At 49.0% G+C, this 144,179-nt stretch overlaps 2 protein-coding genes and 2 non-coding genes across 6 annotated transcripts; all 4 read left to right on the forward strand.

Moving 5' to 3' along the window:
• The first annotated feature begins 7,970 nt into the window (after window positions 1-7,970).
• On the forward strand, window positions 7,971-61,670 carry LOC149370268 (uncharacterized). The gene is made up of 10 exons (XM_089561027.1): window positions 7,971-9,240; window positions 24,253-24,366; window positions 25,446-25,495; window positions 30,038-30,129; window positions 30,209-30,335; window positions 33,595-34,097; window positions 35,149-36,873; window positions 44,257-44,460; window positions 46,290-46,718; window positions 60,171-61,670. Exons 2-9 carry the CDS (start codon window positions 24,257-24,259, stop codon window positions 46,716-46,718), a joined length of 3,240 nt encoding a protein of 1,079 aa, XP_089417153.1. The 5' UTR covers window positions 7,971-9,240; window positions 24,253-24,256; the 3' UTR covers window positions 60,171-61,670.
• On the forward strand, window positions 56,449-56,521 carry TRNAF-GAA (transfer RNA phenylalanine (anticodon GAA)). The gene has a single exon. It is a non-coding gene; the product is annotated as a tRNA-Phe (tRNA).
• Window positions 61,671-64,716: 3,046 nt separating the features above from the next.
• Window positions 64,717-64,789, forward strand: TRNAF-GAA (transfer RNA phenylalanine (anticodon GAA)). Its single transcript has one exon. It is a non-coding gene; the product is annotated as a tRNA-Phe (tRNA).
• A 4,655-nt stretch (window positions 64,790-69,444) lies between these two features.
• On the forward strand, window positions 69,445-103,701 carry LOC149370271 (uncharacterized). 3 transcript variants are annotated; one of them, XM_089561058.1, is made up of 8 exons: window positions 69,445-69,745; window positions 76,634-76,803; window positions 78,347-78,910; window positions 81,038-81,441; window positions 90,115-90,484; window positions 94,765-94,974; window positions 96,828-96,914; window positions 98,662-103,701. In XM_089561058.1, the coding sequence occupies exons 1-8, from the start codon at window positions 69,718-69,720 to the stop codon at window positions 98,713-98,715; spliced, it is 1,887 nt and encodes a 628-aa protein (XP_089417184.1). In that variant the 5' UTR covers window positions 69,445-69,717; the 3' UTR covers window positions 98,716-103,701. The 3 variants fall into 3 exon arrangements, with proteins under 3 accessions (XP_089417184.1, XP_089417168.1, XP_089417176.1); XM_089561042.1 differs by having other exon boundaries at window positions 69,446-69,745; window positions 81,014-81,441; XM_089561050.1 differs by having other exon boundaries at window positions 69,447-69,745; window positions 76,637-76,803; window positions 81,014-81,441.
• Window positions 103,702-144,179: the final 40,478 nt, after the last annotated feature.

A 144,179-nucleotide genomic window follows, 5' to 3' on the forward strand; every position in this document is an offset into this window, starting at 1 on the left:
GGTGTATGGTATACGCGGCTTGGCATATGCGCCACTCGCTGCGTCCACCCAGGCTACCACTCCTGCCCTAATTTCCTGGCCCTTTTAGCCAGAGAGAGAGAGAGAAAATTGGCGGGGGCTTAGCTTTGGTTAAGCCTGGTAGATTGTGAAAGCAAAAGCGCAGCGCCTCCAACTGAAGGAACGCAGTGCGCCGCGTCTACAGGTTACGCGTGGCTACCGGCCGCCGCTGCGCGACGACTCAAAGCGTCTTCGGTAACTTTTTTATATTTTGTTTCTGATGTTGCGACTGAGAGAAAGAAAACATAATCTACAGAATCTACAGCTGGTATGATGTCAAAGCGGCAGTAGCGCCACAGGTGCGCAGCGCGGCAAACACACACCGTAACTGCAGCCGGGCTCTCTGAAGGAGCGAGTTGGTCGCCCATAATCTACAGCTGGTATGACGTCACAGCGGCGGCGCGCCACAGGTGCGCGGCGCGGCGTAACTGCAGCCGGGATATCTCAAGGAGCGAGTTGGTCGCCCATATTCACTCCGCTAAAGGTCAAACGTAACTGCGCCCGGGTCACGCGAAGACTTGAAAGTGCGAGTAGTATTGCTTTCGCAATAAAACTATATTGCAACAGGAATTCGGAGCACGTCCCAGGGTCGCCGCATGAACCCACTGCACTCAAGTGTTTATGTTCCTAAGGTCCATAACACTGGCAGAACGGCCGGTGGCGATGGTCTGCACGGCCGGGTCCTCCGAGCGCAGCAGGGTCTCCCAGTACTCCCAGGTCTTGAGGTTCTCTAGGTCCCGCGGGGGAGGGTCCGCCGGGCAGAGGGAAATGATGTGGAGGGAAGAGGCGAAGGGTTCTGGGCATAGGGCGCATGCCGTAGTAGGGAAGGAGTGGGCTAGTGATAGTGGGCTAGGGATAGTGGGCTAGGGATAGGGATAGTAGGGATAGGGATAGTGGGCTAGGTTAAGGGGTGAGGGAGTGTGTATGTCTGTAGTCTGCACCAGAGTGTAGCCACCCTCACCCTTTTAGCCAGCGCCTCCGCCCTCTTCTCGCGCCTTTCCCTATGGGGGCCCGGGCGCTGGAGACATTATTGAAAGTATGGAAAGCCGGTACGCCCGGCTGCGGAGCAAGGTGCCCGCCTACCAGTAACGAGGTATCCGCTTGGCGGCTGAAGCCGCGAAAAACCAATGTATATTCGCCAGTTAATCGAAAAGGTCCCAGCTTCCATCCCCTATGGAGTAGGGGGCCTCCTACATCGTTGGAAACAATTGGCTGTGATTTGACCAATGGCCATCCCGAGTAGAATTGCGGAAGCAACGGCGCGGCAGTCGCAGCGGCGGCGGCATCTGGGGGGGGGGGGGGGGGGGGGGGGGCACTTTCACTGTCTAAAGTGTGTAAAGGCGAGAGCGTTTTCGCACCACTTTGACTGACTCTGTGCCACTGGTGACACGCATAATTCAGTACTTATTACTAATAAATGACAAATTACTAATTTATGGCTGATTACTGATTAATCACTAAATATTAATTATCTGATAATTAATCACTATTAAGCTTCGCCTTTAGGAATGGAACGCGACAGCGTGTTGTAGCGCTACCAGGGAGCCCACGGAACCCTACCATACGTTCGGCGCGATGCTTTGCCCTTTGAACGCAACGCTTTTTGAGGAAAGGAAACGGCGCAGTAATTATCTGTCGTCTCGGTGGATACCTGAAAAGCACCGTAAAGAAAGGGCGAAATTCGAAGGGAAAAAAGAAAGAGAAAGAGGGGCCGTAATGAAAAAAATGAAAATTGTATTTGAGGAAACGAAATTATGCAGTAACTGTCTAACGTATCTCGGTGGACACCCGTCATCCGTTTGTAGAGGAAGGGAGGAAGTGGGAGTGAAAGAGGAAAGAGAAAGAGGGGCCGTAATGAAGAAAATGAAAGTTTTATTTGAGGAAAGGAAATTGCGCAATAACTGTCTCACACTCGCTCCTCGCGCATGCGCAGTTGGGGCTCTCCGGGACTCCGCGAAACCGCTCATACCTAGCGTACAATTAAGTTTTAATAATAGTAATCATCATTATAATCATCCGGGCTGCCTTCTTCCGAAGCCAGAGCGACAGTTTCGGAGCTGCCCGCAAGTGCTTGATCACGTGGTAGGCGGCTGCCCAATTGGAGCGCTGCAAAGCGAGGCTAGCTAGGGAGCCTACATGTTGCGCGACTATAATAAGCATGCTCTAAGGCTAGCCTACGGCGCGGATTTCAAACGGTTGTTGACGCTCCTGCGTTTCACGGGTTCCGCTGAAGCGTGGCCGTGCGGTCGGGTAGTGTGTTTGCCCTGAGGCCACCTGGAGCCGGCACAACAGCACCTTGGCGGGCTTTTATTGTGAAAGCAATACTACTCGCACTCTTAAGCCTTCGCGTGACCCGGCCGCAGTTAGGTTTGACCTTTAGCAGGGTGAATATGGGCGACCGACTCGCTCCTTCAGATAGCCCGGCTGCAGTTACGCCGCGCCGCGCACCTGTGGCGTGCCGCCGCTGTGACGTCATACCAGCTGTAGATTATGGGCGACCAACTCGCTCCTTCAGAGAGCCCGGCTGCAGTTACGGTGTGTGTTTGCCGCGCTGCGCACGTGTGGCGCTACTGCCGCTGTGACGTCATACCAGCTGTAGATTATGTTTTCTTTCTCTCAGTCGCAACAACATCAAAAACAACATGTAAAAAAAATTACCGAACTTACTTTCAGTCGCCGCGCAGCGGCGGCCGGTAACCACGCGTGACCTGCAGACGCGGCGCACTGCGTGCCTTCAGTTGGAGGCGCTGCGCTTTTGCTTTCGCAACCTACCAGGCTTAACCAAAGCTAAGCCCCCGCCAATTTCGGTGGCCGATCGCTGGCGCGCAAGAGTTCGATATATGTAGTATGTATTTCGTTATAAAAAAAATTCGAGGGGACACTTTATTGACCTAAAGTGCGGTGAGGCGGAAGCCTTAAGCGCGGAGTTACTGCTTTTGTCACTGATGTGTGGTTAAGAGAGAAAGAAAAAACTTCATTGTACAAGGAACTCGGGGCACGCCCCATGGTCCCCGCACGACCCCACTGCACTCAAGTGTTTATGTTTCTAAGGTGCATAACACTGGCAGCCCGGCCGGTGGCGATGGTCTGCACGGCCGGGTCCTCAGCAATAGCTCTCGCTGCCGCCGATCCAAAATCGAAAACGGTTATCACAGACTCTCGCCGGGCCTGTGAACATTATCTTGCAGGCGAAATATCACCTCTTGCCTCGCAAATCCTGACACGCTCTCGCCGATCCAACTCGCACAAAAGTGATCTGGGCTCCTGGCCACCAGGGTCTACGAGGCAATGAGGCCGCTGATGCGGCCGCCCGAGCGCTCACACACCGGGCTCCTCATCCTAGCTCTCGTGGCTCAGAAGCTCATAAACCGCTTCTGCGGTTCCGCGAAATCCTAATTTATTATTGCGACAGCCACCGTCTCTACCCGTCACCTGCCAAGGGGCTGAGTAAGGCGGAGGAGCGAACTCTGCAGCGCCTGCAGACAGGAACCCTTCTCTGTCCTGCAATAGCAAAACACTTCGATCCGAACACAGATGGGCGCTGCCCGCACTGTGGAGAGATCTGCGATGTCTTTCACATGGTGTGGGCATGTACTCAGAATCCTCACCTTCCCCCCTCCCCCACCCCCACCCGAGAAGCATGGGAGACTGCCCTCCTCAAGTGCTCCACACTGGAGTCCCAAAGGGCTCTGGTCAAGCGGGCGCGAGACGGGGCCTCGTCATGCGGTGTCCCGGACTAAGGATACCGACCATGCAGCAGGGTTTTTTTTTACCCTCAAGCTCTCTTTGATTAAAGTTTTTCACCACCACCACCACCGAGCGCAGCAGGGTCTCCCAGTCCTCCCAGGTCTTGAGGTTCTCTAGGTCCCGCGGGGGAGGGTCCGCCGGGCAGAGGGAAAGGATGTGGAGGGAAGAGGCGAAGGGTTCTGGGCATAGGGCGCATGCCTGAGTGGGGAAGGAGGGATAATAGTGGGCTAGGGTAAGGGGTGAGGGAAGAGAGTGTGTCTGTAGTCTGCGCCACAGAGTTGCTTGTTTGTTATCTAGGGAGGAGTGGGGCGGGGGGTAGAGCTGCCGCGAGGCTCTATAGGCCTGCGTCAGCTCGCTGAATGAGTGCATACGCTCCTTCGTGAATCCCCGATCCGAGGGCACCTGAGCCCGGTTTAAAGAACCTCGGGCTGAAAGGTTGCAACCTCGTTTCCGGGATTCCCGGAGTGCGCGGGCACCCATATAAGCTCCACTTGGCGGGGCGGTGCTGCATCGGGCGAGTCCAGTATGCCAAAAGCAGGGACATGGACTCGGTCTCGAGCAAAATTTAGAATCGGAGTTTTAGAATCACTTAAAATGTACCGGGCTTCCGTGCGGGTGATAGCAAGTGCAATGGCGGCTTCCTCTGCAGCTTCTGGGGAGGTGTCTGGAGGGAGAGGTAGTGTGAGGAGGGCGGATAAAGAGGAGTCCACCACAGCTGCTGTCGCTTCATCACCCGTGCAGGCAGCGTCCACCCACACGGCGTCCGGCTGGGGGCCGTACGCTCGATGGAGTGCCTTTGCACGGGCTCTGCGGCGCTGCTCATGGTGGGACGGGTGCATATTCCTCGGGAGCGGCCTGATGAGGAGCTCCTGGCGAATGGGTCGTGGGATGGCGAGGAGGGTTGGGTCGTTAAGATACTAAGCTTCGCCTCAAGAGTGCAACGCAACAGCATCTTGCAGCGCTGCCAGGGAGTCCACAGAACGCCATCGCTCGCTCGGCTGCACGCCTTGCTCGTCGGTAAATTGGTTTTTGAGGAAATGAAATGTCTCTGTTTCGCATGTTTCCGTCGACACCTGAACTTCGGCGTAAGGGAAGGGAGAAAGATGGGAGTGAATGAAGAAGACGTATTCTAGACACGCCTTTGTTCATTCCAAACCATCGAGCTGGCATGGCGGAGTGGTTAGCGAGCTCGTCTCGCACTCCGAAGACCCTGGTTCGATTACAAAACCCAACCAATTTCCTACTAGGTTTTATTTATTTATCTGGTCTGATTAGAAAGGTTAATTAGGTTAATTAGCAAATTAACAAAACTCAGTCACACTTACTTGGAGCATCACTGTACCATCCCTTTAATTGGTTGCATGGTTACTGGGCAAATTACAATTGGCCCCGTTTGAAATTCGCGCACTGTGACGACACGACCACTTTGACCAATTGAAAAGTGTGACATTTCTGTTGACAACACCTGCTTACAACGATGAGGCATTAAAGGCTTCCGCCTCAAAATTGGCTGTGATTTGACCAATGGCCATCCTGAGTAGATCTGCGGAAGCAAGGGCGCGGCATTCGCAGCGGCGGCGGCACCTCTGAGTCACCCGCGCAGCGGTGGAGTCGGCGGTGGCTCCGCGTTGCTCTGACGTCACTCGCTTCTCGCGCATGCGTAGTTGAGGCTCTCCAGGGCTCCACGAAATCGCTCACACCTAGCGTAGTGTTGCTTCCGCAACAAAGTACATTTTACATGCATAATGCTAGAAGAACTTCCGAATGTTCGATATAAAGCATATTTCGCCATATCCGAGTTCGTTATATTCCGGTCTGACTTGGTTCATTGTGCAAAAATCCCGCCGTCATCAGAAAGTTTTTTTGTTACGGTTTTTGAGGAAAGGAAATCGCGCAGTAATTGTCTCATATCTCGTTGGACACCTCAACAGCGCCGTAAGGAAAGGAAAGAAGGTGGGAGTGAAAGAAGAGAGGGAGAGAATGTGGTGACGTAGTAGAGTCTGATCAGAAACCCGTGGCCGAAACGCGGCGGGGGGAGGGGTATCTGTTATTACAGCCGCGCCGTCGCTTCGCCGGACGCGATTGTTGCGACGCGCGTCTGTTCTTTTAGTCTTCGTTCCCACATCTTTCAACACTCCTCCGTCTGCACGTGGCAGCGAGTGTGGCTCAGCCCGAGCCAGTGGGCAAGCCCATGCACTTTCCTTTTCATCCGCCCTATATTCGCAACAACAACAACAACAACAACAAACGCGGCACACAAATGGCATTTCGTACCCTCCTGGAAGAACAGGCAGGCGGGCGGCGTCCGCACCGCCTTGTGCTTCGAAGCGCGATTGGGGTGTCTCAATTTGTAGGAGGACGCCACCACTTGCTCTCGGATTCACGCATCATGAGAATTGCTTAGGTGCCTCCTTAATTTTTTTATGCGTAGCATATTGCAATCACTCAGTTCAGCCCTTGGGCGCGGCCGGGCAGCCACCAAACCACGTGACGTGATGTCACGACAGCCGGAGGAAAAGCTGGCCCCCAACTCCCAACCATGCAACCAATTAAAGGGATCGTATAGTGATGCTCCAAGTAAGTTTGACTGAGTTTAGTTAATTGCTTACTTAACCAATTAGTGTAATTAACCTTTCTAGTCAAACCAGATAAATAAAACCAAGTAGTAAATTGGCCGAGCTTGGGAATCGAACCCCGGCCTCCGGAGTGCGAGTCGAGCACGCTACCACTCTGCCATGCCAGCTCGATGGTTTGGAATGAACAAAGGTGCGTCTAGTGAATACGGTGTCTTCGTTCACTCCCATCTTCCTCCCTTCCCGTTACGGCGAGGTTTAGGTGTCCACCGAGATATGAGAGACAGATACATTTCTTTTCCTCAAAAACCGATTTACCGACGAGCAAGACGTATTTGTCCGCGTTTCATATTGGTCCGAATTGTCGTGACCTCACCGCGCGCGAATTTTGACGGGTGTCCACCAAAATATGTGAGGCAGTTACTGCGTAATTTCCTTTCCTCAAATACAATTTTCATTTTCTTCATTAGGGCCCCTCTTTCTTCTTTCACTCACACTTCCTCCCTTCCTGTACGGTGCGGCTCAGGTGTCCACCGAGATGGCAGAGAATACAGCCCCATTTCCTTTCCTCGAAAAGCGTTGCGTTGCATCGCGCCGAACGGGTGGTGGCGTTCCTTGGACTCCGTGGCAGCGCTACAACACGCTGTCGCGTTCCACTCCTAAAGGCGAAGCCTAAGCGTCATTAATTGGCAGTTAATTAATGCACCAACAAAATGTGCACTGAACAATCGCGTAGCAGAATGCAGCACTCAGGCTTTCGCCTTTCACCCTGGGTCCCTGCTCCCTGGGTCCCTGATCTGGGTCCCTGCGCACTCGTCGCATCCAGGCAACGAGGCGGCCCACAATTATGCCCGAGGATTCGTCGACCGGGTTGTGGTGTCGCCCGTCCTGCGGACGGCGAGAGATCGTATGGTCACGTTTCATGACATAACCATGCACTACCGCTTAGGTAGACTTCTATATCCCCCCGCACATAGTTCTCTCACCAAACCCCAAGAAGTTGCGTGGAGGCAACTCCAAACGAACACCTTCCCCAACCCCGCGATATATGCCCGCATATACCCTGGGGTCTACTCCCCTTCCTGTCAAATGTGTGGCCAACATGCCACTCTATCCCACATACTCTGGGCTTGCCCTCGGGACTACCCCCCTCGAGGCTTGCAGCTCTCGAATCCAGACCAGTGGGAGGCCGCATTGCTCAGCTCCGGCTCGGACACACAGATCCGGGTTGTGACAAGAGCCCTAGAAGTCGCCGAACGCCACGGGCTCATGGCCACTTGATGGGGCTATAACCCCCCACCGTCAGATACATCTGTCGACGAAAATAAAGTTTATCCTCCTCCTCGCCTTTCACCACTTTAGCTGCTAAAGTTCACCGAATAAATCCAAGTATAACCAACTATTGCCGAAAAAATCAAGTGCCGCCAAACAATACCTCGCCCTCAAAAAAAAAAAAAAGACCGCGCATTATGCAACGCATTCTTGGCTTAACCAAGCTAAGCCTGGGCATTTTTTGTTTTGGCTGCGCGTTTCCGGGCTTGCGCCTCTCGCTTTCGGGTTTCGCAAGCTCGAACTTCAGCGGAGCGCCTTTCCTTGGCATGGTCCATGGTCCTACAATGCCGATGCACAGCTTTACTGAGCGACGCCGCTGACTCCACGGTCAACGCGAAATCAAGACGCGCAGCTGAAGGCTAGCGCTGTAAACGGCATCCAGCCAGAGTCCGTGGGAAAGAAGCCATGATGGTGGCTAGACAGCCACTTTTGTTAAACTCGGGGATCTCGAAGGGCACGAACAAACCGTCGAAGCGCCGACAGAGACATCGAAAGACGAAAAGAGGGTCAGCCGCGCAGGACCGGAGGCTACCGCTCATCCCACAAGCCATTCTGCGCTACAATGGCAGCACGCAGCCAGTAACGAGCCCATTTGCCAGGTCTCCTTCCCGACCGCGGCGGCGTCTTGTCGCCCCTCTTCTGCCTCTTGTTTCCCGACCCTCCTTTTTACGACCACGAACAGCGCCTTCTCTCGCGGCCGCCGCTAAATGGCAGCGCCTCTTTGACCGCCCCCTCTTCCCCCGCGACGCCTTTGCTGTCGCCGCTCCACCTCCTCGCGTCCCCTTCCTTCCCCACCGCAAGCGAAAGCAAACACAACGGCGCAACGCACAGCAGAGGTGAGTGGAAAGCGGTTGCCTGTGGCTAGGGTGCGCCAGTCTACGGTTTGGCTGTGAGGCGGCAGAAGCGAGGTGCGCGCGTTTCCCCGACCAACCACGTCTTGGAAGACCTTTACTAAGCGCAGACGCTGCGAAGACGCCGAGCCTCTGTCCACGGAATCAGCATCTAGACAGCGCCGGTTGATGTGCTTCTGTGTGGCCGACGCACAGCGGTATCAGAGTGCGGAGTGTCGGCACAAATCTGCGTGACCTGACACGGGATCTATTTGACTTTATTGTGACCTGCAGCGGTGCTTTTCGAAAGGGAGTGTGACGTCGAGGCGAGGCTCCAGCGTTGCTGCCGATTTAGTAGTAGCGCCCTCGTCTTGCGTGGTTAACGCAGACACGTGCGTTCGTTACGCTTGTCCCAAGTACTTCGCTTGCGTCGGGCGTTCGTCAGCCGGTGAGACGAGTGAAGCTGAGTGCGTGCGTCTGGAACGCAGTCGCATGAATGCTCAGTTTTGAGCATCCGTGCGAATGCGAGGAGAATCAGCTGTGCTGTGCGAGCACTGGAATGAAACTCAGCGTCCCTGGCTCCATCCGTGCTTCAGGATGAAAAGCAGTGCCCAGCGTCGTCGCTTGCAGACAGCGCCTGCGGAAGAGTCCACCGTCGCCTGAAAGGTTGCGAAGAAACCAGCGCCTGAGGCATCGGCAAGGTAAGGCGATTTGTAGTCATTTTCAACTTGGCTAGGGTTTAAATTTTTTTTTTAACGCGAAGGCATTATGTCCCAGTAGCACAAAAGCTGTCGTCCACCGTCTGCCGCCGACCATGGCACGAAATTCGTATCATGTCAGAACGCTGGTGTATGATGCAAGTGAATATGTTTATAGTTTATTGGGGTTTAACGTCCCAAAGCGACTCAGGCTATGAGAGACGCCGTAGTGAAGAGATCCGGAAATTTCGACCACCGGGGGTTCTTTAACCTGCACTGACATCGCACAGTACACGACACTCTAGAATCTCGCCTCCATCGAAATTCGACCGCCGCGGACGGGATCGAACACGCGTCCTTCGGGTCAGCTGTCGAGCGCCATAGCCACTGAGCCACCGCGTAAGCGAAGATGTATAGTAATGAGTGATGAAACGTAACGTACTATGACGTATGAAAGTCCTGACTCGCAGTCATAGTCATGACTCGTACTCATTCTACACATACGAATCAGCACTTACAAGTAGCGTAATATATGCCGTATAGAGTTTGTACAGGGTATACGCAGTCATGACGCGTAGTTGTAGCCATGACTGGTAATCATTCTGCAACGTAGCATGACTCAGCACTTCGCAAGTAACGCAGTGACGCAGGGGCGGCAGAAAGTTGGGTAGGCGGATGAGATTAGGAAGTTTGCGGGGATAGGGTGGCCGCAACTGGCGAAGGACAGGGTTAATTGGAGAGACATCGGAGAGGCCTTTGCCCTGCAGTGGGCGTAGGCTGATGATGATGCCTGCTCTGGGTGCGCAGTCATAGTCATGATTCCTGACTGATAATCATTCAGAAACGTAGCAGGACTCAGTATTTTTCACGTGGCTTAGTCATGACGCATGACTCAACACTTTACAACTAACGTAATGTAAGGTGTATGAAGTTTGTAAAAGTATGCATCGTCGTGCCTCGTAGTCATATTCAATACATATAATCATTCTGCAGCATAGCGTGACTAAGCATTTTAATGGTTTTGGATTCCCACGCGTAAGCAGTCTTAAGAGCCTCTGCCGAATTTGTTGCATGCGCGGAATGTAAGCGACGAATGCAATATAGACAATGCGATATAAATCCGCTTGGCGACTACAGGCACGTTGCTTCTTGAGCACGCACAACGTGTGAGTTGCGCTGAGGCGCCTGGCTCAGTCTCTCTCTCTTCTTTGCGGTTACAGCCAGACAATGGGTAATGATGTAAGGAAAGGGCATAGTAACTGCACACCTCAATCGCGCCGTGAGGAAAGAAGGGAGAGCGACATAAGGAGGACGGGAAGAGGCGAAGGGCTGCGGATAAATTTCGACGGCCTGTGCTTCTTTAACGCGCGCTGACACCGCACAGCACATCGGTATAGCTTTAGCGTTCCGTCTCCATCGAAATGAGGTCACCGCGGCTGGGATTAGATACTACGACGTCGTGCTTTGCAGCCGCATACACTGTGATCACTTTCAACCGAGTGGAATCACTGTCGTTGTAGCGAAACATCGGAATGGTATAAAGCAGTTGAGAGATTCAGCGTAACGGAGACGCGTATTAGCGTAGTTGTGTGCCGTATTAACGTACGCCAGCTGCGCACGCGTAGTGGTCCTTTCTCTGTCGCTGAGCATGCGCAGGAGGTGGGCGGAAATCCGGTATAGATCTACGGTAATACGCGTATCCGGTGTGTTAAATCTCCCTATGTCCATTCTACCGCCAATCGGTGGAATCACGGGGCTGAAATTCTCCCCGGAACTCGCCAAAGTGGACTTTACTCACACCTATCAAACCTAAAGTCCCTAGAGCCGCTTATCCAGGGGCTTTAATCAAACCTGCTCAAATACACCTGCGCCCCATACGCCGGACTCGAACTTTGGGAGTGGCGGGAGGCCACGCTGCCCGGCTCACAGCCGCGGGCTCAACTCCGCGCTGGGCGACTGAGGTCGCCGCGGTGCAAGGACACACAGCTCTCTAGTGCGACCCCATGCGACCGCGAGGGCCCATCTAAATTGCTCTCACATGTCCCCCACCCCTCCTCACCCGACCCCTCTTTTTGGGCCAGTTCAAGTTTTCACCACTACCACGGCCGCTTGTTGCAAAGCGAGGTACGCTGTTTGTTTACCGGTCGTGCCACTACCACCTGCACTCGCCTCGGATTGGCTGCTTAGGAGCGTGAGAACAATTTTCCTGCTCTTTTTCACCACTCCTGATTTACCGACTGCAGTGTACTGAATAACCATGCACTGTTCATTGATTCGTATCCCGGAGAACTGCAGTATGTATATGGACCGGGCATTCGCCTTTGATCGGATATATAGTACAGCTTCAGAATAGTTACCCTGTTAATGGTTGAAAAACAGCGCACAAAAGACTATACACAAGAGTAAAGGCGACGACAGGACAAGCGCTGAACTCACAACTAAGGCTTTATTGCAAAAACCTGGGTATATAAGGAAGGCATAATCATGAAAACAAAATTGAACAAACAAAACTATGACAATGATAAAACTAGTGTGCGCCCGAAGCCCACAATCTGTCAAGAAACGTGATCTCGTTATCACTTAAAGCAACCGAAGGTTTGCTAACGCAGCCCCGTTGCTCCGTTGCGATGAAGTATGCTTCTGCTACTTCCCGCGTGGTTTGATCTCTGTGAGAATACAACACCTTTGCTTGGCTTAACAAAGCAGTGCACTTTTTCTTCTTGCTTTTCATCACTGCGCACCCCTTACAGTGGGTAACAAGATAAGATTGGTCATTGCCTTTATCTAAATTGTTGTTGTGTTCTTGCAAACGCTTATTCAAGCAACGGCCGGTCTGTCCGATGTAGCGGGCTCCGCAGGAAAGGGGAAAGCTATAGACGACACACGTGCGGCAGTTGACAAACGGATCCGTGTGCGCGACACCGCAACCTTTTTTCTTTTTCGACACTTTCTTCCTTTCTATCGCAGCACACACTTGTTTAAGCTTGACAGGAGCAGACAGCAATACATCGACGTTGAACCTTCTTCCTACATTTTTCAGTCCGTGGGAGACCTGGTGCAAATATGGCACAACTGAGGTGCTTTTCTTTTCTTTTTCCGGACTGTTGAGTGGTGCATTCAGGGCCATCTGTCGCTTGAAGCACTTAAGTAATCTTGAGCAAGCCTCGTTCACCATTGCATCTTGGTAGCCGGCATTCCTTATCCTCATGAGTTGTGATTGGAAACTGTCAGCAACACCGTGGTGGCAAGATTTTATCAATGCATACCTCAGGCAAGAACTTACAATACTGTTCTTCACCAATTTTGAGTGCCCCGATTGAGAACTCAGCAATGGCTTTACAGACCTTGGGTTGTATTTCCAGCAGACATGCTCACGGGCGAACCGCAGTTGCAAATCTAAATACTGTAGTTCATCGCTTACGGGCAACTCGAAAGTGAAGAGCAATCCAGACCCGCACTCTTTAAACACTTTGACGATGTCAACCACACTCGCATCGAAGCGATCGCGTTCAGTGAAAACCAGATAATCGTCCACATACCTAACGGTGGTGTGATGCAGTCCTGTCAAGTTCTTTTCAAGGTCCCTGTCCACATACATCAGGAAAATTTCACTCAACACAGGAGCAACGCTGGACCCAATGCATACTCCAGCTTTCTGCGAGTAGAACTTGCCCTCCCAGCCTACGAAGGTGGAACGTAGGTAAAACCGCAAAAGCTCAAGGAAACTTTCGACGTTCAGTCCTGTGTTGTTGCAGAAACCCATTTCGTCATTCTCTTCTGTGATGAACATCTTCACCCGCTTAAGCAGGGTGTCGTGAGGAAGGCTGTAGTAAAGGTCGGTGACGTCGATGCTGAAGGCAACACAGTTGCGGGGGTTGTGGTCTTTTAGGAAAGTTACTAAAGCATCTGAGTTGGCGATCTTTAAAGGGTCACAAAAGTGCTCTTCACTTTCGAGTTGCCCGTAAGCGATGAACTACAGTATTTAGATTTGCAACTGCGGTTCGCCCGTGAGCATGTCTGCTGGAAATAGAACCCAAGGTCTGTAAAGCCGTTGCTGAGTTCTCAATCGGGGCACTCAAAATTGGTGAAGAACAGTATTGTAAGTTCTTGCCTGAGGTATGCATTGATAAAATCTTGCCACCACGGTGTTGCTGACAGTTTCCAATCACAACTCATGAGGATAAGGAATGCCGGCTACCAAGATGCAATGGTGAACGAGGCTTGCTCAAGATTACTTAAGTGCTTCAAGCGACAGATGGCCCTGAATGCACCACTCAACAGTCCGGAAAAAGAAAAGAAAAGCACCTCAGTTGTGCCATATTTGCACCAGGTCTCCCACGGACTGAAAAATGTAGGAAGAAGGTTCAACGTCGATGTATTGCTGTCTGCTCCTGTCAAGCTTAAACAAGTGTGTGCTGCGATAGAAAGGAAGAAAGTGTCGAAAAAGAAAAAAGGTTGCGGTGTCGCGCACACGGATCCGTTTGTCAACTGCCGCACGTGTGTCGTCTATAGCTTTCCCCTTTCCTGCGGAGCCCGCTACATCGGACAGACCGGCCGTTGCTTGAATAAGCGTTTGCAAGAACACAACAACAATTTAGATAAAGGCAATGACCAATCTTATCTTGTTACCCACTGTAAGGGGTGCGCAGTGATGAAAAGCAAGAAGAAAAAGTGCACTGCTTTGTTAAGCCAAGCAAAGGTGTTGTATTCTCACAGAGATCAAACCACGCGGGAAGTAGCAGAAGCATACTTCATCGCAACGGAGCAACGGGGCTGCGTTAGCAAACCTTCGGTTGCTTTAAGTGATAACGAGATCACGTTTCTTGACAGATTGTGGGCTTCGGGCGCACACTAGTTTTATCATTGTCATAGTTTTGTTTGTTCAATTTTGTTTTCATGATTATGCCTTCCTTATATACCCAGGTTTTTGCAATAAAGCCTTAGTTGTGAGTTCAGCGCTTGTCCTGTCGTCGCCTTTACTCTTGTGTATAGTCTTTTGTGCGCTGTTTTTCAACCATGAACCTATACCAACTCGCCCAACTTAACGTTCTACTTACCCTGTTACTTTATTTTTTTTTTTTGCCCTTCTAGGCTACTTTGAACTTCAGAGTCCTAAGTTTGCAAGGCATAACCCACAGCAGCTCGGCGCCTCCGAAAGCGGAAGCAGTGAACGCTCAATAAGTATACTTGCTTTCGGTTAGTTGATTCATAGCTCAGGTTGATGATAGGTTTCTGAAGGCAGCGCAAAAGGGACAGGGACAAGGAAGGCTCAAGAAAACAGCTGGACAGGCGCCTGTTTTAATGTTTTCTTGTGTCTTCTTTTTCCCTCTCCCTTTTGCACCGTCTTTAGAATCAACCTTAGTTATGAACGATGTTTGCTACAAGTGCCAAATTGCGCTCCGCAGTGGTTCACATAAGCAGCGCGCAGTTGCTCACGCGTCTCGAACTCGCTGAGTGCGCCCATTGTGCGCATGGTTTCCCGTGCTGGTTTACAGTCTTTTTGCGCTTTTTATTGCGAAAGCAATACTACGCTCATGAACGGCCTTTCGCGTAGCGGCGGCCGGTAGCCACGTTTGACTTTTAAAATGACCTCTGACGTCATACCAGGGTGAGAGATGGGCTACCAAGTCGAGTCGTCGCGCAGCGGCGGCCGGTAGCCACGCGTGACCTTTAGACGCGGCGCACTGCGTTCCTCCTGTTGTAGGCGCTTTTGCTTTTGCAACCTACCAGGCTTAACGAAAGCTAAGCACCCACCAGTTTTTAAGGCGAAAGCCTTTAATGGCTCATACTGTCGTGACCACAGACGTGTTAGCAAATTTGTCCGCGTTTCAGATTGGGCGAAATAGTCTTGACGTCACTGCGCGCGAATTTTGACGGGTGTCCACCGAAATATGAGAGACAGTTACTGCGCAATTTCCTTTCCTCAAATAGAATTTTCGACTGGTGTCCACCGAGATATGTGAGACAGTTACTGCGTAATTTCCGTTCCTCAAATACAATTTTCATTTTCTTCATTATGGCCCCTCTTTCTCTCACTCCCACTTCCTTCCTTCCTTCCTTCCTTCCTTCCTTCCTTCCTTCCTTCCTTCCTTCCTTCCTTCCTTCCTTCCTTCCTTCCTTCCTTCCTTCCTTCTTTCCTTCCTTCCTTCCTTCCTTCCTTCCTTCCTTCCTTTACGGTGCGGTTCAGGTGTCCATTGAGATGACAGAGAATTACAGCGCCATTTCCTTTCCTCAAAAATCGTTGCCTTCAAAGGGCAACGCATCGCGCCGAACGGGTGGTGCCGTTCCGTGGACTCCCTGGCAGCGCGACAACACGCTGTCGCGTTCCACTCCTAAAGGCGAAACTTAAGAGTGATTAATTAGCAGTTAATTAATGCACGAACAGAATGTGAAGCGAACAGTCGCGTAGCAAAATGCAGCACTCAGGTTGTCGCCTTTCACCACTTTAGCCGCTAAAGTTCCTCGTAATTTTTATTTTAATTCTCTGCGTCTTGCCCATCAACAGCTTTCAATGTGCCCACGTCGCGGGCATCACAAAGTGCTAGGAAAGATAACAAAGTTCACGGAGAACCACGGTAGATAAAGGAAAGAAAAAATTCCCCCATTTTTTTTTCATTTACGTGCGACCGTCCCGCCGGCCAGCGCTCCCCCCCACCCCCCCCCCCCCCCCCACCCCTCCCCCATCGATGCGCGGTACGCCTCGACGTTTTATAAGGTCACCATCGCAACAGCTCGCGCCGGGTACAATTCCCGGGATTCTAGCTATACATCCACCGGGCTTCGGGAACAGACTTCAACGCTAGCAATGTTCACCACAGATCGTTCGAACGCGACCTTATCGATAAAGGCGCACATAGGTCATCGCCGACCCCAAGCACCTGCAACGTTGTTTGAAAGTTTCTGTTCGTTACATAGCCCAGCTCGCCTGTGGGTGAACCCGCTCGTACCGTATGACGCAACTGAAGTAATATGTTTTGCGGCAGGTGACCCCTGAGACACATTGCAGTACATCGAACGCAAGTTGTAGTTTGCATAATGTAGCAATAGCGCACAAGGAACACGAGGGACGGAAAGGAAACGATGCAAACAAGCGCTACGTTATCCAACTTGCCCAACTTTGGGCTTTATTTAATCGCAGGTTGCATACAGAGACAGAGCCTGGCTGTCCGCCAGATGCATTACCCAAACGAGAATATAGATAGACACCCTGTTTAGTGGCAAAGCCAAGCTTACAATGATCCATGAAAAGCATGTTCTGGTTACTCTGTGGACACTAGTGCGACATCTGATGGCAGCTATGGACAGGTGCATTGCCGTTCTTGGAACGAGGTCTAAGCGAAGGTCAACGCAATATACTTGTGCATGAATCCTGAGAGCGATTGTGGTCTGTACTGTACCTCTCGATTAAAATCTAATGCTGCTCGAGGGGCACACAGCCGTGTTCGTTCTTAGTTCCGTGAGTAGAATCATCAGCAGCAAGAAATCTTGAACACCAATGTTCCTTGGTGGAATTGTTTTTTTTTTTTTCGTGAGTACCCTCGAAGCGGTACTCTTGCGGAAATATAATAGGTGGTCGCAGCTAGCACAGGATGTCGTTTAACTTGAGGGATATGGATAACGGCTTTGTCCTGCAGGGGACGCGGTTAGGCTGATGATTATAATGACGACGACGATGATGTAGGGTACTCGACAATAGACCATATTCGCACTATCAACCAGGTGATAGAGAAATGCGCAGGATATAACCGACCCCTATATATAGCATTCACTGATGACGTGAAAGCATTTGACTCAGTGGAAACCTCAGCTGTCATGCAGGCATTGCGGAATCAGGGTGCAAAAGAGTGTTGTGTGCTAATATTGGTACATATCTATCACGACTGCACAGCTACCATAGTCCTTTATAAAGTCAGCAATAAAATTCCAGTAGGCAATGATGTCAGGCAGGGAGACACGATCTCGCTTGTGCTATTCACTGCCTGTTTACAGGAGGTATTCTGAGGCCTGAACTGGAAACAGCTCGGGATAGAGTTAATGGAGAATACCTAAGTAATCTTTGATTCGCTGACGACATTGCCTTGCCAAGTCACTCAGGGCATGGACTGGCAAGCATGATCAATGAGTTACAAAGGCAGAGCAGAACGGTGGGGCTAAGGATTAACATGCAGAATGTTCAACAGTCTCGCAAGGGAACAGCAGTTCGTAATTGGTAGCGAGGTGCTGGAAGTAGTAAGAGAATATGCCTATTTAGGGCAGGTAGTGACAGCTGATCCGGATCATGAGAGGGAAATAACTAGAAGAATAAGAATGGGGTGGAGCGCATATGGCAGGTTCTCTCAGATCATGAATGGCAGTTTACCAATACCCCTCAAGAGAAAAGAATACAACAGCTGTATCTTACCTGTACTCACCTATGGAGCAGAAACGTGGAGGCCAATGAAGAGGGTTCAGCCTAAGTTAAGGACAACGCAGCGAGCTATTGAAAGAAAATGATACGTGTAACGTTAAGAGTTCAGAAGCGGGCGGAGTGGATGAGAGAACAAAATGACATCCTATAGTAGGATACAACTTAGAAAAAACAGCAGTTGCTAACACTGGCCGCGGTCCGCGGCGTCCTGTGTCACTCCGCTGGCCAATCGCAACTATAAAAGAAATCAGCTTTTTAATGTTTGACTATATCAAACAATCTACGTATCAAAATTCTACAGCTCATAATTTTTTTCTTGGGAAAAGCTTCTTGTTTACGTAACAAGAAACGTTCACACAGCGGACTACTTTTTCGTCGTGGAGAAATTCTGTGCGCGGAGGCTGAATGTGGGCGGATCTTCACTGCAGGCTTAAGTTGTATTCGACTATAGTTGAAATCAAGAGGAAGAAATGGGCTTGGGCAGGGAATGTAATGCGAAGGCAAGATAACCGCTGGTCCTTAAGGGTAACGGAGTGGATTCAAGAGAAGGCAAGCGTTGCAGGGGGCGGCAGAAAGTTAGGTGGGCGGATGAGATTAAGAAGCTTGCGGGGATACGGTGGCCGGAACTGGCGAAGGACAGGGTTAATTGGAGAGACATGGGAGAGGTCTTCGCCCTGCAGTGGGCGTAGTCAGGCTGATGTTGATGATGACGATGACGATTATGCCGATGATGACTTGCAGATGACTGCAGTCATGATCGATGTTCAGCGTGCTGAAATTCCACACCGCTGTTTTGCCCCGCTGGACTTGCGTCTTACAAATTGTTCAGCTGGGCGTAGTTTGGTCTACATTAAGATAGAATGCGTCTGAAAGATCGCCAAATCTCGGGAACTAGTTTATGTGGCTGTGCAGTAGAAGCTACGGGCGCAAGGTGCCTACTGCCGCAAGTGCGATGCTGCCACACGCTCTCGAGCCAGTGACACGGGCCTATAGACAAGCGTCATGTTTGTAAACAAAGGTGGCGCTGCGGTCGGCAGCGACGCGGGGTGTAGGCAAAAACGTAGCATGCCTACACCGCGCCAAGCGATGCTGCCTTCGAAACCAACTCGCGTGCGCGCATATTTCAAAGCGTGCGCGTCGCTTGTGGTTAGAAACATTTCTGTTGGTGACCGGAGAGCAGTTCAGCACGTTTTCAAGCGCTGCATAGGCTTCCTTCTGCGCTCCTATGTTTGGCAGCAACGGCGCGGCTACGGCGGTCGACTAGGTTGATTTATTAAATGAAACCGAGAAAGCACGAGGTATACAGGTCTGCAGTCTCAACATCTGGGGCGATACAGCATACCCGATCCTTAAGTGCAAGAAGGACGACGGGATGCACGACGCGAGGCAAGTTTTTTTATGACGAACCTTGTGATGTGCCTGCTCTCGTACAGCCACTTCAGTGCGGAGAACGCCGAAAACTACTGGACACTGAAGCCATGCAGTTACTTTAAATGAGTCATGCAAATGCGATCTTCACTGGTAATGTCTGAAAAAATGCTTTTTTATTCGTTTGGCTTTAAGAGAGGTGCACAGGCAAATGGATAGAAGTTTACCTCGAGCTGCAACGAAGTTACGTTTGCTCTGCAGAGCTAAATATTTTAAGTTATTCTGATTGCAGGCCTTATTCTGCTTGATAACTGGTTTTTGGTCTGGTATTTGCTGTTTTCGCCGGGTTCTGATTGACCAGTAATTGTAAAATTCAGGTAAAATGGGAGATAACACTGCATGATTTTGCCGATACCTCAGCGACGTTTAATTGTTTTCTAGGATAGGTGGTGAAAAAACGTACAAGTTGAAGCTCGTGGAAGCGAGAATAAAGAAAAAACTACGCGTCGTATATTCCTACTACCCGACTACAGTGCTGCTTCAAACGTCGCGCTTAGTGGCCCGATGAATATGCTGAAGGCGACTGTGGCAGCTGTTTTTTTTTCTTTTTTTTTTAGTGCGAAGAGATGCCCGGGGCGCAGTGCGGGTGATTGTCGCCTGAAAACGGTCCCAGCTGCGTACAATTTACGGTCACACCCACATGGAATGTCGAGTCCAGACTTATAATGAGAGCCTGACAGAACGCGAACAAGCTGCAGACGTTGATTCTTTCACTGTTCGCCGCGCGACTGAAGAGCAAACATGCTGATTAAGAGACGCAAACTATTATATTTCGATGCAGAAATGAAATACTAGCCGCGCAGCCGATGCGTCGCCGAACATTTCCCGCTCCACGGCCGCTGCGCATCGCTTTGGCCCATATCTAAATGCGATAAACTTGTGGAAACTTGTGCCGCTGCATTTCTTCAGCATTGCGGTTCAACCACCCGCACCACAGCTCGGCGGAATATTGCAAAATACGTTCAAAAACGCTCAAGCATGGTATACCCAAGGCACACGGTACCGGCTTTTGCCTACACAACGAAAGTCACTGCTGACTCCAGCGCCGCCGCATCTCCGTGACGTCACGGCCTGACGCTTGTCTATAAGCTGGCGGCGCGCGTTCGTATACCTTCCACCGCATAGCCACAGAAAGCTGCCGCCGACGCCCCTGACGCCCCTGCTTGACGCCCCTGCTTGCAGTCGCTTGTAATGCAAAGCAAAACAGTCGAGTTTCTTCGTTAAAAAATTTTAACTCCGTAATGTGGGAAACGTCCGAAGTGGTTCCTTACCTGAAAGGCTGCCATCAGAATATTAAGAATCGCTCACTATTTCATGCAAAATACCACGTGGTTTTCTGCAGCCAGTCAGAAGCAGTTGGGCCGGAATATATATAGTTTCAGCCCTATGGTTGCTTCGGTAGCTGTCAGAACAGGCAGTGGCAACGTTTTAATGCTGCATTACAAAGGACGACTTCAAGAGGTTCTTGAACACCTTGAGCTTATCTTCGCAGTATACATATACCTCACACCTCCTTTTCTTCATTACCATCAAAGAACCCCGGGTGGTCGAAATTTCCGGAGCCCACCACTACGTCTTTCCTCATAGCCTGAGTTGCTTTGGGGCGTTAAACCACCATAAACTATAAACCTTTTCTTCATCACCAAAAATCTTCATAAGAATACAGAACAAAGTGGTTTAAAAAAAGTCACGAAATCTGAACCGAAATTAAGCTGCGCTGTCAAAGGCGGTCTTTCGTTTGACGTAGATATGACGTCCAAGTAGTTATCTGCCAAGTTCTGTTCGGCTCGTAGAACTGCTCACTGAATTGTCAGCGACTGTCAGCGATTCGTAGGCGACGTTATGTCGAACCTTTACTCCGTCCTTTTGATTTTGCGCCACAAAACAGCTTAGTTTAATCTTACAATGCTCGCTTCAAGGGACACTGTGAACAGCTGCTTCCAATTTTTTGTTTGGTATAAAGATCCAACCTGTAGCTTTTTTTTTTTGCTTAGATTGCTGATTTTTGCTCGCCAGAAAAGGAGGCACTTTTTTGTGAGAAAATTGGATTTTAAAGTAGAGCATTCTTTTTTTTCTCCGCCACTCGATGCAAATTCTTCACGTGAATTCCGAAGAGGACTCCGAGATCACCGGCTGGAAGTGAATGACGGTGCAGTCCAGCCTCAGGGATACGAAGTTTCTTGATGTCACCGCAGTTTCCTTGAGATATGGAGGAAATAAACAACTCAGGAGAGGCGGTTACGTCTCATTTTTTTTTAAAGCCGGCTCCCACCTACTCATTTGAGATGTCCGACTAGCGAGCCCAAGGACGCGGAATGGAATCCCGGTCACAGCATGCCACACATTTCACAGCGGTGCCCCCTTGTTCGAGAGGTGCGGGTTCGATCCCCAGTGCCGCCTGGTACCTACCGGTGACACAGTGCGTACAAGGTTTCCCCTGATTGGTGCTCGTTTTCTCGGAGATCAAGTGATTTGGAAAAAAAAGAGGGTCTTTGGCCCCACCTTTTTTCACGGTGGTCTTTGGCCAAGTGCCAATAAAATTTACCATCATCACGATTTAATACCGTACTCTCTTTAAAGCCGCACTGCATGCATACGCTGAAAGTATCTCAAGGTCGATGTTATGATTTATCTTTCGAGTATCGTTATTTCGAGACGGTTAAATCAGAAAGACATATGAAAGCTCTCGCAAGCGTTTCTTCCCCCTTTTGAGGCGGAGGAGTGAAGACGATGGATGGTTGCACGTACAAGAAGGAAAAAAATCAGAAAAAAATACATAAAGAAGTATTAAAGAGACAAAATAATTGCCGACGATTACGTTACTTCCTAACGCGAAATCTGAGCGCAGCTCATCAGCTGTTTTAGTTTTTCGATAGATTGATTCAAAATCGTTTCTTATGTGACGATTACCTGTCGCTCCCTCATGCCCAACATTACGGGCGAAAACTTTTGAAAATTGTAAGACACTGTTATGGAAATATTAAAGGTAATGTCCCATTCTTCTGATATGTAGCAAAATCTTTCTCTTAAAATGTTTCTGTCGATCGCATTGAACGGTTAAGACTGCCATCGAAAACCAATGGGGAACGCTTTTGACGACTGCAAACACGTTAACAGAGAAAAGTATACAAGGCTGCCTTCGGGTGACCAGCGGATTTATTGATTGCTATAGTGAAATCTTACGTCATATGAAAAAATTGCGTTCATAAACGGTTTCCCGCCCAAAAACGCTTTCGTCCAGAATTGTTGGGAATGTCTCTCCGCTGTTTTCTACTTTCACCTGATTTTCTGTCCTGTAGCATATGGACATAATTTTAATTGTTTCGCCTTTATTTTTCTGTGGTCCTCGGACCGTATGCATGACACCGTACGGCTCTCATAGAAGTGGGATCGAGTACTTAAACGAAGTTAAATCATCAGCTTGGCAATCAAAGTTAAACCATTAGCTTGGCACCAATTTACCTTCTTTTGGCTCTTCTCACTGAACCCTGGCCAACCCCTACCGTGGGTATGTGCCATGCCACCAAGGCAACAACAACAACAACTTAAACTACGTGGCCTTGTACCATTGGATGCCTGAATGAGATCAACAACGGACCGCGCCGTGAACGCTGTACGAGGGGGTACCCAAAAGAAACCGGACTAAATTTTTTCGTCGGCAAAGCTTGTGTGGTACCGCGTTTTGCCACTAGGAGCGCATAGAACGAACATTCCAGAGTCAGAAAGCCGAGTGCCGTCGTTGAAGGAGGTCAGACTAGTTTTGCAGAGTTTTAGAGTGACGACTGTTTTGTGTGAATGTCGTTTTTGCAATGGCTGATTTTCGTGAACAGCGTGCGCCGGTGAAATTCTGATTTTCGCTCGGAAAAAGTTGAATGGAAACTCTTGAAATATTAAGAAAGACGTACAAGTACGATGCTAAGGGGACAGCTCAAGAGTTCCTGAATCGAATCCCGAATAAAAGCAACAATCATGCCAATGGAAAACTTCAAATTCACCTCGCCCCTGCTCACACAGCCCTGTCTCTGCGACAATTTTGGACCAAAAATGGCATGACCCCTATTCCTCAACCCTCATACTCTCCCGACCTTGTCCCGTGCTACTTTCTTTGTTTCCTAGAATGAAAAAATAGGTGAATGGAAAGCGTTTCGCTGATGTTGCTGAGGTGAAGAAAAAAGCGACGGAGGCACTGTCAAGCATCACAAAAGATGAATTTAAACAATGTTTCGAAAAATGGAATGAAAGATTCGACAAGCGTAACATTGCAAGTGGGGAATACTTTGAAGGAGATTGAAGGTCTGCGCTTAAAATGTGAACAATTTAAGTTCAAACAAAAATAAGTCCGGTTTCTTTTGGGTACCCCCTCGTATTCCACCCTGTCTTTTCCCGCCCAACGTACCGTTCGCGTCCTGCCTGTACCTGCCTGTACCTATACCTGTCTGTATGACCGGTACAGTTTTGCTTGGTTCTTGGATAGAAACTGGGCGGCATCTTGTGGCAGCCGGCCCCGAGCTCACGAGGTAAACCCATTCCGATCTCATCCTAAGCCCACTAGGGGTCACAGCCTTCCGTGATGGACTATAGGCTTGGGTGTTTATAGATGTTTAGCCCGCGTGTTCTATCCGGGCTCGTGCCCGATCTTGGCTGCCGCATTTCGGAGGAAGCGAAGTGCAGAAACGTGTCATTTAAAGAATCTCGACTCGCTGAAACCAATCCCGGAAGAATGCATTCCGCTACACGATGCGCCTCGTGTAGACAGTGCCTGGGCTCTGGCACGCAGAAGTCCATTATCCATTACTGATTGACCAGGGACGCTGGATTGACGGTTTAGTCAAGGATATATTCCTCAAGCATTTAGCTTCGCAGGAAGCCGATTACCATGCAAGCCATGGGTAAACTTGTACCTTTTGGAAAAACCAGTGGGTACCCGCCGATCGGCGCTGGGCATCGAACTCAATTCCCCCGCATACAAGGCGAATCCACACACTACTGTGCCACTGTGCCCTGTTTGTGCATTTCGTGTCTACGTTTGCCCCAGTTTTCATCACGCAGTTTTACCCATCCACCTAAGTTAGTCCGGCAAAGGTTTCTGGTGGAGGTCACGTTCTTATCTGCGGCGACTGGCGGCTATAAGAACCCGTGACAAGTGTTCAGGATCGCTCCGCCCATATCTCCTTTCGCAGCGTCATGAGGGGCCGACCACGTGTCCAAGGAAGGGGTCCGGGGAGACCACGCAAGGAAGTGGCCGCCCCCGGCGAAGACTCGTCCATGCGCCGACAGAGGAGCCTGCCCAACAGGTACCGTATACATACTTTCCGCGATCGAGTTTTTCTGTGTCCCTGGTGGAAAGATCAGACGAGTGTACAGTCGGGAACAAAAGTCTCTGGACCAGGTGTTCCTCGAACGAAGCTGATAGCTCTACTATATTAGGCGACGGTGCAGACCGCACTTGCGGAGGTGAAAGAACAAAATTTTGACTTTCGCCTACAGAATTGTGGTCTCCAGCCGCCGGCTAATAGCAGAAATATCGGCTTCGTTTGAGGAACACCTGGTCCAGAGACTTTTTTCTCCGACTGTACACACTGTGGGTGGAGAGGGTCCCTCGACCATCTAATATGGAAAGGCCCAGATTCTCCTGGAAGTGCACTAAATATAAATTCTAAAGAGTCCTGGGAGGCCCTGCCGCGTAGTTCCTGAGGCGCACTGGTTGGCCGTAAGATTGTGCACCTACGCTGCGCACTGTTGACAGCACTCGGCGCGCGGTTCTGATATGCTCCGATCCCACCCACGGTAAATGTGCCCAGAGGGTCGGAACGTACGCCCAGCGGCTCTTGGAGCACTCATCCGACCCGGCGGTAGCTCGTAAGCGGGCATTGCACAGACAAGTTGGGGTCCTTGCCTGTGACGTAGTGCTCACGTGATCATCTCGGAAGCGTGTGAGCAGGTGGCGGCTGGCGAACAAATTCAGAGAAGCGGCATTCCGTACCCTAGCACTTGCTTTCTTGCTGCGTAACTGACGCCGACCAGAAAGGGACGCATACGCAGACACTTCCCGAACTCAAAACAGTTTATTCCAAGTGGTGGCATCGCTGTTTATGAACATACAAGAGAGCTTCTCATAAGACATCATTGGTAGCGATGCCAATACTCGGAGTAAACATTTGTGAGCTCGGGCAGTGTCTGCGTATGCGTCCCTTTCTGGTCGGCGTCAGTTCTAAGCAGTGCGCACAGCAAACGGGTACTGTTATCCCATGGCGTACCTTTATGTGACGCGGAGATAACTTCTAGCTACTACTTAAAATCAGGATGCCGAGTGTTGTGCAACTTCGGAGTGCATGTTTTACATGTACACGACCCATGCTCACGTGCGTTGCAGGTCGTGCAAGACTTCGAGATCGACGGCAGTTCGCTCCCGGCTCCGAATCGGTGGGTACCTCACGGCACGCACCAGCCTGCATTGCGCATGCGCGCTCACTCTTTCGCTGAATTATACTGCGAAGATGTCATCGCATAGTAATGAGGCGCATTCGTTCTATGCAGTATAGCCCTGCATGCCTGGTAAGCGAGATACTGGAGAAATATGCTTGGTGCGCGCTGAAAGCTTGTCTGCGATGTGTCATGACGCGTAGAGGATAAGTTGACATAGAGGTATAAGCGCGCTTGTGTAACTCCGCGATTGAAAAGCACTATGCAGTAATGAAACTAGTGTACGCAGCGTTGATGTGAGACCACACGCTCCACACTGCGTCAGGTGTGTGTGGTTGCGTCCCAGGGCTGAGCAGCGCTGTGGTACAGGATGCCCACGTGAATCGATAACTAGTACGTTAGGTTGTTAACGTCCGAGTAAAAAAGTATTACCGACGATTACGTTACTTCCTAATGCGAAATTTGAGCGCAGCAAATAAGCTGTTTCACCTTTTCGATAGATTGAGGCAAAGAAATCGAGCAACACACGTATGCGCTATCACAGAATTTTTTTTTTTTTCACACGTATTCCTTTAACAAAGACTCCACTAACAGTTCTTGACAGTCGTGAAGGAAGGTTTGTGGTCGGAGAAATAGACGGATATATGTTCGACTTGGTACACCAATGCTAGATTCTCAAAGACGAGATCTATACAAGTGCCTCGCGAGGTTGTCACAGCCGTGGGACGCGTTACGAGCGAGAGGAACGGGATGTTCTCCCGCATAAGTGTTAGGAAATTGCTGTTTGTCTTTATGTCAACATTAAAGTCCCCCACTACTAACATCGGTGTGGATCGATGGACGGTTAATGCGAGTTGCAGGAAGTGCACGACGTCTTTCGTGAGTGCGGTAGGGGCGAAGTAGGCAGCTACTACCAGCAAGCCGTTGGGCAACTTTGCGGCGCACAGTTCGCCAACTTCATGTGACGTGCCAAACATTTCGACTGGTATTGCAGAGAGACCTGTGCGCAAGTAGATAGCGACTCCCGCCGCTCTGTTGTGGTCTCTGCGAGCACCACAGCAGTATAGGAAATCTATGATTTCGAGAGGCTCTTCGGGATCCATCCAGGTTTCAGCAAAGCAAAGTACAGAGGAATGGCGCAGAATGTGATCGTGGTGTACGTCCTTGGCATGTGCGGCAAGAGAGCGTACGTTAAGAATGTGGTTGTGAATGATGAATCAAGTGCTGCCAGCGAATGACGCGTCCATTGGCTGTCTGCGTGTGTTACTGATGTGTGGTTAACATGTTAAGCTTCGCCTGTAAGAGTGGAACGCGACAGCGTCTTGCAACGCTGCCAGGGAGTCCACAGAACGCCATCGCCAATTCGGCTGTACGCCTTGCTGGACGGTAAATTTATTTTTTGAGGAAAGGAAATGTATCTCTCTCGCATATCTGGGTGAACACCTGCACCTCGCCGTAAGGGAAAGGGGGAAGATGGGAGTGAACGAAGACGCCGTATTAGCTAGACGCGCCTTTGTTCATTCCAAACCATTCAGCTGGCATTAAGGAGTGGCTAGCGTGCTCGTATCGCACTCCGGAGACCCTGGTTCGATTCCCCAACTCGACCAATTTCGTTCTCGGTTTTATTGATTTATGCGGTCTAACTAGAAAGGTTAATTAGGCTATTTCATATTTATATTATTGTATTTCTATCCATCGTGTTCTGTCATTAACCTGTCAATTATTGGAACTGTCTAGGATGTTCGACACAACGTATATGAAACGAGCAACGTCTTACTGAGTGGGGAAGTGCGTGGTGGTGGAGGGAACGCGGCTTCGTACTTATGTTTTTTTTCAGCAGCGTCTCCTTCCGCGGACGCTGTTGTCGCTGCGGCGCGCGTCTTTCTTTTCTTTTCTTCTGACCTCCTCATTCTCCTCTATATTAATTAGGCTAATTGATTAATTAAGCAATTAACTAAACTCAGTCCAACTTAGTTGCAACATCACTATACGATCCCTTTGATTGGTTGCATGGTTACTAGCCAAAGTACAATTGGCCCCATTTGAAATTCGCGCACTGTCACGTCACGAGCATTTCGACCAATTGAAAAGCGTGACATTGGGGGCGGAGCTGGTTACGAGGCCGACGCCGACGACGACGCGAAACCCAGGAACGGACGCCAAAGAGCTGCGCTCTAAAACAAAGAGGGAAATAGGGAGTGAGAACACGAGGCAGTCAAGCATTCGCATAAGGGCAACAACTTCACCATGCGTGTTGCCGCAACGTGGTTTCTTCCGTGCTCTTCCTAGAAGTCAATTGTCAGTTGAGCGCAGATCTCCACGCACTCTGAATAAAATCCCTTCCTGTCATTCCCATCGGTGCGAAAATTTAGTGCGAAATCAGGTGCGACTGGCACCTATAGCTCCTAGTCAGGTAACATTCAGGTAGGGGCATATTAAAATGGGAGAAGTCCCCCCCCCCTTTCCTTTTCCAAGCAATACTTACTGTTGGGAGAACCCCGCCGCACTATGTGTGTGTGTGTGTGTGTGTGTGTGTGTGTGTGTGTGTGTGTGTGTGTGTGTGTGTGCGTGTGTGTGTGTGTGTGTGTGCGTGTGTGTGTGTGCGTGTGTGTGTGTTTGTGCGTGTGCGTGTGTGTGTGTGTGTGTATGTGCGTATGGGTCTGTGTGTGTGTGTGTGTGTGTGTGTGTGTGTGAGAGAGAGAGAGTGTGTGTGAGAGAGAGAGAGAGATAACCAAGAGAGCTTGCCTTGTCGCAGGATTGTTCCCACCGAACTCAAACGTATCCTTAAAGGTGCACTAAAAAGGAATCTGAAATCGTCCTTCTACCGCGGGAACTCGATCTACACTCTCCGAGCATTCTTAGAAGCTTCGATGGCAGAGCTGCAAGCCGCGGCTGGCTGGAAGGCACCCTACGCGTTGGCATACGCCTCCTCTTTTCGGAGGTGTTAAAAAAAAAGGCGGGAGCTGTGCCGTTTAATTCGATTTAACAGGAAAAATCGGCCGCACAGGACAATAATTCGACGTTTCTAAGAATGCTCGGAGTTTGCAGGTAGATCTCCTGCGGTAAAAAGACGAGCTCAGAATCCTCTTTAGTGCACCTTTAAAGTGGCTCCGAGAAACACGCTCTCTGTATTAATTAGGGTGTCGCCGCTGTGGCTCAGTGGCTATGGCACTCGCTGCTCACCCGAAAGACGCGAGTTCGACCCCGGCCGCGGCAGTCGAATTTTTATGGAGGCGAAGTTACAGAGGCCCGTGTGCTGTGCGATGTCAGTGCGCGTTAAAGAACCCCAGGTGGTCGAAATTTCCGGAGCCCTTCACTACGGCGTCCCTCAGAGACTGAGTCGCTTTGGGACGTTAAACCCCCATGAAACATGAAACATCTTTTTGGCTCGTTACGACTGTGCCTGAGAGACGAGAGCGCGGTCACTGGAGTTGGCCCGAGGCTAGCAGGGGTGTTCGATGTGTCGCTGAGGGCGGTGCGGCGTACCACGCGATTGTGGCGCCCACAGATGTAGCTTAAGTAGCGGAATGCATCTAAGCAAGTAGCGTCAGGTGCCAGGCTTCAGGATTTCACCTTCGCGGGGAGTCCCGCTGCAGCGTAGAGCAGAGCATGCTGTTGCGCCTGTGGGGCGAACCTAACGCATACTGAGTGCGCACAATGCATTGTCACGCCGGCGACGCAAGTGCGTTCTATTTGCAGGAGGAATTCAGTTAACTGTACCTGCACAGTGAACGGGAGCAGTCTGTTTTCTGAGTGATTTTGTTGTTTTTGTGCTGAAATTGGAACCGCCTGGTCGGTGTTATTCGACCGGTGAAGGACTATTTGAAAAAGGAAAAATGTATAGCTGCGAGTGTTATTTATGCAGTAGCCTTTTGTCAATTACTCATGGTGTGTTTCCTTTCGTTTCGCCACGGCCTTTATACAGCTAGTTATCTGCCTCTAAATGGCAAACGAACACAATGTTGCTACCCGAAACACCGACCCTTGGCTCGTTCCTCAGTTTCGCACCAATTATAAGTTGCAGTCCAGAAAACACAATCTACCTGTTATATTAAATTGTCATAAAGATATGAATAACTTTTTGCGCAAAAAGCTGCACGAATACTTCAGTAAATTTTGGTCGAAATTTCCGGAGCCCTTCACTACGGCGTCCCTCATAGCCTTAGTCGCTTTGGGACGTTAAACCCCATAAACCAACCAACCAACTTCAATAAATTGTCACTGCCATCTGCCTCGAATTTTGTGGTTATATGACTCTGTATAGGTGTCCTCTTTTGTGTGCTTTGTATATATGTATGTGCTTTTTATATGTGCACACTCTGTTTAAGTTTCTACTGTTTAGCATTTCTCCGTATATACTGCCTGTCGCTGCTCTGTAAACGTCTCCGGGACTCAGTCAAGGCCCAGTCGGTCCTTTTAGCCCCGAGAACGTTCCAGTGTATAACTGGAAAATAAAATTGAATTGAATTGATTTGAAATATATAGGCCTACAAAAAAGAAAGAAAAGAACCTAAGGAGATCATTATCTTCCCTCTCGCGCAGTTTTGGAGGCGGTACGGAACCACGAAGACGCCTGGCTGTTCGCCGTCCCGCTGGACGAGACGATGTGCCCGGGATACTTCAGCATCGTCAAGGTTCGTGCGCGACCGCTGCCCACCGCGGTGTCAACCCTCCACGGCTGATCTTTCTTCCTCTGCTCGCTCCCTCCCGCAGGAGCCGATGGACCTCACCATCATCGGCCAGCGCACCGAGGACGGCGCCTACTCGTGCAAGGAGAAGTTCGTGGCCGACTTCAAGAGGATGGTGGAGAACTGCGCCTTCTACAACGGACTGCAGAGCGGTGAGCCCAACCTCCTCTATTCTGTGTGTATGGCGGTGCATGCACCCTGCAGGGACGTATTGGGGAGTGGGGGGGTGGGGGGGGGGGGGGGGGGTGGGGGTTCGTGCGACCGCATTTCCTCTTACATCATTGGGTGGCCCCAGTAAAAAGAATAAAAGCCCGGCGGGATCGCATACCTACATTCAACATACCCCCATGTCACAAGATGCTTGCCTGCAAATGTCACGTTTTCGATCCAAACGTAATTGACGACGGCGTTATAGCTGCTTAGGCGGAGCCCTGGCTGCACCATTAGTCATATGTATAGGAATTCGGCTGTCCTGCTTTTATTTATGAAAATTTTTCACTGTTTATTTCAGAGCACACTTTTCGTTTTTTTAATTTAAGCGAATACAATTTCGTAGAGGTAAATTACTTCATGTTTTAGGTGATACAATATGGTATTCCTGTCGCTCGATTTGTAGTCACTTTGAGTTTATCTTAGCAGTTTTGTCAGCCTGATCATTCGATTTGTCAGAAATTAAGAAAAATAAACTTGCCGTTAATTGCTGGTAAAGCACTTATACATTTACCGGTTGAAAAACGTAACACAAGTTAAGGTTGGGCCGCTTGTGGAAAGCGCGAATGAAAGTTTATTTCTACAATAGTTATGTTATGGCTAGCACCAGGCTCAGCGAGTGTGCAGGATATCACGTGGCCTGTGCGCTGAGGACAGCCACATGGAACTGGATAATGGAACTGAGTGGGCGAGTTGGTTTTCCATCTTTCCTTTTCTGTCGTCCTTGTCCTTTCGAGCGCTTTCACTGTCAAGACACAGGGAACTGTCGCTTAAACCGTCGTGGCAGCGAGAACAGGGCATTTTTGGCGCCGCTTATAAGGTTCAATCGCCTTTACACGCAGTGGAGAAACCTGCTTAAACGAACAAGTGACGACATTGAGCAGCGCTACGATAGCGGAAGACGTTTGGCGCCGATGCGGAACCTCCCAGTCTGCAGATGCGCGTATAAGGTAGCGGAACAATACCTAATAACGCACAGTTGAGCTACTTAATGCTCAATTCAACGAAACAACGTCTCTCTCCACTCCCTGGCTTCCGCACTTTTTTTTCTCCTGTTGACTGAGCGCATAAATCTGCTCGATAGTCATTGAATTTGGGAAAATTGGATTCGGAGTACTTTTATGTTTTTTATTCGTTTTCAAACGTAATTACTCCCTGGTCATAAGGCTCAACTCGACTGACTCAGCTCTACGGCTCCTCTCTAGTGTTTCGTTGGCGCTTAATTCCTGTTGCATTCGGAAATACATCGTGCCGTACTATTGTCGGGCTGGCGCCATGAGCGGCCCTGACCACCTTCTTTTTTAAGCTTGTCGTTCTTTTATAGAAGATGAAGAATGAATGCATACCGCGCTAGGTGGCACTTTGAGTTTAAATTCTGCCTTGCGGTCAAATGTGTGCTGTGTACAGCCATGGAGGAAGAAAAAAACTAGGAGGGAGCATGACGTCACAATCGTGAAGCCTAGTCATAAAAAATATAATGAAAAGCATCATGGGAAATAGGCCCTCACGTGACAAAGCAGCGGTAGCTCTTAGCCGGATTTCGGTTTCGGTTTCCCTCTCTCGCTCTACGAGCAACTGCGCGACCATCTGCTTGTGTTCGCTGACGGCTCCGTGGTGAGCACAAACTGCTCGCTCGCCGCAGCGGCCACCATCCCCGAGCGACGCGTGCGCTGACTGCGGCGCAGTGGAGACATTGGAGCACATGTTCCTTCTCTGTGCCGCTTCTGCAGTGCCGCGTCGCGAGATGCTCGCGGCCTACAGGGCGCTGGGAATCATCCCGGACAGTCTCGAAGCGCTCCTGTGGCCGCGCGGCAGTGAGCGCACCCGTGAAAGGAGCCTCTGTGCGTTCATCGAGCAGGCGGGCTTGACTTCCCGCTCGCTCTTCGCCAGGTAGTGCACGCGTGACACGAACGCTCCGTGGGTGCTACATCGGACGGTATACGCGGCCGGGCGCCCCACCCCGGCCGCTAGTGCAATGTGCCGCGCGCGCGATTAGTCCGAGACAGGACGCTAAGTGCGCGCGGCTACGTAGTACATACAGTTTACTTCTTTTTGTAAGTAATTGTGCGCAGTGGCCGGGAAACCCCGCGCAGGGGCAGACGTAAAGCCGCCGGCACTCTCTCTCGACAGCGAGAGAGAGAAATACTTCACTGCTGCATTTCACGTCGGAACCGCGTATGTGCGCAAGCGTATTCGGCGCGACTTGTGCCTCGAGAATAGCAGAGAACGGCGGGCCCATGGGCGAGCCGAAGTCCGCCTGCCCGAGAAATAGAATCTTGCGCAGCGCGCCGGAGCGCTCGTTAAACACGTCCGTCCGCCGTGAGCGCTCTGGAAGCCATTGCGCCCTTTTTTAGAGGCTCGTTTTCTTCGCCTACTCTCGAGTTCTCCGAAATAAACGCTCCGTATGTGTGTATAACGACGAAAGGAATTCCTCTCCATTCTCTTTATGAACCACAGTTGAACAGTGACGAGGTCGCGGCCGCACCCTTTGATGAAAAGTTTACCTGCAGTTTTCTACAGTGCACCCAAAAACTCGAGTGTAATCAACAGAAGTGTTGAGACGCGGAGCCTTCAGACAACCTCGAGCTCGGTACGCATTCCGCCAAAGCTGCAACCGTGGCTGCAACACTGGCGCTGCGCTTCTGCGCTACATCGGAGCACAGACGTTCACTAAAAAGCACCGCTGGTTGGCAGTCTGGTAACTGTGGAGGGCCTATTTCCCAAGAGTCAGTGCGCAAAAGGGCCCTCGGCAGCGGCGTCAGAGGAGAGAGCTTGCAGAGGCTGAGCGCGCTCTCTCCTAGTTTTCTTTCCTCCATGTGTACAGCCATATCCGGCAGGGTTTGGTTAGCCAGCACGTCTCTCTATGTTTGCTTCGTTGATTGAATATGTGCCATCTTCAGTTGTCTCTTTGTTCTTACTTTTTTTTCTCTGTTCAGCTAGGAGTGTAACGACATTTTTATATTACTGCCTCTGTTCTATGCTTTCTTTTTTACCATTTATTGTTCTAATATCATTCATAGTTACTGCTGGCTTGAAACTAGTTGTCACATGCTGTGCGCTTTGCCTTGTATTGGTTTCCTGGACTTCGTCAGGCTGCGTTAGCAGCTTTTATCCAGGAAACCAGCAAACCATCCAGAAATGTTTGGTGAATAAAGTTAATTGAATTGAAGTGAATACTCTCTGTATATCGATGCCACGCAGAGATCGCCACCAAGGGTTACAGACTGTGGGTGGTCATGCTGGACGCACTGCACACTGTCTGCTGGGACGACGAAGACAACGAAGACGACGCCAACTCCGGTTCCTCAAGGGGCAGCGACAGCAGCAGCAGCAGCAGCAGCACAGAGTCACCGGCCACCCGTCTCTCCATGTCCGAGTCTCTGGCGATGCCTGCCACGGACGCGAAAGCGCGAAACAGGCTCGGGAAGCGGAGGACGTGCAGCAGCGGCAGTGGAAGAAAGCCGCGGCCAGTGCCAAGGGGCGGCAGTTCTCCCCGAGCCCAGCGTAAGCACGGCGGCGACCGTGGGGAAGACGACGACGACTTCGTGGCGCCCGTCGTCAAGCGAAGTCGGGGAAGGCCGCCCAAACCGAGAACGACCCGAAGGACAAGGAGGACCGCATCCCGGACCTCGTCCCGATCGCGAGCCCATCCATCCTCGAGCGCACTCGAGGCCCTCTCCATGGCCACGCGCAGAGCGCTGGAGGTGAGGACCCTTCAGGCAGGCTGCGCGTGAACTGTGCAATATCAGCGCCAGCACACTGCAGAACCAGATCGGTTTATATCTAATAACAGCTGTCTATAAAGGGCATTTATCAGGCATGTATAACCGTTGCTTTGTACTTGTAGATTTCTCTTCTTGGTTCAATAATCTTTCTATGGTTAGTTAGTTTATGTTAGTTAGTTAGTTTATGGGGTTTAACGTCCCAAAGCGACTAAGGCTATGAGAGACGCCGTAGTGGAGGGCTCCGGAAATTTCGACCACCTGGGGTTCTTTAATGTGCACTGACATCGCACAGTACACGGGCCTCGAATTTCTCCTCCAAAGAAATTCAGCAGGTTATACGATAAGCTATTATATCTCTGTGATTTCTCTGCACGGCAATTGAATTATGAAGAACATTCTTGCCGAAAGCGCCCATGCAACTGTTCCGACCTGAAAAGAGTCCTAAAATGTATAGTTGTCATCCCAGTACCGTGAACACGGGTGCACGATTGAGGCGCTTCCGCGTTGTCTGTCATCTGCATATTACGCGTGCTTTCTTCCTCTTGAATCTCGCGATATGGCATCGAAACGGCATCGAAAAGAACGCACTCACGTATTTATGCATATCTCCACTGTACGTCGTTGTCTCGGGCTACCTTGTCATTTGCCGCGGAAAGCCTCAGTTTCTATTCGATAGAATTTTTTCCAGTTTGCGAAGCTTAGAGCTTTTCGTTACCATGTATGAATGCAAGAAAAAAAAGTTTTCTATATTGAGGGTTTGAACAACGCAGCAAGCCCATTTCCGAACAAAGCGTCAGCATAATGTTGTTAGTGAGTTTTAGAACAGCCGACACAGATACGTACGCTTATACGCAAGCGCTTTGCGTGACTTATTGCTCTAATTGTGTCAGGATTTCGCTAAAGGCTTGGTTATTTGGAAAAACTTGCGTATAAAATATATGAATGCACAGAAATAACCCGAATGAGGGGATGCACTATTGATATACGAATAAAATCCCGAGCATTGAGTTCTATTTTCTTTTGGTCCCAGGACTCGGCCGACCTGACGTTCGACATTTGTCGCATGAATGGGGATTTCGAGGCGACCAGCGACGTGGCCGGTTACTTCCCCGACCTCAACATCGCCGGAACCCACAGCCACCCGTCCGAGCTGCTCGCCAGGTTCCGCGGCTCGCCGGAGAAGAGCGGCGGCTACACCATCGTGGAGTCCTCCAACGCAAGCTCGAACGGCGACCCGAAAGACCAAAGCGTCAGCGAAGTTTGCAGCAGTAAAGCGGAAGACGCAGCCGGTGACAACGACAGTGAAACGAATGAAAAGCTCACAGCTAGTCACCAGAAAGATCGTTCGAGTGAAAGTCCAAGTTCGGCCTCGGAGGTTCCCGAGACGACCGCCGTACCCACTATAGAGGACACGAACGCAACGCGATCGAATCAGTGCGCTGTCGAAGCATCCGTTCGAATGCAGGAAGAAACCATCGCGGCTGGGAGCTCGGATACCAGTGTCAGCAGCAGCCACTGCGCAGATCAAAGCGGCGAGTCAGCGGAGGACGCTCCTCAAGAAGGTGCAAAGGGCGGGGCGACGGGAGAAACAGCGCCGCGGAATGGCCACGGCGACGCCATAGTCTCGGCGAGCCCATTCACGCCCTCCAGGCACGCTTACGTACAGACCTCTGCTGTGACGCCTCCGAGGTGCCGGTCCGTTCCTCCTCTCCACTTCACCCCGGTCCTGTGTCGCCCGACAAAGGCTCCGCACGCATCCAGTCCTGCTAGCAGCGACGGCTCGGCGGGGACCGCAGACGAGGACGGTATCTGCTTGGCCGGGCCTCATGTGTCCCGAGAAGATGGACCCGGGGACGTTGAGAGCAAAGTTCACGCCCGCCTGATCGCACCAAAGCCAAACGCCGACGGCGAAATCCGAGAGTCGGCGAACAACGGAAGCGCGGTCTCTGGAGGTGTAGCATCGGAGAACAGCCCGGGCGAGTGTTGGCGCGACACCGGTGCCTGCGGCGATTCGGCAGTGAAGCCGGTTGGAACAAGCGACGAGACCGTCGGGGCTGACAGTGCCAGCCCAATGTCGTCGGCCGGCGGTGACGCGGTCGCCTTGCAGATCGGCGCTTGCGTGAACGCACCTCCAGAACAGCCACTCGGTCCCCAGCCCGCTGCAGGCAACATCTCCCCCGAGCGAGTCCCGCATACGCGGGAGAGGTGGCCGGTCAGGCTCCAGGGGGACCTGCCGATGGCGGAGCCCGACTTCTACTGCGGCCTGGACAGCCCCAAGTCGAGCTTCAGCTTCTCGTCGGGGTACCTGAGCGAAGAGGCCCTGTCTCCCACGATGCGCTACCACAGCAGCTCCAGTCCTCTGCCGCAGCTGTCCCCTTCGCGGCTGTCTCCGTTGCTGCCGACGTTGTGCCAGCCGCCAGTGCAGCAGGAGACGGCGCCCGCCGTGTCGACAAGGGAGCCGGCTGAACCGCCCAAGGAGCGCAGGGAAGCGGTCTTGCCGGAGGCCAGGGAGTCCGCGCCGGGGTGCGCAGTGCCGACGCGCCAAGGCTCGCTCATGCCGGCCGGGCGGCAGCGTCGAGTGCCGTCGCCGCCGACCGGGGCCCCGACGCCGTTGCAGAGGATGTCGGCCCTGGTGTCCGAACTGCAGCCTCCCGCTGCGAGTGGCGCTGCCTCCTTCCAGTCCCCGTTTACCCCGCCGCCCGCTGCAGTCGGCGCTGCTTGCGGTTCCCAGGGTCGGGACGCCACGGCGTTTAAGGTGAGTGTGCGTATGTGTTGTCCCGCGAAAATTCACCGAATATGAGCCAGCGTATGTACTCGTTGCGTCTGCGCGGGTAATATTAGGCGCCGCAGTATAATGGGCGGACAGCAGAGATCTTTTCAGTTCCTCTCCGCATCGTAGAGGCTTACAAAGCCCGCATCTATTCAAGCGTGGCGAGAATGCAGCGGGTGAAATTCAGGTCTGCATTTCTTGTTTCTGCTACGCACCACGCAGGTGGAAACGGACACTGAGGACAGCCATGTCCAACATTTTTGGGCAAAAATTTTCAATATTGGAATATTGTAAGGTACTATTACGGAGATTCTTCCGATGCGTAGCAAAATGTTTCTTCAAATTTCTTTCCATCACTCGCATCGAGTATTTAAAGCTGCCATAGGAAACCAACGGAGGACATTTTTATCGATAGAAATAACGTTAATAGCAAAACAAATAATCCAAACCTGCCGACAGAAGATCTGCAAATATATTTATTGATGTAGCGAAATCTTACAAAGTACGAAAAAATTATGTTCATGAAATATTTCCCGTCGAAAAATGTTTGTCCAAAATATTAAGTAAAATCCTATCAATATTTCGGCTTTTTGTGGTTCTGTTGGTGTTTGTTCGGAAGCGAAGTACGCATCTTTTGATTAGAAAGTTGGAATGAAAGTTGTTTTTTTTTCTCACCTCTTATTGAAACTCCTGACACTACTTATTACGTCGAGTGCGCCAAGAACATTGTAATCTCTGATGAAGAGGTGACTTATGTACCTATATCCTCATATTTGCACGGATAAACCATGTACTTGACATTCCCGAAGTGGCGATACCTGTCTACAATTTTTTTCTCTTTCCTTGCTCATAAAAGCTTCATTTTCAGTGAAAGCAGCTTCTATACCGGCGAGTACAGAAATTCATCGATAAAAGCCGACTTGAAATGCATATGAAACCTTTGGGGCTCATTTTAGAACCAAGAAATTACTTTTCTTGCTTTGTTAGACTCAGTCGTACTCACTGAAATCGTCTGTCAAAGGCGCAAGGCCCACCCGTGCGCATCCGTTGAAAAAAAAAGAGCCGACGCTGATGCAGCGATAGAATATAGAGCGTTAATACGCCTAACACAGGTCACTGGTTCGAATCCCTGCCGCAAGCTAGACTAACTTAACTAGTAAGTTTATGCCGCACGAAACGCGAACTCGTATTCCGCCACCCCGAACACACTGCACCAAGTGGTTGAGCCACAGTGTTCATATAAAGATTCGTAAATGCGTGGAATTGGGGATACATAGGTCATCGTTTCGGATCCCTGCTGCGAGCAACGCTCTAAGTTTATGCTGCATGAAACGCTGAATCGTATGATACCATCCCCGGAACATTCTGGAGCAAAGGGTTGGCTCACAAATTTTACACGAATGTGTAATATATATATATATATATATATATATATATATATATATATATATATATATATATTACACATTTTTTTTCTCTTTCCTTGCTCATAAAAGCTTCATTTTCAGTGAAAGCAGCTTCTATACCGGCGAGTACAGAAATTCATCGATAAAAGCCGACTTGAAATGCATATGAAACCTTTGGGGCTCATTTTAGAACCAAGAAATTACTTTTCTTGCTTTGTTAGACTCAGTCGTACTCACTGAAATCGTCTGTCAAAGGCGCAAGGCCCACCCGTGCGCATCCGTTGAAAAAAAAAGAGCCGACGCTGATGCAGCGATAGAATATAGAGCGTTAATACGCCTAACACAGGTCACTGGTTCGAATCCCTGCCGCAAGCTAGACTAACTTAACTAGTAAGTTTATGCCGCACGAAACGCGAACTCGTATTCCGCCACCCCGAACACACTGCACCAAGTGGTTGAGCCACAGTGTTCATATAAAGATTCGTAAATGCGTGGAATTGGGGATACATAGGTCATCGTTTCGGATCCCTGCTGCGAGCAACGCTCTAAGTTTATGCTGCATGAAACGCTGAATCGTATGATACCATCCCCGGAACATTCTGGAGCAAAGGGTTGGCTCACAAATTTTACACGAATGTGTAATATATATATATATATATATATATATATATATATATATATATATATATATATATATTACACATTTTTTTTCTCTTTCCTTGCTCATAAAAGCTTCATTTTCAGTGAAAGCAGCTTCTATACCGGCGAGTACAGAAATTCATCGATAAAAGCCGACTTGAAATGCATATGAAACCTTTGGGGCTCATTTTAGAACCAAGAAATTACTTTTCTTGCTTTGTTAGACTCAGTCGTACTCACTGAAATCGTCTGTCAAAGGCGCAAGGCCCACCCGTGCGCATCCGTTGAAAAAAAAAGAGCCGACGCTGATGCAGCGATAGAATATAGAGCGTTAATACGCCTAACACAGGTCACTGGTTCGAATCCCTGCCGCAAGCTAGACTAACTTAACTAGTAAGTTTATGCCGCACGAAACGCGAACTCGTATTCCGCCACCCCGAACACACTGCACCAAGTGGTTGAGCCACAGTGTTCATATAAAGATTCGTAAATGCGTGGAATTGGGGATACATAGGTCATCGTTTCGGATCCCTGCTGCGAGCAACGCTCTAAGTTTATGCTGCATGAAACGCTGAATCGTATGATACCATCCCCGGAACATTCTGGAGCAAAGGGTTGGCTCACAAATTTTACACGAATGTGTAATATATATATATATATATATATATATATATATATATATATATATATATATATATATATATATATATATATAGGGGATGCATTAACAATGTAAAATCACTCCTGAAGAAGATCGGTCTTCCGATCGAAACGTCGAGTTGAATAAATATGTTTCCTTTAACGAAGCGTATACTTCGCTATATATATATATATATATATATATATATATATATATATATATATATATAGAGAGAGAGAGAGAGAGAGAGAGAGAGTAGTATATGTTTCGTTAAAGGAAACATTCGTATACTTCATAAGCATACACTTCGCTATATACACCTGTAAGCAGTCAAGTACTTCATGCTCTCGCAACCTATATATATACACAGATCATGAGAGAGAAATAACTAGAAGAATAAGAATGGGGTGGAGCGCATATGGCAGGTTATCTCAGATCATGAATGGCAGTTTTACCAATATCCCTCAAGGGAAAAGTATACAACAGCTGTATCCTACCGGTACTCACCTATGGGGCAGAAACGTGGAGGCTAACAAAGAGGGTTCAGCTTAAGTTAAGGAGAACGCAGCGAGCTATGGAAAGAAAAATGATAGGTGTAACGTTAAACTGAAGAGATCGGAAGAGGGCGGAGTGGGCGAGAGAAAAAACGCGAGTTAATGACATCCGAGTCGAAATCAAGAAGAAGTGGGCTTGGGCAGGGCATGTAATGCGAAGGCAAGATAACCGCGGGCTCTGCGGCTGGTTTTTTCCGCTTGCAATAGTTGTGCAGTGGTATCCTGATGACCTCGGCTCACGATTCATGTTCACAGTCAGCGTCAAAACACGTAAAAGCTGTTTTCTCGTGCAAAAGACAGCAGCACACGAACGTCACTCAACGCGTACCTCGCCACCCGCGCATACCAGGAGGAAGAGAAGCGGCGGCGCGCGCGCGCCGGTTCGAGGCTATTTTTCGTTGCTATGGAGGCCGCCATCTTGGCTTCTATCCGTGGAATCAGCATAACATCGAGGCTCGAAACTCGACTAGTAGAAACGCTCTAGAAAACTAGTACCACCTCCAGAGCACAGCTAGCGAATAAGGCTGCTGTTTGTAACAGACTGTATCAAATTAGTGCAGGCGTTGGAGCAGCGTGTCAGGAACACCGAAGCACATTTATTCGCACCTTGACGTGGTTTCTCTGAGGCTTCGCAGCTGAAGACGGCTGCATGGCGCTAGAATCTGCGAGACCAGCTGTATAACGACAGAAGGAAACTTCGCTTTCAGAGCTTCAAAATTTTTTTTGTTACAAATCATCGCAGGACTTTCGATCCCATTGAGTGGTGTGTTCTACGGCGGCGACCATGGTGATGCCTGCCTTCTTGGACCGCATACACAGACGCTCACTCGCGACAGTGAACTGGAGACGGCTTCTTGACCGCCAATAAACCTTCCGTTGTGTTTTCCATGCATGCGTAGGAGTTGCTTTCTATGCGTACGCAGTTGATCGTCAGCCGAACATATTTAGGGGAACATCCTACTAAGGTGGAGTTTATTTCAGTCAGGCGAGCGATTGCTGGCTAATGCGTACGGGAACTCGGGGCTGCGCACGAAAGCCACTTAGCATTCTCGAATCTAAGTTTAAGAAAAATTCGTCCAGGGCCCGTATTTCCCATGGCTTCTTTTCCCGCACCAGCCCCGGTGGTCATGGCGTCGGGCTGCTTTATTTGAGGTCGCCGTACTGAACACTGGCCGCAACGGCTGCGTTTCAATGGAGAACAAATGCAAACAAGTTCGTTGTGCTACGCGATGTCGGCACAAGTCATAAGAACCCCAGAAGTTCTAATTAATAAGGAGATTTGCACTCCAGCGTCTCTCTCAGGCCGAGTACAGCTACCAGACATCGAATCCCGCATACCATACAGTACTATACCATGCGTTGAAAGAAAAAACTACTAATGACGCAAGAAACGTAGACACAGAAGGCACACAAAAGACAGGACTGACGCCAACTTGCAACTGGGGCTTATTGCACCAAGCCTGCCTTCTTGTACTACAACCAAGCCGTATCAACAAATTGGGTCCTCGTTTCTTGCGCCATTACCAGTTTTTTCTTACAACATGAACCAACCCGCCAAAACTAGTTTTACTCATACCATATGTCCTGGCTATCTGCCACTTTTCAGGCCTGCTTTTGATACCAGAACCGGCGGAGGACTCCGCTTGCCCTCTATCCGCCCTGATGTGACGTCACCAGTGGAAACTGTCGATCACAAAGGCATAGAAGATATCAAATTCCGCAAAAAGTCCGATTAACCTTCTAAGGCGAAAGCCTTTAATGGCCCATACTGTCGTCCGGTAGAAGAGGGTGTCACACCTTTGGCAGCGTGTGAACTCGGGAACTAAATAAGATAGGAGAAAACGAATGGTTGCTCCAGACAGAGGAAGAAAAAAATGAACCTCGAAGCCACGTTTCATTACTGTAGAGTAATCAGTTAATTACAGTCAAAAATGTCAAACTTGCATCGAAATAGCGCTGACGTCGATGTAGCCACCGGAACAGTGTAACGTCACATTCACTGAAAGTCGTCACGGCATAGTGTCCTCGTCTTTCGTCTCTCAACTTTCGTTGCCAAAGTGTCCTCGCAATTTTTATTATGGCTCGGTAAAAGCTCATTTAAATTAATGCCTTTTAGTCTGGCGAACAGCTACTCCTAAAAATATCGAATCATTAATAACACTGAAAAATAAAGCGATCAGAGATGAAGAAGCTTTAGATTCTAGGGAAACAAAACAAGGTATTTTTTTTAAAGAACACCGCGTCGGATATTGATCGGCTACATCCATTGAAACTTGCAGTGCACATTTATCTAGAAAGGAAAAAAAAAGTCATGCTTAGTTTGAAAAAAATAAAAGCGTGCCTTGGAAGAAACAAATAACTTTCTTTTACGAGTAATTAAATATAGAATGTCACTCGATACGACCAATTATGAGCTACTTAGTATTAGATACCGGATACGTTGGCTTTTAAACCAATATAAATAATTTAGCCATGCTATCGAAACTTCTTCAATTAGAATGTTTGAGAGAGATTCACTGAAATATTGTTTTCAGCTAGGTTATTCTGTTTAATATGTTCTGAAGCGTTTGTTTGTTGTGGTGACATCTACTTCATGACGCCTTGCAAATTAGTGGTACAAGTCATCCCTTTTTCGTGGTTTATGTGTGTTTAGTGTGCTGCACGATGTATTATGTGCCCTTTTTTATGTTCTGTTATTAGTGCTGTATTTTAGTTGCTGCAGTGGAATTGGCCGGCTATAAGTGTATGCTATCACCGAGTGCACGGGAGGGCTACTTTGAAATACACTAAAAAATTGCACTGTTCTCGAACTTTGTTCAAGATTGAGGGGCCCTATGAGGTTCCTTATGTCCCTGACCATTTATTTTTTGTAGATAGAAAACTAAGAATTAAATGAAGTTACATGAAAATTAATCGGAAAAAGAATCATTATAAGGTATTTCCTCTGGATCCACGGTTTGGTCGAAGATTTAAAAATATAATTCATTTCTTAGCTTTATTGCGCGGCCCGGATGAACGTTAAAGAGTCACTACTTCCTTGATTGATATTTTATTATCTCCGAGTACATGAGAAAGATAACAGTTTGAGGTACATTGAAAAATAAAAAACTGGTACCTTATATCGACGAACACGACAAGAACGAGATGGAGACAGCAAGGAAAGGTGGAGGAAGACGACGTTGACAGAATGACTGAGCTCAATCCCCCCACGTGGGTATGTGCCATTATAAAGAGGTGAAGAAGAAGAAGAAGAATGAGCTCTTTTTTCGCCAACATGCTGTTTGCTATTTTACTTTATTCTTCTGTAGTTTTTCATCGATACATTCACGCTTGGCTCCGATATTTTGTCGTAATCGCCCATGGAAATTTCCGTGTTTATGCCACTATACCTTGGCCAATCCACCCACATGGGTATGCGTTGTGTGTTAAGAGGAAGAAGATTGAGGTTCGCGTTCAATGGCAATGCTAACTATTATTATTATTATTATTATTATTATTATTATTATTTCTATTTATTTTTAATTTTTCTTACTTGCAAAAATTTATTTCGTTATTCTTTTTTCGCTCTCTTTCAGTCAGTGCAAAACTGAACCATTCCATGCGTTGCATTCGAATTTGCACATAAAGCCATCGTCCCATCTTCGATCTCCCAGTTAACAGGACCCCTGTCGTTGCGTCGTCCAATCTGTCAGCCTATACCCTATTACTATACTCCTTTTCCTCTAAAACTGCTCCTATTTCCAACAGTTCACCGCCTGTGTCTTGGCCACTCCCCCGTAGTGGGTGTGTGCCATTTTACTTGAGGCCAACCAACCAACCAACCAATGGCACACAGAAACAAAAAAAAACGATGTTCGGAACAAGATATTTTCATGGACCTTTGTATTATTTGCATGCTTTTCATAATGACCTACGACCTTTCTATTTAAGGCGCCTGCCTGACCGCCGCGTCAGTCAGTGGATCTGTTCATGCACGATGGAAATCGCGAGCGACTGACGCCTTTTCCTTTCCCGTTGAGCAGACCGTACAGCCACGGCCGCTAGATACAAAGCGCAAAGCGAGGTTTGCGCTTTGCATCAAGCGGCCGTGGTACAGCGTGGCTCTACACTCGTGGTTGACTCCTCGCAGCCTACCGGCGGACAGGCGAGCCATGCCGGAGTGCCGTGCGTCGCCCGGCCCGTGCCGACGCAGCCGGGGACTTTGGTCTCACCCCAGCGGCTGCCGCTGACCCCACAGCCAGAGGCCATCGCCTACCTCATCCCTACGTCGATGGGCTCCTACCAGGCCATCCCGCTGCAGCACGCCGTGAGGCCGGACGGCACCGCGTACGACGTGAGTCGCCGTGCGCCCCTGGTGTCCGATCACTGTTTTCATACGTGTAGCTTACGCGCACGAGGAATAACAATAATAATAATAATAATAGTGATCTGTATTCGACCACCATGCCTTACATGACAGGGGCAAGGAGTAAAAGCTGAGCACTGACGGCTTTTGTAAAGTCCTGGATCCCCTACATTCAGCTGTGGAACAGAAGATCGGGATAAACGCAGTTTTTTTAAAGTGAAAAGAAAAAGGAAAAAGGCAACACAAGTAAAGATTAGCTCTTCAAGGTCAAGCCACTGATAAGAGCGGCGGCCGTTCACTTCGCCTCGGTCAGCGAGCACGCTCCGTTTGATCGAAACGTCGTTGAGAGCCATGTTGAGAGCGCTGCAATATGGTGGCGCACGAGCGCAGTCACGTGGTATTTTTTCATATTTCGCGGGCTTTCTTCAGATGCCGGAAAAAAGGACCCCGTAGGAGGTACGAGCTATAATAACTAGATCGGTTGTTTCTAAACCTGCTCTACGACCTAACGTAGCGCTCTTGGCACTAAATGAATATTTGAAAATTTGCCTGATTCATCTTGGTTAATTAACTAGTTAAGCGGAATATAAAAAATATTCCGAGGATCGTCACATGATGGCAAATATGTTATCGCTGGTTTCTGCGGGCTGCGGTTTACCCTTTTTTTTAAATCCTTGGTTCAAGTTATGTGAAACACCCTGTACATGAGGATGGAATTGTTGCTGCCGGGTTATGATAAACCATCCCCCAGTGAAGCGCCACTTAGTGTGAATAACTGTTCAACTATTTATTTGTGAGGGCGTAGTATACACCAAGTGGCGGGTGCTCTCCGGTCGTGAATAGCAGATCACCAGTGTGCCTTTAGTGGAAAGTGTATAACAGATGTATCTTATCTGTATCACCTATGCTATAGGAAGGCGGAGGCTAACGAAAAGGGTTCAACTTTAAATTGTGGACAGCGCAGTGAGCTACGGAAAGGAAACTGATATCGGTAACGTTAAGAAACAGGAAGAGGGCAGAGTGGGTCAAGTGGAGACATCTTAGTCGAAATCAAGGAGAAATGCGCATGTGCACGACATGTGTACTGCGAAGGCAATATAATAGGCAGTTTTAGCTGAGCGTTTTTACGGCCAGCGGGGCGGAGCAGGCGAGCGGATACACCAGCGGAGACGCGCGCGAGAAAAGAGTTTTAGCCGGGCGGATCGCCCGTCTTCTCGAGCGGACTAGAGTCGAATTGCTCTGCTGCTCCACCTATAGGTCCCAATTCGAGTTAGAGTGAAAAGAATATAAATTAAGCCAGCTAATAATACGCTGAAACTATTTAGTAAAGATAGATTCTGTGTTTTAGTTAATTATTTGGTAAGAGTTGCGTTTTAAATGTACGAAAGAGGCTGCCATCTTGAATACCCATACACGCCCGCGCGCTCTTACGGACGCTCGCGCGCTGCCTATCGCTCCGCTGGAGAGGGCTTCCCAGCGGGCCTAAGCTTCGCTCCGCAAAAACGCTGGCCGGCCCAGCGACGTGCGCATGCGCAGTGGCGTCTGCGCCCGTCCGCTCCTCTCCGCTGGCCGTAAAAACGCTCAGCTAAAACGTCTAGTAACGGACTGAATTCCAAGAGAATGCAAGCGTAGCAGGTTGCGGCAGAAAGTTAGGTGGGTTGGATGAGATTCGGAAGTTTGGGGGGATAAGTTGGCCGCAGCATGCACAGGACAAACAGAGGCATTTGTCTTGCAGCGGGTGAAGGTAGAGAGATGACGATGATGGCTGTATACCAGATGGCCTCAACGTGGCTCTGTGGTTCGTGTTGCGTTCGCAGTACCACGGCGGCGGCGTTCCTGTCCACTGGAGCTATCCGCAGTTCTTCTACCTCCCCGCCGAGCTGCCGACGGGTCCCGCGCAGCCGCCTCTCTTCCTCCCCGACGTCAGCCCCGAAGCGCAGCGTCACGCCCTGTCCAGCGCTCCGTGGCTCAGGGCCCGCCGGCAATACCAGCAGCAGCTGAGGCACGCTCACGTCACCAGCGGCGCGTTGGACTCCGCCTACGCCGCTCCGGTGGCGACGGCAGCGTCGACGAAGCGGCCGGCGCCTGCCCGAGACAAGGGCAAGACAGCGGCGGCGCAGTGGCAGCACCGAGCTTACGCGGCGCCCTACCACCAGGTGGCTCAGCCTGTGCTGGTGGCGCCCTCTGGACAGCAGCAGCAGCACCTGGTGCAGTCTCTCATCCAGCAGCAGCAGCAGAGGAGATGAGTGAGTAATGGGCCGAGTGAATTTGACGGATCATGGCCACACTCTTTGCTGTGAGGCGCACGCCGAGATACAGATTACATTTTGCACTATCCGTGGTCCTTTCGAGAAGTTTCAAATGTCGGCGCCTCGGCGTTTTGCGGGAACAACCGTGGGTGGCTTAACCATGAAGTCTCCGTTGCGGCGATGTCAGCATCACGCGCAGCTGTGAAAGGAGCATGAGCATGAAATGGAAGCCGGGAGCGGAGAGCATGTAGTGGCAGTCAGCGTATGTGAGGACAAATGTGGAAGCCAGCTGTGGTTGATGTTGGTGAGTGGGGATTGATTGGTGCCCACATCGTATACGATGCGAAGGAGGCGACGTCAGTATGAATTACACTCGGTATAGCGAATCCAAATTTCGGGTTAAATTGCCATAACTGCGGCGCGAATTTTTAATTGTGGGTTAGATGGGCATTTTGTCTTTTCCATGTCCACATTTTTTTGTCCGTCCGTATGCTGTGATTAATGTCTCACGTGGATAACAAAACATGCGTTTTTTTTCTTCTGCTTTTCTAATCAATTAGTTTTAAGCGATAACGTATTCAGCAATATCCTAAATTGATCAACACCACAAAATAAATACATTAATTATAAAAAAAAATCCTCTGTGCCCCTTGGTTTCTGTGGCTGTTGGCTTCTTTCAAAACATGCGTAAGGTAACCAGGATGACAATAAAGATCACCGGTGTCTTTATGGGAGTACACTGCACATATGTGCGCATGTAAGTAAGCGGATGGGTTATTCGTATTATCCAAATCAGCTTGTAAGAAGCGGATGAGGAAGATTCGAAGAAGGCAGCCTCAACAGAATCTTATCCTGGCATTCCCGGTGACATGAAGTGCCGAGGGAAGGCGTGGTAACCCGCGCAAAGCGCTTTGCCTCTTCCCCTCTCGTAAGCGGCTAACACCGCAAGGAGTTTCTGAGTGTATACGGTGTTTATTGTCCTGAAGATGCGTGTGGGCCGAATGAAAGATAAAAGACGCCGTAGTAGATGTGTCAATTCGAATCGATTTAGACCCCCGCGGCTTCCTTCCTGGCATGCACGGAGCACACGGGCGTCTTTTGTATTTAGCATCCATCAAAACGCGGCCACCGAGGTCAGGATGAGATCCCGTGACCTCGAACCCAGCGGCCGAAAGTCTCAGCACTGAGCCACCGCGGCGCATGGCCTATACGACGTGAGGAAAGAAGCGATAACTGTCAAGCAAAGCGCGCAGCTCGTGCGCGTGCATCCCTGCAGTACAGGCCTAGACCGGATGTAGCCTTCAGAATTGGCCTTGCAAGTTTTTACAGCGATAGCTGTTAAAGGCACGTTTCCCGGTTCTGCGGTGTTGGCGTTGTCGGCGTGACGCTCTGCCACGCTGGTTTGTCAGCACGCAGTGTCGTGACGTCACTGCAAGGTGCCACATGGATTGGTCAGGATGCATTGAGATCACGCATGAGATCACTGGAATGAGCCACTCTGAGGGGTTCACAGTGACGTCACAAGTGACGTCGCAAAGAGCAGCCTAGCGATGTCACAACATCCTGCCTGGTGAAAATTACATTCACCACCGCAAGCATGTGTCCCTGATTCTCGCGTTACACAGTGGAAACTGGCCTGATAGCTTTTCCATGTCGCGTCCGTCGAAACACAACCTGCAGCACACTATATAGGGGTTCAGCCAGCGACCAGTCGGACAGCAAAGCCACGAAGCGACCACCGCAGGTCGGTGTGTGTGTGATCACGAGGATATTTCACGGGAGAAATGTAAGGCAGTAGGTGACGCCCTCAGTTTACAACCGCTGCTGCTCGTGGAAGGACTTCTATTTTCCCTTCTCATAGTGATTTGCTTGTTCCGTCAGAACATTTGGAGACCGTGTCTGCTAAATCACGAGCACAACGCAGAGCTGCAGACTCGTCCGTTATGCCTAACCTAAACGGCTTTCCTTAAGCTGCACAGGTACCGCGAAGCCGAAGATAATATAAATTTCACACGTCGTCATGTTGGCTGCGGGTTTTTGCAACTTGGTAACAGTGCCGCGGGTTCGATGCCGGCCGTGGCGGCCGTTTTAAACGGTAAAGTTGAAAGGTGCAAGTGCCCGTGTTTCGAGGTTTCGCTGCTCACATCACAGCTGCACAACGCAATAATTTCTAGTTCTTATTTGTGCGCATTTTCTCAGACGCTGCATTTCCCGCGGTGCGGTGCGGGGACTGGATTAAGTTGTGACTGCAGCTGAGCTTTGCGAATCCCGCCATTGTTGCGTCCAAGTTTCAGTCGCGAGCGCTAACCGAATATTGGACGTCCTAAGAGTAAAAGTTGGCTAGAACAAGAATCAGCGCTATAGATGCATGCAGTTCTAGTGGCCGCCAGTTTTTTATTGCGAAAGCAATACTACTTGCACTTTCACGCCTTTGCCGGGCCGCGGCGGTGACCACCATTGACCTTCGTTTGACCTTGATTGCATTAGATTGGATTAGATTGGATTAGATTAGATTGGACTGGACTGGATTGGATTGGAATATATTAAATTAGATTACATTAGACTACATTACATTAGATTACATTACATTGTATTGTATTGGATTGGATTGTATAACCGATGCATCACCACAAGTCTAACCACAAGCACCACCACCAGCTACACTACCAGCTGAACCATGGAGTAGGTACGGATACTGCTGTCGCAATTACCGGGCTTAACCAAGCTAAGCCACAGCGAATTTTTTTTTGTTCCCACACAAGTGTGCGCGAGTACGCACACAGCGGCACGCACTCAGGGAGAGGAGGAGGGACCGCCATGAACCAACAACGTTGTATGAAGCAACCAGGTACTCCAGGATGGAGAGGAAGACTGGGGGAGAAATGGGATCTGATGGTAACGCGGAAAAGACGCAACAGGGAGGGGCAGTTGGGGCAAGAGCTATCGGCTCGGATTCCGTTTGTTGCTTTTCATTAGGGATAGCTGTGGGGGTAAAGGTAGGGGGTATGTCTGTCTTCCAAGTACTGGAGCTCACCTATAATCCACCCTCTGGGGCCCGGAGGGATGTGATGAAAGACGTGACCATGCCGTAAGGGTGCAGCTTCGCGGGTCTGGTGTTGGTAAAGTTGGGGGAGTGGTGATAGCTGGGCATGTCGTGTCGGAGCTGTGAGCAGTGTTCAGTGATGGTGCGTTTTTAGAGCCATGCCTCGATGCTCGCCGGTGGGTTGACCCAGGGAGCCCGGTCGTGAAGCTCGCGGGCAAGCTGATGAGCTTCAGCTCATCCTCTGCAATCCCTCCATGAGCAGGGATCCACATAAGAACGACGGAGGCAGGGCGTGCATTCAGCGCGGGAAGAGCGTCATGAGTGGTGGGTAGGTTCCGTATGGAACGTATAGGACTCCTTGGGAGTCTTCGTGCGGTGAAATTGTATGTATTTTTTTTTCCTGTGTGGGCCACAAGTGGGCGCGGGGAGGAGGGTAGGAGAGCTGGGCACGGTGGAAGAATACCGTGGAGCTGGGAGAGTGGATGTCAGATGTGACAGGGTCAGTGGAGGAATTGTCGGAGGCATCGGTGTAATCCTGGAGGATTGTGGGGAAGCACGTCTGCCTTTTGCCATCCCTTGCTGATACCAGCGATCATGCGCCGATGTATAGTCGAGCGACCTGGCGATAGCGGTGAAGATGTATGAGATAGGTCATGTATGAGAAGTCGTTCCGGGAGGCTCGCGCTCAGGATCTTTGAAGCCACAGTTACTACATAGAACGGCTCGCTCTGCACAGATGGGCTTCAGTGACGGATTCTAGGCAGTTGTCTCGGCGAGGACAGGACACTTTTTAAAACTGATCTGATTCTTCAATAAATAAGGGGAAATTCTAAAGCTTTTTAGCACATTTGTACTGAGCGTGTTCGAAAATAGCGGCCTCCAGTGGTTTCATAGTTAATAGTAACCCATAGCTGAAGTAGTTTTGGCGTGGTTCGTTCTTTTTTTGAACTTTTAATTCCGCCCGCAAGATTTAGAAACTGTAACGCGCGAGGCTTAGCTTGCAAGATAAGTGCATACGTGAGCATTAGCGATTAGCGATGCGGCTCAAAGACGGAGTACATAAGCAAGACACCAAAGTTAGCGACGTTTCCGCGGTGGGCACGGGCACTTCGTTTTGACAGAATGGTGATACAGAGGCATAACCCGCCTATAAGAGGCAGCCGTTCTCTTTAATACTTAAACCTGAATTTTTCAAAACACATACTATTTACGCCAGTGCACTGCGGTAAGTACTCTAGTAGGGTCCTTCGTCTTCGGGTTTTATGCTTTTTCTGGAATCTGCGGGGTCGAAATTGGGTGGTATTTTCGAGCTTAAATTCGGATACAAATCATATTACTCAGCAAAAAGTTCCATAATTCTGAGTTGGTCGGGTCATATTTTGCACCAAAAGACAATATTTCATTTCATTTCATTTATTGTTCCCTGAAAGGCCCGAAGGCATTACATAAGGGGGGGGGGGGGGGGGGGGGCATATTGGTTTACAACGGCGATGATGGTAACATGCATAACAATAAAAAGAACAAACATAAAAACAAACATAAAAGGGGTTGTAGTCATATCAGGGTTTTCCAGCAGGTGATACATCATTCATTAAATATATATCAAGCAATACTCGCTACAAAGAACGCAGAAGTGGTCAAGATCTATGTGAAGTGAATTTTTATTTTCTCGCGGAATGTTTTGTGATCAGTGCATGCAGCGATGTCGTTAGGCAGTGAATTCCAGAGTGCTATTGCCTTGGGAAAAAATGAGTTGTTGTAAGCAGACGTGTGGCCACTGATGCGTGCTATCGGGTTACCGTGACTACGCCGGGAGGACGTTCGTAGTGGGGCGGTTAATAGAGCGTGCCGTGATCTTGTGTTATGATAAAATGTATGAAGTAAGCATAGGCGGGAAACGACGCGGCGTGATTCTAGTGTTGAGAGACGGAGGGACTGCTTGAGGGCGGTGACACTGGCTTCTCTTGAGTAACATGAAGTGATGAACCGAGCTGCATGATTTTGGATCGATTCCAATTCGATGGTGAGATACGATTGCCATGGGTGCCAGATGGATGATGCATACTCTAATTTTGGCCGCACAAATGTTTCATACGCGAGTTGTTTTATGCTAGGGGATGCAGATGTCAGATTTTTTCTCAGGTAGCCAAGTGTGCGGGAAGTGTCGGAGCAAATGGTTCTAATGTGGGTGACCCAAGAAAGTGTTGATACTATAAGCGGTCGTTTTTTTTTTTTGTGCGCGACAAAAAATGCTGCATTTTTTGCTATTTCTTTCGTAAACAACATGGAAATGGCAGGTAGAACTAAGAAATTGCAGGAATTCAAGCGTTTATTTTTTGTCCCATATTTTCGACTACGTCGCCTGCATCAAGCCTGTTCTGCGCTGCACTTTCGCGTAATCCGCTCTAAACCTGCCTGCCTGTGGACACTGCCAAAACGTCCAACGAAAGAGCGACCGTTTTATTATTTATTATTTATTGATACAGGCAAAGCGTTCCCGATTTCAATGACGTTGTAAAAAAAAAGACTAGCGAAGAACATCAGTTCGTGTCATAAAGCTTGATGGCTCTGTCGTGATTTATTCTCGCACTCCGTTTTCCAGGGAAATGAACATTTTTTTTTTATCTTCAATTATCCTTGAAGGATAATTGAAGATAAAAAAGGCTGTTTTCCTTCGCGTTTTTAATGATTCAAGCCCATACGAGCGTAAAATCGCCATTACCTAGTCTATCTTTCTGTCCCTCGAAAAAATAAATCAAACCGTCGTTCTTTGAATTCTTTCTAATTTGTCTATTAAAACTTTTTTTTTTTTGGGGGGGGGGGGGAGCGGGACAGCGCAAGCGCATTCTAAGGGCAGACGTATGAATGTTTTGTAGGCAATCCACTTCATATCCTTCGTTGCCATAGCAACGGTGACGCGAAGAGGCAAGAATTTCCCACCCCCGAAATTTTACCTGGGCCGATTTGAACCAATATCGATGTCCAGCCGTAAATGACCGGGCACCTCCAAATTTGACCCCGGGTCATTTGCAAAAATCTGGCCCCCGGGCCACACCCGAAAAAGAAGTTCACGGCTTTGACATGTACCCCGGCTTATTGTTTTCAACGACCTTGGAAACGCTCACATTTTGTGTGTAGATCGCCGTTACGTTATACGCTGCAAGTCTTTTCTGCCTGGGATGCTCGAAAACAGAAACGCATAATACGAATAACTGAGAGCGCCCCCTATAGAAGTCACTCTACTCCGCTTTTGAAAGAGAACAATGTATTAAAAATACAAAACCTTCCCTTACAAAAAAAGTTTTAGAGTCTATAGAGTGTCTATAGACTTCTCTCTATAAAGTCTATAGACTGTCTATAGACAAAAGTCTATAGGCATTACAAAGGCCATAGACAGTCTAAGGCAATCTGTAGATTTATGGCCATACACTTTTAGTAGACTTTCGTCTATGGGCAGTCTATAGTCTGAATAGACAAAAAGCAATATCTATAGGAAGTCAATAGAGTCAATAAGAAGTCTATACACTGTCTATAGACCATTTTTAAAAGGGTTATAGTCAGAAAAAAATAACGGCTATTACTTACTAGCTTATAAAAACTAAAGCTTAATGAAAGTGGCTTTTTTAGAGAATACCTTCTGAAAGAATACTACATTTCACTCTGAACGTCTGGTAGCAAGGACAAGATATGCATAAACTCTGGTATGCAAAAGCAATCGTTTATATAAGAGCAGATTTTTTAAATGGCCATCCTACTACTATCGCCTCTATTGCAAACGAATCATCTCCATAACAATTAAAAAAAAGAGAGTTGAACATGTATTTGTTGTCACTTTAGAAAAGACGATTTCATTATCGCTTTCTGCCTTCAGGGCCTGTTTGATATGCAATATCATCGATTTTATGGGGTTTCAGTGTATGTTAATCTATTTCTGTTTTTTTTCTTACGCCGCAAGCCTAGGTGTTGTGTGTTTTGGGAAAGGGGACTGACTATTGTCAGGCATCCACGCCTTTTTTCAGCCTCTTAGACCTTCTGCTTCGTACTTTGTCTGAATAAACTTTCATTCATTCGGTGTGATCACCGCGCTTTTCGCGAGTGCGCAATAGTTCGCGAAATATTCGGTAATTCGCACCGGGTCAAAAATTAAAGGGTCAGACTACTCACCGAGATGAGTGTATAAATAATGGCATATTCTGGTAGTCGGCACCCTATAACATCAATAACGAGGGATCGCTCCCGGTTTAGGCAGGCATTTATATTTTATTTCGGCGTTGAAAGTCGCGTAAAAATGCATGGTGGCGACCCCAAACGTTCATTTTGTTGGTGCAGGTGGTAGTCTTTTTTTTTTGTAGAAGCATAAGTGAATATACTACGTACCGTTAGTATGCCCCAATGTCACAGAAACGTACGTTTTGTTCAAGTAAATTGTAGAAGGCGTACCGCTCGCTTTTTCTGTAAATCACATGAATATTTATAGTTATACGTACGCTAAACGCAGGCACATTCCCACTTTTAGTTCACCGTATGCTAGCAGAGACGCAAAAATTAACTCAGCCTATAGTGCCGCCATCTGCTTGTCAAGACGGAAACCATTGCTGTAAACAAACCGGCTCTCCACTTAAGCCTTGAAGCGGCAGAATCGTCACTATAATTATTAAAATAAAGCAAATTTATCACTTATACGTTTTCTTATAGGCGAGATGAGACGAATCGAAAGACCGGCGCCCCATTTGTGACCAGTGAACGCACTGAAAAAGGAAGCAACAACGAGAATTCAGTCCGAAGCGAGAGGTACGGCTTCAACGGGCGCCGCCATGTTTGTCGCCGCGCGGCGGAAATCCAGATGGTTGCCAGATGAGACTACCACTTCATACAGATGTGTTCCCACATCAATAAAATCTATTTTAAAATGTTCTACCGCACTCCTTGGCACCACACCTGTCTAAACGGTAATTAGAGTAATGAGCTATCGGTTGCCGCAAAGAAAATATGGCCGATAAAATTCTGTAGACTGACCCTTTAGGTTAGCTCATGCGCTACTAGAGCTACACTTCGTCACGCTATAATTTTCTAAGGGACGCTTTCGGAGTGACTTGCATCATGACTTTGTTGTCTTTGTCATCAACATGTCCGAGCTAATGAAAAAGTCAATGAACAGTGGTTATCTGAAGGTCTGTACTGGCGCAGTCGTACAGAATACATTACAACGGCCGCTGAATGGAAACGTGCTTGCATTAAGCGGCCGTGGCACTCCTCTGGCTCTAGTCGCATTTCGACAACGGCTGCATTCGGTTGATTTTTCTTCCCTTTGAAACACGCAGTTCATCCGAGAGTAAAACGGTTCACTCTGGCTGTTTCGAACACGCTTAAAGGTGCACTGAAGAGGAATCTGAACTCGTCTTTTTGCCGCGGGAACTCGATCTGCACGTTCCGAGCATTCTTAGAAACTTCGACTTATTACCCTGTGCGGCCGATTTCCCCAATTAAATCGAATTAACGTCCGGCTCCCGCCTTTATTTTTTGAACTCTCCCCGTACGGTGAGCGGAGTCGACCAACGCGTGGAGTGTCTTTCACCCAGTCCCGCGGCGGCATTGCTTTCACTTTATTTTGTTTTTTAGGTTTCCGCGCATAAATAGCTTCATTCGCAGATAATACAGCCGCAAAATAAGCCCGGAGAAATAAAAATACGCGCGGACTATTTGCTTTTACGGATTACTACGTATTACTCCGCCGATTGCAGAGCGGCAAGCCGCCGCGGGACTGGGTGAAAGGCCACGCGTTGGTCGACTCCCGCCCGCCGCACGGGGAGAATTAAAAAAAAAAAAAGGCGGGAGCCGGGCGTTAATTCGATGTAATTAGGGAAATCGGCCGCACAGGATAATACATCGCAGTTTCTAAGAATGCTCGGAACGTGTAGATTGAGTTCCCGTGGCAAAAGGACGAGTTCAGATTCCTGTTCACTGCACCTTTCATGTTAAACATGGAGAAAAAAAAAAGGGGGGGGGGGGGGGGGGGTCAGGAGGGATCGTTATGTCATGCGACCGGCCTTCGCTAGTCAAGCGTTCTTGAAGCCCCTCAATCTGATCTTTTCTCCAGGCACGACAAAGACGGCCCCACGTGACAGCCGAGACCACGGTGGCCAATTGTACCTACGGGCCGTCGCGTGGGGCCGATTTCCGGCTCTTGAAGGTGCACTGAAGAGGAATCTGAACTCGTCTTTGCGCCGCAGGAACTCGATCTACACATTCCCAGCATTCTTAGAAACTTCGACTTATTGCCCTGTGCGGCCGATTTCCCTAATTAAATCGAAGTAACGTCCGGCTACCGCCTTTTTTTTTTTGAATTCCCCCGCACACGGTGGGAGGAGTCGACCAACGCATGGAGTGCCTTCCAGGCAGTCGCGTGGCGACTTTGCCTTCGCTTTTATTTTGTTTCTTCTAGGTTTCCGTGATTAAATAGGTCTAGTCAGAGACTACATTGCTGAAAATTAGGCCCACGGAAATAAAAATACGCGTGGACTCTTTGCTTTCGTAAAAATACGCTGTAGTTCTCTATTCTTACCGGCCATGTTTCAAGATGGAAAAAAAAAATCTGCAACGTTTACAAAATCCTTGCTTAAGAGGCGAAATTGAGCCAGAGCTAGCAGCGTAAAATCAGTTTTTTTTTTTCACGTACTCCGTCGTGCCGAAATAGCTCAGTTGGGAGAGCGTTAGACTGAAGATCTAAAGGTCCCTGGTTCGATCCCGGGTTTCGGCAATTGTACTTTTTTTTCTTTCGGCTGGCACGTGCAGGTGGAGGGGGAGGGTTACGTTATTGATGTGAGTGGACGCACACGTTGGCATCGGGGGGTAGTGGTGGGAGGGCTGGGCAAAAAACTGAATTAAAATAAAACGTCCAGCTCCCGCTTTTTTTTTTGAATTCCCCCGCGTACGGTGGGAGGAGTCGACCAACGCATGGAGTGCCTTGCAGGCAGTCGCGTGGAGACTTTGCTTTCGCTTTTATTTTGTTTCTTTTAGGTTCCCGTGAATAAATAAATAGGTCCAGTCAGAGACTACATCGCTGCAAATTAGGCCCATGGAAAAAAAAATACCCGTGGACTCCTTGCTTTCACCGATCACTACGTATCACTCCGCCGATGGCAGAGCGGTAAGCCGCCACGGGACTGGGTGAAAGGTTGGGGGGAATTCAAAAAAAAAAAAAAACGGCGGGAGCCCGACGTTAATCCGATTTAAATTAGGGAAATCGGCCGCACAGGGCAATAATTCGATGTTTCCAAGAACGCTCGGTACGTGTAGATTGAGTTCTAGCGGTAAAAAGACGAGTTCAGATTCCTCTTCAGTGCACCTTTAATTTCGTTCCCTGCCTGGGTCTTTTCTCCTCCCCACGGTTGTTTTGCTTCAGGAGCCGTCCGTGCGCGCCGACTGTAATGGCGGTGTAAGCAGGCGTCATCTGGCGGCCAGATTCGGCAAAACTTGCGTGTATTGCGCGAAATTCGAAACAGACACCCTGCTAACCCTGGGACGTTTAGCGGCCACAAGTTTTTCCCGAGTTTCAGTGCTAATGAAATCACGACTCTCGAGACACTATTATTGCGAAAGCAATACTAGTTGCACTTTCAGCCCGTCGCTATCCGTCGCGTAGCGAGACCGGTAGCTACCATATTAGCATATTGGATTGGATTGGATTGGTTTGGATTGGATTGGATTGTATAACCGATGCATCACCACAAGTCTAGCCACAAGCACCACCACTAGGGTCCCTAGAAATACCACCAGCTGCACTACTAGCTGAACCATGGCGTAGCTACGGATATTGACACGGACATATTTGCCGAATTGTTGTCTTCATGCCTGCTTTGAAATGTTTTGAAGTGGTCATTCTGATGTATCTGACCTAGTGTGCGCTCGTTTAGGCCACTTGGCTGTTGAGGCACACTCAAATAAACATATCTATTTACGAGGGGGTACCCAAAAGAAACCGGACTAAATTTTTTGTTCGGCAAAGCTTCTTTGGTACCGCGTTTTGCCACTAGGAGCGCATAGAACGAACATTCCAGAGTCAGTAAGCCGAGTGCCGTCGTTGAAGGAGGTCAGACTAGTTTAGGCAGAGTTTTAGAGTGACGACTGTTTTGTGTGAATGTCGTTTTTGCAATGGCTGATTTTCGTGAACATCGTGCGCCGGTGAAATTCTGATTTTTGCTCGGAAAAAGTTGAATGGAAACTCTTGAAATATTAAGAAAGACGTACAAGGACGATGCTATGCGGACAACTCAAGTGTTCCTGAATCGAATCCTGGATCAAAGCAACAATCATGCCAATGGAAAACTTCAAATTCACCTTGTCTCAAGAAAGCTCGTCAGGTGAAACCAAACCTCAAAACAATGCTGATTTGTTTTTTCGACGTGAGAGGAGTCGTCCATTGAGAATTTGTTCTGCAGGGTCAGACAGTTAGCCAGGCTTTCTACTTGGATGTTTTGAAAAGATTGGGCAACAGTGTGCGGTGGAAGCGGCCAGATTTGTGGCGGTCGGGTGACTGGTTTTTCCATCATGGCAATGCCCCTGCTTACACAGCCCTGTCTCTACGACAATTTTGGGCCAAAAATGGCATGACGCCTATTCCTCAACCCGCATACTCTTCCGACCTAGCCCCGCGCTACTTTCTTTGTTTCCTAGAATGAAAAAATAGGTGAATGGAAAGCGTTTTGCTGATGTTGCTGAGGTGAAGAAAAAAAAACGACGGAGGCACTGTCAAGCATCACGAAAGATGAATTTAAACAATGTTTTGAAAAATGGAATGAAAGATTCGACAAGCGTATCATTGCAAGTGGGGAATACTTTGAAGGATATTGAAGGTCTGTGCTTAAAATGTGAACAAATAAGTTCAAACAAAAATAAGTCCGGTTTCTTTTGGGTACCCCCTCGTATCTATTGCTTTCGCAATTACCGGGCTTAACCAAGCTAAGCCACAGCCATTTATAGCACTCTAAACACGAATGCGCCTATATTGAGGTACAAAAAGGTATAGAGAGCTGTTCTCTAGCGCTCTTCTTTCTACAAAAGGAAGTGCTTTAGAGGACAGTTCCTTACTCCCTTTTTAGTCCTTTCTGGTTAGAGTGATAGACGCCTCTATAATCGAGTCCTTCGCATGTGTGCAGTATCTCGGAACATGGAGAACTGACGCAAAGTAGGCTCGGCTGAGAACAGTGTTGTCGGTAACGCGTTACAAGTAACGGCGTTACCGGTAACGCGTTACTGTTTTCGGTAACTTAGTAACGTACTCGTTACCATTTCGGAGCTGTAACGAGTAACGTACTTACGTTAACATTTTTCGGTAACGTGAGCTGTCACGTTACTAGTTACTTTTTCTTTCAATTATCCCCCTCCGCCTCTTTTTCTGAAACAAAAACGCGGAAAATGATGTTGCAAATAAACAAAATCAACCGGTGTTCTCGACGATCCGTGTTGCGGCTCGTATGCATGCCAAAAAACGCCTGCCCTTGACGACGCACTGGACTAAAAAAAAAAGCACGAACACGCATTCACACACTTGTCTTCACCCCCAAACCACTCACACACACAACTCTCTAAAGAGTGGACGCATGCCGAGCCACCAATGACCATTTGCAGAAATCTGTCAGTCAGTTTCTGTGTAAGCTTGTTTTCCAACCAAAAGGTCTCGTTCCCAGGCGACACTCTCGCATTCTTTGTGGAAGCAGTTCTCTCCTGAGCAAACTGAAGAATGTCTCTAGTTTACTTCAAGATGGCCCCAAGAGAGCCGTCGAAAGAGTACAATAGTACAGCACAGGAAAGGGGATTGCAGTCAACCGGCTGTTTCTAGCTGCAGCTGCGGCTACGTTTCTGGTTATTGAGTTCCTAAGCGAGCGAAGCTGACCTTGAACACCTTGACGTAAACACTCGCATTTTTGCGATAATTATGTAGGTTCAAGTAAAAAAAAAAATTTTATGTGCGCAAATATATTTTTTCCGACACTATGACATTTAAGCATTTCTTGATTGCTACACAATTTCCGTTTGATTTCGTAAGCAGAAGCCCGCCAGAATTACTGTAAATTTGTTGAGTTCAGCTATGTTTTCTTTGTGAAGTTTGAATTATATGAAGTATGAGCTTTATAAAATTGTCATCTTGAGTTCTTACAGCGAAGACGCACTGATTAAAATTTATGGTCATGGAGTAACGGCAAAGTAACGTGCGATACTTTTTTTCGGTAACGGTAACGTGTTAAATTTTTTTGTAGCTAACGTAGGGCGGTAACGCGTTCTTTTTTTTTTAGTGTAACGAGTAACGTATTTAGTTACTTTTTTTCGGTGACGCCTACAACACTGGTTGAGAGACGCAGTGCGACGTATTCCCCGCTCACACGTCGCTGTTGTTTCCTTCCTCGCAGGTTCACGACGCTCCCAGCGGAGGCACGGCGCTGGATGTGCGAACTCGGGTCACGAAGTATGGTTGCTTCGTGAGCACAAATGTTCGCAAGCAACAAGAAGGACACTGCGGGACATGCAGAAACGGCAAGGGCAGTCGACGGCGGCGGAGTAAAGACGAAATATTTACGCCTCCACGAAGCAGCCTGCGAAAAAAAAAGTAACGAACGAAATCAGAAGTAGGGAAGAGTTGCTGAACCGTAGACGCAATTCCTTTCAGAAGGAGATAAATGGACGCTACGTTAACACGTCGGTGGGCAGTTCCTTTCAATGTGGAAGGCTTGGTCGTGCATGGTACGTCGTGTTGTGCCTCGACAATGATATTGCCCATCTTTTAATAGTGCTCTACGTACACACCAATCAAAATGCTCGATAAGTTGGCAATATATGCTGACCCATTAATTTCGAGTATAAGTGTGATCACTAGGCGGAAGCAGCTGCAGAAAAGAGCTCCACCTTTTCCCAGGGACCACTTGCTGCCCGGAAGAATAGACGCTTGATCATAGAGTATAGGGTTGTCGTCTGTCCCATTTCGTGCACTTCTGCGTTCTTCGCTCTGTTTCCGGGTTTCCAAAGCGCCGGACGACTTGGGGCAGTGACTAATTGTGACGCTGCCGACCCATCTGTGAGTTGCACCGGTTACAGTCCTCACGCGAAAGCACACGACGTGACTTGCAGAAAACACCGCATTCGAAGGGCACCGTGAAATACTCGAAGCTTACCGCTTGTGCCTGCAGGACGGCTTTCCTGCTGCTTCCGTTTACGATGACGTCACAGGGACTAGCGGATGTGCTTTCGGAAACCGGATGTACTGCACTCTCGAGCTGAGGAAGAGGATACGATATGTGCCCTCGCGACTCACGTTTTTTCAGTTCAGCGCCGGTGTGCTTAGTGGTAAGACGTGAGCGACTGGAAAAGCGCCAACTGTTTGAAAGTAGCGCATGAGATTGCATCATGACTGTGCCACTTTGAGTGTTGCTTCTCGGCGATCACCTGTGGAACCTGCCCCGATCATCCACCGAAAAGTGCACTGTTCGCTCGCACCAGACGCATCATCGGGACTTCTTTTACGAGTGTCCTGCGGCTTTCGGCATCGCAGTGTATAACGGTGATGCTCCTGAGGTTCGTTCTGGGTGTGCGTGACTGTGAAATGTGTTGTGAGTGTGGTAACAACAAGCAGCCGTGCATGGGGGTGGAGTGCTGAGAACGATTTTACTGCTCAGTCGAAGCTTTGCGATGAGTTTACTACGCGAGTGGTGATACAGTGATCCGGTACTGCGTGAAAGAGTGTTCGTCACCGGAGACCTTCAAGACAGTGTCCAAAAGCACGTGCATAATCTGCTCGGACTTGTCCCCAGTCGCGCGCACTGAGTGAGACCAAGTGTGCGCACTTTCTCATGGCAATAAAAATGTCGGCCTGTTGAGAGTGAATGGAACGACTATAAAGGTTTGCTTCAATCACACTTTTGCATTTTGTTTCCTTGAGGTATGCCTCCATCGACAGGATGGCCTGCAGGGCACAAGATATCGATAGCCCGCGCTGTATCAGTTGACGATCACCCCCCCCCCCCCTTCCCCCCGTTCTCTAACCCCCTCCACTCAAGCGCGAAATTTTACATGGGAAAAACCAAACTGAACCCCGTTTCATTGGCGAAAAGAATTATGGGGGCGCCTAAGCAATCATATGTAAATACGAGCGCAAGTGTAACTGGCTCACTGAGTCAATGGACACCTCAACCACGATGCGACTAGGTGTGGTGTCTAGCTACAAGTTGGGGCAGTTATGCGGCTTTGCTTTCCCCAAAACCAGCCGAAGGACTCCGTTGATTTTGAGGAAGGGGAAGAGGGGCATGACTGGCTCCCTGGGTCAGTGGACAACGTGACGTCATTCGCGTTCTGCCTTTCGGCCACGGGTTTCTGATGACGGCGGGGTTTTCGCACAATGAACCAAGTAAAGCTCTTGCACTAAAGTCCAAGAAATACATGGCTCAAATGGGACTGACCCCCGCAACAGCCTTCTCCAAGAGTGACCCCTAAACCCTCCCCTTATTCATCATAGAATACGGCCAACGCAAGACAAATTTAACGGGCACGAGAACACGCCAAAAACAAGCTCAGCTATAGACCTTTTTCAGGTGCGCGCGGCCATCTTTCGACAGCAGCGCCGTCTTGCGTCTGGCCGATTTCTCCGCCATGTTGGCTTGGGCGGCTGCCGCTGCAGTACAGGCAGCGAGTACTCGCCGCGCTGTTCAGCCTTATCCGAGTGTTGATTTTTTTAGTATTTTGACCTGCAAAGTGTTGAACTGTATGCACTGAGCAACTGTGAACAAAATGGCCGGTGCTTCGGCGAGCGGCGAAGCGGATGTTTCCCTGCAAGTTGTGCCGAAAATCGACATTGGAGGTGCGCTTCTACGCAAGTGTGCGCAATTCATTTAACGGCTTTCTGGTATCTATAATGGAGACATTTATTAATGCGAGCACGAAACTTTCTGAGCGCTTCTATGTTGTAGTTATAATTATAAAAGAAAAACCGTTCCGTTCCGAGCTAACAGCAGTGTTGCTGTCAAGCGCCCAAGCGGTCTGCTCTGCGTTGCGCCGGTGACACGAACAGATTGAAACTGCGTTCGACCGCGTCTTCCACTACATTTTCCCTCTGCACTGTCCTAAAAAACAGTACTTTCTGCAGTGCTACATGGAGAAGGCACCGCTGGAGCGCATAAGCGCACAGAATCCTGTTGCGGCTTTTGGCTTCGCATAAATTTCTTGATTACTTCGTACTAACGGTAAAATAACCGGTGAAGCCTGCAAATGTAGGGTGGTCCACTCTTAGCGTCAACATGCGAATGTGTGGCAGCGCTCTTCAGAGCGCCAGTGGATCCGTCCGCGCCGCGCGTCGAAGCAAAGTGTCGCAGGAACCAAGGAAACTGGATTTGGAGCTTCGCGTCGTCTGACATTTCGCTAAACTCGGAAAAAGATGTAGTAGAGAGGCATCTGGCCTTCGAACGCGATGTAGTTTATACACTCGAAACTGGTGCACCTGCTGTGACAGTTCCTGAGGGGTGTATCTGCTTGGTCCGTCTCGGGTGCGGCCGCTGCTTAATGCCGAAAGAACGAGAAAGCGCGTGCGTGTGGTCGGGTGGGCACTGCGTGCCTGCTGATTGCACGTCCCTAATAGGCACATTTTTTTTAAACAATCGGCACTTTGCATTATGGCGTCAGTTGAAAATAGTATTTGGTCGAAGCATGAGGTGTCACCATGCAAGGTGGACACGTCAAAGCTGCGGCCTTCAGTTTGTTAAGTCCTGCTGGTTTATCGGATATTTACTGCAAGCAAACTGTTGTGGCATTTGTGCAATGCATCATGACTTTCAAGTTCTGTCAAATAGCTATGTTTACAGAGCCGTTGTCGTTAATAATCAGTCGCCAGTGTCGGCAGTTATAAAAGAAATGTTTCACGTAACCCGCAGTGCTGCTGCATCATTTATCCAAATTATTACTTATGTTTTGATTTTGCAAGGGTCACAGACGACACATATCTTAGCGACATCAGCAGTAGGTGCTCGCGTGTAAGGTATGTGTAGCTGAAACAGCCCGCAACCGCACTGCCGCCGTGGCTCTCTGTGTTCTTCACACTGCTCCGCTTCAAGCCGCCTTCGCTTCCTGTAGTTGTTTGAACAGCAGACGACTGCGCAGTGGTTTCCCGAAGACCTCGTTTCAGATTTAATCGCACATACACCCAAATCGGGCTACTACGGCTAAGCAACCGCATACAGTAAACACGGAGAACCGCAGAGAACGCACGGGACGCACGGACACCGCCTTTCCGAACCAGCCAGAGAGGAGGAAAGCAACATGGCGGTGTTCGGCGCGCTGGGAGCGAGGCGAAAACTGAAAAAGGTCTATAGTTTTCGATTGTTACCGGCCGCGTGTCAAGATGGAAAATGCTGCAACGTTTATGAAATTCTTGCGTAAGTGGCGAAAGTCAGTCAGAGCTAGCAGCGTAAACTCAGTAGATTTTTTAAAAATTCATATCTCCAGGAATACTCGGCCATACTCAACAACTACAAAGGCAGCAGGATGCGGTACCCACCACCGCACAAATCCTCACTAAGTAAAATTCACCCCACACTTTACGCACACAATTGTCTGTGGTGCCATGAAAAACCTACACTGTATCACATAACATGGTCATGTCAAAAAGTCGGCGTCGTCCCAGTTATACCAAACCCAAGTGCGGAGCAATAGGAGGGTCTGCTCTCCAGCGACTGCCGCCATGACCAGATCGTTCTGATACGGCGAGCTCAGCTGACGGCAGCATCCAGCGGAGCCCTGGAATAGGGGCAACCGATCGCTGCGGAGATGGACTCATCTGACCGCATAACAGCACTTGCGCTCGAGCTCAATAAAGTTATCCTATCCTATCCTATCCTATCCTATCCTATCCTATCCTATCCTATCCTATCCTATCCTATATCTTCACATTACGGTACGCTCAAGCTTTCCCGTCGTGCCGAAATAGCTCAGTTGGGAGAGCGTTAGACTGAAGATCTAAAGGTCCCTGGTTCGATCCCGGGTTTCGGCAGTTACGTTTTTTTTATTTTGGATGGCACGTGCTTGTGGGGAGAGCGGGTGTCGCGTTATTGGCGTGAGCGGATGCACCCGTTGGCATCGGGGGTAGTAGTGGGAGGGCTGTGCAAAAAACTGAGTTAAAAAGAAAAAGCTTCTAGTTTTTTCTCGAAAGCGTTTTTTCTCGAAATTTCCGCAGCCCTTCACTACGGCGTCCATCATAGCCTGAGTCGCTTTGGGACGTTGAACCCCACAAAACAAAAACAAAACAAAGCACACGCACTCACACACACGCACAAGCACACACACACCCACCCATCCACACTATTGCACACACACCCACCCATACACACACCCAAACGCCCACTCATGCGCGCACACTCACACACAGATACATCCACTCACCCACCCCCAAATACACAAGTGCACACACTCACTCACCCACCCACTCACACACACATACAACCACCCACTCACTCAAACACACACTCACTTGCCCACTCACCCCACATACTTTCACTCGCACACTGAACCACCCACTCACATGCATACACTCACTCACCCACCCACTCACACACACACACTCAACCACCCACCCACTCAAACACACGCACTTACCCACTCACCACACAAACTCTCACTCACACACTGAACCACCCACTCACATGCATAAACTCACTCACACACACGCGCGCATACGAGGGGGGACCCAAAAAAACCCGGATTTTTTCTATAAAAACTTTATTTATTAACTCTTGCACAAAATTCCTTCAGTCACCAATGTGATGCACTTGTCAAGTCTTTTTTCCCACTGTTTGAAGCATCTCTGGAACTCTTCAACTTTGATATCGTCCAGTGCCCTTTGCGAAGCTGTTTGTACGGCCTCTACATCACCAAACCGCTTCCCTTTTAGGCTTTTCTTCATTCTCGGAAAGAGAAAGAAGTCGCACGGGGCTAGGTCTGGTGAATATGGAGGGTGGGGAACGACAGAACATCCCCGAGAGGCCAAATAGTGGGTCACTCGCAAGGCCGTGTGTGTGGGGGCGTTGTCGTGATGAAGGAACCAGTCACCTGATCGCCAAAGTTCCGGGCGTTTCCTCCGCACATCCTCTCGCAGATGTCTTAAAACTTCCAAATAAAATTGCTGGTTAACAGTCTGGCCAGGGGGAACAATTTCTTGGTGCACAATTCCGTGAACATCGAAAAAGACAATGATCATTGTCTTCACATTCGACTTCAACTGTCTTGCTTTTTTTGGTCTCGGAGATTTGGGAGACTTCCACTGGCTTGACGCTTGCTTAGTTTCTGGGTCATAACCGTAACTCCAACTCATCACCTGTAATGACTTTGGTCAAGAAGTTTGGATCACTTTCAATCTCTTTTTTTTAAATCCCGGCTCAAATTCAATCGAATATTCTTTTGATCCTGTGTGAGAATGCGAGGAACAAATTTTGCGGAAACACATCTCATTTGCAACTCCTCAGTGAAAATTCGCTGACACGAGCTCCAACTCACACCTGTCTCTTCTGAAATTTGGTCGATCGTGGTACGACGATCTTCGTTCATTTTTTGACGGATTTTTTCAACGTTTTCATCGTTTCGAGACGTTGAAGGACGCCCAGAACGAGCATGGTCTTCGACACTCATCTCACCTCGTTTGAAGCGCCCAAACCACTCGAACACTTGTGTGCGGCTCATAGCATCCTCTTTAAAAGCCTGTTGCAACATTTGGTAAGCTTCTGTTGCCGATTTTTCAAGCAGGAAACAAAACTTCAAACACACTCTTTGTTCTTTTAAATTTGCCATAAAGATATCGCAGGCGGAACAAATAACTGCAAGCGAAACACAACACTACGCTGAAATGTTTACCTTCAAATTTATGTCGTCTGCACAGCTGTTTCGTGGATGGATGGATAGGAGCGCCCCCTTTGAAACGGGGCGGTGGCAATTGCCACCATGCTCAGCTTTTCTTTATTTATTATTTTTTTTGGTTTACTGTGTTGGCAATTCTCATTAAGATTCTCCATCACCTTTGCCTACGGTATCCTACAATTCTAACCGTATATATGCCACATCTCTGCTTTTCAGCCACCAATCCTCCAATCGCTTTTTGCTGACTTCCACTGCAGATTTATTTACATGACCATTGTTATCTTTAAACCCTAGGGCCTCAGAAAGAGTGACTGTGCCTGAATCGACATCCGGATGGATACCATATCACATTTGATTATGAGGTGTTCAATTGTTTCCACAGATCTACCACACACTGCACATGTGTCATCTTCTTCGTTAAATTTCTTTTTGTAGCTGCGCGTTCTAAGACACCCTGATCTAGCTTCAAAAAGTAGGGCACTGCCTCTTGAGTTATCATAGAAAAATTCTTTCCTGATCTGCCTTTTCCAGAATCGATATAGTTCTACACTATGTTTCTTTTCCATTGAATTCATCCAATTTTTAACTTCCGCGTTTTTAACCTGTCGTTTAATGCTCTTTCTTTCTCCGTCCTCATGACCTGCATACTTACTGGTTAGTTTTCTAGTTCTTTTCCGCCACTGCGAGTCAACGTTCTTTCTGTATAAATATTTAAATACCTTAGCTGCCCATCTGTTATCGTCCAATTTCCTCAGGCGTTCTTCATATAGTATTTTACTCTTAGGTCTCTACTAACCCCATCTAGCGGTAGAACTCTCTACTACGTTTACGAATGGCAGCGCGCTCTCAGTTCGGTTTTTTTTGGGCCCCCCCTCGTACACACCACATACAAACACACACACTCACCCACTCACACGCACACCCACACACGCGCGCCTGAGCAGGTGAGCAGCCTGCCACAAAGCAAGCTTCAGACAAACAAGCATACAAACGCACAACGGCTGAATTTCGATGGAGGAGAAATTCTAGAGGCCCGTGTACTATGCGATGTGAGTGCACTTTAGAGAACCCCAGGTGGTCCAAATTTCCGGAGCCCTCCACTACGGCGTCTCTCATAGCCTGAGTCGCTTCGGGACGTTAAACGCTAGAAACTATAAACGAACTACAACGGCTAAAAATCCTAGCTTCTTTCCGGCGTTCAAAATTTCCGGAAATTTTGCATCTATGATCGTGGGCGTCACGGATACATCTCTCGCTGTAAAAAGTGAATTGAGAGTATCCTAATTAGCGCTGTTTAGCTGAAGACTACCATATGGCGAGAAATTTGATCTGCACAAATAACGAACATTCCCTGATGCCAAGAACTGATGGGGACTGCTGGAGCATTCCTCCCTCATATCCATCGTTCCTCAGCCTGCCTGCATAATATTACAGGTGGCGCACTCTAGAGAGCGCCCTCCTCCTCTGCAACGTGGCCCGGTCTCAGTCGAATGCAATTTTCATAAACCAGCAGGGCGGGAGTTTTCGGCGACGACATGCGACGCCGTTGAGCTTATTTCTCGAAATGTTACCACCCGAAAAATCGGAACTACTTGAAGTTGTCTTGATTTAGCTTTCGCTACGCAGCGTGGCTCGACAGAGATGTTGATAGACGTATTTTATGGACTAGCTTTGGGAGGGACTATCGCATTTTAACCAAGCCTTTCTCGAGCTCCCGTCTTCACAAAAATTGAGGTCAGTGCAGTTTTCCCATTGAATGATCTTGGGAGAGGGGATTGCAGTGGCCCCTTGTGTCGCTTTCCACCCATCGGTGTCGTAACTGTCTCACTTCTCGGACGACGCTTCAAGTGGGCCTTGAGCGAAGCGAGGAAGTTGAGTTACTGAAGAGGCGCCGTGTTGGGGCTCTGGATATTTCGACCACGGAGACCGGCGCCGGCATCGCGGCGTCCGGTAAGCCGGCATACGTCTGCTAGTACGTCTCCTCTACGCTAAATATCTCTAATGATATAGCACAGTACACGGCCGTCTTGCATTGAGTATCTTTCACAGCAGGCATTTCCAAACTCTGCCTTTGCATTAGGTCACACAAAGTGATGGTCTGAGCGCGAATTTCGTTTTATTCTTAGCTGAACCTGGCGCCGGAGCGGATTTATGGATCACTCTCGGACCATGCATTTCTTCGGACTGCTTTAGGCGTTAAAAGAAATGTGATTCAGCATGGTTTTACTCGCTGAAATTCCTCGCTTGTGGGGCTACCACGCTCTCCGCACCCCCCTTATATCCGCCCCTGACCTGGCGTTAACCACAACAATGCTGGGAAACATTTCGTGCCCACACGCCAGCGTTGCCAGCGCCGGGTTTTCTGAACAGTCACACGGGCACTTGCAGTATACCCACTATTTTTGACAAGTTTCCCGTACGTTACTCATACTGCACTTGAGTTTATAGAAAACTTAAACGTGTTTCCACACAAAGTTTGAAATATGAACGTACGTGGATTTGAGCGCACTCAAATCACCCGCGCTGCCGAAAGAACTGTCCACGTGATCATATGCAACGGTCACTGCGTCCTTGCAACGGTTCGTAACGGCGCTTGAGATTTTCGCGGCTGTCTTTAATGCATTCATTGACGCGTGTGAAGCTTCTACGTCGAACAACTTGTCACAAATCCCCTGCGGAGCGTTAACAAAAGAATGAGCAAGTAATACGACGCCAAAAACAGATGTTAATCGACCAACGTACCGTTCAGTCATCATCATCATCATCAATCAACTAGGGAACCGAAAAAGGGGGCTTCTCGCGCCGCTTCATTCCCTAGACCCCGCACTTCGCAGCCATGTAATCGTATGCATCCATGAAGCTGATCGCTTGGCGGCCGGGTTTTGATTTTACGACGCTTCCGTGCGACTGGGTCCGTTGTTGCTCGTGTCCACCATGGCAGCAGCCCGACCCGCTGCGGCGCCGGCCTGAGGACCCGGCGCGCCCGCATTGGACTGCCGCGACGACTCCCGGAGAGCCGCCGCCGCAGACGGCGCTGGCACAGCTTCGCCGCCCGCCCTGCTGCTTGTAAACATGGCGGACGCCGTCTCTGTCAAACGAGGTGAGCGCAGATCGCGGCCTTTGCCAGCTCGGGTAGGCACGGCCGCGCCGATCGCGATCGCTGGACGCGGCGGCAACGTTGTTCCCGCGCAGACCCGCCGCCGGATATCCGCGCGTGTACGTTGTCCAGTGCGTGCGTGTCGCGGCTTCGCCGCCGATGCGTGGAGTGCTTTGCATTCGGAACCGAGTGCGCCGCGCCGCTACCCGAGTAGCGTGTATTCGGCAGTGTTTTTGTCCTTTGTTCCGAGGCGGTCGTGTAAACTGTGCGGGGCTCCTAATCTGCCGATAAGCTTCCGATCCAAATCCCAAGCGCGCGAAGCAGGCGCCGCCGCATAAACTGCGGAGCTATCGCGTTTGAAGCGGTGGCGCTTCTCGGGCCAAGTTTCCTTTTTTTTTGTTTGTTACGTGTCTATGCCAGGGCTTTCTGCATTCGGTCGGTGTCGGGCCGAAGCAGTACCCGTTTTTTACATTTCCGTATTTATTTGCCCTCGAGCACACACGCATACGCGAGACTGCAGGTATATTCGCGATTATCGCGGAATCGCGAGCGACTTGCGATTGTCGCGAAATCCACGCTGTGCCCGCGCCGGAGTCTATGCTCGTTGTTTTCAATCGCGCCGCGTTAAGTTTCGCGGAAGTCCTTCGCCGCGTCTGCAGCTGTGCGATGAGTTTGTGAACGACCGCCGATAAAAGATGTCGTTGTACGCTTGAACCGTTGTTCGTTTCGAATTTTCAGCCTCGCCGAGTGACGAAGGGCAGGATAGTCGGTTAACGATGCACGTGTCAACAAGTGGTCCGCGCTCTTAAAGGCTCGTGCAGCCGGGCATTCATATTGTTGGCTGACTGCGAATAACCAGAAATGGTTTCGTTTCATTTTATTTTTTTATAAAGCATGGAACAGGTGTTGGCCCTTTGTTTGGAGCCCTTTGAGGCCGTTGCTTGGGGAGCCGATTGCTGGAGTTGGGTTTCTGAAATTCTTGTATCAGTGTAATGAAATTAACTGGGTACTGCTTTTTTGGCCTTGATTGTGAGAAAGGGAATTGCTGCAAAGGCGTCATACTTAATGCTACATGGTGCACAAATAGCGTTTACATATTTTTACTTAATTTCAATACATTTTTCTGGCATAGCCGTTGCCACTTCCTCACATTTACTTCAATCGAACTCAGGGATGAACGTGAGGTCTATTGAGTAGTGTGGGCTGTTTTGTATTAATATGGGGAGTAATGTTTTTGCTAAATGTTGCGAGTATCATCAGTTTAGCAAAGTTACGCATCATATATATTGTGCAATAAATGGCATGAATGTTTGGAGGCTGTAATTAGACGTCGCCTCGTTACTGCATGTATGAACATTGGTCTGCTTTGTTTTAAGCTATTAGGTGGTCCAATTCTCTCAGCTTGGTATTTGGCCCTGTGTGGGGTAGTATATACTCACCTCATGGCATATTTTGGTCCTCAATGGGCACCTTTAGAAGTAGTCGTTATGAAGAAAAATAACTGCAGGAACTGTCTGAATAGCAGTTGCAGGGATGTGACTGTTAATTACTTCGTTCAGCCTGCTGTTGTCGTGAAAACATTGGCCAGGTGTTATTTGGATTTGCTTCCGTGCCTGCAGTTTTCCAGCTGTCAGGCCACCTGCCCTGGCATTCGCAGTGTTTGCCCACTCTCTCCTATCATTCAGTGCCTCATTCCTTGTGTATGGTCCTTCCTTTTTTTCCGTTTCATTCATTTAGCACTGATGTTGGTGAGTGCTTGTGATCACACTTTATAGTGCGCATCATCCCGAAACCCAACGCTGCTTGTGGAACGTATGAGCTGCCCTGATGTATTGGACTAGGAATGGGGTTTGCCGCCCCCTCTGATGGAAGTGTAGCCATGATTCTGACACAGTCAGCTGTTTAGGATATACAGTAAGCCATTTCTAGTTGTGGTCCTTGTTCAGCATTGCCGTTTTTCCACTGTGCTTTGTATTTCTCCGCCCAGTCTTCAGGAGTGCCATCTATTGATTTCAATACCATTGATCACCTGGAGATCATATAGAGAAGAATGATGTGTATAGCCTTTTTGATTAGCAGGTAGCTCAAAGCTTGCTCTGGGTTGTAGGTTTTGGTGGTAGAAGTAGGGAGGTGACTCCAGTCATCTGTAAGTGTTTGATATGATAGAGGGAGAGGAGTAGGTAATTTTAGGTGAGCTCTAAGCAAGTTGATGTGTTAGGGGCTGAAGCGGCACTTCATGTTTGGCTGTGTACGCCAGTGGCAGGCCATGTCTTCTTCAGTCTCATTCATGTGAATGCGTTGCTATTCAGTGTGAGATTGTAGGTCACAGTATCTACACATTGGGCTACGGGTGTGAGAGCTCCTATGCCTCCCGTTCGCCACGTATTGCAGATGCTAGCTCCAGTTCCTTCTTCAGTTATGTTTGTAGCAGGCGGGGGCAGAGTGATGGCGCTTTAATCTCCATTACAATGGATGACTGAAACACGTGGGCATGGGGTATGTTCACATGGTATCTGCTTCACATGTGGACTGGTCCAAAATCAGGCCCGCTAGGGGAGGTGGCAGATCTGTCATTCGTCTACTCTGCGCTCGGCCGCGCTTTGCGCTTTACACACCACTTCTTTGTTGTTGTGGAATGTTAAAATTGGTTGCGCTGCTAGTCAAGAACAGTAACTGCAGCACTGGGCTTATGTGGGGAGAACGGAGAACATGTTTACCTGGGTTTTACTGACACATATATCCTTTCCATTACACTTTCAGTCTACAAGAGATATTTCTCAGAATACACCATATGTTTTGAATTGGAGAGAGGCTTAGTGCCAATGAAACAAGGACATGAGAGGGACACAGGGTGAGCGCTACCTTGGCACTGAAAGAATTGGAAGCGAAATGACGTGCTCGAGGAATCAAATGCGTGTGCCCATCTATCCACTGATTTCAGGAGGCGGCTAGATATGAATGTAAACTGAACTAACATAATTTGGGGGCTAAAAAACGATTAAAGGAGCATGGAAAAAAAAGGAAGCAGCTCCCCCACCTTCAAACAGCGACACCGAAGAGATTACTCATCATTTAACTACATTGATTCTTTCTGTAGCAAAACAACCAATGTGTCATTGGTGCATAGTGGAAATAACAAACATGCACTCGCCAACAAATTCTTCAAGATCAAGGGGACCTGTACCTGTCCCCTTGATTACATAGAGCCTTGCATGGAACGACAGTGGCTTATATACGGTTAAAATTTCCTAGTGAGCGATTGTAGATTTCCGGCAGATTAACACTTGTTCTGTTGAGAGCATGCTTTGTGCTATGTATATGGAATGATTCCAAAAGGAGGCGCGATGATAAGTGGTTCACTGTGGCAATGATAGATGCTTCGTCCCAATCAACAGGGTGTCCTGTTGATGCGTTGTGTTCCGCCAAAGCATTAGATGTTGAGTGGCCGTTCATGACGTCATTCTGATGCTCTTTGAGCCTTCGTCTGAAATTTCCAGTTTCACCAATGTAGGCAGCGTCACAGCCTTGACATGGTATCTTGTACACCACACCAGGATACCTTGAGCGTTCTAGGCTGTCTTTAACTCGGACTAGCTGTGGTTTCAACTTGCTGGTAGGCCGATGAGCAATGTGTACATCATAGCCTTTGAAAATGCATGCAAGTGCCTCGCTCACCGTATGGTTGCTATTTCCACTATGTTCGCTCCTCGCCAGACGCTATTCCGTCAAACTCTGGACTATAGGTCACTAGTGCACTTATCGCTTCCCAACTTGTGAATGAATGACACCTCGAGAAGCTTCCTACGTTACACTATGTGTCTCTGTTGCAGCGTTCTGTACAAACAGGTAATGTGCATTGATGCACCAGAGGTGTTAAGTTTGTCTCAAGTGGTGCAGCTGATGTTTTCTGTGCATCAATTCGTGCATCATTAACGAATCGTGTGCGATCATTCCATGCATACTGTTCATGTACTACAGAAGGATAATATTGTGCACAGTGAGTACACACAATTTATTGCATGCACAGTGTACCATACAATCGTAGATAATTGCAAAATTGTTTAGCATTGATGGGAATACGCGAACACAAACCACTACCACACAGCAGCCTCCACTGTCCATGCTAATATACGTGACACCAATAGAATTTAGTTAACATAGAGTTACCTAATCGGTCACAGTGTACAGTCTTTGTCAAAAGTAACCAGGCTGCATAGTTTGCTTCTAGCTTCTGTAGTGGAGCCCTTGTGACTTTCCTGAAGGTCAAAAGTGGTTGGAAGGTAAGAATACCCCTAGTCCTTACCTTTAACGACCATTTCAGCCTCAGGGAAGCTGTAAGGGCTCTGCTGTACGAGCTAGAAGCAAATCATGCAGCGCGGTTACTTTTCACGAAGACTGTACCTTACAATCGTAGATAGTTGCAACAAAAATTGTTCATTATTGATGGAAACACAGAATGCAAACCATTACCACGCTGCGGCCTCCACTGTCTGTGCTAATATATGCGACACCAATAGAATTCAGTTACCACAGAGTTGCGTAATCGATTCCCACAATGTGCTGACTCCTGTTGGCCAAACGCAATGGGTGCTTCATCAACAGCAGTGACTAAATCATAGTTCGTGATCCCTGGCACCAGAATGAGCTGTGGCTCCTGAAAAAGCGAGCAGATTGAGGTTCTCGTCGTATCCGTGTAGGTCTTGCTGCACTCTTCGCAATTTCGAAGGTTGCGAGCACAAAACCAAACACCACCGTAGCTGTCGCAGCATCAACATCACTAACACACGAGGGAACACAACGCCAAAGTGACTGCGACGGAGTTCGCGAAACACACAAAGGATGCGTGGTGGTTACAACGTCCGCACAGGTCAGGAATTCAAAGGGGATAGATAAAGAGAGAGATCTTTCCTTGTTTCGAAACCTTCTTGCGGTTAGATCATGTTCTTTATTATAGACGCCAACACCAATTCCTCCTTCAGTTACGTTCATAGTGTACAGGGCCGCAGTTGTGGCTTCAGCAGAGGTTTCTCCAATTAGCCGGGACGGAAGTTGCTTGCGCTTTCCTCCCACAGATTGGGCTTTGACATTCACCAAGCTGGTTCACTTGTGGACTAACTATTAGTGCACTTCCTCTTGCCGTCCTGCTTTGAAGATGAGAGCCTCAGCACCTGCAGTTGATGTTTCATTATGTCATACGCACCACGCATTTCCTGTCTGGTTACTAACAGTCGTTGACCAGTTTGTCTGTTGAAAATGATAGTGTATAATCAGTGCCCTTTGTTTTCATGTTTTCTTTTTTTAGAATTGTGGAGGGTAAAGTTTGGGCAAAAATTTTTGAGCCCGAATACGGGTAAAAATGAGTTATTTGGCTAAAAGTTCCATATTAGAGGCTTTTTTAGGTCTTATTTTGCAGGAAACGGTGTTTACTTTGTGCACTATATAAAGTTCTTTATTTTTTCCCCTTAAAGACAATGTGCCACTTGGGTTTTTTTTTTTTTTACTCATCTAAGACATTTTTTTTCTCAAGTACATAACAAATCCCCTACGCAGCATCTCAGCATCCGTTCAAGACCTGCCAGTTTTTGTGCAGTGTGAAAACATTTGTTCAGTGTCCCAGTGATGATTTTGATTGCACAAGAGCCTTGAAGCCAGACATCGTTAGTGATAATAGCACCTGGTACACAGATGCAAATAGACGCACTGTTGGTTCCCGTGCTCTTCCTTCTCATTCGTGTAGCATACTTTTTGAACTTACCCTCAAATTAAATCACCTCATGAAAACAAACGTTAACCTTTCTGGTCAGGTGTACTTTCCCTAGTGACTACTGCACCAGTCAGCATTTTTTAGGCTCTCTAGCCCCTCGCAATGAATGGGAGTGCGATGTCATGAGTTGGTTATAAACACTTATTTAAAGGAATTTTTTTTTCAGCTTCGTTAGGGCTTCAGTGGAACTTCATTTAGAGTGGGGTACCTCTTGAAGCACGGTTTTGGGTGGAGGCCAGGTTTCCTCTCGCATGTCTCCCTTCTGCCACCTTTTATCGTTCTGTCACTGCGGATGGCATGCAATCCTTGTCGAAGGAGGCACATGGTTGTATTCATCACTAAAGTCATCTCCGATCTCCACAAAGTCTTTACACAACTTTCCATACAGCACGCCTGCTGGAATGGAAATCATGCTGTGATTTTTTGGGCACCAATTCCGGCCCTCAAGACCATGTGATCAAAAAATATTTTTGCATCAGTATGGTGCTGCTATCCTTGGAAAGAAAGCCAAATAGTGAATTTGCAGGCTGCAATAATTACGAGATGATGGCATGCACATTGCTGCGAGAAACGTGTCACTAGTGTGGGAGCAATACATTCTTCATTCAAGGTCATGGATAAGATTGCCTATTGCCTTTTCCACACATCAAATTATTGATGTACCAAACTATTCCGCGATCCCCTTCGAATTCGATATATTTGGGTTCGACTATATCGGACCTGAGCACGATATGCGCCCAGGGGAGGTTGTGAATAATTTGGATGCTGTTAAAAAAGTTGTACATACATAAAAAAAAGTTGATTACAGCAGTCTTCTTATATGTCTGAAAACTCAGCAATTAACCCGCTGTATGACTGCATTGGTGGGATTGACTGCTTTTAGTAGCGCTGTTATACATTCTCAATTAATGCAGCATTTCTGTGCTGCCAGGTGACACTGCTTGACTGGAAGTCTTGGTGCAATGCTTTGGAGAGAAATCGGGCAACAGAAGATCCTCCTATGTCAGGCATTGTGTGTGGTCACTCTGTGTGGCTGTATGCCCTGTAAGGGAGTTTGCAGAGAGTTGGTTGGTGTGCGTTGCTGTCTTCATTCGACCGTTTCTCTCTGTGTGTATGTGGCCAACAAGCAGAGCCGGAGGAGGAAGAAGTGGCGGCGGCAGCTGATGCGGAGGAGGCGGCGGCCCCGGACGCGGCTGCCGACCTGCAGACCACGCCCGCTCAGGCAGCTGGGCGCCGCACACGCAAACCCGTCCAGCCCCTGGGGGGCGTGGTGACACGGAGAACCTCGGCTCGACAGGTCAGTGCAGTGTCAGCCCCCTACTACATACTGAGTGCGTGCGCCATTGATCAAGCCCTGGTGGAGGGGGGGGTTAATGTTTGACTGGACACAGGAGGGAATCACGTACATGACGCAATGATTGAATTGCAGTTGAGAAATCTTTTTGTTTTTTTTTAGTGCAGAATCATTAAGGCTTCCACACAGCTAGAAAGCTGCTGTCTGTCAGTCAGTTTGTGTGGTCCCTGGTCTGGTCCTGACGAGCTGATATACGCACACTTTGCAACCTGAACACCGGATTGTGAGCAAACTGTCCATCGTGGCAAGTGGCAGTTAAATTAACGATTGGTCGCACAATCCCCACCGGTGGCAGCACCTGTCGCCGCAGGGCAGTGGTGCATCACTTGACCGCTGCACCAGGAGCGGTACGAGGACTTTCAGGGGTCTGTGAATGTAGAGTAGAGAATGAGCAATTCTGTATATGTGACGTGATCAGGAAAACTTTGCATATACGGCAACGGGACACGAGGCAAAAACACGCACACACATGCACACAAGTGCAAAATGTGGGCATTAACGCATTATCGCTATCTGCACAACTTTTATACATGAACAGTGGATCTGAACTCTGGAGCCGAACTGAAAACCACAGTGCCAGTGCACCTGATTCGCATTTCGTGTAACTACGCAAATCGAACATCATTTTTTTTTTCTTCTACATAAAAAAGATCCTGGAGGGTGGCTGGCAGCGTAACGCCACCAGCCTGCGCTCAAACTTCGCATAACCGACTAACTTAATTGTCTGTCAATTTTTTTTTTTCCTTGTGTGCTCTACACTACTGTCTTGCCGTGCACGTTTTACTCATGTGAGAGTTTCTTGGCCGCACTGCGTGTACAGTACCCTGTGGAGCTTCCTTCACGGTATTATCTTCGTGATAATGTCTACTATGCAGTACTGTAATTATGGTGTGCTTTCTATAGCAGCTTTGTGTACAGTGCTTCTATCCTTATGGTTCTACTTTGCAGAACAGTAAAAGCTTGTTAATTTGACTCCTGTTAATTTGGAAATCTGGATAATTCGAACTGTTGGCCCTGGCCTACGCTCATGTAAGTTTATCTGTAAGATAAACTTACATGAGATAAACTTACCATGAATGACCGGCACGCAAGTGATTGTCAAAATAGCTTTTCTTAAGACTTGAATTGCATGCTCCATAGTCTTGTGTGCACCTTGTGACATGCGCGTAATGGCAGGCGTGACGAAAAGAATTGACATATGATTACAGTAGTCGGTAATACGAAATTTGAGCGCAGCTTTTCATGCGCTACCTGCCACCACTGGCAAATGGTGTATTATGCTGCTAGCCACCCTCCGGGATGTTCCCATGGTGTTTCACTGTGCTACCTGGACAACCGGTTATGCCGACAACGCCGACGACTACGACGTGGAATGAGCGTCTAAGAGCTGCGCTCTAAAAGTATATGGCCCCATTTCCGAGAATAGTTCTGCGGCTTAGTTTTTCTTTTGCTTTTCTGAGCCCTTCATTGATGTGTTCTCTGGCAGGTGGCGTCGTCGGCATCCCGTGGAAGCGCGACCGAGAGCACACCGCGACAGGCCACACGTGCCACCCGGCAGGCGGGCCCCCGCACGCGGGCCACGCCCACCGCGGAAGCGGACGCGTCGACAGCCACCCCACAGCGCAGGGGCGGCTGGAAGCGCAAGAAGTCCGACGCGGAGGAGCTCTCCACATCGGAGCCTGAGATGGAGCACGACGACTCCGATTCTGATCCGGTGTGGGTGCCAGACGCGGCGGCAGGCAAGAGCGGCGGGGCCAATGCGGATTCGGCGGCTGCGGCCGACGACAGTGCAGAGCCCGTGGCCAAGGTGACGCGTCGCGGGAAGCCGGCGAAGGCGGCCAAGACGAAAGCCGGTGCGCGGAAGGGCGCGGCGGCAGCGGCAGCCAAGAAGCCCAACGGGGCGAAGAGCAGCGAGGCTGGGGGCGGAGGGGGCAAAGGGAGGCGCGGAGGGGCACGCAAGTCGGATACCTCGGGCATCGACCTCGGGGGCGGCAGTGCGTCGCCAGATTCGCTCCAGCTCAAGGTGGAGCTGCCTGGTGACGGCGAAGAGGTCAGCATCCAAACTTTTCCTCTCCTCTCCTTTTTGCTTTGCAAGTGATGTTGGCCTGGCAGCGAAAGTATTGAAAGAATCCAGCGTTAGGCTACTCAATGTTCACTCTTGAGGATATCGCTCTTCGCTGGAACTCCCTGAATCATTAGACCCTAGGGCAGGAAAAATATTAAATGAAGAGTCAGGCACACTTGCTGTCAGTGTCGGTTCGATGCCTGACAGTTCCCAAGGCATTAAGAGAAGTCTGATAATGCGAGTCCAGTAATTAACAGCTGTGCCACTTGTGTCATATTTGGACTACTGGGGTGTCTGAAGAAAACTGCATCCAGAAAACCTACTCTGGATGGCAGATACGAAAAGCAAATTTCTAAAGGGGTCTCTCCAAGGATTACATAACGAATGAGAGGCATATGCTTACTTTCTGGCAGGATGCTGAATATATCAAACTCGAAGAGGGTTGTAGTTGTTCGACATATCAATAATCTTATATATGAAACATGGCTATAAGTAAGCTTATTTGTATCTTTAAGCAGGAATAGGGTTCACCCAAGCAGCAATGCACCTCCTATCTAACCGACATGCTGATAGCACCACTCGTTCGATGTTATGAGGTGGCCTAACCTGCTTCACATCGAAAGCACTGTCCTAGTCTGTGGATGATGCCTTGGAACTAGCCACCGCCTATCATGAGAGATTTAATCCTGTTACCAATACAGTATGAACAGAATGCCATCTCATTAAAATTAAGTAACACTTGGTTTCCGCGATGCCTTGAACAGCTAAACAAGCAAAGCAGGCCAGACAAGGGCTGCTGCTGGTTTTTAGCTAGCTAGGTTGGCTTTGCTGCATGGCAGTGGGGTACCAAACATTCGCTTCCCCTCATGTTGATGATGATGATGAAATACAGGCTGCCAAAATACTCGCACGGAGTAAAGCACTGTGCAAGGTGACATTCGCAGCGTACCAAGGGGGAATGCTGTCACAGTCGTGATGCAGTGACTGAGTTTGTATTATGTGAGTTTGTGGGAAAGCTTCAGAAGGAGTCAATATTGCATCGATTTCTAGGGAGCTACAGCAGGACTGGCTCACAACAATGTGGCTCTCAGAAACAGTGAGGTTATGTTGTAATTCCGCTGCTGCTAGGCATTCGATGATATGGTGCCTGGAGACAGCTGAGAAAGTTAAGTTTTCTTTGGCATTGGGTTGATGTGAGATTAAAATGAGATTACTGGAAATAGAAGGGATGTCAACAAGAACTATTGGCATGTGCCTGTGTTATGGTTTGTTCGCCTTTTTTCTTCGTTTGGTGTGCTTATTGATTCTTGTGCACTTTTATCACCTTGTTTTGTCACACAGGTCAGATTAGTGCACGTTTGAGCAGTGTATCTGTCTTGTCTATTTGTGAAGAATCATGGTGGCATGCGCAGAATTCTGCAATGTCCAGAACTGTTTCCTATGGCGCCCAGAGGTTATCTGGAATGTTTTATGTCATGTTTAATAGATATGTGGCCTTGTGTCTTAGGCACAGAGGTTCCAATGGTATCAAAGTGTGCATGACTCTAGCACAGCCTCTGAGTCCATTTTTATTTATTTTTATTTTTTCTTTGTGGTACGAGTTTGCCCAGAGACAGTTTGCTTTCTGTTCCCCTGCCTGCTTGCCTTCTCCTTTGGCACTGCAGCATGTCAGTATGTATAGCATAGGGAGTAATGTCCATCATTTAATGTTGGATGACTTAGTTGCAGAAATTTCACCCTGAATCCTTTTATTTGCAATTTTCAATTGCAGTAATTACTTCTTGTGCAACAGCGCAACGGCACGAGGCCAGAGGACGAGAAGGGACGATACACAGCGCTGTATCGCTGTAATCTCTGGCCTTGTGCCATTGTGCTCTTGCACAAGAAATCATGTCTGACCAACGTGCCCATCAGTTATTGTTGTGCAGTAATTATGTTTTGTGGCGATGGATGATTGCACTCTTTTTGACTGCATGGTCTGCCTGCATGAGAAATGGCTGAGGTGGTGTGGCGGATCTTGAGTTGCGTTTCGTTCTTTCTGAGTTTTGGTTTGAACTGGCTGCTGACCCTGCGTTTGTGTGTGACTAGCCGTGCCGGCAACGCGCCGTGCAGAGTGGTCCCACCGCGGTCAAGCGGGACTACACGCGCCGGCCCGTGGCCAATGCCAACGCGTGGCGGACGCCTGTGCCCGTGGTGGTGACGAAGGCGGAGGAGGGCTCGGCGAGCGGTCCGGCCGAGCTGCAGCCGGGCGACTACATCATTGCGGTGGCGGACGTGCACCGCCCACGGCCGCCCATCTGGCGCATCGAGGGGCGGTCCCTGCTGCAGCGCTTCGAGGTCATCGAGACTGGCGAAGAGACCCTGCTCTACCGCAACAGCTCCTCCTTCTCAGCGTGGAACCCGCTGGAGCAGTCCAAGTATGCCAACATCTCGGTGCGGGTGCACTCCAACAGCCGGTCGGCCACCGTTGTCGAAGTGCTCGAGATCCACGCCAGCCCCAACTCCAGCCTCGCAAAGTGAGCTCGCCATCCCTCCTCTTTGTCTTTGGGACAGAGATGCTGTGTAGCACGGATTTTCTAGCTGTGTGAAGGTGGCTGTGTGTGGCTGAGATGTCAACTTCGGGGAAGGGCTGTACACATTAGTAGACTCCCTTTAAGGTGGACTTGAAGGGACAAAAAATTTCTTTGTGTTAACAGGTACTCCCTGAAAAAGATGTGAGCATGCTATGCATGTCCAAATATGCGTTACACGAAAACAATGAATGAAATGGCTTTGTAGTGAGAGGAAAGTTGGAAGTAGAGCATGTATGGCATTATGCATAGCGTAAACTGAACAGTGAGCACATGAAACAAAATCACATTATTTTGTTAGAAAAAAGCATTGGTCTAGTTGCCTTTTTTCAGCATATCTTTCTCACTCACTGTGTTCCGCAATGGCTGCGATGTGTTTTTTGTTCCGGGTAGTCGCCTGCCTCTCTCTTTCACAACGTAGCTCTTATCAACTCTGTGACCATGTGCATCGTGCACCTTCCCACCTGCTTGTGGCATGCAGCATTATCATCCACTGCGTAGCTCTTATCAACTCTATGAGCATGTGAATCATGAGCCTTTCCACCTGCTGATGGCATGCCGCTGTAATGCATATTGTGACACTGTGTAAGTTAAAAATTTGGCTCCTAACTGCTTAAGCCTTAAGTCAGCGAGCGGTTGCACACCATGCCTATATGCCTTTTAGTCGACCGGAGGCAGCATGTGGCATGTGACGCGCATGATGCCGAGATCTGGCATCGTTGTGTCGACCACAGGATGGTGCGAGTATACCTCAGTGCCATGAGGGGTGGCTCAATCAGTAACTCTCACGGCCACTTACATTCACATCCACTCACTTGCATTCGCACTCAGACTCGCAGTCATGTCCACTCGCACTTATAACTACTCACTCGCACTCATGTCCCTCGACACTAACAACCACTTGCTCACACTCCCACTCATGCCCACCTACGCTTACAACCACTCACTCACGCTCGCATTCATGAGCACTCATGACCACTCACACTCACGACCACTCACTCACACTCATTCATGTCCACTGACACTCACAGCCACTCATGCTTGCACTCAGGCTTGCACTCATGTCCACTCACAACCACTCTCACTCACACTCATGTCCACTCACAACCACTCGCACTCATGACCACTCAACCGCTCACTCACACTTGCACTCATGACCACGTACACTCAGAACCACTCACGCTTGCGCTCATGTCCACCTGCACTCAACCACTCACTCACACTCATGTCCTCCTACACTCACAACCTCTGACTCACACTCATGACCACTCACTCACACTTGCACTCATGACCACCTACACTCGCAACCACTCACTCACACTCATGACCGCCTACACTCGCAACCACTCACGCACACGCACTCATGTCCACCTACACTCACAACCACTTACACTCGCACTCATGACCACTCACACTTGCACTCATGCCCACTCACACTCACAACCACTCACTCACAGTCACAGCCACTCACTCACACTTACAACCACTCATTTACACTCACTCACTGACACAACCGCACACACTCGCACTCATGTCCACCCACACTCACACACGTCCACTCACAACCACTTATACTCACACTCATGTCCACCTACAGCCAAAACCTTTCACTCACTCGCACTCATGACCACTCACAATCTCTCACACTCGCACACATGTCCACCTACACTCACAACCGCTCACACTCACACTCATGTCCTCCTACACTCACCACTCACTCACTCGCACTCATGTCCACTCACACTCACAACCACTCACCCACATGCATTCATGTCCTCCTACACTCACTCACACTCGCACTCATCTCCACTCACACTCACAACCATTCACCCACATGCACTCATGTCCACCTACGCTCACAACCACTCACACTTACAACCACTCGCTCACACTCATTGCTACTCACTCACAACCACTCACTCACGCTCGCACTCATGTCCTCTCGCTCATGCTTGCACTCATGTCCACCTACACTCACAGCCACTTGCACTCGTGTCCTCCTACACTCACCACTCACTCGCACTCACACTCATGTCCACTCACACTCACAACCACTCACCCATATTCGCATTCATGTCCACCTACGCTCACAAGCACTTACACTCGCACTCATGACCACTCACACTCGCGCTCATGTCTACTCATACTTACAACCACCCACTCACACTTGCACCCATGTCCACCTACACTCTCAACCACACTCACACTTATGACCACTATCCACTCACTCACACTCGCACTCATCACCACTCACAACTCATGCAGTCATGTCCACCTACACTCACAACCACTCACTCACACTCACACTCATGTCCTGTGCGATGTCGGTGCACGTTAAAGAACCCCAGGTGGTCGAAATTTCCGGAGCCCTCCACTACGGCGTCTCTCATTGCCTTAGTCGCTTTGGGACGTTAAACCCCATAAACCAAACCAAACCAATCACACTCATGTCCACTGACACTCACAACCACTCACGCTCGCACTCATGTCCACCTACACTCACAACCACTCACTCATACTCGCACTCGTGACCACTCACAACCACTCACTCACACTTGCACTCATGACCACTCACACTTACAACCACTCTCTCACTCATGTCCACTGACACTCGCAACCACTCACGCTCGCCCTCATGTCCATCTACACTCTGTCACGATATTGTGGGTGGCTTGATGTTTGGTTGGCGCCGAACTTATAACTGATCGGGCCAACCTGCCCACCACTGCACTCTCCGTAAGTTTGGAGGGGGAGGAGCGACAAACTTCTCCACCCCGCGTGCAAAAGATGAGGTTCGACTGCTGACCGGCGATAGGGGCCACGCCTGATTAGCCGTTGACCGGAGGCATGAGGCGTAGGCAAGTTCCTTATGACACCTTTTTACTCGGACAAAGGATGGCAACAAAAAGTCGCAACACAAAGCTCAACAAAGAGGAGTGCGTGCACAGGCATGACGCGAATTACACACACACAAAATGGGAACACAAACAACTATTGACAGGAAGAGGAAAACAGAAGGGTGAGAACTATACAAAAACTTCACAACAACAAAGCAATACTGTACAAAAGGTTACGACGAGAAAGAGCAACAGGATAAAGAGTACAAAGGAGTGGGGAGAAACGGCGGCTTAGCTGTGGGGTGGCAAGGTCCGGTCGCAGGGAGCGTCGGGCTGCGGAGGCGCGCGGGGCTGATGGGGGGTTGCGGTTACGGGCGAACTTGGGCCCACGCGTCTTCGGCGCCGGCGCCGTGCTCTACGTGTCAGACACCCGCCTTAGCTCGCTTGCCGACCACTTCCCTTGGTGACCTCACACACATCCGCACGCATTGAAATCTCCAAGCCCATTGACCGGCTCGCGGTTTTTCCGCCGCTGCATTCTTGTGGCAAACAATCCAACAAACAAAAGCTCAAGGCACTGCGTGCATGATTTGCAGATGTTGAATGGGGAAAAACACGAAGAAACAGAGAAGGAACGTGAGGGAAAGCCACGGTTCTCATGAGGAGTGATGCTAATTTGCCAAGGCCGGGAAGGGTGCTAGGGCATTCAACCGGCCGCTTCCCGCCCCCACCTCGTGCAACCGCTCGCTTCCCGGCGATAATCCTGGGTAGGGGGTGGCGTAGCCTTGACCCTCCAGCGTCGCGAGCATTCAACTGCCCCCGCAAGGGGTGCAAAATCGTCACTGCCACATTGCGACCTTTTCTGAAAAACTGAGGCGCCTTGCCTGCCTTGGTTGCAAAAGAAAAAAGAAAGACAAGGCATGCACACACCTTGTGCCACACTCACAACCACTGACTCACACTCGCACTCATGTCCACTCACACTCACAACCACTCACTCACACTCGGAACTCATGTCCACTGACACTCACAACCGCTCACACGCTCTCATGACCACTCACAACCACTCACTCACACGCGCAGTCATGTCCACCTACACTCACATCCACTCACTCACGCTCACACTCATGTCCACTCACACTCGCGAAGTCTACTCTATTTTGAACATGAAATCCATTGCACACTGATTGGTCTTGCATGTGCTTCATAGCTCTTCAAGGTGGCAGTTCACCCACTGTTCCCTTCTTGCTCCTTGTAGAATAAATTGAACCTGTTAATATTGAACCGGAATATTTCAAATCATTGTCTACATTGAATATGTGAAGCATACTCCGGAAAGTTCTGTGCAGAAGTATAGAAAAGGGTCTACAGATCATAAACATGTATTGGCACATTCGATATGATGAATGTCTACAGCTGTGTGAATGTTTAATTGTTTAGAATATCCAAGCAATAGTGCATTATTCAGACTTCAAAGCAGATAGCAGTATTTGGAAACCTCAAATATTTCTGAAATATTTAAAATATAATAATGCAGTAAAATAAGCTGTTAATAGTACAATGAAAGAAATCAACTGTCAGATACACTCAGGAACCAGATACAGTACAATCTCGTTACAACAGGCCCTGATAGTGTCCTTGATTTCAGTTTTTTGCAAGGGAAGTCTGTTGGAACAGACTTTTATTATAACCATGAGTGAGTCTGTATAACCAGAGTGACAAGCCATTAGAAGTTGCATGCGAGACCTTGTTTATTCAGTCTTAAAAGCTCTAAAAGAAGGTAGCTGTATGAGTATATTAGGTTTTGATATTACCATATTTACTCGCATAATAGGCGCACCCCTAGTTTGGTCACGAAAAATCAGATTTTTTTATTTCCGCGCATAATAGGAGCACCCCGAGCTTGGCACTGTGATCAACACTGTATTTACGCGATTGCAAGCCTTCCCCCCCCCCCCCCCCCCCATTGTTTATTTTAACGTTTTTGCTGAAGTGACTACTAGTCCTCACTAGTGCTGCTGCCGTCGCAGCTGCAGCGGACCCACAGCGCGTACAACGACATCGCGTAGAACAGCCGCACACAGTTTTCAGGGATGCTCACTTTAAATGTCTGTTCGGAAAGCTTCATCTCCGGCCGGAAACGTTCCCGACTTAGGCCCGTGAAAACCTCGGCGCTTGGAGTCGCTTACGAAAATTCAGGCACGCCGCAGTCACAACTGCTGCAATTCTCGGCCACATCGAATTTCCGACCTGCCGCAAGCTTGCCGTGTTCGAGAGCAAACTCCCAGCCGTGCAGCTATTAAGGTGCTTGCCCGTTGAGCTATAGCAGCAACGCTCGGTGGCAGAGCCACAACCACGATGAACTAACGCGCTACTGTAGATCCCGGCACTTGACAGCGACAAAGAAAAAAAAAACTGGAGCTGTTGATGCTGATGGCGATATAGATAGCGAAAGCTCGCCGCGGAGGAAAACGTTGATGATGATGATAATGAGCTTGTCCTTGGGCGCCCTCCGTGGGCGGCGTCTGGAAGCTCGTGTGCGCGTGTGTGGCCTCCGCGATCAAGCGCTCGTTGCGTGCAGCCGGAGCTGATCGCTGAGGCCAGGGCGCATGCATTTCGAAGGCTATTCCCGCGTGGGTCGTGGAAAGTTTCGGTGCGGTCCTTACACGGATTTTTAAAAAAAATATTTTCTTTGGGAAAACGGGGTGCAACCCGTACACGAGTGCGTTTATGCGGTATTTTCAATTTTGCGAGTCGAAAAATTTCCGGAAATTTTACCCCGCGTAATAGGTGCACCCCGAACTTTGAGCCGGATTTCCTGGGAAAAAAGTGCGCCTATTATGCGAGTAAATACGGTATATTTGAGCATCCATTTTCAGTGTAGTCCGGGCCACGCCATGCATTGAAAATGAACATAATAAGACTTGGAGAGGGGAAGCGACTTGTGCCGGAGCCGACCTATTTGGGCTCTGTTTGCTGGGCCAAAGGCAGCTCTTTGGCCTGTGTGTGTGTGTGTGTAGCAGGCCCCTTGTGTGCATAAGTCTGTGCATAATATCACTAATAGTATCATAGCTTTGGTGTTCATCAGGTGAGCCCAACGTTGTGGGGTTGAATCCTGGTGTCAGTGACCTAATTTCATTGGGTCGGGTGCGGTGGACGACATTGGGTTCCTCTCACCCTGAAGATGCAACCGGCTCTGCCACCAATAGTTATAACTGTGCGCTTTAGCTGCCTACATGATGTGCTAATGCAGGCAGTGGTTTTCCCGAAAGAGCGATAGTCGGCCCCCGTGAAAACTTCCACACTTTGGGAGAGTGCGTCGTGCCGGATTCTGGAACTACAGCCGCAGCAACCACAGGACCATTAGTGGCAGATGGTGGTTCGGTCGGTTCGTTGTGCTGCTTATTGGGTTATTCAATTGAGATGTCGGAACATGCAAGTGCTTGAAGGTGCCCTGTTTTATACTCTTTGATCTCCGTTAGTCCCTGACAGTGGTTTTTCAATTACATCGTCGGTTTCGTTAACATTGCTTTGCGACGTCCTAGCCTATGCACATGCCGTGAAGGTAGTGTCCCGCAGGAAGTAAAGCTCTCAGAGAAAAGTTAGCGACTGTACAGGAGGTCAATGAATGAATGGTGAGCAGGCATGAGTTTGTGAAGAACTACGTGCTTAGGAGCATGCTACAGGCATGTACGTCATTCCTTGGCACTTGCTGACACTCAAGTCAATGTGTGGTACAGGGTTCAATCTCCAGTGCTGCCAGTGTGTGCCCCGTCGGTGATACAATGGGTACAAGCTTTCCCCTGGCCTGGTGCTTGGCTTACTTAGGGTGAAATGCTCGAGAAACGGACTTGACCTGCCTTAAGTAGGCGAAAACACCTTCTAGTACGATAGCACTCTTTGGCCGTCAATGCCCTTGCGTTATAGAGAAATATCATTATGCATGCACATCCATTCATGCATAGTGTGTTTTTTTTTTTTTGAGCGTGGCTTACTAGTTGGGCAGTGATCAATTTTTATTCACAGTCCATTCGTGTGTGGAAATTTCTGGTAATAACAAAATGTCCACCGCCATCATAGCTGCTGCCATTGGTATGCGCCTCGCCAAGACATACCTGTTGAAAAGTCTTGTGTAACGAAGCCCCAACTAGCTTATTGGTCACCTAATTGAGTCCATTCTTTCTGCTTGCAGGCAGGTGCTTATTATTTTTATTTCTTTTTAGGTAGCCCCAACCTAATGTATGTATGCACGTTGTAACTGAATCCACAGCAAACAAAGTTCAGTGTATGGCAAAGATAGGAAGATCAGCAAAACATGGCGGATTGGTCTGCTATATCCGAATATCCATCGAAAGCGGATCTGTTGCATTGACATTATAATGCACTATTCTGTGTTAAAGGGGTTGCTCAGACTGCTCAGACACTCGAAAAATCTTTAGTCGAAAAGTTTGCTTCAGCTTCAAATTTCTGTGCTGCTTCACAATAGTGAACATGATGCTAAGTGGCTACAGAGCAGCAGTCAGCTTGGTTGTTATGAGGCTTATTGTAGCTACACTGAAAGCAGCTGTGGCATTTGGTCATGACGATGGTGCTTTAAGGGGGTATGAGGGGATCGAAGGCAACTTTTCTATTTCTCGACTTAGAGTGATGAAATGTGGCAGACTGGCTTAGAATAGCATCAAACAATCAGGTATAAAGTTTCACAATGACAGCTTCAGTAGTTTCCCTTTTATCATTGTTTATATGTTGTCCCCATGTTGCTTGCTTGTGGAAAGCCTAGCGTGACAAAAAAACAAGCTACAGGTCTGTAAATTCTTTTAATATTTACTAATAAGTGTGGTGTAAGTCAAGACTCTCTAAATTTTTGTTAAAGATTTCTCTGCTCTTTTTTTTAAAGGACACAATATGCACCTTCTTTTATGTTTGGAATGTATCATGCACTAATTACCATGTACTAAAAACATGCAAGGCTAAATGGTAAATCTTAGACTGTCTTAACGCAGACCACATTTCAGTGGTCACAACAAAACTAACGGGGTAAAAATCCATGCACCCATGGCTGCACTGCGCTTTCCACGAGCAAGGTATTAAGCTCAAAACAAACTTTTGAGAAAACAAGCCTGAATGTTCTAAGCTAGCACACACTGTCTGTGTGTAGATGCCGACAAATATATTTACTTGGAGCGCTTAAAGTTTCTTTTTTGGGTGAAATATTTCAGTACAACATAGAAACAGTGTTGGAGATGCCAAAAAGTGTACTTTTCAAAAATCAACTTTTTTCGCAATTTTTGCGATCTGATCCCCACATCCCCCTTAATGTTATTGGTGCAAGGGCAGCATGGCTAAAGAGTGCCGTACCTAATGTATTTTGGTGTGCCTGAGGCGAGTTCAAAGACTGGTTTTCTTTAGCCACCTCTAAGAAGGTGGGCACCAGGCCACTGGAAAGCTGGTCGCCATTGGAAAATCAGTGGGCACCCAGGGCAATCAGTTTTGTTGCACAGTAGTGTCTGTGCCATTATGCTGAGTGCCATTGTGGCTTCTGATGCTGCTGAGATGAAATGAAAGTAGACTGCAGCCTTCTTTACAGCAAGAGCTGTTACTTGCACATGCCTCCAAATCTGCGGCGTTGGCGACGTCTTCACAGTGAAGGAATGGGAGGGGGAAGGAGAGAAAGGAGGGTAGGATATCTGTTATACTGTGCTGCATGTGCGATGTCGCATTGTTTTTATCTACGTTCTCGTTCGAACACGTAACACAGAGTTGTTGCCGGGTTGTCGTGCAGGAATGGCGGCACGGAAGCCAGGTCCGCAGCGGGTGGGGGTGCTGCGCTGCAGCTGCACAACCTGGAGGAGAAGTTTGAGGTGTACCTGCAGACGCTGCTGAGCCACGTGCTGGACCCTAACTTCCTGGCAGAGGTGCACCGCGAGAACGACGAGTACTTCCTGGCCAACCTGCAGACGGTGGACGGCGAGAACGAGCGCCACTGCGCCCAGCTGCGCCACTGCCTCTGGGGGCTGGACCTGTGGAAGGCGCTCACCACCTGCCCTGCGGTGCGCGTCACCGACCTCCCCGCCAAGGGGGCCGACAAGGACGCCACGGGGCAAGACACTGTGGTGGTGAAGACGGAAGGGGGGACGACCCAGCCGTGCGAGGTTGGTAGCCACCGTATTTACCCGAATGTAATGCGAATATGATTGTAACAAGGGGGCTTTGTGCGCCTGAATTGGGGGGAAAAAAGCGCAATTGTAGCACGAGGGTCGACTTTTGCGCGTAACTAACGCGAGGAACCTTGCTGCAGTATACGAAAAGATGAGTAGAAGTTTGTAAACGAAAGTACATGTGGCTTTCACACGCCCTCATCATTTGAAGGGAGCCGCACAAAAGATTGCCAGATAAGACTGATATGAAGATTAGTACGGAGTTTCGCTGCACCTTCGCAGTGTTGTCCTTGCGCTTTGACATGTCACGAAAGCAAAACTTCTCCCAGCCGTGAAATGGAGCGCCGAGCCATGCCTCCTGAACGTCAGTGTTTGTTCTCTGCAACATTTAAATGAGTCACCGCCTGGCGTGGAGCTGTCGGAAAATTGCGTGAGTTTGATGTTGCCGAAAAGTGTGTGAGATGCGATACTGAGGAATGTAGCAAGAGCATCTTTTTGCGTGCAGTAGCAGCGTCAAGCATTTCGTGCACCCCAAAGCTGATTAGTGCCATTAGCACATGGCTTTACATTGAGGGAGCCTGCCGAAAGTTCAGAAAACGAAGCGAAGGCCTTTATGATGCCTTCAAGTCGCATGTATTCTACCTGTAACGGCCTGAGAGATTGGCGACGTCTTCGATGTAGCTGGTGTATGATTCACCGCTCTGCTGTGCACGAACGTGAAGACGCTGCTCGGCGCGAAGTTTGCGTAAGGCCGGACGGCCGAAGATGTCGGAGAAGCGGCTTTTAAATTCGGTCTAAGTGGTGAAGTCCGATTCGTGGTTTTGGTACCAAAGGTGGGCAACGCCGGTCAGGTAGAAGATGACGTTGGTAAGCTTCATACTGTCGTCCCATCGGTTATGAGCGCTCACGCTGTTGTAAGATGACAGCCAGTCCTCCATGTTGTTGTCGTCCGTGCCGCTGAAGACGGCAGGGTCGCGCTGGCGGAGCGCACCATGGCAAGCAACGGGTGCCGGCAAGGAGCCGGCTGGCTGGTTGGCGTTGGCAGGCATGGGGGTAGCGATGGTCCGGTTGCGTAGCTCCAGGACGGAATCCCACAGCCTCCACCAAGATGTAACGGCCTTTATTGACAGTTGTGAAGGCCGGTTAGAGCAGGAAAGGACAGGTCCGGTCCCAGAACAGTTCACGCTCTCGTCTCGCGCCGCGCGTCGGCTCGGCTGCTTCAGCTGCCGATCGTCGTCTTCTCGTCTCGCGCCTCGTGTCTGTTCTGCTGCTCCGACTGCTGATCATCTTCCTCTTTACGTACCGTTTTTCCTAGAGACAGTGCGTCGAATCCATGCTCGGTACACAAGTGCGCCGTCTCTGATGAGGAGTTTCTGACTGCTCAGCCACTGCTCTTGACGTGTTCATCGGTATCTGTGGCTCAGAGCTTCCGTTTTTAGACCAATGCGGCATTCTCTTGTGTTTAGAGTGAGAAAGCCAGCACTGAAAAGTGCTTTGACGCAGGTGCAGTCTTCGCTTCAAAGAGCACCGCTTTTTTCCTGTGCTCACAATCTTGCCCTACTCTGTTACTCTGCTCCCTTTTTGCTTATTAAGAGGAAAGCGCTCACCTCAGAAGAATGCCTTAAAACTTGCTGTCTCCAAGGATAGGCGTAACCCACGCCTTTGTGCAGTGGTGCATATGTGCAGGGGAAGAGGGCCTTGTGTTCGCCCCTGCCGATAATGCGTCTTCCTCCGAAGCACCACAATGTGCAATGATGCTATGTTGGTCTATGCAAGGACTCGCCTCAGAAATCCTGGGCACTGCGTCCCGTGTACTACGTCCCGGGTACTACGTCCCCGGGTACTGCGTCCTGGGTACTACATCCGGGTACTGTGTCCTGGGTACTACGTCCATGTACTGCGTGGCATGTTCCACTTGCCACACGTGTGCAATGTCTTCGCTGACATCCTTTGGCCTTTCCACAATGGCCAACACGGATACGAACGTGTGGTCTTGCATGTGGTAGGTGACTGTGTGCCATGCGAGTGAGGTCGGAGAAATTGCAGCATCAGATGCAACACATCGCCAACATGTCCACAAGATGCAACACGTCCACAAGTGTTAATAGCGCGTTTCAGTTGCCATCGAGGTAGCCTACAGAGAAGGGCACGCGTGCCAGGTGAGTGACCGTGCTGAAAACGGGACGGCAGCAGTGTCCGCCGCTTCCGTGGTGCGGGGCTGATGGAGGGACGTTGGGTGGGGTCGCAGACGGAGGCACTTGCTTCTGCTCGCTTCTCCCTCTTGGTTCCATCTCTTGATCTTCGCAACTGTCATTGCCCAAGGAAAAAGAAGCTCGGTCCTTGCTTCTTGCGCTGTGCTCATTGCGGTGTGTTTGCGGCCATGTTGCGCAGTCTGGTATTGGTGACATGAGGTGGTGCAGTCGTGGAAGCGTGACTCTGGATTAAGTACAGGGTGATACTATCTCTGGTGTTCAGAATGTGGGGGATGGAGTTCGCAATTTTTCAACTTGTTTTTTCGCAGCAAAAGGATTTTTTTTTTGGAGCTGACTTATTTTTTGGAGTGTTCGATTATTCGGACCATTTTCCAGGTCCCGCAGGTTTCGAAAAATTGGTCACCAACTGTACATGGCATTATTCTTAGGAGTGTGGGTAACGCGAGTCTCTGCAAGGTGATAGCATCTAGTCAGGTTGTGGCACTGCATAGGAGGATCCGTATAGTACCTGCCAATTCTCCCGAATTGCCTGGGAGATTCCCAAATTTCAACCGACCCTTCCGGTTGCACAAGCATGCTGTTAGTATTTCTCCCAAAAACTGTCTTCAGCATTGTCCAGAATCATATTTTCAGGAAAAAAAAAAGAGACTCAAAACAAATCCCTGCTGGCTCGTGCTTGTTATCTGCCTAAAGCCAATGCGACTGTAGCCACTACACTCGGCAACAAATTTTTAAAACTTAAAAACTCCGGACTGCTTCATGCTTTTATTGAGAGCCGCCAGGTTTTCGATTGGCTGATGCATGTTTGTGACAAGTTTTTTTAAAGCGGTCATGTACATAATTTTGGTTTTTCGAAACAAACAGCTTGTTTCTGGTGCTCATCCTAGGGTGCGGGAGCCGCTGTGTTAAATTTTCTCTACATTTAGTGTGTTGAGTTAGCTGTGTTCAGTTAGCTGTGCTCAGTTAGCTGTGTTCAGTTAGTGTGTTCACTTAGTCAGCTCGGTTCCGGGATGTTCGCCCATTCCCTCGCGGTCGTTCGGACGTACGTGCAGCGAAAAAGTGAAAGGTAGGTGGCGAGGTTTGATTTCAAGGTCATAGCGTGTGCCAGAAGCCAACATCGTCCTCACATTGGTTAAAATGCAGTGCTGCCATATGCGCTACTTAAGATAAGCAGATAAACATTGTTGAAATTGGCGAGGTTTCTCATATGCACTGTGCAAGTCCGCCACCAATTTTCGAGCACCATTAATTTGGTTCTGTGGTGCGAGTTAAGAGGAACCAAGGTGGCCCATGTTGTGTGTGCCGTCCGTGGCAGCATGGATGAACTCTCTTCAAGATTCTGAGAAAAGCAGCGCTGGCATGCAATGGACAAGAAGTGGACAGAATTTCGCCCTTGTGTATGGTCCGCCAGTGCCACTTTTCTCAGAATGGTTTCAAACCAACTCACCCAGCAACATTGCTTCCTCGGAAAGAGTCTGTTCTGAGGAGTGGTCTGCTGTGAGTTGTTGCAGCGACCTACGCATATTACGAACAAGTTGCCTTTAGATGCTGGCTGCCGTTTGCGCCTCACATTGCACGAGGCTTGGAGGGAAAAGCACATTCATCAGAGGCCCTGGGGTGTAACTTGACACTGCAAAACTTCTGCTGATGAAGAGCCGCCACTTGTAAGAATTTTTTCTGGAAGCTACTGCAAGAAATGTTTTACATGAGCAGAGATTTCTATGGTGAAATCACTCTTCAAATCGGCACGTTCAAACGTTGGGAACATGCCCTCCGTTCTCCTAAATTTTGACATTGACACGTTTTGGCAGGTATGCGTATCTGAAAGGGGGCAACGATGGGGAATGGTTTTGAGGAATTCTTAATTGGGAGACCACATTGGCGAAGAAAGATGGCAAAGAAATGCATTGTGTTCTTCCACCTTTGTCGCATTCATGCCGGAGAGCGTAGTGCTTTGCCGTCCAAGCACTTACCTGCCCACTGCCCTCTAACAACCTAGTGAGACCTTGTGTGCAACGTTGTATGGATATTTGTAAGTGACCTCGTGTGGTTCCTGTGCAGGGTTGTGGCGAGGGCGTGGCCATGCGGCTGGTGGAGTTCTCGGGGGAGCCGTATGACGAGCTGGACCTCTCCTCCAAGCCCAAGAAAGTTGAGGGAGGAGGAGGGGAGAAGTGCCGCTTCCAGCTGTGTGCCACCTGTGCCCAGCACATCCCCACCGTCAGTCAGCTGCACCACTACAAGTACCACACCTTCCACCGATGCAAGGAAAAGGTATCCTGTACACAGGGGGCCTTGGGTCTTGCTCTTGGTCGGGGTTCTAGACGCTTGACCATTTTTGTTGAGATAGCGAGCGCTTGTTACCGGGCTCTTTGACACTCGTGTAGACAGGTTTTGACAGTCGGTACTTGCTACCAGACCTTTTAACACACTCATGTAGACAGGTTTTGACAGTGGGTACCTGCTACCAGGTCCTTTGACACACTCGTGTAGACAGGTTTCGACAGTGGGTTTCTGCTACCAGGCCCTTTGACACGCTCGTGTAGACAGGTTTTGACAGTGGGTACCTGCTACCAGGCCCTTTAACACACTCGTGTAGACAGGTTTTGATAGTCGGTACCTGCTACCAGGCCCTTTGACACACTCGTATAGACAGGTTTTGACAGTGGGGACCTGCTACCAGGCCCTTTAACACACTCGTGTAGACAGGTTTTGATAGTGGGTACCTGCTACCAGGCCCTTTGACACACTCGTGTAGACAGGCTTTGACAGTGGGTACTTGCTACCAGGCCCTTTAACACGCTCATGTAGACAGGTTTTGACAGTGGGTACCTGCTACCAGACCCTCTGACACACTCGTGTAGACAGGTTTTGACAGTGGGTACCTGCTACCAGGCCCTTTAACACACTCGTGTAGACAGGTTTTGATAGTGGGTACCTGCTACCAGGCCCTTCGGACACACTCGTGTAGACAGGCTTTGACAGTGGGTACTTGCTACCAGGCCCTTTGACACACTCGTGTAGACAGGTTCTGACAGTGGGTACCTGCTACCAGACCCTCTGACACACTCGTGTAGACAGGTTTTGATAGTGGGTACCTGCTACCAGGCCCTTTGACACACTTGTGTAGACAGGTTTTGACAGTGGGTACCTGCTACCAGGACCTTTAACACACTCGTGTAGACAGGTTTTGACAGTGGGTACTTGCTACCAGGCCCTTTGACACACTCGTGTAGACAGGTTTTGATAGTGGGTACCTGCTACCAGGCCCTTTGACACACTCGTGTAGACAGGTTTTGACAGTGGGTACCTGCTACCAGGACCTTTGGCACACTCGTGTAGACAGGTTTTGACAGTGGGTACCTGCTACCAGGACCTTTAACACACTCGTGTAGAGAGGTTTTGACAGTGGGTACCTGCTACCAGGACCTTTTACACACTCGTGTAGACAGGTTTTGACAGTGGGTACTTGCTACCAGGCCCTTTAACACACTCATGTAGACAGGTTTTGACAGTGGGTACCTGCTACCAGGCCCTTTAACACACTCGTGTAGACAGGTTTTGACAGTGGGTACCTGCTACCAGACCCTCTGACACACTCGTGTAGACAGGTTTTGACAGTGGGTACTTGCTACCAGGCCCTTTAACACACTTGTGTAGACAGGTTTTGACAGTGGGTACCTGCTACCAGACCCTCTGACACACTCGTGTAGACAGGTTTTGACAGTGGGTACTTGCTACCAGGCCCTTTAACACACTCATGTAGACAGGTTTTGACAGTGGGTACCTGCTACCAGGCCCTTTAACACACTCGTGTAGACAGGTTTTGACAGTGGGTACCTGCTACCAGGCCCTTTGGCACACTCGTGTAGACAGGTTTTGACAGTGGGTACCTGCTACCAGGCCCTTTGACACACTCGTGTAGACAGGTTTTGAAACGCGTCTTTTGCTGGCAGACAAACTACAGCATAGTTGTACAGAGCCAAACAGCTTATTTTGAATGGGACCAAAGGTTGGTTGGAGTTGGCCTCACTGACCGTTTGTGATAACTACATTTCCCATCAGAACACACTAGAAACAGCTACCCCCCGAATGTGCAACCCCCCCGTGTGTGTGTGTGTGTGCAGATTGAGCGTCTGCGGGAGGAACAGAAGGTGACCGAGTCGCATATCATCCTCGAGCGATGCCTGCAGGACGACGCCTGGGTCAACCAGGTGGGGCTTCCCTCTCTCACCCACCCTTCCATGTATACCGACCTTTATTTAACGCTGTAATTAATGCCCAGGTGTTCATGAATTGTCGGATAGAAGTTGCAAACTTCGAGGATTTTGATTGATGGATTGATCAGTCTATTCCTGAAACACTGGGGATAGGCCTCAGACGAAAAGCTGGGGTTTCAGCTTGAGGGGGTCTGTGGCCTTATTGTTGATTGCCTTTCACTGCAGAAATGGAAAAGTGAAAGATTTTTATGCAAAAGGAAGAACTGATTGTGTGGTAGTAATGATATCCAGCTAATTTTGGGGATTTCTCAATAACACCTGAAAATGGTGAAACAGCATGCAAATAAGCAGACACTGCAGTAAGTTAAGTGCGAAATTCAGAACTGCACCGTTGCCTGAAAATGCAGCACACGTCCGCGGGTTGTGTTTTCGTGATGACAGGTAGTAACTTGCATTTTGTCAATCAGGCGGGAAGCTATTGAGCCTCTAATATCCATCGTTTTATTTTTTGTATGTTCCAGAGAACTAGTTCTAAATAGCTGTCCATTGGAGCCAAAGACCGCTCCATATTTACAGAGACTATCATTTTATTTCAACGCCACAGAAGCAGCCCTCTTTTTGGTTGCATCAGTTTTTCCAGAAAACTGCGCACAAACAGGCCAGTCAAACAAAAGTTTTGTTTTATTCTCTTTGTTTGTTGCTCACCCCACTCGTACCAACAGTAGTGGCTATTAACAACTCTTTATTGAAAAATAAATATGCTTCTCTTTCTGAAAGGCTAAAACATTTGTTTCTATCATAAGCTTCAAGGCAGTAGCGATGGTGCAAATGTTGCAATAAATGGCCATTGACCGGGCAAGCATGGGCCCCCAACTTTAGGGGTATTGGAGTGATGACCAAGGTCACTAATGACACTAAGGTAAGAAAAAAAGGTCTAAATCAGCTAGAAATACAGTGAAATAGATCTGAAGAGCTTGAACTGTGCTTTTAGGGCCCATTTGCGGGGATAAATTTACCTCGGGACAGAATAGGGACAGAATATAACCAGGTTTGTCCCTAACTGCCCCCAGATTCTCTTAGTGGGGCAGTCATATGGCGTTGTTCTTCCAAATGAGAGGTGCTGATAGTTTGTTGTGAAAACCAAGGGCGAATGGTGCATTGGGCCTTTGCTTTGTTCAATTTTTATCTACAGCACAGTGCTTGTGCATATATAGAATGGTTTTAAAGACTACATCTCTCTGTTGTGTGATGCAAAACCTTCTGAAGGGCCAAGCGTGGATGCTGTGATATAGGTCACAAGAAACCACATGTTTATATATATGCCTTTTTTATGTATATATCGTGAATGTCCTTCTTCTTTGGTACCCTGGAGTAATACAGCAGGCCCTGAAAGCCAGCAATCAATTTGGGAAGTAATATGCTCAGTGGGGACACCCCACTGAAGACAGAACGTGCAGTGCTTGTTTGCTACATGCATGTGCAGGTATGGAAAGTTTAAAAAAAATTTGGAGGTACTACACATGCAAGAGCGCTGGATGCACTGCTGTAGAAGTGCATTGATTCTCCATAGAAGCCCCTGTGTTCTATCGATGCTATAATCTTGATCTGCTGGTTCTTCCTGTTCTTTGTCTTCCTATTCTCTGTGTAGGGGATGTCGGGTCTTCCCCTTGTGATGTGTGCACAGTGGGCCCTGACTAGCGTGTGTGGTGTGAGCATTGTGTTCGTCATTTCTTGCACGCAGATGTTTGCAGACCTGCAGAAGCTGTGGCGGACATGCGTGCCCGAGTCCAGTTGACCGGCTCGAATGCGCCCGCCTCACACAGCCACCCCGGATTCTTCCCTGCATTCTCTGTCGTTGTCCCCGGGCCAGCCCCTTCCCTTCACAACCACAGCATGCGCTGCTTTTTGTGTACAGTCATTTTGTTTATTTTTTTTTCTATCTTCACTTCTCCCCCCCACTGTACCATGTCCTCCACACCTTCCCCCAAGAAAGCAGGAAGTCCCCCTCTCCACTTGACCCAAATGGCCCCCAGTTTTGTGCTGTTTTTGCCCATCACCATCATCTTAGTTATTGCCAGTGTGCTTGACTTGACCCGCGATGAATTTTATTGATTCCACTTTACAATTGCAGCAGCTTCCCTTTTGATAACACACGTGTTCCTTTCATGGCTTCAGTCAATGGCTGGCTTCCTGCACGTCATCAGAGTAATGTGAGACCACCCTTTGTTTGCATTGTTACGGCTTACTGGGGGGTTTTTCATTGTTTTGTGTTTGGCAAAAGGTGGTTTGCAAGTTAAAAATTGGTGTTGACTAGAGGAAAAGACAAGCAGGTGGTTTTCCCTGCATCATATTCACCTGGGCATTCTGGCAGTCTTACCCGTATTGTGCAGTGGGCAGGATGGGGCATGTATCTTGTACTTTTGGAATCAACTTCTTTTACCCAGCGAGAGGTTTCAAGTTGGGAGATTGGCATAGGCGGCAATATACACTTCATATTGAGTGTTCTGACCTCATTTGTAGAGTTGCTTGTGACGTGCTCAGAAAATTTTCGCATAATTTGCACACCCCCCCAATTTGAAGCCTTAATTTAAAGAAAAAAAGTGAAAAATTACGCGAGTAAATGCGGTAGTGTGTTCACTACTACTGCTAGAATTGGGCGCGCACGTGTTCGGTCAGTCGGCCGTCAACCTGAACTGGCTGGTGTGATGATTCAAGAGGTAGGACAGAAAGTAATTAACAATTCTGGTCACTGGTATCATGTGTCCCTTCGCTCTCACTTCGTTTCCCTTTGATGCCATTCACTTGTTGCTGCAAGAACTGCCGACAAAACTGGGGGCCAGGTGGTCATGGTCGGTCGACTTTTTACCAGTCTTTCCCTCTGCACCCTCCCCTTTTGCTCCCCCACCCCCCCTACTTTTAGAAGGTGGTCATTCTCGACTGTTGCCCCTTATGTTTCGGAGCTCTGTTTTGGCATGTGATGTGTGGTTGTACCGTTCAACTTGAAAACCGTAAGAACAAAGGAGAAAAACAATTTTGGGAAGTGTTGGCACTGTGTGTGTGTGTGCTGTATTGCTGTGCAGAACAAAGGGCATTTGTGGTGGCCACGTCAGCTGGAGATTGAAACCGGTGTGCTTTCTGCGGTGGCTGTCCCGATGGGCACTGAACCTCCCTTGGACGTCGTGCGGATGTTCAGGATGTCTGCAGGATGTCCTGCAGATGTTCAGGATGTCTGCAGGACATCCATGGGAGGTTTAGGATGTCTTCAGGACATCCATGGGAGGTTCAGGATGTCTTCAGGACATCCATGGGAGGTTCAGTGCTCATTGGGGTGGGATGACTTTTTCACTAGCAACGCGTGTCTCCTGTTCCTCCACTGCCATGTAAGATTGTAACCCCTCCCCCCTTGCCTTGTCAGGCAGCCAGAACTGCTGGCGCAAGTTCTGTGGTACGCTTCAAATAACTTTCGACGTCATTTGACCGAGTTCAGTGATTATTACCCGGGCTAATGTTCGTGAGAGACCAGGCTATCCCTCATTAACTACATGGTTACAAGAAGGCTGCCCTGTTTTCATGGGTAATCCTCTGTTCATAAAGCAACGTCACAGGGATTAAAGGCTGCTTCACAGTGGTCTATTTTTATCTGCCTTTCCAGTTTGGGTGGAAAAGCTCGCTAGATGGTGTCATCATGTTGGGCTCTGACATGCTCTAATTGCAAAGCAGAATGGGTTCAGGAGTTGTAGTTAATAGTAGCTGCAGTTTTTCGGGCTACCTTGAATGTTCTTCAGTTTTTTTACTCTGTTATTTTGTAGACTTTTTTAGTTCTTGAGGCTTTGCTGCCAGGATAGACTTTTGCTAAGCCAGCGGCTTTTGACTAGCGTGTGTAGTGTTGTAAACAATGAAAGGAGTTCATGTAAGTTTAATAAAGCCTGTTAAGAGAGTATTGCTCCAGAACAGTGGAGATTGTTCGCTCCAGTTTTGTTTTACTGCATTCCCTGTAATGATTGACGCGGCATCTAAACTATCTTGAAACAACTTTTCTTACAGAAGTGTACTCTTTTGATTCTTCAGTTTTAAAACCGCCAACTCCTTTCAAAAATCTGCTCAGCGCAAGGATCGGCCTGTGTTGGTGGTTGATGAGCCACGGCAGACGAGTTCCTTGCGTTGTTTACTGGCAAAACTTCAGACCTGGATATGTACCTGTGCTGTAAATAGATGTCTTTCATCATTTCAATGCAAGCAAATTTTTCTGGCAGAGTTTTTGCAGTTAGCAGTATTAAACCGTGCACTGTTTAACATTGTTCGGGTGTGTGCTTCCTTTAATCAAGCTAGCTCCACTAATGCGCATAGCTACAATGGAGGAAAATGCTGTTCTCATTGCCATTGTTTTTTTGCCTTAGGTGCCATTCTTAAGCAAGAAGACTAGATGTCTTTTTTTTTATTTTGCAACCTGCGGGTTGATCGCTATTGGATTCCTCTGTATTAGATATTGAACTGAATGTCATAGTTTCAAAATGGTCTTGCACTGTTTCGTGATGCATTTGACTTGCATCACGGTTCACTGTCTTTGCAGTGTCCATGATCAGCGTTTTGACGTAGTCTCGTTTTTCAAGCTTCAGGCAGGCTAAGCAAGCACCGTGTGCGAGTTGTCTTAATATAAGTGTTGGGCATCATTCAAGTCATGCACATAAACAGCTGCACCAGTTGTGTATACAGGCAATGAATGATTTTGTATAGCCGTTGTTTGGATCTATATTGTATTGAGCTTTTACGCCTTGTTAGTGACTGTCGGGTTTTACTTGCTGCCACGTTTTTGTAGTTTTCTTTCTAGTTCAATTTAGTCCGTTTTACTATCTTCTTCTAGTTTTTCTCTGTCCACGGCATTTGGAATGAAGCTCGTCTTTCCGTTTTGAACTTTCTTTTCGTGTTTCGATTTTGGCCGCACCTCAAGGATTGGAGGACATACCTTGTAATGAAGCTGCTTTTTCTTGTCTGCTGCCTTTTCTAGTGACAGTATTGTTTACTATAACGCTGCTCTTTTTTGGATTGTGCATTTTTCCGAGTGAGCACATCGTGGTGCAATTTAACTGGGTGCTCAGTGTTGCTGAGTGGGAAAGGCCGTATACGGCAAGGCAGCTCCCACAATGCAGGGAGGATTTTGCTCAGGTGAGGCAGTTGCATGCAACACTTGGTAGTCGTCTCTCGTCTCGCTGTGGCGTGTGTGTGCATCTATGAAGGGGTTCTGTGCTGCGGGAGCATCGAAAAGTGGGGCGACTGTAAAGGCTTCTAGAATATAGATTGCAGTTTGCGCACATAGTGCAGTCATTCACTATTCCTGCAGTGTTCCGGGTCTCCCTCCCGCTCCCCTTGCAGGGAGCCCCGACACATCAAAAAAAATTTTTTTTCTTCTCACTTAGTTTCTGTGCATTGTTCACCACATTTCAAAGCATTGTTTGGCTAACAGCAGTGTCCTTTATGTAGTATGATTCACGACATAGGCTGGCTCATGCTTCATGCACACATCTACAGTTCAGCTCCCTCTGGAAAGCTTTGGAGCTGTAGAAAAGTAGCCACAGTCAGCTTGGCTGGTGAAGCCTGAAGCCTTGCCTGTCTGCTCTTGTAGCCCAAACGAGGGTTCTTGGCACAATTTCTGTGGCTTCCCATTCGCCTCACATACCCCACAACTTCGCAGGTTTCTAGATCTCGCCACAGTCGGCTTTGCATTCCTCGCACAGCCATGCTTTCCATGCTTTGGGAGCATGGCCTGGGCTGTGGCTGCTGGTATTGCTAACTCCTCCGTGTCTTTGAGCATGCGAGCTTGTGCTGGATGCTGGACTCGGCAGGACAGCTGGCATGCGGCTTTTTTCTTTGTTTGTTTTTACAAAAGTGCCGAGTGTAGGGGAAACTCTGCAAGCAGATTCATGTACATAAGAGCTCTGGGAGTGCTGTGTGTGTGTAGGTGTCAGATTTAGTGCGTAGTATTAGCTGGCCTCATCTCTGACTGTCATTGACACTGGCCAGACCTCTACACAGTACTGCGCTCGTGTCGGGCATTGGCATGTCTAATTTCTGTGTAGATTGTGTGCTCTGGGTGCATATGCAGAAGCAGTGTGCGTCTTGGAATGAGCAACAACTTTTCTTTGCTGCAACCTGCAAAATGAGTAACCTTTCCGTAATACTGATCGGCTGTTGCTACTGTGCTGGATTTGTGATACCTACTGTTTCCTCAAAGAACTAGCACTACATGGTGCCAAGGGACAGACAGGCTCGGACTCTCTATGCTTATAATCGTCATGTAAAAGTCTAGTTCACGCTCTGCGTTATGCAGTTAAGAAGGCTTTCAAGCTGGGAGCTGCTTTGTATGCATGTTCTGTTGGCCTGTTTTGTGTTAGTCTTGCCAAACCTTTTATGCAACAATCGCTGCTAGTAATGTATGGAGTAGAGTTTTTCGAGTGTGCCCACGTTTGGGAAGATTGTGCTGCCCGTGGAGTTTTTTGATTGCCGAACAGTGTTTTTTGTTGTCGATGAGCGACAGTCGAGAATGGCCTGCCTCAGCTTCTTCATAAATATTTGGCAGCGTCGTCAGAGCTGTCAAGCAGCTTTTGCTCTTCATCCTTCCCTGACTCTGTTCTGCATTTTAGCCTGACAGAGGCGTCTGTGTCACACCACGGTCAAGTGTGTATTTGTACAAGTGATTCTACCGATTCATTTCTAACCATGGTGTAATTTTTTTTTTCTAGCCAGTAGAGGTCAGGGGAAATAAAGCATTTCATGTAGTCCCATATGTGCTGTCATGGCTGTTCACTGTCACTTTATTTCATATATGGGGGAATACCGCCTACGCTTCCTGTAGCGCAGCGCTAGCGGTGTACTGCCGTGTACTAAATCGATTGACACTGTTCAGTATCGTAGTGCGGTTGAGGTGTCCATCAACCCATTCAGCTAGTTACACTTGCTACTCAGAGGTCCGAGAGAGACACACTGCTGAAACGTGGGGAGTGCGTCTAGAAGTTGTTTCACACTAAAATTGTGGGGTCACCTAAGCAATTATTATGTGTAAATGCGAGAGCAAATCGATGCCGTCATTTGCGTTCCACATTTCAGCCACAGGTTTCTGTTGAGAGCGGGGTTTTCGCACAGTGCTCACACATTAATAACTATCTACTGTGCTATCGTGGATTCACAGAGACAAGAACTAGCTGTGGTATTCATCATCAATCGGGATATAGCTAGCAACATAGAGGAGGTCTGTAGTATTAACGAGAGGGTGACAGCTTTCGTAATTAGGCTTAATGAGAGGTACATGCTGAAGGTGGTGCAGGCCTACACGCCTACATCAAGCCATGATGACCAGATTGATGAAAGCTTCTACGAAGACATGGAATTGGCAATGAAAAGAGTAAAATCACAGTGCACTACTAATGGATGACTTCAGTGCAAAGGTAGGCAAGAAGCAGGCTGGAGACCAGTCGGTAGGAGACTATGGCATAGGCTCGAGGAATAGCTGGGGAGAGTTATTAGTAAGGCCACCGGATTAGCTTAAACCTAAAAAGGGAATGGAAAAAATCAGTGAAGCGGAAGCCCATTAACGAGTTAGCTGTAAGAGGGAAAGTAGAACTCGGGATACCGCTGCAGAACAGATATTCAGCTCTAACCAAGGAAGACGAATGTTGAAAGAATGAAGGATAATCTCTGCTATCATTATGGAGTGTGCAGTAGAAGTAAGCGATAGAATGGTTCAGCACGATACTGGCAAGCTATCTCAGGAGACAAAAAATCTGATGAAGAAACGCCAAAGCATGAAAGCGTCTAACCCTATAGACAGAATATAACTGGCAAAGCTATTAAATAGGCGCAATGTAGCCGACATAAGGAAGTTTTAACGGAAAAAATTGAGCATGCTCTTAAGAACAGAGGTGGCCTAAAAGCAGTGGAGAAAACTAGGCATAGGTAAAAACCAGTTGTATGCTCTAAGAGACGGAGGGCAATGCCATTAGCAACGTGGATAAGATAGTTAAAGTAGCCGAAGAGTTCTACACAAATCTATACAATAGCAAATGTAATCAGAACATTAATGAGAGAGGCAGAAGCGCAGAGAAATGGTACATCCCGCCAGTAACGAAAGGAAGTAAAGAAAGTCTTAGGACCAATGCAAAGGCGGAAAGTAGCTGGTGAGGATCAGGTAACGGCAGATTTGTTGAAGGACGGAGGAGAGATTGGGCTAGAAAAACTAGCCATCCTGTATACGCAATGCCTTGTGACCTCTAGCGTACCAAGTGCTTGGAAGAACGCCAACATTTTTTCTTAATTCACGAGAAAGGAGATGTCAAGCACTTGAAGAATTAGCTGCCCGTTGCCTACAAGGTATTTACGAAGGTAATCGCAAATAGAATCAGGACAGCCTTAGACTCCAACCACCCAAATGACGACAATAGACCATATTCACACTAACAACCAGGTGATAGAGAAATGTGCAGAATATAACCAACCCCTACATATAGCGTTCATTGATTACGAGAAAGCATTTGACTTAGCGGAAACCTCAGCAGTCGTGCAGGCATTGCGGAATAAGGGTCTAGAAGAGTCTTATGTCAAAATACTGGAAGATTTCTATAACGACTGCACAGCTACCATAGTCCTTCATAAAGTCATCGCTAAAATTTCAATAAGGAAGGGTGTCAGGCAGGGAGACATTATCGCCAATGCTATTCATCTCCTGTTTAAGGAGGTGTCGCGATGCCTGGATTGGGTACAGTTGGGGATAAGAGTTGATGGAGAATGCCTAAGTAATCCGCGATTCGCTGATGACACTGCCTTGCTAAGTCACTCAGGAGATGAGCTGCAAAGCATGATCAGTGAGTTAGACAGTCAGGGAAGAACGGTAGTTCTGAAAATTAACATGCGGAAAACCAAAGTAATGTTCAACAGTCCCGGAAGAAGGGAACAGCAGTTCGCAATTGGTAGCAAGGTGCTGGAAGTGGTATAAGAATACCTCTACTTAGTGCAAGTAATGGCTGCTGATCCGGATCTTGAGAGGGAAATAACGAATAAAAATAAGGTGAGTGCATATGGCAGGTTCTCTCAGACTATGAATGGCAGTTTGCCAATATCCCTCCAGCGGAAAGTATACAACTGTATCTTACCAGTACTCACCTATGGGGAAGAAACGTGGAGGTTAACAAAGAGGGTTCAGCTTAAGTTAAGGACAACGCAACGATCTATGGAAAGAAAAATGATAGATGCAACGTTAAGAGACAGGAAGCGGGCGGAGTGGGTGAGAGAACAAACGCCCGTTCATGACATTCTAGTCAAAATCATGAGGACGAAATGGGCTTGTACATGTATGTAATGTGAAAGCAGGATAACCACTGCTCCTTAAGGGTAACGGAGTGGATTCCAAAAGAAGGCAAGCGTAGCAGGGGCCGGCAGAAAGTCAGGTGGGCGGATGAGATTAAGAAGTTTGCTTGGATACGGTAGTCGCAGCTGGCGAAGGACAGGGTTAATTGGAGAGACATGGGAGAGGCCTTTGCCCTGCAGTGGGAGTAATAAGGCTGATGATAATGATTAATAATCGCGAAGCCCGCCTATCGAATCAGCAACGCGGACTCGGCCATCTAATGGGCTCGCCTACGGAGAATGCTGGCCTATACAACCCGCCAAATACCTGCACCTCCAAGCTAGCAACCCTTACTCCTCACTTACAAAGCAACCTTGAGCCGTAACGTATACCTCGAAACATGCACGCAGACCACCACAAAGGTCGCAGGAAAGCACGCGCGTCCCACCTCGCGAAACTATACACCGCAAGGCAGAACATCCTATATACCCCACGAAACACAAAGTGCTCGTAGAAATCTATAAGTCATCTACACCAAGATGTTTTGACGTCTTATAGAAGCATAGCCAAGATTTTATATAGCCGTCCAAAGTCTTGAAGATCTCCTGTAGCCTAGGCTAATGCAACGCTATCTGTCGGCTACAAGAGGTTTTTGTTGACATCTTGTAGACTTCTAGCTGATACCTTGTTTAGCTGTAAAGAAGTTGGTTGGTTTATGGGGTTTAACGTCCCAAAGCGACTAAGGCTATGAGAGACGCCGTAGTGGAGGGCTCCGGAAATTTCGACCACCTGGGGTTCTTTAACGTGCACTGACATCGCACAGTACACGGGCCTCGAATTTCTCCTCCAAAGAAATTCAACCGCCGCGGCCGGGATCGAACCCGCGTCTTTCGGGACAACAGCCGAGCACCATAGCCACTGAGCCACCGCGGCGGCGCTGTGAAGAAGTGTTTTAGCTCTTCTGTAGCTGTGGTAACCGATGCTAGTAGTTGGCTAATAGAGGTCTTACCTAGCTGTATATAGATGTATCTTAGGTGTTTTGTATCAGGGCTAATGTAACGCTGTTCAATGAAAGGCACTTTACGAAGAGCCCGTCCTTGACGCCTCACAAGCAATAAGAACTGAAGAAAGTACAAACATCTTCCATGCTTGGGAGACAAAATGTGCATTGAGGGTGTGCGAAAACTTGTTGCTTTGCTGTCTTTTGCCCCTCTTGTCTGACATTTATTTGGCTTGTTGCCTGCAGACTAAAAGCATATTTTCTTCAGCAGAAGTCTAGGTACCAGGTAATTAATTCACGGATAATGCAGCAGTTTCTTTTGCAAGAAAGTTTTGCATATCAAGAGTGCAAAAGAAACTGCTGCATCATTTCATGTATTGACTGCCTAGTAGCTAGACTTCTGCTAAATGTAAACACTCCTTTAATCTGTAGACAACTGGCCAAATGCGAGGCAAGAAGGACAAGAGAGCACAGCAACAAGTTTTCTCATACACCCTCAATACACATTTTTTCTCCGAAGCGTGCAAGAGATCTGTACCTTCTCTTAAACTGAGCTCTTATTGCTCGTGAGACATCAAGATGAGCTCTTCGTAAAGCACCTTTATCTTTGGCTGCTGCGTAAATATAAGTAAATTGTGCAAATCTGAGTCTTGCAATGCTTACTGCATGATGAAAGCTTTGGGCAGGCAAACTGTTAATTAAATTTATTCATAGTAGAACTACAAGTAAAATTCAGACTAAAGAAAAAAAAAGAGCCAATGTAGTTGGTTCTTAATGCAGGATCTGTCCTGAGCGCAAAAAAAAAGAACAAGAAATGGCTTCAATCCAAGAATCAAACATTTTATTGCCTCAGTAATACATACCTGCTTCTTAGGATTAAAAAAAAGTGACACGTTGAATCAAAACACATGACAAATACCTCAAGAGAACAAAAAGTGCCACATGGCAGGAACAGTTGACAGCTGTCTGCCATATACATGGTAGGCACCAGGCTGTCTCCCATGACGACTCCAACACAGATGTTTGCAGTCGCACTCCACAGCGGGCATAAAAAAGGCCATGGTTACTGGATGAACAGAAAAATTAACGTCAATTTTCAGCACTCAATATTTTTTTCTCACTTAAGTGCACAGAAGCAGACGAAAAATACACAAGACAGCCAGCAACTAATAACTGTATATCATTCACAAGGGTAGAAACTTGGGCGAGTCGGTAACGGTGATCCATGGTATGAGAGGTAGCGCAAAATGGGACAAGGGACAGAGAAAGACGCACACATCACAGGTGCTAACATCCGACTGACAGAGCCCAAGCGACCAAGAGGAACGTGAACCGTGAGGGCAAACAGGTGCATGAGCCCGGAAAAAAATGAAAATCAGGTGAACGAGGAGCTACGGACACGTACACGGCAGCGATTGTTTAAGAAGGCCAGATCTCTTTTGGACAGGGAGATAGATGGTTTGCTGACACATTTATCTTCCAAAGCAGCGATACATGCTACTTCAATAATTTCATATGTTCACTGATTCTGGTGTCTGGCCATGATCAAGCACTTATCCAAAAATGGCACACAACCCCACTCCTTACAATGCAAAACCAGATTACTGCCAGTAAAAGTTTTCAAGTTGTTTTTGTGTTCACGAAGCCTCTCATTCAAGCAACCACCAGATTGACCAACATACCGCTTGCCACAAGAAAGTGGGATGTCATAAACAATGCCTTCAGTACATTTCACAAATTTTTTCCTGTGATTAATGGTGCCCTGCAGCTTTTGCGGATGTTTACCAGCGGGCAAAGTTTTTTTGGATAGCGCACTTAGTTTTTCAGGGCTGAAAAAAGCACGCGAACATTCCCTTTCGTCCCAATTTTCTTGAGATTGTGGGACAGGCAATGAATGTAGGGAATGATGGCAATCCTGCCTTTCTTTCTGAAAGCACAGACGGCAGTTGATCTTCCTGGTGCTTTTTCAGTATGTCTTCAAGGACAAAAACACAGATATCAGCTAGGTAGCCTGCTTCACTGAACCTTGCGAGTTGTTCGTGAAAGCTCTGGCTGATGAGGTGGGGGCATAACTATTCCAGTTCATTTTTCAAACATAAATTAATATTGCCTCACTTTACGAGTTTAGAATGTTCAGAAGTGTAAGGGTGTGCAGGCTGAAGGTAGGTTATTTCAGTCGGTACTGAAATGACCTATCTTCAGCCTGCACTCCCCTACACTGCTGCACATTCTAAACTCGTAAAACGTCATTATTTTGTTTCAAAAATGCCCTTCAAAAGTCATGCCCCCACCTCATCAGCCAGAGCTGTCACGAACAACTCTCAAGGTTCAATGAAGCAGGCTACCTAGCTGATATCTGCGTTTTTGTCCTTGAAGACATACTGAAGAAGCACCAGGAAGATCAACTACCGTCTGTACCTTCAGGAAGAAAGATAGGCAGAATTGTCATTCCCTACATTCATTGCCAGACCCAAAATCTCAAGAAAATTGGGACAAAGCGAATGTTTTTCAGCCCCTAAAAAAATAGGTGTGCTATCCAAAAAAACTTTGCCCGCCGATAGACGTCCCCAAAAGCTGTAGTGCACCAGTAATCACAGGAAAAAATTCATGAAATGGACTGAAGGCATTGTTTGACATCCCACTCTCCTGTGGCAAGCGGTATGTTGGTCAATCTGGTCGTGGCTTGAATGAGAGGCTTCGTGAACACAAAATCAACTTGAAAACTTTTGACGGCAGTAATCTAGTTTTGCACTGTAAGTAGTGTGGTTGTGTCCAATTTTTGGATAAGGGCTCGATCGTGGCCAGACACTGGGATAATTTAACACGTGAAATTAAACTCTGTCCCTTGTCCCGTTTTGCACTACTTCTCATACCATGGAACACTGTATACTATGTTCCATTTATGATTCTTATGCGTGCTGCAGTAGTTGAGTGAAAGAATAAAATAATGGATTGGATTGGAAAACGTTTATTGTTAGCAAAATAATGGAAATTTTGCTTTACTTTTGAAACTTGGATGAGATCAGTCGAAATACCCTCGTTTTATAAACCAGTTATTTCTGAAAGGCTTACATATTTGACTTCTCGTAGTTGAGCCATTATAATGACACTGCTATTTTCCCTTCAGTATTCCAGTTATTACTGTCTAAAAAACTCAAACAATGTAAAGTTAAGTTTTCAGTGTTCATAATCTGCTGGCATGCATACCTGTGCTCATGTAGGAATTCACTCAGGCAAGTCCACATAGGCACAGTTTTCAATCTGGCCCAGGGGGGGGGGAGGCAATTACCGCCTTCTCTCTTCTCCATTCCTTCCTTGAAATTAACTAAAGCCCTTGCTCATTTGGCAAACTGTAGCAGGTCTAACAAAACCAAAAGGTCAGGTCAAGCAAACAACAGAATTCGTGAAATAAATTTTTGCTAACCGCTGGCACCTATACAAGAAAGCATGAAGTGAAGGGGAAAACACTGTCAGCTGTGAAAAGTGCTTACCGAAACTTCAGAAGTTGAGCAGGCCAGGAGGTTCTCTAGAAACCACTGTTGAACAACTTCTACCTAAAAAGAAATGTACAGGGTGAATTCATCGACAACACCAGCTGTGCACACTGCAATAACAAAACCAAAAGGTCAGGTCAAGCAAACAACAGAATTCGTGAAATAAATTTTTGCTAACTGCCGGCACCTATACAAGAAAGCATGAAGTGAAGGGGGAAAACACTGTCAGCTGTGAACAGTGCTTACAGAAACTTCAGAAGTTGAGCAGGCCAGGAGGTTCTCTAGAAACCACTGTTGAACAACTTCTACCTAAAAAGAAATGTACAGGGAGAATTCATCGACAACACCAGCTGTGCACACTGCAATAACAAAACCAAAAGGTCAGGTCAAGCAAACAACAGAATTTGTGAAATAAATTTTTGCTAACTGCCGGCACCTACACAAGAAAGCATGAAGTGAAGGGGGAAAACACTGTCAGCTGTGAAAAGTGCTTACCGAAACTTCAGAAGTTGAGCAGGCCAGGAGGTTCTCTAGAAACCACTGTTGAACAACTTCTACCTAAAAAGAAATGTACAGGGTGAATTCATCGACAACACCAGCTGTGCACACTGCAATAACAAAACCAAAAGGTCAGGTCAAGCAAACAACAGAATTTGTGAAATAAATTTTTGCTAACTGCCGGCACCTACACAAGAAAGCATGAAGTGAAGGGGGAAAACACTGTCAGCTGTGAAAAGTGCTTACCGAAACTTCAGAGGTTGAGCAGGCTAGGAGGTTCTCTAGAAACCACTGTTGAACAACTTCTACCTAAAAAGAAATGTACAGGGTGAATTCATCGACAACACCAGCTGTGCACACTGCAATAACAAAACCAAAAGGTCAGGTCAAGCAAACAACAGAATTTGTGAAATAAATTTTTGCTAACTGCCGGCACCTACACAATAAAGCATGAAGTGAAGGGGGAAAACACTGTCAGCTGTGAAAAGTGCTTACCGAAACTTCAGAGGTTGAGCAGGCCAGGAGGTTCTCTAGAAACCACTGTTGAACAACTTCTACCTAAAAAGAAATGTACAGGGTGAATTCATCGACAACACCAGCTGTGCACACTGCAATAACAAAACCAAAAGGTCAGGTCAAGCAAACAACAGAATTTGTGAAATAAATTTTTGCTAACTGCCGGCACCTACACAAGAAAGCATGAAGTGAAGGGGGAAAACACTGTCAGCTGTGAAAAGTGCTTACCGAAACTTCAGAAGTTGAGCAGGCCAGGAGGTTCTCTAGAAACCACTGTTGAACAACTTCTACCTAAAAAGAAATGTACAGGGTGAATTCATTGACAACACCAGCTGTGCACACTGCAATAACAAAACCAAAAGGTCAGGTCAAGCAAACAACAGAATTTGTGAAATAAATTTTTTGCTAACTGCCGGCACCTACACAATAAAGCATGAAGTGAAGGGGGAAAACACTGTCAGCTGTGAAAAGTGCTTACCGAAACTTCAGAAGTTGAGCAGGCCAGGAGGTTCTCTAGAAACCACTGTTGAACAACTTCTACCTAAAAAGAAATGTACAGGGTGAATTCATCGACAACACCAGCTGTGCACACTGCAATAACAAAACCAAAAGGTCAGGTCAAGCAAACAACAGAATTTGTGAAATAAATTTTTGCTAACTGCCGGCACCTATACAAGAAAGCATGAAGTGAAGGGGGAAAACACTGTCAGCTGTGAAAAGTGCTTACCAAAACTTCAGAAGTTGAGCAGGCCAGGAGGTTCTCTAGAAACCACTGTTGAACAACTTCTACCTAAAAAGAAATGTACAGGGTGAATTCATCGACAACACCAGCTGTGCACACTGCAAAGGCTTACGAAGAAATTCAAGGAGGCCTGCCATGCCAAGGGGCTACTTCCTTACATTGTCAAACAGCCAGCACACATACAGAGCAGTACCACCGAGTAGGTTTCCTCAGTGTCGTAGCTATCAATCACAGTGAAACAAACGCTTGACAGGTCCAACAAGTCTATGCAGTAATGTATCTGAATTTTCATGGTTCCTGCAACTCCATTATTTTTTCTCTAAGTTCACAACCAACTGCAGACCAAAGGCAAAACACAACAATTCCATAATCTTTAGCAACAAGGCATATACAAGTGCAAACAGCAAATGAAATAGCTCAAGTTAGCCCTGCTTAAATAAACAGAAATCAGGTAAAGTATTATTCCATATTTTCATGAAAACCTGGAACAAAACAAGCCATTGACAATATATTATGCATGCAGTCACTGAATTTCATGAAACCAATACAATTTCCGCTACATAATTACTTGTAAATTGCGGAGTTTAACGCCCAGAGGCGATATATGGGCAACGAGGGTCGCCGTAGTGGAGGGCTCCAGAATAATTTGGACGAATAGGGGTTCTCTAACGTGCGCTTACTTAAGACAGCACACAGGCGTCTTTGTATTTCGACTTTAAAGGGGCTGCGAAACACTGCTTGGGGGCATACCGGCTATACTTCAGGTGGGTTGTTTCTGTCACACAGATGCTGACTTAAAAGAATTACAGGAATCGATGCACAGGAACGAGATATATTCAGTGAAGAAATTTAAAAATACAAGCAAACAAAACGCTGCCCTCAACTCGATTTTGGCGGGCTTCCCACTCCTATTTCTCTCTCCCAATGACGGCACCTGGCGCAACCAATCAAAACAGCCAGCCAGAGCACGTCGCGGAAGTTTGTACTCCATGGTTGCCTGCTGCTCTCTGTAACTCGTTCTTGCTGAGACTAGCAGCGTCGTTTCCATGCCAGAGCGCCCCTGGTGGTGTATTTTTATTTTACTTGCTTTGCAGGGCTTTTATCTAAGACAAACAAGTTGTTTTTGTTGATCTAATATAAAACGCAGACAGGTGACAAAATGTGTCTCTATTTATTCACACAATTTGAAGTATATTTACTGTTTGTCCGATCATCAAGCTCGCGCCAGGTGATGTCATATCCGCTGCTAAAAACCCGTCACTGTGTGGCGACACCATCAGAGCCATGAAGTTGTTTTTGGGAGGACATTAAAATATTAAAAAACGGAATGCACGCGGTATTACCGACGCTAATAGCCCCATTATAACTCACTGTATGCAATCAACAGGCAAAACAATTAACTAAAATTGTGTTTCTGGGCCCCTTTAACGACGTGCGCCGCCGCGGACGGCGTCAGATAGCTTGCGAACGGCAAACGAACGCACAGCCACACAGCCACCACGACGGGTTTCGTGATCACTTCATGACAATGGGCACTGCACATTCTATTCCGCCATTATAATCATAACCAACGCCTTCTTAACCCGAGTGTCACTGGTAGTAATCAAATTAAGTTGAATACGAACATTCGCAAGGACAGAACAGAGTGGTTTGCAACAATAAAATTCCTACCGGGATGCAATCGAGCACACTTCAATGTGTACAAAAAAATTCGCGCCTTTCCTACCCGTGTTTAAACAAGGCGTGGTCGCTTTGAAGCTATGTCACAAATGATGACACTTGATTTTTCTATGGTTCCAATTTATGGACGACTTTCGTAAGAAAGCAGCTCATAGAGGATGATGCAAGAGCAACATAGCGGTACCCACTGAACGAGAACTCAAACGCTTGGAAACGCCCTGTTTTCGAACATCGAACGTTACACTTTGGTATGAAAACACTGGCTGAGAGAGCTTTGCGATTTTCAAACCAAAGGAGGGACGCAAAACTGTCTAAGAACGTTGGGACGCACAGCCGACGATTGAATGAGGCGCATTGGCAACTTAGCCGCAGTAAGGGTGACGCTTTCATCACACGAGAGAAATGGAAGGTGACTTACTTTTGCTGAAAACGAGGTGCACCTTTCAGCTCAGTCCTGGTAGTAAAAGACATCGCGGGAAAACTGCAAACAGCAGTGTGAAGCGCCCACAAGGACGAGACAAAGGAGGCAGAAAACCGTTGCGAGCGTCCACTTCGCGCGCGTAGCAAGGAACCGCTAGCGACTGCAACGCCAATGGCCAGACGAAGTACTACATTCCAAAAATGCGAAAGAAACAAAGCAACAACATAAAAATAATCACAAATTGCATCTCATACTTTTATGTGACGCTAAGCATTTACAACTTGCAAAAGGTTTATTTTTGCTTGAAACAGTTAAATTTACGTGGGCTGTAGACTATCGCGACCGAGCGGAACGACACCAAGCAGCAAGCTGAGGCGTTCAGGACGCGAAGGCAGGCGAAGGCGCGCGCCGCTCTCGAGACCGGTCGTGGCGAGGGAAGAATGCGGGCGAGCCGCGAGTACCGCGAGCAGACTGCTCCAACATGGCGAAGACAGCATGGAAGAAAGCGGCGATAGCGGCGATGGCGTGACGGCAACATTCCTTGCTCGTGGCCAGCCGAGGCCAAACGAAGAGGCGTTCGCAACAGGAAACAAATTTCATGATTCGCGTAACTTTAGTGCAGCTTTACAAGTGGTGGGCTAGTTGTACTCGATGTGGACCGTGATAAACGTGATTTCGGGCTGCATATGACAAAATGCGCTGTCAGAGTTTGAGCACAAAGCGCGGACTTTGCACCGGTGCGCCTGCTCTTAAAAAGGTGCAAATATCGGTGTAGGGCACTGAAATCTAACAGTTTTTGTGCCCCACTTGCATGTTTCATTCATGGTTTGGAATAAAATGTGAAGCTTAAAAACGCTTGCCATGATCTATATCATGTTTAATAAATGGTGGCAGCTTTCTGCCAATCCCCTGAACGTATTGGCCCGTCTTCGTAACATAATCTTAAGTTAGACGTTTCAGAAAGCGCGGACATCTTAAACGGACGTCTTAAAGAAGTTTCCAAAAGACATCTTGCCGTCGACATATATGAGACGTTTCATTCTAGCGCAAGACATGTGAAGCCATTTCGAGCTGTTTCAGGACGTTTCTAAGACGTTTTGTGTTTCGTGGGACGGACGCAACACCGCACCCACACAGCCGCATTCTCGGACACAGGCACTACACGAAGAGCACCAACCCTTAGAACCACGAACACCACAGCGACAGAATGCACGGCAAACAAACCATCAAACATCTTCACTCTGCTGACAGACCACACGGCCATCTGCACACTCCAAAGCAGCATACACGCTTTTCCGTAAAGCACCGTTTCTTCATCTTGAGCCCGCATACTATCACACTGCCTGCGTCACAGATCATCATACATGGGGACCTGGGCATGAGGGCATCCCTGCAAATGAGCGCATTTGGCATTTGCCCGCGAACTAAGCGTCCGGACGCCGGTGGATGGTATCCCCGACCCACATTCACTCGCTGACAACCAGAAAAATGGCTGTCGGTTTAGCATTGCTAAGCACGAAATATTGTGCGAAAGCACGGTGGGCCACCTGAATTGTGGGGATGGGCCGAACCCATTCGGGGGGTCAGTTCCGAACGTTGGTCAACTCAGTTTTAAAATTTCGAGGGTGTGACACCAAAATTTCGGTTGTGGGCTAACTTCATTTTTAGAGAAGGGCTCGATTTTTAGACTAGGTCAAGCCTGTCTTTCTCCCGAGCACACCCAGATTCACCGGTAGTCAAATTCGAACAAAGTCATTCGAAGGGCAAATTTAGGATTGTCCATGCATATTTGGGCACGGGCAACTTTGTGGATTTGCCATACTACCTTAGGGACCCACCATTAAATTTTCGTCAGTATGTCAGTTCAAGGTCAAATTTCGGGTTGTTCATGTCTATTTGGGCATAGGCAACGTTGAGGACGTGTGTACTACCTGTTAGGAACCCACCATTCAATTTTCGTCGATTTCTGCGCAGGTCACATAAATAGCAAATCTCGGGTGGTGCATATGCCTTATGTACCATCGCGGTTGCCATAATCACATCCCCAGTCTTCCGCCAGATATCATCACAGCTGTTTTTTACAGCCGCTGCAAACAGAGTCACGTGACCCGCCAGGAGGCTTCAGTCATCCCACGGCTTTCGCCGAGAATGCCGCTAGAAATGCTTTCGCTCTAAAACAGCCTCTTGACCGCCACACCGCGGCACAGCAGTACAGGGAAAGCCGCATCATATACCCTCCACACCAGTTACAAAGCAGACATCGGTGACAACTCCTCAGTATTTTCGCCCACTTGTTCCTTCTTCCACTCGCACTGTACCACCTGCGGAGCCAGAGACCCTCATTCCCCCACTGTGTCACTACATCTAGGAATGTGCACATCCCTTGTGTTCCGGCCATTCGTTCACGGATCCCAACCTCCTGGGAGCGCGCGCTTCTGGCCATACCAGCCGGTTAAGAGAACAAGTTGAATGATCATATATGTAAATTGGTTTTTGCGGGAACGAAATGGCGCAGTATCTGTCTCCCATATCTCGGTGGACCCTTGAACCACGCCATAAGGGAAGGGAGGAAGGTGGGAAGGAAAGGAAGAAGAGAAAGCCAGAGGGCTCTTGGACTAGAAGCCCTCTCGAGATTATATTCGCTATTCATCATCATCATCATCATCATCAGCGTTACTACGCCCGTGGCAGGGCAAATACCTCTCCCATATCTCTGCAATTATCCCTGCCCTGTACCTCATCTGCCCACCTAACTTTCTGCCGTCCCTCCTACACTTGCCTTGCCTTTGAATCCAGTACGCCGCCCTTACCGAGCATGGGTTCTCCCCTCTCAAACTCAAATCTTGATTTCGACTAGGAGGTCATTAACCCCCGCCTCTTCCCTGAGCCACTATGCGCTGTCGTTGTATCCGAACATTACACCTTGCCAATAACGAATAAAAAAACAAAACGTTAGAGATCACTGCGGCACCCCTTTCGGAGAAATGTGTATGCATGACGTCACAATTTAAGACGTCACACCAAGACATCGACGTAACACTTCCGCACTTTTCACGACAACTTTCGTGAGCGGAAGTCGATACCCTCGAACCAGAAATCCATCACTTATCGATACATGATCGATATCACAATTAATTGTCTTGCTTAAGTTCCATCAATTGCGCATGTGAGGTTTCAAACTTTGCGCCACACTTTTCAAATTTGGCGCCACGCGTTGGCTCCGCCCACGCTTCCAGTCACGTAGTGTCGCCCTTCCGGCGTTTCCAAATTTGGGGCCACTTTACTCTGGCCCCGTCCAGTTTTTGAACGTTTTTGGCTCTAATTAATCAATTGACCCACCTCAACCCCCCGTTTTCCCGTACGATATTTTAAGGCGAAAGCCTTTTATGCCTCATACTGTCGTGACAAGACGTGTTAGCAAATGTTCCCGCGTTTCGGATGCATGCCTCATATGGGCATATGCCAATAAACAGCCAATCGATGCTTAATCGTGTGCAATCGAAAGACATCGGAACATGATATAAAGGATATGATTGAAACAGCGCAAGGCCGAAGGCCAAAAAAAGAGAGCGGGATTTCATGATATCATTGTACTTAATGACTAATTAGTAGTAGTTAAGAAGTGGCATTTGGGACTGACACTGTGTTTGCACCTTAACTAATTAATCAGTGTACTAGTTAAGGTTACGTTAACTATCGCTTACCATACATTAATTAGTATCACGAAATGTGCAAGTCATGCTTATATATCATTGATCGTCATTACTAGTTAGACGTTTTTAGACGTTTCATAGACACTGTGTCGGACATTCTAGACAGTTCTATCACTTGACAGGTGAGTGACGGGACATGATGGATGGCATTAGAACAATGGTAAAGACCAATTAGCCTAATTACCCTTTCTAGTCAGACCACATAAATAGATAAATCGAGTAGGAAATTGGTCGAGTTTGGGAATCGAACCTGGGTCTCCGGAGTGCGAGACCAGCACGCTAACAACTCCGCCATGCCAGCTCGACGGTTTAAAATGAAGAAAGGCGCATCTAGCGAACACGGCGTCTTCGTTCACTCCCATCTTCCTCTCTTCCCTTACGGCGAGGTTCAGGTGTCCACCGAGATATGCGAGAGTGATACATTTCCTTTCCTCAAAAACCAATTTACCATCGAGCAAAGCGTAGAGCCGAATGGGCGATGGCATTCTGTGAACTCCTTGGCAGCGTTGCAAGACGCTGTCACGTTCTACTCTTAGAGGCGAAGCTTAACATCTTAACCACACATCAGCGACACACAAGCAGCAACACTGCGCTTAAGGCTTTCGCCTCACCGCACTTTAGGTGAACAAAGTGCCCCCTTGTCTTTTTTTGATGCTCTATCCGATATTACCAGTCTTTTTCGCATAAACCCTTCGTTCGGACGTAATCGTGCGGATAAGCTCGGGATGACACAAAACCGCAAACAGTCATACACTGCTTACGCATTAAAAAAATAGCTGTGGCTTAACTTAGTTATGACTGGATGTGCGCAGCGAAAGCCACGGTTATTCTTATTGTTTAGCATGGCTATCTCTACGGTTACATCTTTATCGTTTAGCTTGGTACGTACGTCTCAGTGTTTAGGTTTTGTTGTTACCTATCGTTATGGTCACATTAAAGACTAGAGATTTTTAAAGACAGTCTTGAAGACGGCCCGATGGTCGTTCAAGTAGCAAGCAGCCGCCTCAATACTGACTGGGGCTACCGTACCACCACTGGACGAGGCCGGCGTCTCTGGTCCTTAATGCAAGAGCTCCGCCTCACAATACACAACAACTTTAACACCCCCACGACGATTGGTAACAGTGTCATCGCGGACACCAGCCCGGATTTGACACTGAGCCGCAACCTTGTTGGTATTACGTGGACCACAACACATCATACATTAGGAAGCGATCATTACATCCTCTCCATTACCGTACCGTACAAGCAAAGCCAGGCCCGTCACCTAGCGCACAAAATCACCAACTGGGATGCTGTACGCTCCGCACGGGCGGCCCTCCCTGACGCTCCCATTATAGACATCGACCAGTGGGTGGCATCGCTCATGAACGATGTCTCCACACACACGCGAACCCTTGTAACATCAGACACGCCCACCCTCGACACTCGCCTGGTCCACCTATGGGAGGCCCACCATTGCATCCTAGAGCGCTGGAAAGGGCAAAAGCTCAATCGGACCCTTAAAAAGCGGCTGGCCACGCTGCAAACACAAATTAATGAGCACGCTGAGGAGCTCTGCCGATCAAACTGGGGTCAGATTTGCGATAGTTTGGCTGGAAATCTGTCCTCCAAACGTACCTGGCAACTTCTCCGTCACTTAATTGACCCCACGCAATCTAAAACAGCCCCACAAAACCACGTCACACGCCTTATAAACAAGACCGACCTTTCTCCTGACGCACACATCAATATACTTAGAAACACACATACAACTCCCGGTATCTCAAACCCCCTGCCCCGCTGTACAGGCGCCCCGAATGCCAACCTCGACGCAGAGATCACGGAAGCAGCAGTCAGAGCGGCCCTCCTGACTCTACGTTCTAACTCCACCCCAGGAGTTGACGGGATCTGTAATGCCATGCTCCGCAATTTGGACGATCAATCGATCGCCCAGCTCACGGGGTACTTAAACAAATGCTGGCAGGAGGGCACTCTTCCCCCATCCTGGCGTCACGCCAAAATCATATTCATACCAAAGCCCCACATACCTATTACACCCTCAAATCTCCGTCCCATTTCACTAACCTCATGCCTAGGCAAGCTTTTCGAACACGCCGCACTCGCACGACTCACCCACCACATGGCGGAGCAAGACCTCTACCCGCTGTTGCGACCCAGGTAGCATGGCCGGTGACCGGTGATGGGACGAGGAGGATGGGAGACTGGGTTTAGAGGAAGGTAACGAAAAACTTTATACACTTATTGACATTATTTACGAAGAGCGGGACTGAGAATGGCTCTCAGTGGAAGGGCACGTCTTCGTCAACCGTAGTCGACTGGAGCTAGCAGGCTTCCTCCGGCCACACTCACAGGCGAGTTAAATAGTGTTCAGATTCCCCAGATCCCTGGCTGGGGAACAAATTTCGAACAGCACTGTCCAATCGGATGAACCGAAGGAGACGTTGGTGTTACCCCCCCCATGGCAGGGGCGATGCGGGCTGTTCCGCTCTCTCGCAGCTGGGTCGATGGGAAGGGAGAGATGCTGACTAATCCAGGCCGGCTGGAAAGGAATCTCCCGCAGCCTTCCAGCAGGTGAATGAACTTGCTTCCCTGCCGAATGTCCAGAACACGAGTCGGGAACACAGCCGTCTTCAATTAACAGCCAGCGTGACTGGCGCCGCCACGTCGCCTGCGCTTCCGCTTTGGTTGCTGCTGACAATGGCTCCTGCCTTCGCCGCTGCTGCCGCGGTCACCTGCACTCCGCTGCACTAATCCACTTAGGCTCGGAGGGGGGCATTCCAAGCACCCCACTGCACCACCGCCGTCGCGAGGTCGTCGGTCTTGTCGACTGTTCACGGTAGCTGCCGGTCGGGCCCACGTGGCCACAAGTACGGTCACGACAGCTCGTCCGCCGCCAGGTAGAGGCCTCGAAATGGGTTACAGCTCCTCGCTGTCCTCTGAAGAGGCCGCATCAGCCAGGCAGGTCCTCTGTCTCCTGGGCGATCTAAGGGTCGGTGTCTGCAGGCCAAGGGTCTCAGGTAGAGCATTAGTGGTCATGTCTGCACAATGCCCCCACCCCGGCAAGGCAAGAGCACTACCCTTCTCCCGAGTCGTGCCAGGAAAAACAAAGAACAAGGCCTCAAGCTGTGCTGCTCAATTAACTCCCCTTTTTGGCTCCCCCCCTCAGGCGGTCTGGTTGGGTGAGCTGCGGACGGGACCTATGCGGGCGATTCACTGGCACCGCATGTTTCAATTTTGAATCATGTTTTGTTCTAAAGAAATTACAGCTGCCGTTGCGATTCACAGACCAACGGCCCTGATCAGACGAGAAGATAGTAGAGCTCCACCACTGCTCACGTAATCTCAAGCGCTAATCTATACGTAACACACAAAACCCACACACTGCAACTATCCATTACAAAACCTCCAATGCTGTCATACCAAAAAAACTCTTTTACGCAGAGAATTAACAAGCGTCTTTAAGCTACATCATTACGGCCAGAAAACGCGAAGTACAAAATCCCGCACAGGCATAAAAGCTCAACACTTCGTTTCCCATTTTCTGCCGTACATGAATAAAAAAAACAAACATCAAATACAAGACGCATGTATTCCTGGAATACCCTTACTTCAGCCGCGCCCGGCGTGGTCGGGCTGCCGTTCTACCAGCTACGGTTTCCAAAAAGCTGCGGGGCTGATTAGTTCCGTCTCTTTGCGACTGGCATGCAAAGCCCGGGCAGCGCTGAAAAAGCTTTACACGAGAGGCTTTCCCCTCTCGGTTCCCTGCATGTCCTGTCTCTGTCTGACCCGCGCGCGCTCTACGGCGCCCTTTTGTCTGCCGGCCGCGCGCTTCCTTCTTCAGCAGGCAGCAGGTGTCACATGTCTCATGACAACCCTTGCTGCGGTCCGACAATGGAGCAAGTGGCCTACGCCCTGCATGCTGCGGCCCCCTCCGACTCGCGGGTCTTCTGTGGCGCTCTTTTGTTGGGCGACCTTGTACCCCTCTCCCCAGCACGCCGCCTGCGTCACATGCCTTCACGCGTAGCCGTTTTCCGGAAATTTCGCCGGTTGACTTTCTTTTTCGGTCAAAATTTCTCGTGTTGCAAACAAATGCTAAGCTGCCGGCTCTCGCCTTAGTCGAGCCATCAATTCTCAAAGTCTCATCGTTTCCGCCATTTTTCCCGCGCAGCAAAGCCACTTGCGCTTTGCTCAGAGTGTCAGGCGACGGCTCATCTGAACAACCGCTCGCTCCCGTGATATCCGCTGAACACGATGGTTCGCTCTCCTGCGGTCTGTACCTAGCCGCTGCGATATTGCTTACACTGAGCTGCTCTTTGTCGGGTGTTCGGTCGCGTGCGGCCGTCGTTCCCTAATCCTTGAAATGACCTTTGTTTTGATACAGCGCTGATGCGCATTCCTCGTTTACAATCGATCTTTCACTTGTCGCTTTCCGTGCGCGACTGCTTTCTGGTATTGCGGTGCCGTCACGTTTTATGGTGCCGGCCCTCGCCGCAGCGTCAAAAGCCAACACAGTAATTCCCGGAGGCTCGTCGCGTGCGGAATTTTCCTCGCATAGCAAAACCACCTGAGCCCTACAGTCAGTGCTAGGTAACGACCTCTCTGAAAATTCGCACGCCTCAGTGATTTTGTCTCAGCTCGGTGCTTCACTGTCTGGCGTTCTGTAGCTGGCCGCTGCGTCTCTGTCGTCATCTACCTTCAAAGGACCTTTCTCGGGTGTCTCACCAGCTGTATTCAGATGAGATTTTTCGCAGTCTATCTGACCCTGAGCTTCCTTTGCCTCGTCCTTCGCTTTCAAATCGGCATGGCTCTGAGGGTTCGATATTGCCCTGTGGCACATTTCTTTGTTTCCAGCGTGTTCAAACAAATCATCGCTAGTGCCTTTGTTATGGCTGGCAGTGTTACAATCCTTTTCCTCTGCCTTTAAATTCACAGATCCTGCCGCCGTTTCTGCTGAACTGGCAGTTCTCTCTACGCTTATACCTGCCTTGTCGTTGCTGTCTTGCGCGACTGTTGTGTCCCTAGCTGCATCTTCACTTTGACGTTTAGTGTCCACCACCATACGTATGCCGAAGAAACGGAAGAGGGCACCTTTTGCTATGTCATAGTTGTGGGCATCCTCATCGGACAGTCGCGCTAATACGGCGCTGACCTCACAAGGGAGGATAGCCAGCAACATCATTGACCATTCGCCCTGAACTATAGCTCCTCTTCCGTACAGACTCGCTCAAAATTCTCGAGGAAAGTTCTGAAGCTCTCGCCTCTTTGAAAAGTCCTCAAACGATCTCGAGCCCTTCGCCATTTGAGAAGCCTTCGCGTTTCTCGCTCCGCTTTTGCTACTTCTGCCTGAGCTTCAGCTAGCTTCACCTCTAGTTGCTTCATTTCTCGCTCCACCTCATCTTTCCTCTTTCGTTCCGCTAATTCCAATTCCTCTTTTCTTCTTCGTTCCTGCAATTCCTCCCAGTGCTCCGCTATATCCTCATCCTCAATACCGAGGTCCTCTATCGCACTGATAACCTGCAATATCTTCATATTCTTCCCACAATCAATCCGTAATTCCCCACATAAGGAGATCAGGTCCACCTTACGCAGCTTTCGCCAGTCCATGACTGCCCTTAAATGCTCGGTAACAATGTGATCGCAAGTCTCTCAAGGATGTTGGTGCAAAGCAAGGTTCAAGTCCGAACAGGCTACTACAACCAACTTACATTACCAGGAAGAGCAACACAAATGCTAAGCCTGGCAATACTCAAGGAGAGAAGGCAATGCACTCACCAAAACCGGAGCACGGACACCACCCAGACGATTCCACCGCTGCCAACCAGTTGTTGCGACCCGGGTAGCATGGCCGGGGACCGGTGATGGGACGAGGAGGATGGGAGACTGGGTTTAGAGGAAGGTAACGAAAAACTTTATACACTTATTTACATTATTTACAAAGAGCGGGACTGAGAATGGCTCTCAGTGGAAGGGCACGTCTTCGTCAACCGTAGTCGACTGGAGCTAGCAGGCTTCCTCCGGCCACACTCACAGGCGAGTTAGTGTTCAGATTCCCCAGATCCCTGGCTGGGGAATAAATTTCGAAGAGCACTGTCCAATCGGATGAACCGAAGTAGACGTTGGTGTTACCCCCCCCCCCCCCCCCCCCACGGCAGGGGCGATGCGGGCTGTTCCGCTCTCTCGCAGCTGGGTCGATGGGAAGGGGGAGATGCTGACTAATCCAGGCCGGCTGGAAAGGAATCTCCCGCAGCCTTCCAGCAGGTGAATGAACTTGCTTCCCCGCCGAATGTCCAGAACACGAGTCGGGAACGCAGCCGTCTTCAATTAACAGCCAGCGTGACTAGCGCCGCCACGTCGCCTCCGCTCCCGCTTTGGTTGCTGCTGACAATGGCTCCTGCCTTCGCCGCTGCTGCCGCGGTCACCTGCACTCCGCTGCACTAATCCACTTAGGCTCGGAGGGGGGCATTCCAAGCACCCCACTGCACCACCGCCGTCGCGAGGTCGTCGGCCTTGTCGACTGTTCACGGTAGCTGCCGGTAGGGCCCACGTGGCCACAAGTACCGTCACGACACCGCACAGCATGGTGGGCTTCCGTCCCCATCTGTCGGCACAGGACGCCATGCTCCAACCCACACAAGACAATTTTGATACCCTCATTCCGGGCCACCCTCCCTCACTACATAGAAGCGCGTGTGCCAGCGTCGAAGAAACTGCGCATCGTGCAATCCCTACATTTCGAGTTGTCGAAGGTATCAACCAACTACAAGGTACATGCCACTTCGCGGTACGCGATGAGGCGTGCTGATGCTTTGAATAAGCCTCGAGGAGTTTTTTGCTTCAATTTTCCAGCGCTTGAGTATATTTGTGTGAAATAGGTCACATCACACGCCTTGCGTTAGTCTTCAAGTTTAAGTTCGTATAATATAAGATCCTGCGCTCAAAAGCTCACAAATGTAGTTGGAATAGCGCATAAAAATGAGGTTGATGTGTGTGGGGAGAACTGGTTCTTGAGGTAAGGAAAGATCCAGTAACTGTCTCACATCTCCGTGGACACCTCAAAAGAGCAGTAAAATTGGTTGGTTATAGAGAAGTAACAGAAGAGAGAGAGAGGGAGAAAACTTTATTGTGCAAGGAATTCGGGCCACGCCCCAGGGTCCCCGTACGACCCCACTGCACTCAACGGCTTATGTTCCTAAGGTCCATAATACTGGCAGCCCGGCCGGTGGCGATCGTCTGCACGGCCGGGTCCTCCGAGCGCAGCATGGTCTCCCAGTCCTCCTAGGTCTTGAGGTTCTCTAGGTCCCGCGGGGGAGGGTCCGCCGGGCAGAGGGAAAGGATGTGGAGGGAAGAGGCGAAGGGTTCTGGGCATAGGGTGCATGTCGGATTGGGGAAGGAGGGATGATAGTGGGCTAGGGTAAGGGGTGAGGGGAGAGAGTGTGTCTTAGTCTGCGCCAGTGTTGCTTGTTTGTTATCTAGGGAGGGGTGCGGTGGGGGCTAGAGCTGGCGTGAGGCTCTGTAGGCCTGCGTCAGCCCGCTGAATGAGTGCATGCGCTCCTTCGCGAATCCCCGATCCGAGGCCACCTGAGCCCGGTTTAAAGAACCTCGGGCTAAAAGGGTGGCGGCCTCGTTTCCGGGATTCCCGGAGTGCGCAGGCACCCATATCAGCTCCACTTGGCGGGGTGGGGGTGCATCGGGCGAGTCCAGTATGCCAAAAGCAGGGACATGGAGTCGGCTTCGAGCAAAATTTATAATCGCAGTTTTAGAGTCACTTAAAATGTACCGGGCTTCCGTGCGGGTGATAGCAAGTGGAATGGCGGCTTGCGAAATAAGGTTTATGGGGTTTAACTTCCCAAAGCAACTCAGGTTACGAGGGACGCCGTATTGAAGGGCTCCGGAAATTTCGACCGCCTGAGGTTCTTTAACGTGCACCGGCATGGCACAGTACTCGAGCTTCGAGAATTTCGCCTCCATGGAAAATTGGCCGTCGCGGCCGGGATCAAACCCGCGTCTTTCGGGCCAGTAGCCGAGCGCCGTAACCACTAGGCCACCGCGGCGGGGGCGAAACAAGGATTGAAAAATTTGGAGGACTCTTCCCTCCACATACTTTCCCTCTGCCCGGCGGACCCTCCCCCGCGGGACCTAGAGAACCTCAAGACCTGGGAGGACTGGGAGGAAGGGATAAGGTCACCGTCAAGCTTTTGACGAACCTGCCCGACTTGGCATACCAGTCCCTCCTCGACTGCATCAATGCAATTTGGCGCGGGGACACCCCCCTTCCAATTGACTGGAAAACGGCTCTGGTAACACTTATTCCTAAAGCAGGCAAACCAATTGACAGATAACCTTAGCCCCATCTCTCTCACCTCTTTTGTGGGCAAACTAATGGAGACGATGGTGCGGGATAGGTTATCTGCATATCTTGAACACAAGCATGTTTTTGCGAGCACCATGTTCGGATTCCGCCCACAAAGATCCGCACAGGATGTCCTCCTGCAACTTAATCGGGAAATCCTTGACCCCCTCGAATGCCCCCATAATGACCGGGTATAGTACTCTCCTTGGATCTTAAAGGGGCATTTGACAATGTAACACACGAGATCATACTCACTAACCTAAGCCAGACCGACTGTGGTCTCAACACATTCCGATACATAAGCCAATTTTTAATGTATCGTCTATCCTACATCCGAATACAAGATACAGAGCACGGTCCCTACCTACTCGGCACGCGGGAAACCCCCCAAGGGGCGGTACTTTCCCCGCTGCTCTTCAATCTGGCTATGATGCGCCTGCCGGCACAGCTGGAGGGTGTCGCCGGCGTGCAGCACGCCCTGTACGCCGTTGACATCACCCTGTGGGCCACGCACGGTAGCACAGGGGACATTGAAACCAGCCTGCAAATAGCGGCGACGATAGTAGACCGCTACGCCCATCGCTGTGGTCTTCAATGTTCCCCTCAAAAATCGGAATTTGTGCACCTCCGCCCCTCGCAGAAGTGCACAACTAAAATCCCTCTTTCTCTTGAGAGTGGTCCCATACGCGAAAGTGACGAGATACGGGTACTAGGACTCTACATCCACAAACACAAGCGGCCAGACACTACATTGGCCAAACTCCGTAAGGTGGGGGACCAGGTGAGCCGCACGGTCCGCCGGGTTTCCAACAAACGCGGGGGGTTACGAAGTAAGGATGCCTTGTGGCTGGCAAACGCCTTTGTAACCAGTCGGATTCTCTATCCGACTCCTAATCTCCACCTACGGAAACAAGAGGAGGATGCGCTTGAGGTCATCCTTCGCAAAATTATTAAGCATGCCATTGACCTCCCCATCACTACTTCAAACAGCCAGCTTATGGCTCTAGGGGTGGTGAATACTTTCCGGGAGCTCCGGGAGGCGCACCTTACAAACCAGTACACGCGCTTGTCGCTAACGGAGTCAGGTCGCCGCCTTCTTGCTCGACTCCATATCCAACACACCCCTATAATGGAAGACAGGTTTCGCATTCCAGAACTGTGAAGACGTGCCCTCCACGTGCGGCCTCTTCCAGCAAACATGTCACACGAAGACCATAATGGTCGGCGCCTGGCACGAGTGGAAGCGCTAGCCCGACATTATGGCAACAAAACAGGTGCATACTACGTGGACGCATCCGGTCCTCACCACCGGGGATGGTACACGGCCGCGGTAGTTCACAACAGCAACACAGTTAACGCCCTCACCTTCAGAGCCAGCAGTCCAACATAAGCAGAAGAGGTCGCGATTGCTCTCGGGGCCTCACATTCCGAGTCAAAATACATAATCACCGACTTGCGAGGGGCCTATCGAAACGTCGAACAAGGCTGCACTCCCTTCCTAGCGTATCGAATCTACCAAAATTGCATACGGGATACGGACCCGGCACACCGTTACCTTATATGGGCCCCTGCTCATCAGGGGTTGGCAGGAAACGAGGCAGCAGACGCAGCCGCCCTCGCGCTGCGTCCGTTTTTAATCCGGTCTATACATTCAAAGATATTACAACATATTATCAAAATTGTCATCGCCTTTACCCTAGCCCATGTAAAGGCCTGAAGAAGGCGGATGAGCGGCTCCTTCACCGCCTTCTCACCGATACATTGCTGTGCCCGGCAGCGCTAAAACATTTTGACCCCTCCTTTAGCGGCAGCTGCCCACACTGTAGTGTAGTGTCTTCTGACACCTATCACATGGTGTGGGCCTGCCCCTCCAACCCCGCTATTCCCCCATCCCCAATCCAACCCGGGAGGACTGGGAGGCGACCCTGCTCGGCTGCCACGACTTACAGTCCCAACAAGCCTTAGTCGGGCGCGCCCGGGCCGCGGCAACCGCCACTGGGGTCCCATACTAGGGACCTCCACCTAGTGTTTGTAAGGATCGGTCCCTTACGGGCTGATCCAAACATACCTCCTGTTCATTCTTAATAAATGTTTTCACCACCACCACCACCCTGCTGCTCTCGGGGGACCCGGCCGTGCAGACCATCGCCGCCACCGGCCTTGCTGGCAGTGTTATGGACCTTAGGAACATAAACACTTGAGTGCAGTGGGGTCGTGCGGGGACCCTGGGGTGTGCCCCGAACTCCTGTCACAATAAAGGTTTTCACTCTCTTTCTTGAGCTTCGCCTTTAGGAATGGAACGCGACAGCGTGTTGCAGTGCTGCCAGGGAGTCCACGGAACACCATCGACCGTTCGGCGAGGCGCCTTGCCCGTTGTATACTCCTTTGAACGCAACGCCTTTTGAAGCGAAACGCTTCACTACGAGGGTCGGAGCCGAGCTTTGCGTGAGCCGGTGCACAGATTTGCCAGTTCTGCGCATGCGCGAAACCGAGTGAGGTCACACGCGGCGCAGGTGGCCGCAGCCGTCGCCGCCGACTCCGTCGCCTGACCTCTCGCCGCAGCCGCGCGCTACTGTGCATGCGCGCAGCCGCTACCGCTGCGCGCGATACTCCTCCTCGCCACCCTTTGACCTCTCGATGCAGCCGCTCGCTCTGGGCTATAAATGCGCTTGTCAGAGAATAGGCGCTCGCACTCGCCATGCGAGGAGAAGCACCCAGACGTGGCCGTAGAAAATCTACCGATCCAGAAGTGATAGCTCGGGAGTTGGCCGCAAAGCAGCGAAGAAATGAGAAGCGCAAAGCTGAACGCCAGAAAACCGGGCGGAACGCCTCGCAAGACGACGTCAAAAGGAAGCTGAACAGCGTCGCTTGGCCGCGTCAGCTGAGAGTAGCCAGATGAGCGAAGACGGCGAGACAACTTCTCAGTTGGGATATGCTTTTCGCTTCTGATATCCAGGCTTAATCAAGCTAAGCCACGCCTAATTTTTTGAAGAAAGACACCCGAACCGCACAGTAAGGTAAGAAAGGAGGGACTAAAAGAAGAAAGAGATGAAGTGTTTGTTTTTTGAGGAAAGGAAATAGCGCAGTATCTGTAACATATCTCGGTGGACACCCGGACAACCGAGCCGTAAGGGAAGGGAGGAAGGTGGGAGTGAAAGAAGAAAGAAAGAGGTGCCGTAGTGGAGGTTGATTGGTAACATAAGGGAAGGGAGGAAGGTGGGAGTGAAAGAAGAAGGAGAACAAGATTTGTCGTAGTGGAGGTTGGTTCGTAACATAACGGAAGGGATGAAGGTGGGAGTGAAAGAAGGAAGAGAACAAGATTTGTCGTAGTGGAGGTTGGAAGAAAGAGAACAAGATTTGTCGTAGTGGATGTTGGAAGAAAGAGAACAAGATTTGCCGTAGTGGAGGTTGGAAGAAAGAGAACAAGATTTGTCGTAGTGGAGGTTGGTTGCCACTTGGGCAAATCTTGTTCTCTTCCTTCTTTCACTCCCACTTTCTTCCCTTCCCTTACGGCGAGGTTCAGTTCTCCGGAACAATTTTGACCACCTGGGGATCTTTAACGTCCACTGGCATCGCAGAGCACCTGGGCCCCTTTTGCGTTCCGCCTCCATCGAAACTCGGCCGCCGCGGTCAGCGCTCAGATACTGAGCCCCTGGATCAAACCCGGCCGCGGCGGCCGCGTTTCATTTACTCCCAGCTTCCCTCCTTCCCTTACGGCACGGTTGTGTGTCTGCCGAGATGAGGGGCAATTATTTCCTTCCTCAAGAACTCATTTGAAATTTTTCAGTGCGTGGTGCTGGAGTGTAGAGGCGAAGTGCTTGTCCCTCGCATGGAAATGCATTTGAAAACAAAATGCAGTGCATATGAAAAGAAAAAAAAATGGCTGAGGCTTAGCTAAGGTTAAGCCTAGTCAGGCTTGGTAATACATGGCTTTCCTTGGTTGCATACTTGGTCATTTTAATACAACCACTAGAAGCCTTCGTCGTGGGGGAAGACAACGGCATGGCTACACCGGAACGCCGACTAACCCCGAGACGCGCGTTGGGTGAGCGCCACGGAAGCCGCGTCTGCCTGCCCGGTGGAGCGAGGTTTTCACCTACACCGAGTGTGAACGCGCGTTCGAAATGCGCAGGAATGCCGCTCGAGGACATTCCGGCGTCTGTGCGATGGCATCGTCACGACGACGTCACGGTGTCACGTGGCGTGACGGCTAGGGGTCCCACGGCGACGGCGCGAGGTGAAGGCCGCTTCTCTCATCCGATGTCACGTGGTGTGACGTCACGGCGTCACGTGGTGTGACGTCACGGTGTCACGTGGTGTGACGTCACGGTGTCACGTGGTGTGACGTCACGGTGTCACGTGGTGTGACGTCTAGGGGTCACACGCCGACGGCGTGAGTGGTAGCTCTAGCAATATGCTTCGCATAAAAAAAAACTGGGGGACGTTTAAGCTCCGCCTTTAAGGGAATGACATGACAAGGCTAATGGGTCCCGTCAGCGGCTCCACTTAATCCGATTAGAGTATTACCCGACCGCGTGCTGTACTAACATTACCAGATCACATGAAACACCAATGTAACGTGACAAAAGAATGCTGTTTTTCGCGTACCCTCGCCCCGAATGCACTTTGCTATTCGCTCAGTTACTATTCCCTTGTATAGAGTGCATCTTTAAACGCACACATATTCAGTGCCCTGCAGTCGTAAGCTAACACATTATGCGAAAGATCACACGACATACATAAAAAACCAAGCTTTAGTAAAGCCATGCGAACGTGCCTGCGTGCCGACGGCCTCCGCACTTGCAGCTGCGGATCCCGCGTCCCGAGTCATTATCACCGACTCAAGGGAAGCTTGCCGCAATTTTGAACAGGGCCAAATTCCAGATCGTGCCTTCCAAATTTTACACAGATGTGAGTACCGGGATTTCCCAACCCGGCTCACCATCATTTGGGCCCCAGCACATGCGGGGATAGAGGGAAATAAGGTAGCGGGCACTACCGCCCGCGCGCTTAACCACCGGGCATCGCCTCTCTCGCCGCCTGATCCGGCTACTGGTTTTAATCCGGCTATTACTTTTCGGGAGATCTCTCTCCTGTATCAAAACGCTCACGGCCGATACCCACCCCTCTGTAAAGGCCTCAAGAAGGCAGAGGAGCGTTGCCTTCGCCTCTACACCAACACGGTACTGTGCCCGGCAGTGCTCAAACATTTCAATTCGGCCTTTTCGGGCGAGTGTCCACCCTGTGGGGAAGTGTTTGCGGACACGTATCACATGGTTTGGGCATGCCCTGCCAATCCTGCTTTCCCACCGCACCCCACCCCCACCCCACCCGAGAGGACTGGGAGGCTGCCCTGCTCGACTGCTCAACTCTCCAGGACCAACGAGCCCTGGTGACAAGAGCCCGGGCCGCCGCGGAGGCCACAGGGGTCCCGGACTAGGGATTCCTCCTAGTTATTGTGAGGGCCGGATCCTTCAGGCACGGTCCAAGCAATATCTCTCTTCTACATAGTATAAATAAATGTTTTTACACCACACCACCGACGGCCTGTGGCTTCAGCGCCGCGTTTATGGCACAACGTTGTCAATGCCAACGCAAGCAGCGCACACCTGTCACTACAGCCACTTAGCCATGGTTGAGGTGTCCTTTGTTCTAAGAGGGCGGTTATGCGCCTTCCCTCTGGTTCATGGCATAGCAGAGCCACAGCCAATTTTATACACACCACAAACCACGCAGATGGCGATGATGCGCAATCGCTACTGCGCATCAGAGAGAGAGAGAGAGAGACTGTCGGCGAGACGATGGCAACGATGGAGAGCGCGCGGCGGCCCCGGCGCGCCAGCTGTGCGCCTATGTGACGTCACCCGCTCCTCGCGCATGCGCAGCCTGGCTTTTCCAGAGCTCCGCGAAATAGCTCGGCGACTAGGGTGGGTTGCTTTCGCAACAAAAATATGTAGCTTGTAATAAAACTAAATAAATTTGAAGTAAGCATAAAAACTATACAAGGAGACAGCACCAGTTCTACGGAATGCATTTAAGCAAAAGTGTATGAAATATCCGACACACTACACAGGAAGTTGTCGAAAGTACCAACTGTTGTTGTTGTTGTGACTGAGAGAAGGATGAAAAGGATATTGCACGGGCCTGCTACTGGCTCTAGCCAAGCCACCACCGCTGCCAACGTGCAGATAGAGGAGAGGTAAGAGATCAGAGGAAAGAGAAAAAGGCAAGAAAAGACGCGCGTCGCAGCAACAACTGCGTCCGCCGGAGCGGACGCTGCTGAAAAAATCAGATAAGCGGCCGAAGCCGCGCTCGCCGAAGCGAGATCAAATACTAACTACAAGGTGCATGCTATACTTCGCGGAACGCAAAGAGGTATGCTGATGCTTTGAATAAGTCTCGAGGAGTTTTTGTCTGAATTATTTTCTAGTGTTTGAGCATATATGCATGAAAAACGTCACATCACACGCCTTGCGTTAGTCTTCAAGTTTAAGTTCGTATAATATAAGAGCCTGAGCTCGAAAGCTGACAAATGTAGTTGGAATAGCGCATAAAAATGAGGTTAATGAGCGTGGGGAGAACTGGTTCTTGAGGCAGGGAAAGACGCAGTTGCTGTCTCACATTTCGGTGGACACCTCAAAATGGTGACGTCCTCAAGAGAGAGAGAGAGAAAAAACTTTATTGCACAAGGAATTCGGGGCACGCCCCAGGGTCCCCGCACGACCCCACTGCACTCAAGTTCCTAAGGTCCATAACACTGGCAGCCCGGCCGGTTGCGATGGTCTGCACGGCCGGGTCCTCCGAGCGCACCTGGGTCTCCCAGTCCTCCCAGGTCTTGAGGTTCTCTAGGTCCCGCGGGGAAGGTACGCCGGGCAGAGGGAAAGGATGTGGAGGGAAGAGGCGAAGGGTTCTGGGCATAGGGCGCATGCCGCAGTGGGGAAGGAGGGATGATAGTGGGCTAGGGTAAGGGATGAGGGAAGAGAGTGTGTCTGTAGTCTGCGCCAGAGCGTTGCGTGTTTGTTATCTAGGGAGGGGTGGGGCGGGGGGTAGAGCTGGCGTGAGGCTCTGTAGGCCTGCGTCAGCTCGCTGAATGAGTGCATGCGCTCCTTCGTGAATCCCCGATCCGAGGGCACCTGAGCCCGGTTTAAAGAACCTCGGGCTAAAAGGTTGCCGGCCTCGTTTCCGGGATTCCCGGAGTGCGCGGGCACCCATATCAGCTCCACTTGGCGGGGCGGGGGTGCATCGGGCGAGTCTAGTATGCCAAAAGCAGGGACATGGACTCGGCCTCGTGCAAAATTTAGAATCGCAGGCAATACCGTCCCACGGGAGGTGGATCTCGGTCCAGTAAAACCGGTGCGAGGTGCTACTGTGGGCGCTCTTGAAATCGGTGGTTAAGGACGGCGGGAAGCGGTGGCAGTGTAGGTTTCCCATCAGTGGCAAGTGCCCTACGCGCACGATGTCGCCGCATTTTAGAGGTTCGCCCCGCAAGCACCTTGTTTCTGTCTGGCGTTTGATCACCCAGTGGCCGTGGGTGGTGGTGGTGGTAGTGAAAACATTTATTCAGAACGGACAGGAGGTGTTTCGATCAGCCCGTAATGGACCGATCCTTACAAACTCTAGGTGGAGGTCCGTAGTTTGGGACCCCAGTGGCGGTAGCCACCGCCCGGGCGCGCCCGACTAAGGCTTGTTGGGCCTGTAAGTCGTGGCAGCCGAGCAGGGTCGCCTCCCAGTCCTCCCGGGTTGGGTTGCGGATGGGGGGAATGGCCGGGTTGGAGGGGCAGGCCCACACCATGTGATAGGTGTCCGAAGACACCGCACTACAGTGCGGGCAGTTGCCGCTAAAGGAGGGGTCGAAATGTTTTAGGGCTGCCGGGCACAGCAATGTATTGGTGAAGAGGCGGAGATGGAGGCGCTCGTCCGCCTTCTTGAGGCCTTTACATGGGCTAGGGTAAAGGCGATGGCTATCTTGATAGTAGGCTGCGATATTTTTGAACGTATAGACCGGATTAAAGTCGGGTTCCTGATCAGGTGGGGAGGAGAAAACAGCCCGGTGAGAGAGCGCGCGGGCGGCTGCGTCTGCTGCCTCGTTTCCTGCCAACCCCTGATGAGCAGGGGCCCATATGAGGTAACGGTGCGCGGGGTCCGTATCCCGTATGAAATTTCGGTATATTCGATAGGCTAGGAAGAGAGTGCAGCCTTGTTCGACGTTCCGACAGGCCCCACGCGAGTCGGTGATTATGTATTTTGAATTGGAATGTGAGGCCGCGTGAGCAATCGCGACCTCTTCTGCTTGTGTTGCACTGCGGGCTCTGAAGGTGAGGCCGTTAACTGTGTTGCTGTTGTGAACAACCGCGGCCGTGTACCATCCCCCGTGGTGAGGGCCGGAGGCGACCACGTAGTACACACCTGTTTTGTTGCCATAATATCGGGCTAGCGCTTCCGCTCGTGCCAGGCGCCGACCATTATGGTCTTGATGTGACATGTTTGCTGGAAGAGGCCGCACGTGGAGGGCACGTCTCCACAGTTCCGGGATGTGAAACCTGTCTTCCATTGGAGGAGGAGGAGGAGGAGGAGGAGGAGGAGGAGGAGGAAAACTTTTATTGCTATTTACAGTGAGAGGTCGATGGGGCGAGCCGGAAGGGCCCGCCCCTTACAAACACTAGGAGGGATCCCTAGTCCGGGATCCTTGTAGCTTCCGCAGCGGCCCGGGCTCTAGCTACCAATGCCTGTTGGGCATGGAGTTCGGAGCAGCCGCGTAGGGCAGCTTCCCAGTGCTCTCGAGTGGGGTGGAGGTGGGGTGGCTAGGCAGGATTGGAAGGGCATGCCCCCACCATGTGGTAGGTGTCCGAAAGCTCCTCACAGTGTGGGCACGCGCCCGAGAAAGAAGAATTGAAGTGCTTAAGTACTGCCGGGCACAGTACAGTATTGGTATAGAGGCGGAGCAGCCAGCGCTCCTCCGCCCTGGTGAGGCCTTTACAGGGAGGGGGATAGAGGCCATGAAAGTTTTGATAAAGAGAGGTGATCTCTTTAAAGGTGATGGCCGGATTGAAATTGAATTCCGGATTAGGCTGCGGATGAGGCGCCGCCCAGTTAGTAAGCGCGCGGGCGGCAGCGTCGGCTGCTTCGTTCCCCTCAAGACCCGCATGAGCCCGAGCCCACACGATGGTACGATAGGTCGGAAACCCTGTGTATTCGCATGCGTGGAGAATTTTGAAAGCACGGTCTGGAATATACCCATTCTAATATTGCGGCAGGCGCCCCTGGAGCCCGTAATAATGACTCGGGACTCTGGATCTCTGATATAGACAGCGTTGTAGACTGCGTTGATTTTCCATACTACCAGTATTCTCGAAAAGTTTAGAAAAGGTAATTATTTCACGCATTCTAGATTTTGCTGAAAAATACAGTTTAATAACTGAGCATCAGTTCGGATTTAGGATGTTTCGCTCGACAGAAGACGCCCTCTTAGTTCATAAGGAAACAGTGTTGGAAAATTTCGAAAACAAATTGGCTACACTAGGAATCTATATAGATTTCAGAAAAGCATTCGATTCTGTGAATCATCGTATACTTCTTGACAAATTGGAGCGCTATGGGTTCTGCGGAATCTCGCAGCATCTAATTCTATCCTACCTTCAGGGAAGACACCAGTATGTCGAGCTAAACCAACTAAAATCGAGTGTAAAACCAATAAAATCCGGAGTTCCACAAGGCAGCATTATTGGTCCTATCCTGTTTCTTTTTTATATTAATGATATTGTAAGAATTTCGGGCAACTGTAAGTACATAATTTACGCAGACGACTGCACGATTCTGGTTTCTGGCAAGGACCTAACTCAGATTAAACAAACAGCAGATATCTTCTGCTCTAGACTCCAGGAATGGTGCCAAAGCAATAGATTAATCTTGAATGAGAGTAAAACATGTTGCGTCTTATTCCGTACACCGGGAACATCCATTGCACCTCCTGATAGCTTTCACTTGGTCCCTATTGCATAAAAGCAGTGAAACATATAAACACTCTGGGAGTAGTTTTCTGTGAGCATTTTTCATGGAACGAGCATATTAAAAGAATTTCATCAAAACTGAGCAAGGTTGTCGGTATCCTGAACCGAAGTCGCCGAATGCTTCCTACTAATATCAAGAAACTTATTTCCAATACGCTTTTTAACTCTCAGATTTACTACTGCTGCTTAGTATGGGCAAATACCTCTATAACAAACATTAACAAGCTTCTACTACTACAAAAGAAAGCTGTCCGTGCTATAGAGAATACGCCTAGGTTTGAGCACACACTACCTCTTTTCCGAAAGCACAGGATCATAACAGCGGAAAATATTTACGCATACAAACTGCTGTGTGCCTATAAAAAAGCAGCACAAGGTAGGTCAAAAATTGTTTTAAATTTAGCAAACCTGAAAACAGTGACAAAAACCTACTCTTTCAGGTACCAACCACCATGGTTTCTTCCTTTTTCACTGACTGGCTTTGGGGTTGAAAGAATAAAGTGTTCATTACCTTCTCTTCTGAACGATATTGACTTCCAGCACATAGATATTATTACAATGACGCATAGGCACATAGCGAATGTAACGGTTATACTGCCTTCAGTTTTTTTTGTTGGTTTTCTTTTGCAATGCAATGTTTCTTGCTCGCCTTATGTTGAAAAATTCCTTTTTGCAAGTTCAGATTGGGCTTGTTGAATATGTCTTCGAACGCATGTATTTGCTTTCGCCATGTCACTGCTGCTGATGTAAAGGTGGCTGAGGCTTTCTCAAGCTGCGGAAACAGCGGCGTTTACTTCAGCCACCTCTTTTCGCTCGCTTGTATAGAGTGGTGAAAATAAACATTATTATTATTATTATTATTATAAAGGAAAGGCGCCTTACCAACTCTGTGGTTTAGTGGACGCCTCAATAGCACTTTAAGCTAATTCCGGCGTTCATTGACGTGCTCTGAAATAGACAGCATTGTAGACTGCAGTGATTTGGAGGAAAAGAAAGGCCCCTTACCAACTCTGTGGTTTAGTGGACACCTCAATAGCACTTTAAGCTAATTCCGGGGTTCCGTGCAGCACTCAGGCTTTCGCCTTTCACTACTTTAGTCGCTAAAGTTGCTCGTAATTTGCTTTCACAACCTTCCGGGCTTAACCAAGCTAAGCCTCTGCCAATTTTTTAAAGTAGTGTCGACGAAACGCGGATACTTTTGCTAACATTAATGGGTCACGACATTATGAGGCATTAAAGGTTTTCGTCTTAAAAACCAAGCCATTCAAATGTGCCTGCGCGGCCCGGTTAAGCCTCCTGTCAGTGTTATTGTACTTCCATGCAATAAAGAAAAAAAAGAGCAAAACGCTCAACAGCGTATGAGTATCGAGCGTTAGCAATATCGAACGAATATTGCGCCATTAGACATCTTCGCTATATCGGATATATATTTTTCGTTATATCCGGTTATCAGCTTTTTTGACGCCAACGTTATACAGCGCAACGAGGAAAATCGTCTGGCACCACTTCGAATGCCGCGCTGCAGTTTGGCCGTAATGGACGTTTGAAGGTCGTAGAAGTCACGGTTTATGGAAACAAAGGTTACCGGTACGAATCCGTATGATGCGCTGTGCTTTGGCTCAACGAGTAATCTTATGCCCCGTGACGCGCTGAATCGTTGGTACCACTCCGAGCCGTCTACGACAATTAGGTGGTCCGTAATCTGCTTACCAATGGTACCACTCACTAGTCCCACTTGACTGAACTTGTGTTTCATACTAACCCGACAATGCGCTATGCGAACATTTGAGCGAACGTTCTACAGTGGCTACAGTGGCTGTGGCTCAACTCAGTCGAGCCAGGATATACATAGCGAAGGCTCTCTTAAAGGGTCAGTCTACTGAATTTTATCGACCATATTTTCTTTGCGGCAACCGATAGCTCTTTACTCAAATTACCGTTTAGCCAGCTGTGGTGCCAAGGAGTGCGGTAGAACATTTTAAAATAGAATTTATTAATGTGGGAACACATCTGTATGAGATGGTAGTCTCATCTGGCAACCATCTGGATTTTTTTTTTATGGGGTTTAACGTCCCAAAGCGACTAAGGCTATGAGAGACGCCGTAGTGGAGGGCTCCGGAAATTTCGACCACCTGGGGTTCTTTAACGTGCACTGACATCGCACAGTACACGGGCCTCTAGAATTTCTCCTCCAAATAAATTCCAGCCGCCGCGGCCGGGATCGAACCCGCGTCTTTTGGGTCAGCAGCCGAGCACCATAGCCGCTGAGCCACCGCGGCGGCCCATCTGGATTTCCGCCGCGCGGCGACAAACATGGCGGCGCCCGTCGAAGCCGGACTTCTCGCTTCGGACTGAATTCTCGTTGTTGCTGCCTTTTTCAGTGCGTTCACTGGCCATAAATGGGGCGCCTGTCTTTCGCTTCGTCTCATCTCGCCTATAAGAAAACATATAAGAGATAAATTTGCTTTATTTTAATAATTAGAGTGACAATTCTGCCGCTCCTAGGCTTAAGTGGAGAGTCGGTTTGTTTACAGCAATGGTTCCCGTCCTGACGACCAGATGGCGCCACTATAGGCTGAGTTTATTTTTGAGTCTGCTAGCATACGCTGAACTAAAAGTGGGAATGTGCCTGCATTTTGCGTACGTGTAACTATAAATATTCATGTGATTTACAGAAAAAGCGAGCGGTACGCCTTCTACAGTTTACTAGAACAAAACGTGCGTTTCTCTGACATTGGGGCATACAAATGGTACGTAGTATATTCACTTATGCTCCTACAAAAAAAGACTACCACTTTCTTGAACAAAATGAACGTTTGGGGTCGCCACCATGCTTTTTTGCGCGACTTTTAACGCCGAAATAAAATATAAATTCCTGCCTAAACCGGGCGCAGACCCCTCGTTATTGATGTTATAGGGTGCCAACTACCAGAATATTCCATTATTTATACACTCATCTCGGTGAGTAGACTGACCCTTTAAGAATGCAAGGTTAGGCAGGGTTTAGCTTTGGTTTCTGCTTATTGTTTCAAGCCTTCAGCGATGGCAAACTGTTTCAGCGAGAGAAAATCACGTGATGCAACACGTGCCACAAGTGCAACAGCGAGCGTCCAGAGCGGCGGACGTGCCTGCCATGAGCAAGAGCGAATCACGTGATACATCACATGTCACAACTGGCGAGGAGGAGCGGCGAGCAGCAGCCAGCGCAGCGGCGGACATGTGGCGTCGGCGAGTTACATGGCATGACGTCATAGACACTTGCGGCGTAGCTCCCGTCCCTACTGAAAAATTGCAATACACCATCAACCTTGTATGGGTGCCGGCCCACTCCGGATGCTGAGTAAACGAGAAGGCGGACGAATCTGCCCGGGGGCTAACCAAACGCGCCATCTGGACAAATGAGCCGCCGGAGGAGTCACTCACAACATACGAGTACAACGAGGTTACAAATATATACAGGGAATACAGACGACTTTACCCACGCCCACAACCTGAGCTTACGAGGGCACAAGCCACGGCTCTGTGAAGAACTGACAAAAAGTCTTACGAGTCCAAAAGGTGAAGTTAATCCTATTTGCCAAATTTGTGACAAAAAAAGATGCCCAGGCTTAGCTTGGTTAAGCCAAGAATGCGCTGAATATTACGCGGTCTTTTTGCGCGAGGTATTGCTTGGCGATATCACCCTGTGGACCACCCACGGCAGTGACGGCGACATAGAGAACACCTTACAGGAAGCAGCCAGCCTCACCCAAAATTACGCACGGACCATCGGACTGTCTTGCTCCCCAGAGAAGTCCGAACTGCTCCTCACCCGGCCTAAGAACAGCCGCTGTCCGCGCACCCCCATTGCCATTGAATTGAACGGTTACCCGGTACCTGAGGTTGGCACCCTCCGTGTATTTGGCCTGCACATCCAGAACGATGGCAAAAACACCACTACCCTCGAGAAACTCAAGCAGGTTGCAGGCGCGATATCGCACCTCATCCGGAGGGTTTCGGGACATCATAGAGGCATGAAGGAGCGCGACCTATGTCGCCTCATTCAAGCCTTTGTCCTCAGCCGCGTACTGTACACTACCCCATACTTACAACTATCCAAATATGACATAAACGCTTTGGATGCTTTGATTCGCAAGGCATTAAAGGTAGCACTTCATCTTCCCCTCAACACACGCACAGACAGATTACTAGGCCTGGGCCTCCACAACACGATCGGGGAACTGGTGGAGGCCCACCGACAGGCCCAATACATCAGGCTCACAAAAACTTCCACAGGTCGGTATATCCTGTACTCCCTGGGAATCAGAATACCGGCCAACGACCCAACCCTCCTCGCCATCCCACGATCCCTTCACCGAGAGCTTCTCATGAGGCCGCTCCCAAGGAATATGCACCCGACCCACCATGAGCAGTGCCGCAGAGCCCGTGCGAAGGCACTCCATCGAGCGTACGGCACCGAGCCGGACGCCGTATGGGTGGACGCTGCCTGCACGGGTGATGAAGCGACAGCAGCTGCGGTGGACTCCTCTTCATCCACCCTCCTCACACTACCTCTCCCTGCAGACACGTCCCCAGAGGCTGCAGAGGAAGCCGCCATTGCACTTGCTATCACCCGCACGGAAGCCCGGTATATTTTAAGTGACTCTAAAACTGCGATTCTAAATTTTGCTCGAGGCCGAGTTCATGTCCCTGCTTTTGACGTACTGGACTCGCCCGATGCACCCCCGCCCCGCCAAGTGGAGCTGATATGGGTGCCTGCGCACTCCGGGGAATCCCGGAAACGAGGCCGCCAACCTTTTAGCCCGATGTTCTTTAAACCGGGCTCAGGTGGCCTCGGATCGGGGATTCACGAAGGATCGCATGCACTCATTCAGTGAGCTGACCCAGGCATACAGAGCCTCTCGTCAGCTCTACCCCCCGCCCCACCCCTTCCTAGATAACAGACACGCAACACTCTGGCGCAGATTACAAGCACATACCCTACCCTCGCCCCTTACCCTAACCCACTATCATCCCTCCTTCCCCACTCCTGCTTGCGCCCTATGCCCAGAACCCTTCGCTTCTTCCCTCCACGTCCTTTCCCTCTGCCCGGCGGACCCTCCCCCGCGGGACCTAGAGAACCTCAAGACCTGGGAGGACTGGGAGACCGTGCTGCGCTCGGAGGACCCGGCCGTACAGACCATCGCCACAGGCCGTGCTGCCAGTGTTATGAACCTTAGGAACATAAACACTTGAGTGCAGTGGGGTCGTGCGGGATCCTGGGGCGTGCCCCGAATTCCTGTTAAATTAAAGTTTTTCTCTCTCTCTCTCGGCACTCGACTTTCTCACCAGCTTTTCCTCCGTGGCGTATAGATGGATGGATAGGAGCGCCCCCTTTGAAACAGGGCGGTGGCAACCGCCACCATGCTCAGCCGTCCTTTTTTATTTTTTTTTTATTTTATTTTTTTTAAAACGTGGTCTGGTGACGTCACGTCACGTGGTTTGGTGGCTGCCCTGCCGCGCCCAAGGGCTGAACTGACCACGCCGGGACCACGCTGAAGGCTCAAAGCCTAGCGTAGTATTGCTTTCGTAATAAAATTGGCTGTGGTTTAGATCTGGTTAAGCCGCCGCGGTGGCTCAGTGGTTATGGCGCTCGGCTGCTGACCCGAAAGACGCGGGTTCGATCCCAGCCACGGCGGTTGAATTTCTTTGGAGGAGAAATTCTAGAGGCCCGTGTACTGTGCGATGTCAATGCACGTTAAAGAACCCCAGGCGGTCGAAATTTGCGGAGCCCTCCACTATGGCGTCTCTCATAGCCTTAGTCGCTTCGGGACGTTAAACCCCATAAACCAAACTAAACCAAACCAGATCTGGTTAAACCTGGAGGATTGCGAAAGCAGCAGCATCTGCGCGTAGCCATATATTGTTGCGGGAGCTACATTGCCCACAGTCTCACCGTTTCGCGTGCTCTTGCACGACCATACTGCGCATGCGCGAGGAGCATGTAACGTCACTACGCACACCTGGGTGCCCCGCCGCGTGCGCACGCCTTCCTTTCGTTAAAATGATCGGAGAGTAAAACTTTGACAACGCCAAAGAACACAATGAACGCCGATGTCCTATGGTTACAGCGCCGCGTTTCTGGCGCAATCTTAATGCCTGCAGCTCACATCTCTCTCTCATCACCGCACGATTAAGGCGTCCACTGACCCAGGGAGCCATTATACGCACTTCCTTTCCTTAAAATTATCGGAGTGTAAAACGTGGTCATTGGTTGGTGAAAATATTTTAATGAAATGGTTTAGGAGGTTGTAGCCGTGGTTGGAGCTCTCAGTCCGGAACCCCATTGGCGTAGGCTGCTGTCCGGGCTCTTTCGATGAGTTGCTTTTGACTCTTTTCGTCCGAGCTGGACAGAGCTGCCTCCCACCCCTCCTGCGTTGGCTGGTTATTAACAGTGATCGCCTGATTTCGTTGGCAGGCCCATACCATATGGTACAGGTCCGCCTTCTCCCCGCAGAATTTGCATTGTGAGTCAAATGACTCCGGGTCTATGGCATGTAGTCTTCGTGGGTTGTTGTAAGTGTTGGTCTGTAGCTTTCGGAGGTGTTGTTCCTCCCCTTTATCGTGTCTTAGCCGGCGGAGGGTAGACCCGACGGGATAATCTTAAGTGCTGAAGTATGTCATTGTAAGTTAGTAGTGGGGTAGGAGGTTCCACGGCATCCGCACTGGGTGCCCGGGGGAGAAATGCTCGGGCTGAGGCATGTGCGCTCTCGTTCCCTGGGATGCCCTGGTGACCTGGTACCCATATTAAGTGTTTGTGTGTGGTTTGGTAGCCACGGATGTAGCTATCTTGCAGGATTTTAGCTGCTAGCGGTGCGACCCTGCCCCTGAGGTAATTGCGATACGCTGTCTGTCAATCTGTGAGAATGTATATTGAGCTAGTGTGTGTTGCAGCTAGAGCAATCGCCACTTCTTCCGCAGCCAGTATGTCCTGGCAACGCCAATGGACACAACCAACGCCGACGGCCTTTGGCTTCAGCGGCGCGTTTATGGCACAATGTTGTCAATGCCAACGCAAGCAGCACACATCTGTCACTACCGCCGCTTAGCCATGGTTGAGGTGTCCTTTGTTCCAAGAGAGCAGTTATGCACCTTCCCTCTGGTTCATAGCATAGCAGAGCCATAGCCATTTTTATATACACCCCAAACCACGCAGATAGCGATGATGCGCGATCGCTACTGCGCATTAGAGAGAAAGAGAGAGACTGTCGGCGAGGCAGTGGAGAGCGCGCGACGGCGGCGGCCCCGGCGCGCCAGCTATGTGCCGTGTGACGTCACCCACTCCTCGCGCATGCGCAGCCTGGCTTTTCCAGAGCTCCGCGAAATGGCTCGGAGACTAACGTAGTGTTGCTTTCGCAACAAAATATGGAACTTGCAATAAAACTATATTTGAAGTCAGCATAAAAATTATACAAGTAGACAGAACTCCCCCTATGCCCTATACCCAGAACCCATCGCTTCT

This window comes from Amblyomma mixtum, chromosome 1 (genome assembly GCF_055824585.1).
Source record: "Amblyomma mixtum isolate Tamu chromosome 1, ASM5582458v1, whole genome shotgun sequence".
NCBI lineage: Eukaryota > Metazoa > Arthropoda > Arachnida > Ixodida > Ixodidae > Amblyomma > Amblyomma mixtum.

Bases quoted from the DNA above. Each gene is read 5' to 3' on its own strand.
- LOC149370271 (XM_089561042.1), top strand. From the start codon at position 69,718: ATGGCGGACGCCGTCTCTGTCAAACGAG. The intron at 76,804-78,346 runs GTCAGTGCAGTG...GTTCTCTGGCAG, and splicing joins GGAGAACCTCGGCTCGACAG to GTGGCGTCGTCGGCATCCCG. The intron at 78,911-81,013 runs GTCAGCATCCAA...GTGTGTGACTAG, and splicing joins TGCCTGGTGACGGCGAAGAG to CCGTGCCGGCAACGCGCCGT.
- LOC149370268 (XM_089561027.1), top strand. From the start codon at position 24,257: ATGAGGGGCCGACCACGTGTCCAAGGAAGGGGTCCGGGGAGACCACGC. The intron at 36,874-44,256 runs GTGAGTGTGCGT...GACTCCTCGCAG, and splicing joins GGGACGCCACGGCGTTTAAG to CCTACCGGCGGACAGGCGAG. The intron at 44,461-46,289 runs GTGAGTCGCCGT...TTGCGTTCGCAG, and splicing joins CGGACGGCACCGCGTACGAC to TACCACGGCGGCGGCGTTCC.